Source organism: Anabrus simplex, chromosome 1 (assembly GCF_040414725.1).
Source record: "Anabrus simplex isolate iqAnaSimp1 chromosome 1, ASM4041472v1, whole genome shotgun sequence".
In the NCBI taxonomy this organism is placed as follows: domain Eukaryota; kingdom Metazoa; phylum Arthropoda; class Insecta; order Orthoptera; family Tettigoniidae; genus Anabrus; species Anabrus simplex.
In genome coordinates, this window is record NC_090265.1 from 1,694,203,532 (window position 1) to 1,694,347,710 (window position 144,179).

At 38.3% G+C, this 144,179-nt stretch overlaps 1 protein-coding gene across 1 annotated transcript; it reads right to left on the bottom strand.

Annotated features, from left to right (window-relative positions):
• Positions 1-52,372: 52,372 nt before the first annotated feature.
• On the bottom strand, positions 52,373-115,814 carry lov (jim lovell). Its single transcript, XM_068229523.1, has 10 exons — positions 115,657-115,814; positions 75,283-75,454; positions 73,905-74,237; positions 69,345-69,545; positions 67,492-67,569; positions 67,336-67,407; positions 67,167-67,239; positions 63,401-63,530; positions 59,100-59,110; positions 52,373-53,073 (listed from the first exon to the last, which is right to left on the bottom strand). The coding sequence occupies exons 1-10, from the start codon at positions 115,812-115,814 to the stop codon at positions 52,373-52,375; spliced, it is 1,929 nt and encodes a 642-aa protein (XP_068085624.1).
• Positions 115,815-144,179: the final 28,365 nt, after the last annotated feature.

The window sequence follows — 144,179 nt, forward strand, 5'->3', positions numbered from 1 at the left end:
TGCCGGAAAATTCACTTACGGCGGGGGGAGGGGGGGGGGGGGTAGTGTGAAAGGAAGTGAAAAAAGTGAATTATTTTTATGGGGATACTTATAGGGTCTATCTCAAAACTGAAGGTAACAGACGTCAACATTGGTGTTTGGAATCTCTTTTAAACATAAAGAAACACGCCTTCTTTTAATTTTTTTTGGGGGGGGCGTAAATAAACTTATCGGCGGTGGGCTGTAAAAGGGGGTGAGACCGATTGATTTTACTGTTCATAATGTACTTATAAGGAGCCTCCGTTGCTCAGGCGGCAGCGCCCCGGCCTCTCACAGCTGGGTTCCGTGGTTCAAATCCCGGTCACTCCATGTGACATTCATGCTGGACAAAACGGAGGCGGGACAGGTTTTTCTCCGGATACTCCGGTTTTCCCTGTCATCATTCATTCCAGCAACACTGTCCAATATTTCATTTCATTTGTCATTCATCGATCATTGCCCCAGAGGAGTGCTTCGGCAGCCGGCAAAATTCCTACTGTCGCCGCTAGATGGGGCTTTATTCATTCCATTCCTGACCCTGTCGAATGACTGGAAACAGGCTGTAGATTTTCGATGTACTTATTCTGATCATAAACCGATCATTTTTAATCTTTCCTGGGTTCGTTTTCAACAGACATCTTTTCCTTCTGGGAACGTTCTTAGATTACAGCAGATTCTCCTGGTATATAAATAAAAATGTAAACACATTTGAAATAAACGATAGGAATGAGATGGACCGTCAAATTGTTCACCTCTATAATAAGGTCAATAATGCACGGAAGTATGTCATTGGTATCGCCAGAAATCCCGCACACTTGCCTACGGGCGACAATGGTGCTGGTCACACTGTAACAATGACACTGGCAGCAGATGTAATTTACCGCCAAGTAGCGGTCTTGCATCTTGCTGTGGGGTCCAGAACATCTATAATAATAATAATAATAATAATAATAATAATAATAATAATAATAATAATAATAATAATAATAATACGTCAGGTGAAGATTCAATAGTTGCAGAGTTATTGAAATATGCCGGAGAACACTTAGTGACTAAGCTAGAAGCACTGTTTGAGGAGATTTGGCAAACGGAGAGCATCCCAAAGGAATGGAAGACATCATTAATACACCCGCTGCACAAAAAAGGAGACAGAACAAACGTTAACAATTACAGAGGAATATCATTGCCACCAGTTGCCTCTAAAATTCTATCCAAGGCACTACAAAACAGGACTGAAGGGATAATAGAAAAAGAACTTGGTGAATACCAGGCAGGATTCCGGAAAGGGAGATCATGCAGCGAGCAAATTTTCAACCTAATCTCCATAATACAACTACGTGCACTCACAGCCAAAAATCTAGTGATTATATTTGTGGATTTTAAGAAAACCTATGATTCAGTCGACAGAGCAACCTTGATAAGCACGTTAGAAGAGTTTGGGATAGATAAAAAAACTAGAAATTTAATCAAAGAAACCATCACTGACACTACATCACAGGTTAAGTTTATGGGTATGTTGTCAAAACCATTCAAGATCGAAACAGGTGTCCGACAAGGGGACGGGATGTCACCACTTCTGTTTAATGTTATACTTGAAAAAGTGGTCAGAGAGTGGAGGAAGAGACTGATGGAATTAGGGGTGAAAAATGGAATATCACTGGGAAGATCTGGAGTCAAAATTGACTGTCTAGCATTCGCAGATGATATGGCAATACTGGCAGAAGACACTGAAACAGCCAAGGTACAAATTGAAACACTTCAAGAGACTGCTGTAAAGACGGGACTTCAGATATCCTTCGAAAAGACGGAACTAATGATTCAGGACAAAAAGGATCCGACACAAAATATTGTCACCAAATATGGAACAATTAAAAGAGTACAGAAGTTTAAATATCTAGGGGAATGGATAACCCCAACAGGACTACCAGGAATAGCATTACAGGAAAGGGCAAGAAAGATGGAAGCAGCATACCAGTTATGTCGAAATGTCTACAATAAAAAATCAGTTTCATTCACTGCAAAAATCAGACATTACAACACTGTCATCAAACCAGAAAGTCTATATGCGATCGAATGTATTCCACTGAACAGGAAGGGCTTACTAGAAAACATTGAAAAGACAGAAAGGAAGATCTTGAGGAAGATACTAGGGCCCAGGAAAGTGGGTCAAGAATTTAGACTGCGACCAAATGAGGAACTATACAAAAGGACCGAAAAAATCACAACATCCTTCAAGAAGAGAAGACTCTGCTTCTACGGACACATTAAAAGAATGCCACCAGAGAGAACAGCCAAGCGAATTCTGGAATACATGGAGAACAGGAAGACACAAACTAGCTGGCTTAAAGGGGTCAAGGAGGATATGGAGGAAAATAATATATCACAGCAGGCAGTATACAACAGACAGGAATACAGAAAAATCATCAACAAAATTAAGGGATTCAAAGATCAAAGTAGCAAAAAACGGACCGGCAACAACTGGTCACGAAAACGTAAAGAAGCCCACTCCGAAAGGATGAAGAAGTACTGGGCCGATCGAAAGAGGAAGAACCGTAAATGAATGATGCTTAACGTGGTCCATAGTAGACCTATTCGAAAACAAGAAGAATAATAATATTTTGCGAGGGAGTGTGGAAAATCTTTCATAAGACGCTTGTGAGGGTCCGCACTCAACAAGTGTGTGGAGATTCTTACCCACTAAAAACCACACTCCCTTTTCCCACGACGTTTATCTCCGCCCCGGAAACCGCTCTCGCATTACTTCAGGACGAATGTCGTGCCTAATGCATCTTGTGCTTCATCTTCCTTCTTCTGCTTTACTGTCTGTCGTAATCGTCCAGGTCCTTCTTCTTCTGACGCAGAATATTTTCTACGTAGACTGCCACCTGGTCCCAAGATTCTTGACTTCGTAGCATTACTGACAAGATCCCTCCTGGCGTCAATTCTCCCTGCGTAACTTCTAAGCATCTTCTTCGTGGCAGCCAATGAACACACACAAAGAAAGTATGTAATACGTCATCGATATCACCGCAGTATATGCACACCGGACTGGTTGCTAGCCCTAGCCTATGAAGAAATTTTCGGAAGTATCCATGACCTGTCAAGAACTGTGTGAGATAGTAGTTCACTTCACCATGATTTCGGCCAACCCATACGCCCAGAGAAGGTATCAGTCTTTTCGTCCATTTCCCTCTAGAGTCCTCTTCCCATCTTGTTTGACATCGTTGCATTCTGCGACTAAGAGCCAAAGCCTTTGCCCTTTTCCTTCCTAGCTCTTCTTGTGTGAGCCAAATTTCTTGTCTTTCGAAGGCCAACAAGTCAATAGGAGCTACTGCTGCTACTACTAGAATCGCAGGTTCTGATACTGTGCGATATGCGCAAGCAATTCGTAAAGCTGCTCTCCGTTGTACAGCCGCAATTCTTGTCCGATATTTCGCAATTTTTAACGATTCAGCCCAAATTTCTGAACCGTATAGCAGTATCGATTGAGCAGTCGACATGAGAAGCCGCCTTTTACTAGATTTTGGCCCCCTGATATTTCCCATGAGTCTACTCAGTGCAGTCATGGTTTTCGCTGCCTTATCTGTTACCCGTTGGATGTGGTCCCAGTATGTAAGCTTAGTATCAAGCGTTACACCAAGATATTTTGTGCTCCTAGTTGTTTCGATGGCTACCTGCCCGATCTGCATCTGTACAACAGTATTAATCCTTTTCCTCGTCAGGAGGACAATTTCCGTTTTATGATCTGCGAGTTCTAACTTGTGATTTATCATCCATTCTTTGACACGTCGCATCACCTGATTCAATTTAAATTGAGCCAGCTCTAGGTTACGGGTTACTATCACAGCAGTCACATCATCAGCATAACGCACAAGTTTTACATCTTCTGGCATCTCCAGCCGTAACAAACCATCATACATGATATTTCAAAGGTGTGGTCCGAGAATTGAGCCTTGCGCTGCACCAGCTGTGAGCCGTTTTCTTCTCTGACCATATTCCGTGTCGTATAATAATGTACGGTCTTTCAAATAGTCTCGCAGTATATACATCAGATATTCTGGTAGCTTGAAAGTTTCTTGTAGAGCTTCCAAAATATCACTCCATCTTGCCGAGTTGAAAGCATTTTTAACATCTAGAGTCACAAGAAGCGTCAGCTTTCTAGAGTAATGATTACCCATTTGAGCTCGTTCTGCTGTCTTCACCACTTCCTTCACAGCATCTAGCGTTGAGTGACCTCTGCGAAATCCATGTTGTTGGTCAGATAGGTCGCCAGCTAATCGGACTGCTGCTAGTATTCTCGGTTGTAGTAGCTTCTCTAAACCTTTCCCGGCGGTGTCCAGCATACATAGAGGTCTGTAACCCCCAGTTTTCCCTTTACTGATCAGAACCGATCTAGCTATCTTCCAACGAAAGCTAAAAATTCCCGCTTCCAAACAATGATTATGCATTTTCAACAGCAGTTGAGGACATAATTCGACTGCCACCTTCAGTACTTCTGCTGGAATACCATCTGGTCCAGGGGCTTTCTTATTTCTAAGGGAATTAATTGCTGTTATCAATTCTTCAGTTGTAAAAGGTGGTACATTATCTAGTTCTTTCTCGGCCTCAACGTCAGTCCTCTCTGCATGATCAGGGAATAGTGTGTGTACTATTTCTTCCATGGTGCGTGGATCCATGATAGGGCTTGGTAACATCCCGAATTTCTTCATAACAATTTTATACCCTAATCCCCATGGATTTTCATCCACTTCCTTAGACATTTCCCACCACTTGTCGGCTTTACTCTTTTTTTTTTTCGCAGTCTTATCTTCATAGTCTTATACTCTACTGAGAGAGCTTCATCGTTATGTCGTGCTCTTTGCGTCCTTCGTCTGAGTCGCAGGCATTGTTTCCTCAGCTCAGCAATTTCTTCATTCCACGCTTGCCTCTCCGTTGTTTGATTCTTGTCATTGATGCGTCACATGCTTGCTGAAGGAATATCATGGTGTGTTCCACGCATTTATTAGCAATTATGCTTCTTTTGCCTCCGTGACATGTATCCGAAATACAGTCCATTCCATTCTGTATTACTTCATGAAATTTTTCTCTATCCATAGTGGCTATGTTCCATCTTTCTGGCTTGCGCGTGGTAGTCCTTAGATGCGAAGTCTCTTGAAGTACACGAAAAGTGATATACTGATGATCGCTTCCAGTATATTCTTCAATTACTCGCCATTCAGTTATCCTAGATGCAATGTCTTCAGAAGCAAAGGTTACATCTGGTATAGTTCCCTGACACTCTGGTCGCCGAAAGGTTGTCACATTACCAACGTTGATAACCATTAATCCCAATCTGGCGACCATCTCCATTGTACGCCGCCCTCTAGAATTTGTTTGAGGCATGTTCCATTCAACGGCTTGAGCATTAAAATGACCACCAACAACTAGGTTAGTGTTCATCCCTTGCAGAGTATCTTCAAGCCCATCTAGTTTTGTCTGGAAGTCAGAAATAACCTCATTCGGGGTAATATAACAGCTGACAAAAATTACCTTCTCAACTTGGACCCAGACGAACCCATCTCCGCATCCTTGATTTATAACTGAATATTTTCCCATATCGCAGCTGTCCCTAGATTGTCTGAAAACCAGCCCGGTTGATCTTTATCTTGATATTGTTCACTAAGAATCAAGATGTCTGCTCCTATCTCATAGGCCATCTGCGTCAATAGATCACTGGCAGTTAGACTTCAGTGTATATTGGCTTGAAGGATCTGTACCATTCACCACTGCTTTTTGGTCTTTTCTAGTGCTTCACGAAACACAATACACTTGCCTGAGCCAAGAGCATGATGTCGTTTTGACTCTTCAACGCCCATGTCTGTGCAAATTACGCATCGTGGATTCGTTTCGCATCCTACTGCCTTGTGACCAGCTTCCCCGCACTTAAAGCAGAGTTTACTTCTGTCCAATCCTTTACAGTTTCGTGCTTGATGTTCATATGACAGACATCTAAAGCACCGAGGAACTACGGCCCACCGTCTTACTCTGCAGTACAGCCAGCCTACTTTAATTTTGCCTACCGTATGTCTAACAGCTTTCGTGCCTCGCTATCTTCTATCTCCACAATGGCGAGTTTTTGTCCCCTGCTGTTTGGATTTGTGATTGAGACCTTCAATTCTTGATTAAGATTATCTAATTCTTGTCTTACACCCTCCTCTACGTCGGAAATAGTGGTGGCACTGTCCATATCCCGAATTTCCAATGTAGTTCTAATAATAATAATAATAATAATAATAATAATAATAATAATAATAATAATAATAATAATAATAATAATAATAATAATAATAATAATAATAATAATAATGTTCTGGACCGCGCTGGAAACGGGTCCTGGACAGGTAATGACTACGATTGCAGTCCGGCCGAGGGTTCAGTACCGCCAAGGCACCCAAGACGACACCACGCCGGATCTCCTGAAGGATTTGATCCATATTAAAAATACTTACATAGGAAAAGATGGCAAAGATTTAGGGACCCAAATGACCGGGTGGAATATCTGGACCTAGACCGGGAAGTACGAAATCGATTGCTGAAAAGAAAGATTGAAAAATGGGAGGAAACTTGCCGTAATCTATTAGAAAACGAGTCAGATCGCGAATTTTGGCGGATTCTCGCAGAAAACGAGTCAGATCGCGAATTTCGGCGGATTATATATCTAAAACAATAAGCATTCAATTATAAATTTCAGTATATTACCGTAGCGAAGCACGGGTATCTTGCTAGTATGCCTATATAAATATAGGTGTGTGTTCAACACTTATCCCATTTCTTTACAGTGAGATGAATCTTTCCAGGGTTGGGTATGAAGTGAGATGAAACTTTGTAGTGAGTTTTTACGACAGAATGTCCTACCTGACATCCTCATTATAGGAGTTAATAAGATGAGATGAATGACATAATACCTGATAGTAGAAGAAAGAGTGGGAAACCCAGTGTCAGACATAATTCACTAAAATGAGTATTGCAAAGGAACAAACAAATGTCAAATCAATTCTTATAAAGAGAGAAGAACATGAAACAGGATACATAGTAGGATGAATACAGTTTCTTTAGGATTCCAAGCCAGTAGGAAGATGGAGCAATAGCTAGAAAACACAAAAGTACAGGAACAATCTCCACATCTTCAAACTCTGTCATTTTCTCCTCATCAACAGAAACAGCTCTTCTACTCACCAGGGGCTGAGAGAAAATGAATGTGCCATATTGCAACTATTGCCTTGCAGGGTTGTGAATAAGATATTGTTAATGTCCAAGTTAAGAGCCAATTCTACATCAAGTAGTACTACAATGGAATACTCCCCATCTCTTAAATGACAGTGTTTAAATGGATGATCTAAATTTACTTAGGAGATACACTGAAACAAAAATGAAAAAAGTCAGAACTCCTGGAAGAACTAGTGGTGGTGGCGGTGATTATTGTTTCAAGGAGAAGGACAACTAGGGAGCCATTCCCTCTTAATATTAATCAGTAAACCACCAATTAGGTTTAAAGCATCTGAAATTAGTTTTTAATTCATGTTCAAGGATATTTTAGGATTTAAAACCATCTATTAAGGAATTTATAAGCTTTAACTGGAATAAAAGTTTAAAAACATTATACTAATAATACATTGCAAGAATATTTGACTTGCCTTAAAATACCCATTATTATAACATTATGTCTACAAAGTAGCTTGATGATCCACATGGTGACAGTGAAATATCTTATAGAACAATATTCCAATGTTAATACGTACTGTACATATATACATCACATTGTCATGATGAAATATCTTATGAAACCCTTTTCCAATACTTACTAATACACATTAATAGTCCCCTGTTTAGAGTATAATTACTGCACCTGCAGACCACTTATCTAATTAGTGCTCCTAATATGATACTGAACAATGAAATATTTTCACAGACTTTTCAGGATGAAAACTCTACTACCGGGCAAGTTGACCGTGCACTTAGGAGAGCGCAGCTGTGAGCTAGCATCCGGGATGTAGTGGGTTCAAATCCCACTGTCGGCACCCCTGTGGATGGTTTTCCATGGTTTCGCATTTTCACACAAGGCAAATACTGGGGCTGTATCTTAATTAAGGCCACGGCCGCTTTCTTCCAACTCCTAGGCCTTTCCTATCCCATCATTGCCATAAGACCTATCTGTGTCGGTGCGACGTGAAGAAATTTCATACTGTTGATTTCCTTAGGATTCCAAGACAGTGTTGCTTGCAACCTCTCTCCACAGAGAACGCAACCCACTTGAAGTCTGGACTGTGTGCCAAAACAGCCTCCAACTTCTTGGCTAGAGATACTCCTGCATAAAATAGGAATGAAAAATCAATGAATCAATCAGCACTAGGTTTACTGCAGTGGTCAAAATGACTGTTTTCAGTTTTGTTTTCTCTATCACTCTTGTTATACGGTTAGAACATACAAACCCTTTGGTGGCTTTTATTGATATTACGTGTACTTTTCGGCTTATAGTTTCAAAAACCCGTAACTCCTTTCTAGTTAGCGCTATGAGTTCATGTACCTACTTTTACCGGACGGTCATTTTGACCGGTATTGCAGTAGCTAGCCCGTCAGACTTTTGTGGCATTCCTTTAGAATGGGATATTATTCTAACAAGCTGTTACAGTGTACTTTATTACCGTAGTATCGAATAGAACTTATTGTTGTGCTGCAATGGGACAGCTGTCGGCTCTTTTCAAACAAGGAAAATATAGTCAGTATTTATTCAGTAATGAAAGGTGTGCAATTGTTACGAGCAGTAAATTGCCGTGTTCACTCGTTACAAAATTCGAACTCGATTTCCCGATTGTTTATAATTACCCCGAAGAAACATGTTCTCGCGTAGTCTGCAAATGGATGCCAAAATTCTGAAGCATAAGCATGTAATTTCCCCATCACAATCAAGCGATGAAGCTGGGACTGATTTAGACCTCGATAATTTCGAAGAGGTATATAACTTGACAAACGGAAATAGTTCGGATAGTAATTCTAGTTGCGTCGAGCCTGCAGAATTTCCATGTGAACATGAAATCACATATCAGCCTTCGACCTCAAAGGTTAAGGAACTACTCGCCAAATGGCGATGTATGCACACTAGCAAAGTAGCTGATGACAAAGGTAAGCCTATTTGAAGATAGTCATTTTGTATTTATGTACTTCTGTGTACAGTGTAAGTAAGTTTGGTATTATATTTTGCAGGTGAAGGAAACACTAAAGAAGATAAAGAAATTACTAGCAAGGAGCATGGTATCAACTACAGAAGGCTGAGCATACGCTGTGGTAAGTCAACATATGGGCGTGGTCAGCACATGACGGTCGGTGAGAAAGAAGTCACTTTGGATGGAACAGTGTGGACTATTGTTGATCTACAAGCCTGCCAGGCCATTGAGGACAGTAAGATATACTGAGGGAAGTCCGACGTCCCACAGGACATGCAAAACGCCACATTGAAGGAACTTGTGCCGCTACAGCTTGTCATCTTTTTATTGACGAATCCAAGCTGCGCCACATCGGATGATATACTGAGGTTGGAGCCCGCGAAGTTCTGAACAATCCTGAAAGGACACTTTGTTTGGAAGAATTTAATGCTATCATTGGTATTTTATACGCACACGGAACTTATGAAGCTGACACGGATGTTCTCAATCTATGGTCACAGAAGTGGGGTCCTGGAATTTTCTCCCAAACTATGGCACGAAACCGTTTCCCGGATATCATGAGGTTTCTTTGATTCGATGAAAAATCTACCAGCAGGGATCACCTGAAAATTGATAGATTGGTGCTTGTACCTGTTGTACGGGACAAGTTTATACCTACTTTTACTATTTGCTTCAGACCAAGTGAGAACATTACCGTGGATGAACAGCTCTTTTCATCGAAAGCTGCCCATTTATGCGGTATATGGCCAATAAACCAGAAAAGTTTGGTATGAAATTTTGGTTGGCTGTCGATGTCGAAGCCAAGTATGTTGTAAACGGTTTTCCCTATCTTTGAAAAGATAAAACGCGACCCACCAACCCGACCCTAAATGAACACGTAGTATTGCGTCTTGCTGAGTTTTTCATCAATCAGTGTGCAAAGGGAACAAGACTATTGAAAGGTGTACAATCTATAGAAAACTGGTCTATGGCCAAGTTCACTTCAAAGGTGACCAAGCAAAGTGTGTGTGTACAGTGCAACATATAAGTTGAAAAGCAGAAAGTGATATTCAAGCAGATATGTATGTAATATAAGCTAAAGTGTGTAAGAAGAACATTCTACCTTACTAGTGTACTTATTTGTTTATTTATTTATTTATTCATAATAGTGTTTACAAATCATGCATTATAAAAATTAAATGATGGTCAATGATGTTTTTATACTCAATTCGAACCTTTTCCTGCACCAATATCCTCAAGAAACAAATACGTGCCACTATCAGTCAAAATGACCGCTTCGGTAAAAGTAGGTAGAAAGAATGTTTGGTAATCCTAGTGTCAATCAATCAATCAATCAATCAATCAATCAATCAATCAATCAATCAATCAATCAATCAATCAATCAATCAATCAATCAATACTGATCTGCATTTAGGGCAGTCGCCCATGTGGCATATACCCGATCTGTTATCTTACTAGACTTTTCTTAAATGATTGCAAAGAAATTGGGAATTTATTGAACATCTCCCTTGATAAGTTATTCCAATCCCTAACTCCCCTTCCTATAAACTAATACCGGTATGTGCCCTAATTTGTTCTCTTGAATTCCAACTTTATCTTCATATTGTGATCTTTCATACTTTTAAAGACACCATTCAAACTTATTCGTCTACTAATGTCATTCCACACCATCTCTCCACTGAGAGCTCAGAACATACCACTTATTACAAGTTACATGATTTTTCTGTATTGAAGGTTATTATACAAGAAAACAAGGTAATTTTATTGGTCCACCTATTCAATACTATCCACCATTATGTGGTTACATTTATAAACAGCTATAGAGCTTTACAGTACATGTTTCGCTCTTCAGCCTTCAGGTCATCTTCAGCCTTTAGTCAATCTTAAAATGTTAAACTTAAATATTAAATACAAATATGGAACAAGAAACTGGATAATTAACATTGTAACGCTAAAACTAGTATACAAAGTCATTAAAATATGGACAACACTAAATTAAAACTGTGATAATATAATAGATAAACAACTATCTCAACATCAGTCTAAACCCATGCAGCTGAAACTAAAACTAGATCTTCATCTTTCTAGAATGTGTGGAACTTGTATAATCTCGAATATGTAATTCCAAGATAGTCACAAATGATCTTGCCCAAAGTTATTTGTGTGTTTAAAATGAAAAACTGGTTGCATTTGTACAAGAATACAAATTTTGAGTGAGTTGTGTACGCAGTTGGTGCATCGTAAATAATATAATGGGTGAGTATGCAAAGTTTGTCATTAGAGACAGTTATAATAAGAAAGAAAGAAATAGAGTTAGAAATGGCTGTGGAAGTAAGGAGAAATTGAAGGAACTTACAAGAAAATTGAATCTAGCAAAGAAGACAGCTAAGGATAACATGATGGCAAGCATAATTGGCAGTCATACAAATTTTAGTGAAAAATGGAAGGGTATGTATAGGTATTTTAAGGCAGAAACAGGTTCCAAGAAGGACATTCCAGGAATAATTAATGAACAAGGGGAGTGTGTATGTGAGGATCTTCAAAAGGCAGAAGTATTCAGTCAGCAGTATGTAAAGATTGTTGGTTACAAGGATAATGTCGAGATAGAGGAAGAGACTAAGGCCAAAGAAGTAATAAAATTTACATATGATAACAATGACATTTACAATAAGATACAAAAGTTGAAAACTAGAAAAGCTACTGGAATTGATCAGATTTCTGGGGATATACTAAAGACAATGGGTTGGTATGTAGTACCATATCTGAAGTACTTATTTGATTATTGTTTGGTCAAAGGAGCTATACCAGATGAATGGAGAGTTGCTATAGTAGCCCCTGTGTATAAAGGAAAGGGTGATAGACATCAAGCTGAAAATTACAGGCCAGTAAGTTTGACATGCATTGTATGTAAGCTTTGGGAAGGCATTCTTTCTGATTATATTAGACATGTTTGTGAAATTAATAACTGGTTCGATAGAAGGCAATTCGGTTTTAGGAAAGGTTATTCCACTGAAGCTCAACTTGTAGGATTTCAGCAAGATATAGCAGATATCTTGGATTCTGGAGGTCAAATGGACTGTATCGCGATTGACCTGTCTAAAGCATTTGATAGGGTGGATCATGGGAGACTACTGGCAAAAATGAGTGCAATTGGACTAGACAAAAGAGTGACTGAATGGGTTGCTATATTTCTAGAAAATATATCTCAGAGAATTAGAGTAGGCAAAGCTTTATCTGACCCTGTAATAATTAAGGGGGGAATTCCTCAAGGCAGTATTATCGCACCTTTATGTTTTCTTATATATATAAATGATATGAGTAAAGGAGTGGAATCGGAGGTAAGGCTTTTTGCGGATGATGTTATTCTCTATAGAGTGATAAATAAGTTACAAGATTGTGAGCAACTGCAATGTGACCTCGAAAATGTTGTGAGATGGACAGCAGGCAATGGTATGTTGATAAACGGGGCTAAAAGTCAGGTTGTGAGTTTCACAAATAGGAAAAGTCCTCTCAGTTTTAATTACTGCGTTGATGGGGTGAAAGTTCCTTTTGGGGATCATTGTAAGTATCTAGGTGTTAATATAAGGAAAGATCTTCACTGGGGTAATCACATAAATGGGATTGTAAATAAAGGGTACCGATCTCTACACATGGTTATGAGGGTGTTTAGGGGTTGTAGTAAGGATGTAAAGGAGAGTGCATATAAGTCTCTGGTAAGACCCCAACTAGAGTATGGTTCCAGTGTATGGGACCCTCACCAGGATTACCTGATTCAAGAACTGGAAAAAATCCAAAGAAAAGCAGCTCGATTTGTTCTGGGTGATTTCCGACAAAAGAGTAGCGTTACAAAAATGTTGCAATGTTTGGGTTGGGAAGAATTGAGAGAAAGAAGAAGAGCTGCTCGACTAAGTGGTATGTTACATGTAATAAATATCATTTTTGGTCCGTATTGATGATATTTGATTGAAATAATAACATTAAGTTATTTATTAGACCACCTAATCAATACAAAATCGTCTTGGATGATTTACATTAGCATTAGATTTACATTTACATTACTATTAGCTAACAAATTTATGTAAATCATCCAAGATGATTTTGTATTGATTAGGTGGTCTAATAAATAACTTAATGTTATTATTTCAATCAAATATCCACTATTAGCTAACAAATTTATGTAAATCATCCAAGACGATTTTGTATTGATTAGGTGGTCTAATAAATAACTTAATGTTATTATTTCAATCAAATACCCACTATTAGCTAACAAATTTATGTAAATCATCCAAGACGATTTTGTATTGATTAGGTGGTCTAATAAATAACTTAATGTTATTATTTCAATTAAGTGGTATGTTCCGAGCTGTCAGCGGAGAGATGGCGTGGAATGACATTAGTGGACGAATAGGTTTGAATGGCGTTTATAAAAGTAGGAAAGATCACGATATGAAGATAAAGTTGGAATTCAAGAGGACAAACTGGGGCAAATATTCATTTATAGGAAGGGGAGTTAGGGATTGGAATAACTTACCAAGGGAGATGTTCAATAAATTTCCAATTTCTTTGAAATCATTTCGGAAAAGGCTAGGAAAGCAACAGATAGGGAATCTGCCACCTGGGCGACTGCCCTAAATGCAGATCAGTATTGATTGATTGATTGATTGAAGACTTTAGTTGGCATTATTGCTGAGAATATCATAAAGGCAAACTGTAGATGACAATATAGCTGTTTATAAATCCAACCACATAACAGTGGATAGTACTGATAGGTGGACCAACAAAAATACCTTGTTATTCTTGTATAATAACCGTCAATACAGAAAAGTCATGAGCAGCTCGTCTACTTTCTCCCAAGTCTTCCCAGCCCAAACTTTGCAACATTTCTGTAACACTACTCTTTTGTAGGAAATCACCCAGAACAAATTGAGCTCCTTTTCTTTGGATTTTTTCTAGTTCTTGAATCAAGTATCCTGGTGAGGGTCCCATACACTGGAACCATACTCTAGTTGGGGTCTTTCCAGAGACTTATATGCCCTCTCCTTTACATCCTGACTACAACCCCTAAACACTCTCATAACCATGTGCAGAGATCTATACTCTTTATTTTCAATCCCATTTATGTGATTACCCCAACAAAGATCTCTCCTCATATTAACACCTAGGTACTTACAGTGATCCCCATAAGGAACTTTCACTCCTTCAATGCAATGATTAAAACTGAGAGGACTTTTCCTATTTTTGAAACTCACAACCTGACTTTTAACCCCGTTTATCATCATACCATTGCCTACTGTCCATCTCACAACATTATCGAAGTCATTTTGCAGTTGCTCACTATCTTGTAACTCCAGGGGCGTAGCCAGGGGGGGGTTACTGGGGGTTAGAACCCCCCCCCCCCATTGAACTTTCACAGAAATAAAATAAATAGAAACTGACAGTAAACAATAAACTTCTTTTATGTGATCAAGATAAACTCCCTGCAATCTACTGCTTGTTGAGAGTGTTTGCCAACCTACCTGTCACCACTGCAGCCAGTGAGAGATCATTTTCAACATTAAGACGCCTTAAAACCTACCTCAGAAATACCACAAGTGAAAGTCGACTCAACGGGTTGGCTCCCTTGAACATTCACAGAGACACAGTTGTAAAACCAACAGATGTGTTAAATTTATTTTCTAGGAAGCCTCGAAAATTAGATTTTAGATTGTAAACTGAACATACCGTTTGAGATAAAACTGCTGACCTCGATCATATTGTTCTTGTTCTGTATTTCAAAGTAAGAATTTTGTAGTGTATTGCAATCTGAATATCACATATAGTAATTCACTCTTGTATCAGTATCCTTATGACAGTCATGCATGCGCGTACCAGACACGCACAAGCACAAGCACTTTCATTATGTTATATCTTAATTTTGTAACTGTAACCCCCCCCATTGGCCGATCCTGGCTACGCTACTGTGTAACTCATTTGTTACTCTATACAGAATAACATCATCTGCAAAAACCCTTTATGAAACTCAACTCCTGTATGGCTTGCACAGACGCAATGCTTTCTTTGTATTTACAACTAGGTGTAGTATCCAGCTCTGCTCAGGCACTATTTTGAATGTTTAATTTTAGGATTTGTATGAAATGTTTGAAGGATTTTTTTTTTTTTTATTTTAGATATCCTTATTGTGATGTTGACTGATAGGTTACGAACTCTTTCATAAATTTAGAGTTATTGTTACGTGTTTAATTTTAAGTTTGAGATTATAATTTTGGGTTAAACTATTTCCTTGTAGCAGCCCGAATCGTCAGGGAAGTAGCTGATCCTTTCAGACAAATAATAAAAATAAGTTAAAACTGTATGTATGTACACCTTGCACAATAGATATGATGTACACAATTCCAACTGTCAATGGGACTGCCACCAATCAGGCTGGAGACTCTGAAAACTGTGGACTCAACACAAATATTGGTCATTTTGGACATACCCTATTCTTGTTTACCCCTTCTCAACCCCCATGCCGATGGAGGCTGAACTTGGACTTCAGTAGCTCCTGAGTATCACAATTCATCTCAGTGACCCCAAAAGCCATGGATACGAAACTAATATTAGTTGTTTTTCACTTATTTTTAAATATCAGTCTGTCTCCTGGGGGTGCTAGTGGTTTCTTACCCTCACAGTATTTTTTTCAAATAGTAAGTCATACGTGTACCAAGTTTGGTTGGGAGCTGTGCTGGAACATACACACATTCATGCATAATTTTGGTCATTTTGGATATTTTCTTTTTCACCCCTTCTAACCCCCATTTCGATTGGGCCTGATCTTTGACATATCCAGAGTGTTACATTTCATCTTAGTGACCCCGAAAACTATGGATTTGATGCTAATACCACTTTTTTTAAATTGTTTTTACATTTCTTTCTTTTTTCCCAGATAGTAAGTCATATTTGTACCAAGTTTGGTTTGAGTTATGCTAAAACATAACACACATGCATCCAATATCTCGGTCATTTTTGGACATTTTCTTCTCACCCACTATGCTGAAAGGGGCTTAATTTTGATTTAAATGGCATCCAGAGTCTCACTATTCATCTCAGCGACCCCCAAAAGTATGGATTCGACAGTATTTTTTATTACTTTTATATGCCATCCCCTAACCACTCCAACCCCTAGGAGTACCAGGGGGGCTTACCCTAAAAGTGTTTGTCTCCAGATAGTAAATCATAAGTGTACCAAGTGTGGCAGAAATATTGCTCCAATGGTTTAGGAGGAGATGTGGAAAGGTGATTCATAAAACATGGTGGCTTGTTCCCTTCCTCCTATATAAAGCCATGATTTTGAACCTCCCAGCAAAAAAGATACTTCGTAAAACATGGCGGCATATTCCCATCCTGCTATATACAGCATTTCTTGTCGCCTAGCGACAACCCGTTTATCAAAGTCGATCCAAATCTTGGTGCGGTTTTGTAATTAAAATTACTCACAATAAATTCTACCTTTTTTTCTTCTTTTTTTTTGTGTTTTTTCCTATCTGTGCTTTTGCTGGCGAGATGTAGTGTTTACAGTGCACTATGCCTTCTGGTATGGGCCAGAATAAATTTGATACTTTCATTGAAATGTCTCAGTCTCATCCTTGGCTTTGACAATATGAAAGTGACTGAGGTATGAGCAATGCTAGTAATATCATTCTTTATGCAGCCAGTCCCTGTTATGAATGGTGTGAAAATATCGCTCATAGGGCTGGTTGGTGCATGCATTTCAGTGAGCTTGGCAGACTGATATGTAATAGCAACTTCTGGCCCAGTGAGGAAAGCAACAGAAAACTACCTCACTCCTCATTTCCTAGTATGCCTCTTCAGTGATGCCTAGGCTATTTATGACAGCTGTTGGTGGAACTGTGGAGGATCAAACCAGCCTTCAGGTTGAATATCCAACATACAAAATATACTACCTAGCATGTTTTGTTCAAACCACATCCTAAACCCTCTCAAGAGTAATAAGAACAAATTGTGAAATTTTCAGTGAAATGGTCTTGTAATTTTTGAGTCCATTCGAGATGAACAAACAAATATTCATTTTGATATTTACAAATAGTGTGCATTCATCTATGGCATCAATGACCTCCACAATGCTTTCATAGTTTGCTACACAATATATTGCGGCTGAAAGCCAGGTTCCCTACCTCGTTGCTACAGATTGTGGAGTGATTGTACTGATGGACAATTCTCTCTCAAGGTAATGACTCAGTTCGGTGCGTTACTCTTCTTCAATCAAGAAATTATCTCATTCACTACAGAGGCCTGCTCTCAAATTTCCTCAGCTATACTATCTTTGAGATCCATGAGAAATCACTGCATAATGGTGAAAGTGTGTGGATAAACTGTGGATGGACCACACAAAGAACACGTGACAAATCTGGAAGCTCAGTACAAGACCAATTAGTATGCCTGAAACAGTCTGTGTTGGCAGAAGTCTTGGGTACAGCAGTTTTAACCGCGTATTGTGCAATTTTGGTACACAGTATTCTAGTTGTAGGGAAACAGACTGGCACAAAGAGCACATCTGGACGACATTATGCAGGGTTGGATCATTGGCAGATTAGACACCAGCCACAGTCGGTGCCAAGTAGGTGACTGCCGCTTGCAGCATCATTTCATGGTTGTGGAGAAGATTCCAGGAGGGAGGAAACATTCAATGGCAGTATGGGCAAGGTCGACCACATGTTATAACTGAGTGTCAGGATCGTTATCTTGCCTTAAGTGTCCCAGAACATCCAACCAGCACAGCACCTGCTCTGACTAGAGACCTCGCAGCAGCCTCTGGATCATATATTGTACCATTCTGTTCATTCATTGATAAGTGTTATTTAACGCAGAAATAATATTGCGCAACATGACGCCAACTGTAAGGGAGTGATGCCATATAGAAAGCTGGAACTCAGGAGGTGATTCCCTGGGCTGGGTGGGGTTATGCACAAGTGAGACAGAATATATGTGGGAGGAAGAAAGAGAGATAAGAATTTGTTTTGGGAAGCACCATACCACCCTAGCAATAATTTTAAGTGGGAGTAATCAGGTTCACCACATCACGGGAATTGAGTGATATCTCCTCTTGTCTGAGGGTTTTCTGGAATAATAGAAGGATGAGAATTATCTCCAAAATTTTGTGAAGCCAATGATATGTTTAATGCTGTTAACAAATAATGAGATTAATAACTACGTAATAATCCGATCACCCTGGGAAACTGTTTAGTGGCTGCATACCAAACTCAAGAGTGTTTCAAGGGAGTTTCCCTGGCGTCGCTTGGCTTTTTGCTCCTATAAGAGCTGAGAGATGTGGAAGGAGGTGGTTCATTCGACGATAAGATTGCTGCTAGTGCGTGTCACACGTCTGTCTGTATTTGTGCCAGAAACCTTTGTTTAGGACAAAGACTGTGATTAATGAGTGCAGTTGCGCTAACTTTGATTCGGTGGATCGGTGATCTATAAACTTTCTGGTAGTTACTCAAGTGTATGTTGGTATTTAGATGCTTTGCAGTGAGGTCACGACTAATTAATTGACGGTAAAGAATGCCATATCTATAGACTTCATCATGAAGCGGTGAATCTTGCGAAGTGCAGAAGAAGTGCTAATAATAAACTAAAGCAATCGGTGTTATTCCTGCTAGACTTATGAGATTGGATCAGTTGAGCATGAAATAATAACAATTGCCTTGAATGATTCAGTTGTGGATTTCTGATAGTCGATATATTGCTTATATTCATTAGTGCACGGATATATAGATAAAAGGGGACAAGGATTTTGACGTCGTGGATTGCCAGTGCCGACTTCTATTTCAAAAATGAATAAAATATATCAGGAAATGATATGCTGTGAATGAATTAGGCATTTCATTCTAGTGAAGACCTGTGACGTGTTCAAGAGACATGTGATACGAGATCTTTCGACCATAACTTCAAGAAGACAGCTTCCTGAACGAGCCATTCTTCAAGAAGACGACATCATGAACGAGCTACACATGGAGACTGGACCCAGAGGATCGACCCAGGACCATACCACTACCATGATGGGCTAGGCAGGCACAGCTCAACCCGGACGGAGGGATGAGGAGGTCACCAAAATGATAGATAAGTGAACCATACTTGTAAGCATGTGTTAGGATCAGGGGGTTGTTACGCAGAAATACAGTAATTAAATTTGTAAATATTAGTAGATGACGTGATTGAAGCCTATCAGGCTATTTATTAAGATGGTTTTATATGGTTTTTATGTAGCAAACAACGATATAAATTAGGTTACATGATGGGAAGAAGAGTGCCTAGAATTTCAAGAGCTTGTTTTGTGTGCATAGTGTACCATTTTTCTCTATTGGGAAGGACAGATAGATCTGTGTAACGTAGTGTTCGCATGCTGCCTGAATTGGATTGTTATGCCTGTATTTATTTAACTGACTATGGGTGAAATTAAACCACATCGTTGGCTGTGTCATTAAAATTTGCGACTCCGTTTTACTCTGCTAAACAGGGGCTTGAACCTTGGACCTAAAGGTTACCATGAACACATCATATGGATTGACGGTGGTGATTTTATGAGAAATAATTGGGCAAAGTACTTTAAATGATATAAATAAGGCCCACGATGGTCTGTTAGTTTAGTCAGATATATTGAATGAGAAGTGGTTCTTCACCTGTTATGAGGCTATTGGTTTGTCAAGAGTAGACAAGAATAAAAGCCCTTTTGTGAAGTTAGTTCTGAGTGCATGGAAACTAGGCCACGGGGTTGATTGCTGCCTTGTTTACAATTTTTCTGTAGCGAGGGTGAGACTTGTATGGCTAGACGGAGCAGTCAATGGCCCATTTTGTACCCTGGGGGAGGCACGGCCATTTTTAAAAGCCAAGTGTGGTAAGACATTCTCCTTTAGGCAGAGAATTATTTGACAGCGATCTTTTCTTTGGTTTTGTTTCCCTTTTCCATTTCCAGTTACGTGTTAATATTGTTATGGATTATACATAGGATATCTTGGACTAAGGAATTAGTAGTGTTAGTCTATCTAGTAAATACAAAGATTGCTTAGTGGACATGAGTTCGCATCCATAAATATACTTCTATGCGTGGTAGTGAGAGATATGTCTGTAGTGGTAGGTTTATTTTAGTCTTCGTTTGTAATAGACAGAGTTGCTATCTGTGTATATATACTTCCCCAATATGTAAGGGAACCCATTGTAATAGCTTTATTTTTGCGAGACACTTCTGATCCTGGCATCATGTTTTATTTTATAGGTCCGATGGTTATTCCCGAAAGAGGAATACAGGTTTGGTTCACGGATTCATTCGCCGGCACCGAGTCATCACATGATTTAACTTTGTAAATTATGAATATGCGCCTTTTATGGCAGCTGTTTTTGCCACTACGACTGCGATCCATTGTAAATATGATATTGTGATAACAAACGTCTTGTTTATTTGATTAATCGAATATGCTTTGTCTAGTAAAATATGAATTATAACTGAGTTCCTCATTTCGTAATTTAAAGTAATAGAGTAATTTCCTAATCCTCATACTCTTGTCGTAAGAACACAAAAATCGACCGTCTGCCGATTGCAGCTAAGCTGGTGCAGTTATTTAGTAACAGGTAAGCAGGTAAGTTCGATTATGCATTGTTGTTTATGCCCTGTAGGGTACAGTATCTCCCATCAGACTACAAATTGTCAGCTTCGAGAGGTTGTTCTGTATGTTCTGTAACTCGCTGGATGCATTCCCTTTACACAAAGGTATTGCAGGCTCGTCGAATGTGGTGTCTTGCTCATTGTGACTGGACCCAAAAACAGTGGGGAAGTGTCCTGTTAACGGATGAATTGCGGTTTAACCTGGAGAATGACTCTCGCCGTCTGTTCATCTTGCATGCCCCTGGAACACGTTACAATCCTGCCAATATTGTGGAAAGGAACAGATATGGCGGCACGAGTGTTCTCATCTGGGACGGCATCATGTTTAGAAGCATGTGCTCCTGCATGTATTTCTTGGGGGTACTTTGATGGGTGATGTCTATAGGGATAACTTCCTGCAAAAGTATGTGAGGAATTTTCATGACACACGGTACATAAGGGCCTGGGTTCCATCTGATGGATGATGATGCCTGCCAACACAGGGCTGAACAAGTACCTGCAGCTTGAAAACATCACACATCTAGAGTGCCCAGCTCATTCAACAGACTACCCCCTGTGGGTGGGGGACGCAGACAAAGAATACACCCACGGTAACCCCTGCTTGTCGTAAGAGGCAACTAAAAGGAGCAACCAAGGGATGATTGTCTTGGAACCATGAAACTACTTGTGATTAGTGCCACCACATGGAGAACATCATGGGTCGCTTTTACTTGCGTGAAGTACCACTACATTAGGTACCAAATAGGTCTGTGATTAGTAGCACACAGGAGCACCGTGTGGTCGGCTTTTGCAGTAGTGATTAGTACCACCATATGAGCAGGACAATGTAATGAAAGCTACCATGGTTCTGCCTTGCCTATGATTAGTACCCACTATATGAGGAACACCACGGGATAGTGCAGGTCCCTGTGGTTAGTACTCTTTTATGTGATGAACACCATATGCCTGTAAATGGCACCGCAAAGTGAGAAAAACCATAGGTCTGTGTTATATGTCGAATTTCATAACCTGTGAGTAATACCATTATTTGTGGAATACCGCGAGTCTCTGCTACTTTTGAATAATACCGCAACATGATCAATACCATGGTTCCACTTTCCTAGCGATAAGTACCGTTATGAGGGGCCGATAACTTGGATTTTGGACCCCCTTTGGACCACAAGCATCATCAATTCAGTGTTGTGCTATAGCAGCAGTCCCTTGGTCAGTAATCCTATTGTTTTACGTCAGTTTCTGTGAATGTAAGGCATTGCGGGTTGCATCCACTGATTGTTTTAAATTCATGTCCATCCATTCATTCTTCATCCTCACATTTTGAGCTCTGGTCAGTGGAGACTTTTGGACTTTTAATTTTTCAATCCATTTCGTCTCATTTCGTACCATTAGGGGCCGATGACCTCGATGTTAGGCCCCTTTAAACAACAAGCATCATCATCATCATCATCATCATCATCATCATTCCACAGACATAAAACCAATGGACCATGCATGGAATGCTCCAGGCCAAAGGACTGCAGCCTTAACACTGCCACCACGGATCATTGTTGACCTCCAAAGGGTGCTTGTCAAGCAATGGGATACATTACCACAAGCCATGCTGGATGACCCGATCCAGAGTATGGGTAGCTGTTGTGCATCCTGTATTGTCATGTGGGGTCGTCACACCCTGTATTGATGTTCTATATGCCACTGGTGAAGGGTCACCACATACAGTCAGTGTCACCCACTGTCCATATCTGGTTTTCCCGAATACTTGGTGTCAGTAACACTGTCATGAGTCAAACTGTTGCCACATTATTACCCCGCCCCAAGTTTTTCAGTGATTCTCGAAGATCCTTTGACTTATAGACGAGTGTATATCAGTGAGTTCCATAGATTAGTTCAAAGTAAAATACGTATGTATAGGTCAAATACTAGGGATCAGGTACTTTTTTTAGGATCTGACAAGCAAAATAGGTTTTTCAGGTCCTAACTTATGAATTACATTTTTAGGTCCTATAAAATTTAAGCACCATTTCTTGTTGGAACATAAAATGAAAAGGAAAAGTGATACTTTAATGAGATGGCAACAGAATAGGTCCAAACCTACGGAACCAGTGCTTGCTAATCAGAGAGGAAAAAGGATGTGGTCCGACCCTTTGAAGAATGAGAGTATGGAGAAAAAAAGGTAATGAAGGACATGAAAATGAAAGCTTTGCTAACCTAATACTGTTGGGGATCAGGAGAGTTGACTAAGGGAAGTCAGATAGGAAAGGCCTGGAGGAACCATCCTGACTCTGCTTTCTACCATAAATCAATGTTGATTTCAACCCAGAATGCAGGAGCAGAAGGCCATTACCTAACTGTCTGGCCCTGGCCTTCTTAATTTAGGGTAATTTTCTGTTAATAAAATTAGACCAGAAAGAATCAATTTCCAACTTCATACAAGGCTTTATTCTTTTTCTTCCAACTTTGAAACATCTTCAAAAACTAGACTAAGACCCTATCAAATGTCTACATTTTTTCACATTTTAAAATGTATATTTTACATATTATAGCCAAGGTCCAGTGTTGGATCTTATTTCTCCTTAACACTACAATACTATCTCTATAGAATTTAGCTTGCTTGGTGTGCACCCAATGTTCATCGTCACAGTCTGTAGGTGACCACCATATGCCATACAAACAAACATGAATAATCACTGATTGTTTTATTTTATTTTTACTGTTGAAAAATTCTACCCTGTCATTTAGAGAGAGAGAGAGAGAAGAGTGAGAGAACGAACAACAAAAATAATTATTTTGTGCATTTTGAATGCCATTTATATAAAATATGTTGTTATTCTTCTTTATGTAGTGATTACTATATCTGATAGCTAATCAAAATCATTTTATTGATTTTCTTCATCTTGCAATGAATTAAAAGGATAAGGTGTCTATCAAGCATGTACATGAATATATTTTTACTTGGTTCTGAAAAGAATTTTTTCAAAATTAAAATATGATTTCTATAATGGACCAAAATAGGTATGGTGAATTATATACTGGAAAACTTCTTTCCTTCAGAAGCTTGTGCTAAGATATATGATAACATTATGATAAAATCATAATATTATTGAAAGACTGTATAAACAACCTGACAAAATTAAACATACTAGTTTTAAATGCCATTAAATATCTGAACTGAAGAATTACTGATACTACTCTCAAATACTGTAAGTATATAACTCACCAGGCATCATAATTGGGCTGTATTTGCAAGGCACCTTAGCTAATTTTGACGTTAAATCTCAAAAATCATGAATATAGAAATATACTAATCTTCTCAAGGTTCACTTACATCAATACCACCACTTATTCCTCTTTACTGGTTTGTATTATTAGAAAATTTTGCTGTATACACTTAGTTTGATAAACAATAGGTTCATTTTTATTACAATTCATGCAACTACTTTTAATGGGTCAGAACCAAGACTGAATCTCAATCTGACATATCTTTGCTCTAATTAAGTGATTTGCAGGCAGCCTACTAAGAGTACTTCATGAACATGTCATTTTTGTATTTAAGGGATCTGTCAAAGGAAAACTGTCATGAGACTTACAATATTGTTGCATTTGCTTCAATAGAAAGAGAAACAAATTTGTAGAATGATTTCAGAGGGGGTCTGTCTGTTAAGTATTCAGCCGGATGCTGACTGAATCCTCAAATAGCACCACTAAAGGTTATGTAGTTATAGAGAAGTCACAAAATTTGTTTGGCGTGCCACAATAAGGCATACAAGAAATGATGAAGAGTCAGGTAGCCTGGTAGACTGAGATGTAATGGCTCTGAGAGGAAACTGATGGGGAACAACATTTTCATACAACTCCTCCTTATATATAATTCTGTACAGAACACAAAATTGTAGTTCAGTGCACTATATGACCTTGCGAGACAACTCATTCTTCAGAACATAATCCCAGAATCTCAGTAAAAATAAAATTGTTCCTCTAGTATCAAGTTTCATTGAAGAAATAAATAAAAACATTGAACAGGTTGATACCTTAAGTTTCAGTATCAGTTTAAACTATATTATATAAATTCCAGATGTGAACAGGCCAGGAGGGAAGCACAAAAACTCAGTGCAGCACAACCATGCCCTCCTGTAACAATTGTGGCAATCTGTTTGGACGCTTCTTCCATGCTAGTATTGGTCTGTTCAACCATCAAAAGTACATCCACAGACTGAAGTGAATTTACTGGAAGAAGTTAATACTTGGAAATGAGTTAAAGCCGCCGCCGCCGATATAAACTCCAAGTACTGGTTGTATATACAGGGTTAAAGCTTCGTCCAATTTTCAATTCAACGGCTGAGCATTGAAAAGGTCACACACCTTACCTTCAGCCTATCGATATGCTGTATTTTCACGAGTTCAAGGCAATGCTGAAGCAGATGGACGATCACATTATCTTACACAACCTTCAGTTCAGAGCATCAACAAGGGATTGTTTCATTGCTGATGAGCATTATACACAATCAGTTCAGTTCTCCCATCTTTGCAGACTTTATTAGATACAGTACTTGTAGACAATATATGGATATGATTATTTCACATCCAGGATGTTTAAAACACTGCCAGAATGGATTTTTACAATTGTAAGAAAGTTGTGGTTCATAAGATCGTGTACAATGTGTAAATAACAACTATGCAAAATCAAAGCGCCATCATCAATTACATTGTCATTTTTTAAATTATTATTTGTTTTACATTGCACCAATGAAGACAAGTCTTAAGGTGATAATAATAATAATAATTTTGTGTAGCTATTTCCATCCAGGTGCAGCTCTTGTAAGGCAGACCCTCCGATGAGGGTGGGCGGCATCTGCCATGTGTAGGTAACTGCGTGTTATTGTGGTGGAGGATAGTGTTATGTGCAGTGTGCAAGTTGCAGGGATATTGGGGACAGTACGAACACCCAGTCCCTGAGCCAAGGGAATTAACCATTTAAGGTTAAAATCTCCAACCTGGACGGGAATAGAACTCGAGACCCTCTGGACCAAAGGCCAGCACACTAACCATTTAGCCATGGAGCCAGACTTAAAGTGATGATGGGATAGGAAAGTACAAGGACTGGAAAGGAAGCAACTATGGCCTTAATTATAGTACAGCCAGGTGTAAAAATGGGAAACCATAGAAAGCCATCTTCAGGGCTGCAAACAGTGGGGTTTGAACCAACCTTCTCCCAAATTCAAGTTAACAGCTACATGACCCAAACCACACAGCTACTCATTCGGTAATTGTTAGTCACAAACATTTGATGTTCCACTCATAAGGGACGAGGTCTAACATCATATCACAATCACTGCAGTCCCTTAAGTCATTTAAACTTTTCACAAGATGTTATAAAATATAATTACTGCATGCCTTTTGTAGTCGAAACAGACATCATCCAAGGCCGGTGATAAAGCTGCCGGAGCGACACCTAGCTGTTCCTGTACCAGTATATTGTAGATGTTATGTATGAGCTTCACAACCAGTACGCTTTCCGATAGTAACAAATCAAGTGGGATAGTTACACAATCATTCTGTTTGTTCGGTGACCGATTACATTGCAAGACAATTAACTCTTACTTATTGACTCATCTGCTATGAATCCTGCAAATATCGTTGAGCATAACTGTTAGTCATTATCATTACAAACATAAAAGATATTCTACAGAAATTATAGCACAGGAGAGAAAGGCAGCTGAAATCAGAACCAACATGATTGAAGACATGGTGGCAACAGATGGATATAACATATGTAATGAACATAAAACAGACATGATATGGGCTTTTGGGATTATGCTGTGTCAAGAAAACAAGGTGAAATTCTTTGCGTTTTGCAGAGAACTTTTCCCCATGTCTTCAGAAGAAAATCTTGACTGTTCACAAGGAAGATATCTACAATAATGAGTGTTTGGATTTAAGAATGCTTTACCATTGGAGCTGTAATGGTACGCTCATTCATCACCAGGTGACTCGCTATAAGCTGGCACAGCTCTCCAAGTGGGAGTTGACAACAAAATTAAGCTCCAATTAAGATGTTCTATCACACTGTGTGTGCACGAGAAGTAACAGAGAGGACATCAGACTAATCAGGGACAAATATGGTAGAAGAAATAAACAGAAACAAATAAAATAAAGTGCAATGAAAGACACCAGGATAGAACAGAGTTGAAGAATGGAAAGAAAGTATGTGAAGAAAACCAGAGGATGATAATGATGCGAGACGGTGTGGGAGGGGGCATAACCAGTGTACACACGTTATGAAAGTATGACACATAACACATCTGGAATGAACCATCTGGTGATGACAAACAAACAAATTTGGAAAATACCAAAAATGAAATAACAATATAGAAAAGGACATAAAATAGATTACATGGAAAAATAGCAATATGCAGAAGATCTACCAGAAGGAAGTGATGACAATCCAAGTGCTGATCCAGAACCTGACGAAGAGATGTTGATAAGTGATGGAAGACAGTCGTCTGATTTTCTGCTAAGTCCACTGAAGAGGAATAAGTAGGGTGATATCCCTCTGGAAACAGCACAGATCACTGTGTTTCAGGATTCAGGGAAAACAAAACGAATAAGCTTCAATACAGTTCATAAACGCTATTGTATCATGCAAGACATAGATCAATTATATCTACAGGGGCATTATTTTATCTATTCAGGGGATTGTCGCTCACTCAGTCGCCTACGCTGCGAGCCTGTCTCCCACCAAGCACTTTATCGTAATGCGGCCAGCACTCACCTGGCACTGAGTCATAGAGTGTTTTCACACAAGATTTTCTGTACTTTATGAAGGTATTATGTATATACACATGCTCACGTAATGAAAATGGCATTGGAACCACACACTGACCATTAAACACATGAATACTTGACTAAACTGAACCTTACCCTGATAAAACTTTCAGCAGACTGCAAAGGAGGGGAACTTGTGGCGCCGAGAAGCACATTACGGCAAAGTGCATGACAAGAGACAAGCTCGCAGCGCTGGCGACTTGGTGAGCGACAATCCCTTGCGTAGATAAAATAATGTCCCTGTTAATCATCTAGTAGAGAAAGGAGATGAAGATCGTGCTCGAAACTTCACATAATTTATGATTATGTGGGTGAAAAATTCACGATTGCAAGATGTACTCTAGCCAGAAATGTTCGCAACAAAGATCTTTGAACTTAGGGTCTGGAGAAAGCTCAGGACATTGGACTCGCCAGGTTCACTGCATCTATCCGTAGAGTAGTGGCAAGGTTCAAACGATGATGTGATCTTGGCTCAAGAGCGATAACAAAATGAGTAACAATGAGGGCAAAGAAAGTGACATAACTAAAAGGTGCAATGAGTTTCGTACTGATGTGAAATCCTTAATGAACCCCATGCAATGTAACCAGGTAGATAATAATGATCAAAGTAGTATGTGAAAAGATCTTCCCTCATCGTGAACTCTGCACTGCAAAGGAGCAAAATCAGTAAGAAGTTTGGTGCGAAGTGAGCATGTGATAACTCATTTCGACACCATAAAACCCAATACTGAAGCTAATGGATAAGTGTTTACAAAGATGCAGTGATTTATCAAGAACCAAAAGGTCAGTTTATCACAACACATGCTGAAACCTCAAAATGTGGTTCAAGTGGTTTCAATGTCTGACTTAATCACAAAACATAGAACTTTAAATAATTATGTTCAGCATTCTATTAAAGACAACCTAATTTACAAAAATTTAACCATTTTATTTTCAATATGTCTTATATCAATTTCAGTATTTATCTTGAAAGAAATGGATCCGACCAGAAATTTTATATAAAATAAGGAGACCAAACACTGCTCTCCTTCACTCAGCATGCATTGTTTTCTTTCCATAGTTAATTCATATGCAGAATATGCTTATATGCATTTTCTTCATTCTGGTCAATGATGCGTCATAAAATTGTGCTTTTTTTTTTTATGTGTTTAAGAAGCACTTCAAACATGTGGCCAAGGACTCTCACACGTCCAGCACAGAGTAAAGACTACTGTTCACATGGAGCACTGAAGCACAGCCGCTGTCTCATGGGAAAGTAGGCATAAGCTACATTTGATTACTTCATATCAAACTGGAAAGAATTCCATACATGCACGCCTTATCTAAACACTAGTTTAGAATATATACAAAATATATGTTCAATTTAGATCTTATGTAGGAATTAGATTGAAGTACTTTTGTATTTGAAATGAATAAATAGACTCCTAGTTAAAAATTGCAAAAAGTTTGATCATCAGTTAATCGAGACAGCAATACATTCACTATCATTCAAATGCTGTAACTAAATACCCGTAGGTTAGGCTACCTTACAATAGGGAGGTAAACAAATACCCATACTGCTATCCAAAGCAGGAATTCAGCTCATCTGCAAATTCTTTGAATTCTTTCAACAGTTCTACATGATGACAGTAAGCAGAATATTTCAGAAAAAACATTACCTTGGACACATACAGTCTTCATCAACCATGAAATAAAAGGTGTTTGAGGAAGGTGCAACAGATTTTAAATGTAGCAGTTAATGGATAGTGATATTTATGCTACAAAAATGTGTATTGTGAACTGAGGGTACAGTACATGTTGAGTGAGCAATTTAAGTTGTCATGTAGAGTTTAAAATATCCTCATTCACAATGACACTCTGTTTAAAAATTATATTAAACAGTCTCCATAGGAAATTTCAAAGCCTGAAATGTTATTGAATATGAACAGTTTTCTGGAAACTGAATTTACTGGCCTTTCTTTATTGAGATTAAGGAGTACTGGGAATAATTATAAGGAATATATCTAAAGAAAACAAAACATCTGCTTATTATATTAGTTTTTAATTATATTGCATCTAGTTTGCCACTTTAAAAAAAGGAAACAAAATGTTCTGCATCATATAAGTTGTCAAAATAAGTATTTCTCTTGACTCTGTATCATCAATGCCCTTATTTTTTTTAAGTACAAGTCTGCTTGTGATAAAAATACATTATATTAATCATTCAGGACTTTAAATTACACATGGAAATCTACTGCTTTGTTTTACACAGAAAAGTACTGGCCATTATTTATGTAATGCTTTAACATCCAAGCTAAAACAAAGACTTCCTTTCTTTCAAACGTAAGTGTCCAAAAATGAAATTATGGTTAATAAGATAAGATGCAATTTCAATCTAAAAATAATTTAACTTACAACCACTCCTTTTTGTTTATTAAATTTCTTTTATACTAAACATATTATACAATATAACTTAATGGTGGTATTTATGTAAGGACTTTGATTTTATAATTTATTACCATACTTTAGGCAAAATATGATTTCATATTTACACTCCAGAAGAATGATACACTACAACTGCATTTAAAAAACAAATCCAGATCCAAACAAAGCATCTGGAAAGGAAATTCTATTATAACAAATTTGAAATAAAGTGACCAATATTATACAACATACTTTCCAATTACCTGTCGGATTACATTTTAGTTTATACACTGTAATATTTAAATTTACAAGTAAAGGATGGTTTCTTTCACCTTTGTTGGCATTTGATATTAAGAAGTTCAGAAGACAGGGCAGATCATATCCATGTTTACTTCTTTTATATTATGATACAAACTGTATTCAAACCCTAATAGCCATGCCATTTGCTCACATAATTCCCAATGTAAAGGTTACCAAAATGCATGGTGCTCCTTAGCATGCTCCAACTACTCATACAGGAACAACACACCACTCAACTCTGTACAAAACTCATACTCTTATGTTACATATTTTTATACAAGACTTCAATTATATACAATATAATATTTCTGTTCTCTCAACAAGATCATGCAAATTACAGGCACCTCACACCAAACTGTGAAATGTGAAAGAGTTCTGGTTGGGGAATATGATTTGTAGATGAATGGGTATCCTGAGGAATTCTCCATTGTAGGATATGAATACTCATTAACATCTCAGAACTTCGTTTGTTCAGGAACTTCTACGGAAATAGTGAGTTTCCACGATTTGTTTATGTATAGAGGATTTAGCTATTAGGAACTATGGCAGAGAAGGAGTTATTTATATCAAATGTTACGAAAACTGCTCAGAGTTAACATAATTATCTATGATAACATACTAACCCTACCAATTATTACTATTTTCTTATATTATCTCCATATGGCAGTATTTTGTCTTTTTGCCCATTCTACTAAGGACAAAAACTTGTGAGTTTATTTTGCAGGCTTCAAAGGTGCAAGTAAAAAAAGAAACTTTTTGGGGAAAAAAACTAGAGAAATGAAACAATCTATCACTCATTGAAAAAATTAGAGGAATCAAAACAGAAAACTGTATATAAGGTCATAAGGAGAAACAATATACAACAAAATATATATAGTAAAAGCTATGGAAAATGAATTATTCTTGCCAATCATAGAAATATGAATGTCTTTTCAACTCAAAATGTTGAACTTTCTCATTTGCTGAAGATGAACTGTATCTTTAAGATTGTCCACAATCAAAAATGGTAAGAATATATTATGTTTTGTAAGTTTATGAAATCTATTTACATGAAAATCATACCATTGAGTCATGCAGACAAAATTTTACAGGATAAGGAAAAAACATGATGTGATGATATATTTTTTTTTATTTCAGTGCCATTTGTTAGCCTGACCCAAAAACTATATGACAGTAGTGTGAACAGTGCTGTTAGTGCACTGGAAAGTTCCCAAAGAACGTTTCGATACAGATTATACACACTTGACAAATAATTCTGTAAATGCTCTCTAAACATTAAACTTACAGCAAATGCTCAAATTTAAAGCTAGAGACTTCTGGTTTTCATGAAAATGATAATATATTATGTACTATCAAATAAAAAATTAACAGAAAATAACATTTTCCAACCTAAAGACCATTTTCATTCACCTGAGAATGCCAAGTTCTTTAGGGGTAAGATGCTTGGGACTAGCAATGAATTAGAACCGCAGTGAAGAGATGTATGAATATACACTGTTTACACCGTACACTTCAAGCCTCAAGTACAATTTATTTTCCAACCAGAGATGAAGGAGCTAACAGCAAGATCATCAGCCTTGTAAAATGGGAAGAAATTATTATTCTCCTGTTTTATTATTATTGGTACTGAAATATTATTGAAATATATTATTAACAGCTGTGGCAAGAAGGGATATTCCTGATCATTATACCTACAATACATATCCTATAAATAGTACATTCTAGTCTGCATGTATATTTATATACTTATTAATAATACTTTCCTAGGAACTACACAACATTAACACCTGCATGTATCTAAATGAGGTAGTATTTGGCATTCTGTAGGATGATTTGCCAATAGGTTCTACAGATAAAGTAGCTATTAAGTAAAATGGAAAATAAAGTAAACTGAAAAAATACAACAGTATACAAAAGAAAAAAAGGAGGACGTTGCTGACTTCGACATAAATTTGCTTGAATATTATTTACAAAAATAGTAACTCAAGAAATTTACTTTTATAACATTCAATTTGAACTATTTTTTTTTTACCGTATGGAAAGCTTGTTTAATATTTCAGTAACATCAAGTAAGATTTTAAAAATTATTTTTCTAATGCTATTTATTTGGGGTGTTGACCTAAGAAGATCTTTTGCCCCTGTAACATTACTGCAACAAAACATTTTAGGAGGATTTTTTCCTAATGATACACAAATGATTTCTGTATTATTGTTACCAAGATGGGATTTCATAGTTCTGATTGAAAACCTACAACCTGTTTTCCAGTCCTTGACTGGGTCAGGGATGTAATGAATGAACCATATACAGGCTATTAGTACAATGGGGTCGCCACTCCCAAAGTGATTTATGAATGACTGATAAATGCTATGAAATGATAATGAAGAGTGTTGCTGGAATGAAAGATGACAGGGAAAACCGGAGTACCTGGAGAAAAACCTGTCCTGCCTCCGCTTTGTCCAGCACAAATCTCACATGGAGTGACCGGGATTTGAACCACGGTACCCAGCGGTGAGAGGCCGACGCACTGCCGTCTGAACCACAGAGGCTCTTCATAGTTATGATTATGAATACCAATTTGATTACCTGGGAAATCAATATCAAATAAAAAATGCAGAAATCATATACCATCTTAAATATTTTGATATCTGATACAAACAAAATCAGAAATGAAAGATGAGATTTGACACTAAAATTAAACAGAAGAGAAAAAGAATATACTTTCTGACTGCTAATGGCATTCTTCTTTAAAGGTTAATAAAGTTATATAATTAGTGGCCTTATGTTTTATCTTATTGGCAGTTTTATCTCGATATAGTTATTCCCTCAGGAACATAAATTTCAAGTATAATGTCCTCCAACTAGGATAATTTCTAGAGACAAAGCACCTGTGTATAATTAACCTAATGCAATAGAACTCGCTCCATGTAGACACTCGACAAGTTTAGGAACTTACACAACTGAGATGGTACACTGTACTGCTGTAGGAATGCAAATACATAATGGACAGACCATTTAAGATATAATAAGGAGTAGGATTGCCAGATTTTCCAACTTTTAATGAAAATTATTTATACATTCTACACAATCTATGTTTTCCTCCTTGTTTCCCTATCAAATAAAAGACAGTTTTAAACTTTCTTTGTGAAAGATCTGCAAAATGTTGGATCTGTGGTAAGGACTACATTTACTTGTGTATAATCCCCTATAGAACTGCTAATGACTGATTGTTAACCTAATATTTTTCAAATCTAAAGTAAATATTTGTTACCATAATTCTGAATTGCATTTGTGTCCGTTACATAAAGAGATGATACATAACTGAGGATGTACTCAAGGTACTGTACATGATGCTGACTAGGCCAACTGACTGACCTGCCTTTGTGTTCATCCTATTATGTGTTCCTTTTCAGGTTCTTTTATTTATATATGTGACTTGTATATAATATTAATATATCTTGAGTAGATACACTGATACATTCAGTCACTTTACAGGCTGGCATTCACCATTCACCAAGTAACCAACAGACCTTAGGTTTGAGAACTAAACAAAGGTAGAAACTTCAACACAAAGTGTTAGGGAATTTTAAAACGTTCTCAGAAGAAACGTTTCATTACTGCTAAGATTCAGAATAAACTTTTCAGTAGTTCAAATAGATGATTATTATCATCAAAAGTATCTACATGAAATGGATATTTTCAAAAAAATAACCAAGGCTGGCAATGTGGTACACTTGGTTGGCATTTAAGATTGTTTAAATGTAAAAGATCTGAATGAGTACATTTAACAAAAAATAAATCCTTTCAAGGCAAAATTGCAAAGTGTCTTTTAAGACTATGAGTAGTTATAGAGATGGAAACAGCTTTATTATTAGTATTAAATTATTATGTAATGACATCCACAAAACAAATTTGTTCTTTCCTTTGCCTGAAAAAAAATGTTTTTTATATTACCTGACAACCCCAGTAACAGAGAATAAAAAGAGATTTTCTGAGTTTGTATTAAATGATAGGGAAATATAACTTATTATTTGGACTCAGATTTCAATGACCTAGAAACTCTGAAGATATGCATGTAATGATACCTTGAAAGATACCAAAATATGACACAAAAACATGGAAATATGATACAAGAATAAATATTATACAACATTGCTCAGAAGATACTTTTTACTCCATCTACAAACAACGAGGTGAATAATAATAGTAATAATAAGAAGTTCTATCTAGAGCCCACTGTTCACCCTATAAAAAAGAGAATAAATTGATTTCACACTCCACTGTACAGAAGAAACAAATAAAAACAGGAAACACATTTCGCACAACAGTCCCAGTCCTCTGTACTATTAATGCTTAAGAGAGTCACTGATTCCTCAGAATTACTATCTGGCAGCAGTGCTGTTGGAGCTACCTTGTGGGGAATGTTTGGAAGGGGGTGAAGGGTGTATAGGTTAGGCTGACCAGCAGCAAACTGGCTATATTCCTAACATTCCTTGGCCATTCTACTGCTCACAAAATCTGTCACCTTCAACCTTCACTTAACCAGAAAATATTCCTAAGGAATGGAAATCCAAAACACCAAACACAAAGAAAATTACTTCAGATTATCTGCACAAAACATGTGAATAAAAATTAGAGAACAGCTAAAACAATTACTAAATGATCAAAAATAAGTTTTTTCCCATTCTTTTTTAAAAATTTGATTCAATTATACAGTAAGCATTTATATGACCAAGAAACCTGTCTGCCCAGGATTACCTGCTACAGGATCAAGTAGACCATGTAGCCAGCGACTCAACACAGAGTGTTGGGTGGCAGTAAATAACCCGACTCCCTACAGGGCGCAACAGCTTTGGACGAAGCAGCTTCTTTAGTTAGGTGCTGGTCCCCCAGAAGAAGAAATGCCACTTAAACCCAGCAATCGGTGTCTGTTCTTCAGGTTAGGGGTGGCCTGATTGTTACCTGGCAGGTAGGTACAAAATGTATTTGTATGTGGTGAGCCCACCATAATAATAGCCTCTACAAAGTGTCAGAGTGGATCAGAATAAAGATCTAAAGAGTACTTTAGAACAACGCGCAACTCTTGTTTCTTTAGGGAGGTGCGAGAAGAGGATGGAGGTCATTAATCCACAGCCCAACCTGGGAGCTCCCTGGATACAGGTGACAGAAGAAGAAGACCAATACGTGGTTTCCCATTTTCACACCAGGCAAATGCTGGGGCTGTACCTTAATTAAGGCCACGGCCGCTTCCTTCCAACTCCTAGGCCTTTCCCATCCCATCGTCGCCATAAGATCTATCTGTGTCGGTGCGACGTAAAGCAACTAGCAAAAAAAAAGAAGACCAATAAAAAGCATATTATCACGTTCATAACAGCTAGAAATGTTTGTAATAAGAGATCAAGATAAAAATATGACATCACAGAAATCTGAGTCCTTATTTCAATATAAAAACAACAGAGTAAAAAATAGTAATGTACTCACTTTTAATATATAGACACAATATAGCTATATTAACTTTCACTATAACAGCAGAAAGAAGGGAAAATTATCAGCTTTCTGCTAAATTGAATGAAAAAATGTAATACTGTAATAACTTTCTAAATGGAGTAGCAGCCACTGAATAATCTTGTAACCCATTCCATCACAGTTTATCCTTCAAGCCTGAACACAGGCCTGCTCTTATCCCACCCTATGACAAAGCAACCAATACAGGGATTGAATGCTATGAATGCTATCTTATGTCTACATGCAATAATTGTGCAAATAAAAAATCTAAATATTTTTTCACATAAAAATTTATTTATTCACAGGATAAAGAGAAATAGGAACTACATAAAATAAAAATATAATTACAAATGATTCATTAGAGGATTGGTAGCATTATGCTAAGGTCATGCAAAATATATATATATACTACACAAATTCAACATACCGTACTGTTAAGTGGCAAATATTCTAAGCAAAATAAAGCAAACAACTATTCAAGAAATTAAAGAGAGAGAAAAAAAAAAAAGAACTTGAAGATGCACTGTAACATTAGAGCAGGAATCATAACAAATCACAACCAAAGGAACTTTACTTCATGGTGCATGCAGTAAAAACTCTTCACAACAGAGTTCTTCATGAAAGATGGAGTGCTACCTCACTTTGGTCACAAGACATATCTGGCAATTGAAGGTACTTTACCCTGGAAAAAGATGGCAGTGCAAACATTTATGATTCTTGGTAAAAGAAATTCATAGACATCTAAGCATAAATTACACAGTATTCACCTCATTTACTGCATGGGCATATTAAGACACCATTTTAACTGAATAGGAACATTTCTTAATTTAATAATGTCTATTATACAGATCTGTAACCTGACAATCCCTTTCTACTGTATAAGGTGTGCATACTTCTTACTTCTCCAATTTAAGTACTGAATACTGCCACACCCTAGCACAGAAACGGGGAAATACAGTATCACAATCAACTGAAATGCTGTACTATGAAGGAAAAGAGAAGCATTTCACTGTCAAAAATTGATCTTATTAATTTTATATTATTACGAGGTTTTAATTTCTATTGTAACTCACAAAGTACTGTATACTGCATTCCTAATATTCATATGCACTGCTCACTTATTGCAAGGATTCCTGTCAATTTTTATCGGCCATTAATGGAGGCATGGCATGACCACTAGAGTACCAATACAAAGCTATTATGGGGAGGGAGATATTGTTGAGGGATCCTGTATTAAGAGGAATAATACCCTGATTCCGACAATCACACAAATAGTGATTGGTTTAACAGTAATTTTAATATTTTTAATACTGTAGGTTCAAAACAACAGGAGCAAAACTGTAAAGTAACTTAAAAGTTTTGCTCTATATGTATAAGCAGAACTGGTAGATATAGATAAAACCAAAATTATACTGTATTTCTACCTTAATTTTTGTAACATAATAATGAAAATATAACTAGGTCATATTACATACAAGGTGTGAAGACTTACAAACGATGGTCTCCTATGAAGATGAAAGATTTTTTGAACTGCTTGTTGCAATATGAGAAGCCATATGTCAGAACTGAAGTAAATTACATTTGAAACAAAATAATGTTGCACTGATAAGTAAGAAATCATGAAATAATAAGTTGTTTTTATTTTACTCTCATTCTTTACACCTAGTTAGTTATGATAAGATTTAATGCCAAACATTAAACAATTGTTTAAAACATTTAATTGTTCTGGTACAGAGTGATTAATTTAAGACTTCTCTCTCACAGTGAGGTGCAGTGGGATTTCCTGTGTGCCAACTACAGCCAATTGACGTATGTCACAACTTCATCCAATCAAAAACTGTTGACAGAAGGATTCTAGCTTTGGCATTCCTAACCTTTGAGAAGGAGACATTCAGTTTGCTTGGAACTGTTGGAAAGAAAAGGTGTGCTGTAGGTTTATAATTGCAATGGTTAAGTTCGCTCTTGCACAGAGAGTATTTCTGATCTAGAGCTATTTCTGAAAAAAGAAAAACCCACTTAAAAAGTGTCACTGCAAATTTTATTGTCAGTTCCACGGTTTGTCTGTAACATTGAATCAACTCATAGTACTGGTTCCATGCTAATAAGAAGAGACAATCCTCACACAGAAGAGGTTAGACTATCAGGCAAGATTACAACTCGGTCCCACCAAATCGCTCTGGACATTAGTTCAGGAAGGTAGTGTTTCATATCTGCCAACTTACAGTGCAACAACAGTGTTACTTTTTGATCTTATTGGCCTCCATCAGTGCATAACATACAACTTGTAGAGTTCAATGCAAGAAGAAGATTTTGCAATTGGCTTTTGAATATTGTTCACGAAGGTATCATGTATCAGAATGTCTTTTTGTATGAATGCCAAAGAATGGTTCCTTTTGAGTGTATATGTCAATTCACAAAACACTAGTAATGGAGGCACAGAGGACTTGCAAATTTTACACCAGAGACCTCTGCTTGATGTGATTCCCAACGAGTTGTTGGTCAGATTTTTTTTTTTTTTTTTTTACTTCCGATAAATATGTTCACAATATTCTCAAACCATTTTTTGGTGAACTGATAGAAGAAGAAAAATTATATTATTATTTGGAACAGGACCCATATGGTGCATAATTCTATATGATAGTTACAGGACTTGTTCGATGACCAAATTTTCAGTCAAGGCTTATAGCCAAATCACTCATCTAACTTAAATACTTGTGACTTTTATCTATGGGGAACTTTTAAGGTAAAAGTTTACAAGCATAATCATGGAAATATAGAAGAGTTAAAGACCAAAATACGAAACACCAGGCCCTTGATCGGTGTACATGCATTGCAACACTAATCTGTAACCTCATTACAAGGTGTGAGCTTGCATCAGAGATCAAGGAGATCACTTTCAATATCTTTTGTAAATGTCTGGAAAATTCAATTTTTATTTGTTTATGAATTAATGTATTTATTTACTTGTTCTGAGTACATACATAGACATAATCATGTTGTTTATTAACATCTTTCACTTAGCAATGTGCTGGATGCTGCTAATTCTTTCCCCTTTTGAATGCTCCTCTCGTCCTCCATAGTCTGCACTAGGAGGACTTAAAATAAACACCCTCTACTATGATGAGAAATCAATCAGCTCTTAACCTCTTGCTACAATTTATACAGATTATCTCCTAAAAAACAAATGAAGTATGCTGTGTACTTATAAAAACATAATCTGAAACAATTAATATTCCATCACAGAAAATTCCACAAAGGATTACAGATTATAATCTGAGTTCTTCCTTAACACTGCAACACTATTACAACTTTTAAAAGGTAAATGGAAAATTTAATACAATTTCTTCTTCCCCATAATATTGTAAGTTGAATAAATAAATAAATAACTATATTATCAATAAATAAACGTACTAATAATCATTGAAAATCATAACAACCATTATGTAATTATGATGAAACCTTTCAAGTAGTAAGTTTATGTACAATAATTTAACAGCAATCAACCAGTTCATGTAAAAATATTCTGCAAAATAATATTTTAATATACAGTGAAAACTACATCACAAAATCTAAAACCTAGTAGGAAACAAAACAAAATAAAATACATCACACTTAACATAAACATACAAATTTCATTACAAACACAGCTGAACCAAGTGAGCTATGCTCTCAACATTGAACATATCATGTAAATACTCTCTTAAAATAACTAAAAGGAATGTAGCCATAATACTGCACTTAATAACTGATGTTACACCAACCACCAATTTAAAAACATATTTTACAATTTAATATTACAAAATTATACAAATTGTTGCCTAAACAATAATACTGCACTTAATAATAAAAGGAACTTGACAACATTGCTTTGTGTGATGCCATAGGATCAAACAGAAAACAAAGTTAAAAATTAGCTTTGAAATGTATTTTATTAAGTTAAAATATGAAATAATAGAACTTATCATAAAAATTAATGTGCACAACCTTCATTCTCTTTTCTCTTGCAGAAAAACATTAACTTTCAAGAGGAACCAAAATTTTTTAAAAATACTCATAAATATAACTAAAGAGCACAACAATAGCCACCAAAGCTGAAGTTTCTAGCACAGTCCTCTTAGCAAGACCTGAGTGGGCAAGAACCGCAAACACACACAACTTACATTCAAACGAAACTACATTCACTCGAACAAAAGATACAGAATCTGGTTTACAGTAGGCATTATGTTAATCTTCATGAAAACTTTGTACTTGAAAAAATGCATTAAAATTGAAGATATAAATTTGACATTTACTACAAACATCCAAAATTTGTTTTTGTTTGCTGATGGTATAATTAAAAAATTATTATCTGTACCCATTCCCATCAAGAAAGTAGTTTCCTACCCTCATTTTAAGCTCATGAAAAGATCTCACATATATGATCATATTACATAGCAAATTACATTTTTTGCAATATCCACTTCACAAAATGTCTTTAAATAGGCATATATTTTAAATGTCCATTACAATTTTTCAAGTCTAATAATAATAATTTTTATGGACACCTCACAAAAATGAACGAGAGTCAACTAACAAAGAAAATCTACATCATCAAATTAAAAGCAACTACAGTACTACATGGGTAGAAGAAACAAGAAAACACATGGAGGAAGTTGGCATCAATCCAAAAGAAATCTTTAATATAGATATGTTTCAAGCTAAAATAGGTAAATTCAAGGGGTTCCAGGAAAAACAGAATGAAAAGTCCAAGAACATGTGGTCAGTGGAGAGCAAGAGGAACCACAGTGAAATGATGAAGAAGTTCTGGGAGAAGAAAAAAGGATTAACCAGCAAGTCAATTGTTGACCGTGGTCCAAAGTAGGCCATAATCAAAGAAATAATAATAATAAGGGGTATCCCATTAAAGATTAAAAAGAACATTTTGAGGTGAAGGGTAATCTAATGCCTGTCTGCAAACCAGATGTTAATAAAACACATGAAGTCGTTTTGTGAGTCACTAGCCAAAATGAACAGTTAAACAAAGAAAATTGAGAAATTTATAGAATATTCTCTCAACAAAACAAGGAAAATAACAAGAAAATTACTCATACCAAATATACGGTAGGTAAATTGTCATTAATTAATACTGATATTGTAATGATGTAACAAACTGAAATGCATACTACAAAACATTCTTTATATAATATTTTTACAACCATTTTATCACAAAGTTATTAAAAGGGAAAACCTAATTGCAGGACACAGAACAAAATGGTTGGAATACAGATTTCAATCACACATACAACTAACATATATATGTATATAGACAATAATTACTGATGTGTCTAAAAATTGCATGCCCTTAAACTGGAAGCCAGAAGTTAAATATAGATTTAACTATCATATTCGACTACCTTATTGATGTGTCATGTTATGTACGTACGTACGCTGTAATTAAAACTGTCCCTGAATATGGAACTTTTACCCTGCAATTATCATGGAGAGGAATTAATTAAAAATATCTTGTGTTCATATCTGTGCAAAATGTTATTGTTTCCTTCTCTACACCGACGAGTGCTTTCGTATATCAATGAATCTATGATGCAAAGTACAAAAAATGTCAAAGCATTCTGTTTCTTTACAGTATGTGTAATTATATGAAACAGAACTTAAAAACCTCTTTTTGGTGTACCGCTGAGAGAAAAAAATCTTTTTATTGTAACCAAAAGTGATTTGTACATACTGTTTTGAGTTCAATATTAGTAAATGTTTGCTTTATTAAAAGAAATAAAATGACCTACTTTTTATAATTTATATGCAGATTTGTATCATTACTCACAAAAGGGGATGTATGTGTGCATTCCATGTAGCTGTGATACCAAAAATCTGCTAATGGGCTACTCAGGCAATTTTCATGGTAATGGCATATATTTTTGTAAGATTTTCATTTTTCAACACATGTAGCTACAGTTAATACATCAAAATATGATATTCACCAATTAATTCTAATATACGCAAGCTCAAAACAAAACAGAAAATAACGATGAAACCTCAAAATAAAACTGCGTTCTTTTCGAAACATTAATTCAGCTACATACAACAATTTGTACATCTTTCTTCATTTTAAAAGGCCTATGTACAATTGGGCCAACAGAGGCTTTGTCACATAAGAAAATACAAGCATTCAGAATTTATTGTTCACCTGATATTCTAAAACTGGAAAGTCCATGACAGATTATCAAATTAAAATCAAATATATTATAGAACTACTTGGAATATAATTTACTCTGCAGAGATATGGCCAAGAAGTGTCACATGAAACATATATATACTGTACCATTCAACATGACTTTAATATGGAGATGAGACTTGTCAGTTCCTTGTAACTATTCAGTACCACCTTCACAAAATAAACAAGTTATGAAAAAGATTTCCTTATTTTCCTGTATTCATTTTTTAATAATTAAAATGTTTTCATTTCTTTCCCTGTGTTCCAAAAGTCCCACCTAATTCTGCTTACAAATAACCTCAGCAAATATGAGTGCAACATTTTGAACTACGAGGGAAACATTTTTTACTTTTACTTTGGATCATGAACAAGTTCTTTTTAACTTCATTCTCATTATTTTTACACTGAATCACAATGAATTTTAGACTGAATTTACAAACTCCCCTCTGAGAGAGACACAAGGTATAATAATACACACAGTATAACCATACAATGTGAGCTTTGGTGTATCATGTTTAATTATTATTATTATTACAAGTGCCACATTGTGATTTGTCACTTGTTGGTCCTTTCCATTGCTCACAGGTTCAATCATTTTATTCATTAATTAGTAAGAACTGTGAAAAATCTACTAAAGAAAGCCTACATAAGCAACAAAATAACAGCTGGACATTCAATGTTTATGCTTTTCTCAAGAAATTGATCATGAGTATATTTATTAAGAGTATTCATATAGATCCCATCATCTTGAATTGCTGCTAGGAAAAATCTAGTCTAATCTTTGAAAAAATTAAGTCTGCAACACAAAGTGGGCCTACATCATTTCCTTTAGAGCTCACACCTTCAAAGAGGAAAGAAAAGAATAAGTAATTTTAAATATTAAGCTACAATCTCCAGCATTCTTATGTTTATGTTTTTAAAATTTGCATGTGGCTATTACAGCCAGGAACAACCCTTGTAAAGCAGAGCCTCCACGAGTGTGGGCAGTGTATGTTTGCTTAAAGGGAGAGAGAGAGTTTGTATTCAAACTGTTTTTCCTCCTAAAAGTATACTATAAATCATTATTTCTGCTGCACTTAAGACTTTATACGATTCAATAGCCTTATCACAGAAATACTACACCATATGTTTGGTGGGTTAGAGCCAAAATACAGCATCAGCAGGAAGTTCAAAGATAACCATGAAAATGTTGCCTTGAGCTTCCTCATCAACTATTCTGTAGTAGAGCTACAGAAAGAGATACAAGCTGAACTGAAACTTAAAGACTGTTAGAGAATATGTTAAATTATTAAAACTGTGCAAGGAAATGACTAAATATAATACTTATGGATAACAGATTTTTAACAACAATTTTATCAGAAAATCCAATAATTATCCATACAGTCTGGATACTGTCTTTGATTTCCCATTTTTAAGTTTTAAAAAATTACTTTTCTGCTATCATGACTATATAAAGACTATCAAGCAGAGTAACTAGAGTGTGAAGTTCACAGATCTCAATGAAGCATCTAAGAATTTAATTTTTAATCATAAGGAGTATTTTATCATTTTAACTAGAATTTTTAGAAAAAAAAATTATCTTCAATGAATGAGCAAGTCTAGTTCAAGAGCTAAAAATCGGTTTCATTTCAAGGAACGTTCAATACATTTTGTCATTAACAAAATATATTACAAAACCATATTATTTAATCTAGTCACAAACATTTGGCTAAGACAGTAAAACCAACTGTTGAGGTAACAATAAAATTTAAACCATATCATAGGTAAATTTTAATACTTCTTTAATACCTCCTCTATCTGGACATTATCCTTGTAACCAACAACCTTTACATACTGTTCACTGAATACTTCTGCCTTTCGAAGATCCTCGCATACACACTCTCCTTGTTCATTAATGATTCCTGGAATGTCCTTCTTGGAACCTGTTTCTGCCTTAAAGTACCTATACATACCATTCCATTTTTCACTAAAATTTGCATGACTGTTGTACCACTGTGTGTCCAGCTATAAAAGAGAAAGTATGTATCTTTTTGGTGCTCAGTACCGAGTGGGACGAATATGAAAAAAGAGTAGCCACAATTGCTTCCCGTAAGATTTGAAAGCTGACTGCAAAGATTTACTAAATCCTTAAACTCAGAACGTGAGCAAAAGAATTGTGTACTAGATAATCCAGTGATTCATAATAAAGGAAAATATTTTGTGAAATAACAAAATTGTATATATATCTTCTTCAATAACTGTATAAACATACATTTTTTAGAACCTAGTATTACAGAATGTGAAGTTCTTTGCAATCCTAGGGAATTCACAGTTCCCCCCTGAGGATCAGTGGTAGAGTTTCGCTCTGGATTCCAACAGAGGTGGTCAGATTTTTGAAGGGGAGAAACATGTCCATTCGGCACTCTATATAATGTGCAATATCAGCATGTAAAAGATCTTACCCAAGAAAATAAATTAAAACTTGGAGATCTGTTTGTCTGCTTTCTGGCAGAGTAAAATGGAGTGTAAAAATTGATGCGTAGGAAAATTAAAATGCAACCACGGTAGCTGAGGCTGTATTATTATTATCATTATTATTATGGAATTCACATGTTAGTACCTCATGAAAGAACTATGCTTATAAATTCAGGATTACAACTAAATTACTTCTTATAAGCTTGCTAATGGTGCGGAAAGCTTCTCAAAAGAATAGGCCTAGTCATCGCAAACTGATCATTTACTTGGTAAAGTATATGGTTAAACACACTTTTATATATTTCATGGTAGATCTAAGATAATAATGAGGGCTAAATCCCATACTGAATTTGTACATTTCTTTGTATTTTTAATCTAGATTATACAGTCCTTTAAGGAATAACCCTGAAATACAGTTACCTCTAACCAGCAAGTCTCATCACCAAATTAACTGCTCTTATCAGTCTTGTATTTGTGACCCTCTGTTAATGCCCATGGTGGTCTATCACAAAAAAGCGTGAATATGAAATGTACTGATTATGATAAATACTGCAAATGGCTAAGATCTCGTCTCACTCGCTGCACGTAGCAAGTCATAACTAATACCCCTTAATCTTGAAAACAAAACAAAAAAATATCTTTCAACAATTACTTTATAAGTTATATGTACTGTATATATATATCACCTTTAGAACTTGTATGATTCGGTGACAACTGCATTCTTAGAACTCTTGTTAGCAAGGTTATAAAAATAATATCACAAGGTTTTCATACTGAAAAAATATGTTATATAGAGGAATGAGATGCAGAGTATACTGGAGGTAGTTGGAGGTAGTTATAACGGTTTTTATGGCATATTAGAAACATTTAATCCCTTATATGTATGTAATAAAATATTAACACTCAGAGAAAATTGCAATAAAACCTAGTCATGTAATAAAATCTTTCAACTACTTACATTTGTAAAGCCATTCCAGAGCATATCAAAATATAACAGAGAGTGATCACTGAATGATAATACTTAAGTAAATATATTTGAATTAATTTTCCAAGGACATTGTTCATAAACGTCATTCTCAGAGGTGACCGATTCCCACAAAAGCAAATATATATATTGAGGAAAACCGTTCAATTAATTCTCTGTAGAAGCTGCACAGGTTTAGTCACTTCTATTGGAATACAAATAATGGAAAGGAACAAACAATTTATTAAATCAAGTCATATGCAGAGAGATAGGATCATAAAAAAGTAAAATAATAGGATTAACTGGTATATGAGAAGAAAGAGCCCTCACATGTCACTGTGCTGGTTGACAGCCCCCAGTGCAGATCAATGGTGATTGATTGATTGATTGATTGATTGACTGATTGATTGATTGATTGATTGATTGTGCTCATTCTGTTGTGTGTTCTTTTGCATGTTCCTATCTCTGTATACATGTGGCTTGTGACTTGTTTGCTCCTTTTCAGTAATTATATTATCCCACTGGAGTTCTTTTCTCCTGTTGTCTGTCCTGTGTTCCTGTTACTACCTGTATTCATCTCTAATTGCATATTTCTTCCCTTTTCCTGTATTTATCTGGCTTTCTTCTTTTCTTACACTTCCCACATCAAGCCTGGAGATCTATCAAGATGGCTCCTCAATGAGTGTTGATGTCAATTCTCCTCATGAAAGTAGGAAGCAGAAATGAGTCATCAGGGACTGAGAAAAAGTGGGATTGATGAGGAGATGTTGAGATTGTCCTTGTCTGTGTTTCATGTTTGCCCTTGTCTCCTCTTTCTATTACGCTCTCTTCCCACACACCTGTCACAATTTTTATCCTATTATGCCTTCCGTATTTTGTTCCAAGATGAGTTACATAATTAAACAATCTTAATACGAAGCTTCAAGTTCTCTGCTGAAGCTAAGGATTATAATCCTGGTCAGAACGTTGCCGAATGCAGCCCTTGTAAGGCAGACCCTCCGACGAGGGTGGTCGGATGATGTCAACTGATGAGGTACTTTATATGACGTAGTAAAACTGATCAAAAAATTCTCCAATTTCTGAAGGTCATCTGGCAGTACAATAAAATATCCAAATCTAGTCTGATATAAGGAGTGGGAATCATGAATTCTCTAGCACAGTTGTGCTTAAAAGAATTCTTTAACAAATGTTCTGATTTCCAAACATATTCCAGAATGACAATAAAATGTAAACAGTATATCAGTAAATTTCTAGCCTAGTCTACATTTGGACACTGCATCTCATTCCTTTTCTTGCATATTTGTCCATTCCCTGATGTATTAATACTGCAATGACTGGAAAATAGAAAATAAACCAATCACTGATGACATATGGAGTCAATGTGTATAATTTCTGCTGAAATCACTACTTCATATTCATGGCATTATTATAAGAAATGTAAAAAACTGCTTGAGATAAAGAAATGTCTTTTCAAAATTACATCCAAAGAAGACAGGAGAAAAATAGTCATCCAATTACTGAACAATAAAATAAACTGCAGACAACTAACATGTTTCATTTCATTAGTACATTCATTATTATTATTATTATTATTATTATTATTATTATTATTATTGCAAGATCTTAGGTACAAAATAGTAATAGATTACAGCTAAATTCAGATCTGTATACGACTTTTCAACTTACACATCTAAAGCGGCTATATTTCACAATAGATTAATAACATAACAGCTTCGGCTTTCACGGCAAGTGTCCTAACGAATATAGAAGAAATTATTTTCCCGATTTATAGATCATGGTGGAATTGGATTAGCAGCTCCCAATGCTTCACCATAAACTGTACCCAGCATTTTCAATGGGCCTCTCTTTCTGTAGGTCAAAAATGGGGAACTATAAACCCAATTTCACGACGGAAAATAATTTCTTCTATATTCAAATAGATTAATAAATTTACATCAGCATCTTGGATATAATAATAATAATAATAATAATAATAATAATAATAATAATAATAATAATAATAATAATAATAATTTGCTTGTCCCTGCATCAATCCAGGCTGAACACTAGACGCTGGAAGCCGCTGGAAAGAGGCACAAGGAATGGCCTAAGCAAGGACCTCCCAATGACATGAAAGTACATCTACACCCTGTGTGGTACAAGAATAAATTCGAGACTGCAGAGCCATATACAGGAAACTCTAGGTAGCAGCCTTGACTGGAAATATTCATCCACTAATTTCTCAGTTGTTCCACACCAATTCTCCGATGTTGCCTGGCATACTATCCCCACATCTATAATAAAAATTTAGGTTACCTCCTATCATACCATAATTTCAAAATTTTCTGACATTTCTAGGCAAAAGAGTCCTTTCCCCAGATATTAAATAAAATTTATTTCTCTTTGTCCTTAACCAAAATGTAGTACATCCATAGCACATGTTTTTCCAAACAGGGTATCTTCCTAAATCCACGATAATAGAATCAAATCCCAGCACAACCTGTCAGGACTTATGGGTGCTTTAACAAAATATGAAAATCTTTCTCAGAGTCTCTAAGAAGGAAAAGTTAAGAAACTGTTCAGTGAATTTTGAAGATTCATCTGAAGATGCAAGTTAAGAATCAAATGCAATGCCAAGGGGTTGGTTGCGTGGTACAGGACATGTAGCTGCAAGTTTTCAGTGGAGAATTAGTGGGTTTGAACCCCGCCACCAACAGCTTTTCTGTGGTTTCCCTTATCACACCAGGCAAATGCTGGGCCACAGCCGCTTCTTTCCTTGTCCTAGCGTTTTTCTAACCCACTGTCACTGAAAACCTGTCTGAGTTAGTGCAACGTTAAACCTCTAGCTAAAAAAAAAAAAAAAAAAATTAAAGTGTAACAAAATTATTACAAATACAGAACGATATCGGTGGATTATTTCTAAACTGGGAGAGGAGCTTCTTCACAATAAGGCAAAATAAAACCAACTGATAATTTATTCATCCAGAACAGTGATCTCCTAAACTAGCCACGCAATAACTGCACACATTTCATTTTTATTCTTTATAATACCCTATATATTTAGCTTAGATCATTTTAAATTCTTTTATATATCCATGAAAATAAAATGTCCATTGTATTACTTTTATCAAATCTGTAATGATGTCTGATGTTTTTTTATAACAAAAGGCCACCAACGGTTGCAGTATCATAGATGAAGGCAGTTGTACATATTGAAGACATGTGGATAAGGCTTCGTGTATCTTGAGTTTGGCGTACATTTCAGGAACAAACTTGCAAAGATAAAAGGTACATATTATAATGTTTCTTAGAATGTCGGAATGTTTCGCTTAAAGGAGTACAAGCCAAGGTAAAGCATACTGGAGTCGCACATTGTCTCCCGCTGGTTGCGTAGAAGAGCGTACCCCACTTTCAAACCAGATTCCTCTGCCTTCTATCTGATAAACATATAACTTCTTGGAACCAGTGAATTCCCTACGCTTCCTAGATACAACTGACATACACGGAATGCTAAAATAAAGTGGTTTTATATATGTTTTCTTAGACAGAACAGACAGCTGACTGAATGTAAACACATTGCAGCAACATGGCTACACATAACCAGTTGAGTGAAGAGGATATTTGTTACAAATTAGATTAGTATGTTGACGAATGCAATGATAGTGAGTTTGAAGTTGTAGGTATGATAATAAAAATGGTATGGGAAGCAGTTGGGACAGAAGTTGAACCTGAGGAAAATTGAAATACGGTATATTGCACAGGACGGGAAATGCTCATTCAGGTAGTCTCTTTAATATATTAGGCCTACTTGGACAAAAAATAATTATCAGTTTTAATCCTCCAGTTAATTATGTTTCGGACTATGGGCCTCTACATAAGTAAATAATATTCCAACTAATGTCAGTTTATCTTCCAATCCCATTCAGTGAAAAATAGTGTATAATTTGTATGTCCCAGAGGCAATATCTTCATGCGACAGATCCCGAAAATGAAATAAATTGGGAGATTCAGGGTGAAATCCTGTGTTCTCTGCATTCCCAAGAAAATAAGAGCCCCATCAGGTCGAGCAATTCAGACTGACTTTGAGAACAAGCAATTTAACATTAATTCGCATCATGTTGGATGCTTTTTGACGTATAATTCTGAACTGGAAGGGGGGGGGGGGGGTCCTACGTGTAATTAGTTAATCTCATCATATCATTTTAGAATAGGTATGGTGTATTTTCCTTTGTAACAAAATGTGAAACTGAAATCTTCAGTGGTTTTTACAGAATAAATTATTTAGTGAAGGTACTGCACAATTATACCTGAAAAGCAAATTATTACTCTAGGTTTCGCCACAAATGATCTTTGCTTCAATACGGCTGATGATGACCCCTAGATGGGTCGAAACTAGTACCGTATAATTTTGTAAATTTGTGAATATATTGTATTGAAAAGGTGGAAACATTTAAGTTATTATTATTATTACTTAGTGAAAGATAGTCCGTGGGAAAGGGTTAAAGTATATAAATTAGTACTGACACAAACTCATACAATACCTGGGTCTTACTTTTAGGACATGATTGTAGCAAATTGATCAATACAGAAATGAAGCCTAAATGACTTTATTTATCTATGCAAGTAGCAAACGAGATCAAGAAAAGAAAGTGGGAATAAATGGAAAAGAGAGTCATAAAAGGAGAAGAAGAAGATAACAGTTATTGGATAAAAAATTCCATTTGTGTCAAGATTACACAATCTTCCCTAGTTCATCTGATATATTCAAGACATTTCCTTCTCTCTAGAGGGCAATAATAATTTGTGCCTAATCCCCAAAGATTTGCACTGTGTCTTTAGAAAATTATTAGTCAAAAACATTTAGCAGCAAACTTTTTCCCTCTTTGTATTTTTTTTTTAATACATCCTATGAAGTTATGACTTCTTTGCCTGCCTCCACAAATATAAGAACTTGAATCAACCCAAACTTTGGAACTAAAGACATGAACTGGACCACTTATTTTTATGTACCATCTCTACTAAATGGAAAATTACAGATATGGATTCATGATTTCAGATAAAGAAAAGTATGAAAATGAGTTTGACTTCCCTTGGTTCAGATTTGGAATTTCATCCAAGACATTTCATTATCTTCAAAGGGCAATTAGTTACTTTCAAAATATAAAATATCTTAGAATAATGCCTGTAGTATTTGTATGTCACAAGAACTTGCCATTCACAGTACAAATGTTATTATAAATATCTTTTGATTTGTTAAGAACTAACCAGTGGACAGAAGACAGGCACTAGAAAGCATGCTTCTAGCACAGTCAATGGAATAGCAATTATTAGTTTTCTTCCAGTCATAGAAAACACGTCTAAGACTAAAGCACTATCGCGATTTATACAGTATGTTTTAATCTTGCGTTATGGGACACCGAAAACACTTGTTATTCTATGGACCACGGTACCTAAAAATAATTTATGTCTGTGTTCATGTGCATTATTAATAATATTTGTTTCTTTAAAAAAACTGTGTTTTAACCCCTATCTTCTAGATTATCTAGGATTTGTTGCATCAATAGGTGGGTGGGAAAAGGGGGCATAACGTGTAACTTCTTCCAAAATATTTTCACATAAATATTTCACACGGTCACCAGTTACCGCATGTCTTGACACTATCTTTTTATATTTAGTGATTCTTCTTTTTTCTTAAACAAATTTATGTGTTTTCTTATATAAGTTAAAATTAAGAACCGTACAGTATATAGTTCAACACTGAATTTTTTCCCCTAGATCTCCCGCCAATAACAACCAACAAGTTTACACTAACACTCTCTTCATGTGCTCTCCACCTTGTCTGTATCACAACTATAGCAATGCTCATATAGCAGCATATTTTGCAAATAATTACACCATTTACAAGTAGCAAAACATTACTTTTGCTATTAACATCACAATTAGGCACACACATTCACACACCATTCTTATGTGCCACATAATGTCTTTTTCCATCGAATTATCATTTTAACAAACCTCATTTCAATAATCCACCTCAAAAAGCAATACAAAACAACTTTTCTACTATTTATTACTGAAATGTGAATATAATATCTGTAGACTATAAAAATGTTTATCTCCTATTATTCATCTTCAAACTTAAAATTATGCAATATTTGGTATAAATCTCTGCAGGAACTGTTGTTTTCTGTTGTTATGAAGTAACTTAATTAGGATGTGTTAATATAATTAAATATAAATAACTTGGAACATTGGCATTTGAAGTCAGTCTTGTAAAAGTAAACTATCGACCACGCCTTCTTGTAGCAAGATACGTTTTACAGTACCTTTTAGCCTTCTTGTGCACAGTTTTTCCCCCAAGAGAATCTGATATTTTTTTCTCCTAAAGGAAGCACATTGGCAACATCTGTGGCCCACAAATCAACTCTGCTACATCACAAATCTCTTCTATGAGCACCCATCACATAGCCTATTACAGTATATTTGTAAACACTAGAGAACAGCCATTTTGCTACAACATCAAACTCTGCATAGATTATTCTCTGGAAATAACATAAAAATAATTTCATTATAAAAGTTATCTACTGCTATCTTTATACTGTAAAGTCACTGTAAATATATCTATACATAAAAGGAATAATTATTTAATGTATAAAAATTGTATATTATCCCTGTTATTTTATATATGAAATATACTATCCACTGACTGGCTCTGATATAATCTTGATAGTGTAACAAAACAGTTGTGCTCCAGCAATAAGAAGAAAGGAATGACTGCCTTTTAAGTAATATCATTTATAAATAGCCTGTCCTTCTTAAAGCTATCATAATAGCAGTTGAATCCCTGCTAGTTCTGACCATTCTGTTCCACCAGCTGCTGTTGCACCGCCGTATCAGATTCCCTAGGTGGTAGAACGACATCGTGCTCGTCTTCCATCACATTGTTATCCCGCGATTTACGACCGCTACTACCGCTCTTGCAGTCGTCTGCTTCCCTGCCACCACCGACGGATGCTATATCAAGCGGGAGGGGCATACCCGGAGGGAATAGTTCACGATTCTTCTCCGACTGCGGCAAAAGATGAATCATGCTCACTGGCACAGGGAACGATGCTGCAAAGTCTGGATAAAAATTAGCAGCCGAATAGGGGTTGAAAACACCCGGACCTACGGACACCAAGTCGGACTCCGGAGGACCTAGCATGTCGTCTGGATTGTTTGACTTACCCGTGGCATTGTTGTTGTTATTATTGTTGTTGTTGTTATTACCAGATGCTGGTCCCATTGGTCCCAGACCCAACAAGTCCAGTGGTCCACCAGGTCCTCCCAGGCAGTCCTTCTTCAGCTGCTCAAGCTTCAAGGACTTGCCATACTTCCCTCGTACGTACATTAACAGGCTGTTATAAGGGATCCCAAATATTCTGGATGCCTGTGACGTAGTCATCTTCTTGTTCCATACATGCTGCAAGGCCTCCGTTAACTCAGCATTGGTCCATGAGCGGGGAGGTCCACCCCGTGGTGCACTGTGCTGCCCTTTAGGTCGCCCCACTGCAAAAAAAGTTCAAATAAATGTCCGTTTTACAGGCTCAGAGAAAAGACGATTGCCAAATAAGGGCAATATTCAAAATATGCTGGTCATTAAAGAAATCTTTCATTCCCTTCAATTAATTTTTACCACTAATTATGCAAACATGGAAAAATGTTCAAGTTTTATTCAGACTGTGTGCTACTCTAATGATATCTTTTGTTAAAAGTATGAAGGAAAAAAAACCGCTGGTCACTTTACTATATGCCATGTAACTCAGATCTACTGTTATACTGCATCCCATTCTAGTGATGTGGGAGCCTGTGGCAGAGCCTACAGTTCTTGAATGAGTCCATCCACCAACCTAAAAAATCCTTAATCAGCAACACAAATGCACTCAGAAGACAACTTTTATACTTGGCACAGGTCAACTGCCTATGATGATGACCCCCATAAGGGACTCCATGATATAATATACAATATGAACCTACGGACCAAATGAGGAACTGAAAATGGTCAAATTTATCGAGATTCCATGATAGCGCACAGTGGTTCATACTCCACTAAAGGGCTGACCTAGGCATGAATATTAAATAGTCATACCTTAGCCAACTCTTTCAAAAGCAAGTTTGGAAATATTTGCAAGGGATGGATTTAAAAAAAACATAAGAAATGAGCTTAAACTTCTTTAAAAATGTTGATGCTATATACAGAAAGGAATAACAAAGGTGACTACATCCGCTATTCAGACTCATATTCAAACTCATAAGAATAAAAGTTTCGTCAGAAAATTGTTCTCTGAACCACCTTATGTTACCAGGTAGCAGAATTATCTTGAGATTATGTTAATGCTGAAGATGATGGATAAAACTCTTGAGACTGTTCAGTTATTTTAAAAATACAGTTTCAGTAACAACATTACTGAATGCTACCTGATTTTAAGAATTTTTCCCAATCCATTCAAGATCCTAAAAGCACGAGAGAGTATCGAGAGGACAGCAGCTCTACAACTTCCTTGTACCAAAGATTAGTTGAATATACTCAAGCTGTATATTTTACAATGAACACATTGAATTTTCTTACTATACATCAGAAAGTAGGAAGATTCCAGATAGAGTATTTATCATCTGAAGCATAGGGTATAGTTGGGACAGATGACGAGGAAGGAGAGATGACACACTCCAGGCTGTGAGAGCTGTGGAGGGGGTAGGTCATTTGGAGGTTGTTGAATGGGAAGCGGTTGTGAACGAGAGCTGGGCTTGTTGTTTCTTAGTGTGTTTCAGTGGATATAGTTGTTCTCAGAAGGAAGTTTCATATTAGCTGATAATGGTGAGTGTCGGAACATTTTTTACGTCCGTAGATTACCTCTTTAATGACCACAACATTCAGTATTATTTTACAAAAATATAAGCATTTGAGTATGTAGTAGGTTAAGTTGTCTATGCATCAGCACATTTTTGAATGTCGTAAGGCATGTTGCCAGTTACTGGGTTCAGGTGAGTTAACGCAGGGAGGCTGAGGGAGAGACGGCGCAGTTTCATACGTGAGGGCAACATGGCGCAACCAATGCTTTGCTAAATTGTCTTCTACAACGCTTCTTATCTTTCCTGTTGCAGCCAAAAATGCCTAGAAAATACATACAGAAAATAGATAGAGTAAAATGGATCCAGGATGACCTCCGTAAAGCAGTCCATGTCATTGCTACCGAGAAAATGCCAGTTAGAGAAGCGGGGTGGCAGTTTAACATTCCGGAAGACCGCCTGTCACCCGGAGGCCCCGGGTTCGATTCCTGGCTGAGTATTAAAATTATAAAATCCTTTTAATAACAACCACCTACTCAATACAATAATGAACTATCCCTCCTTGATAAAGGCCTGAAATTTAATTGGCCTAACCCGAAAAAAACCGACGATCTGATTACTACAGTCGCGGAAATTGAATCTAACATTCAAAAACTCCCCGTAGAAGTGCATAAAGACATTAAATATGAAATAAAGAAAAAGCTTCCTTTTCTGGCGAAAGAACTGAAAACTACCTCGAATCCGACCTTTAGCAAACAAATACATAATGTAAAAAAAAAAAATTGTACTGAGTAGGTGGTTGTTATTAAAAGGATTTTATAATTTTAATATATTGTCCTCAATACGGTTCTATTATGAGATTAATTACATGTATCCTGGCTGAGCCACGGGTTTTTAATTGTAAATTATTAATATCCGTGGCCAGGGGACTGGGTGTTTGTGTCATCCTTAATGTTCCTTTCCTCACATTCAACACTCTACACTTCCGCAATTCCACTTACATGCAGGTTCCTACCATATGGTGAAAGTAGTGGCAAAAGATCTATAGAAGTCAACGCCACAAACAAATATCATTTTTTTTTTAAATTCCGGAACCTACTCTTCATCGTAGGCTAGCTACAAAGAACTACGAAAAGACGAGCTTGGGATCACAGTCATCGTTAGGAACTAAACCTGAACGGAAGCTAGTCCTGCACATTCAGAAATTGCAAGCATCTGGCTTTGCACCAACAAGGCAAACTGTTCAAAACATAGCTTTCAGTTTAGCTAAGCGTTTGGGTCTGCAATCAAAGCTCAACGACGCAAAAGGAAAAGCATGTAGGGATTGGTACACATCTTTCACGGAAAGGAACAATGATTTATGTTTGAGGAAAGCAGAGGGAATATTTGTTAATAAGAGTGCTATTGCTAAATAGGGAAGAAATTGATGGTTATTTCGATTAATTAATAAAATTAATTGAGGAAAGTGAACTGCGGGGGAAACTGGGACATGTTTTCAACGTGGATGAAACTGGCCAACAGTTAAACAACAAGTCGGGCAAAGTTGTTGCCATTAAGGGGAGCAAAGATGTTAAAGTTTTCATTTCTGGAGAGAAAGAAGAAACTATGTTTGTAATTGCTTGTTGCAGTGCTGAAGGCAAATTTCTTCCGCCATATTGCATATTCAAAGGTAAGAATAAGAAGTGTGAATTTGAAGATGGCATGCCACCTGGTTCAGTAGTTACTATGAGCCCAAAACGGAGTACGTGAATTCTGAAATCTTTATGGACTGGCTACAGAATCATTTTGCTCCCCGAAAACCCCTTGGCAAAGAACTTCTTATATTAGATGGATATGTATCCTATATGAACTCTGATGAAATGATTGACTTTGCATTGTTGAATGACATTATATTACTTTGTCTATCAAGCCACACACCACACTTCTTGCAGCCATTAGATCGTGGAATTTTTAAGCCTCTGATGTCTTATTTCTACCAGGCTTGTGAAACTTTTATTTGAAATCATCCAGATCGCCAAGATATTTTTCAAATATGTTTACTAGTAAATAAGTTTTTTAACATCATTGTAGACACGAATTTTAATTTAAGTATCCTTCTCACAAATGCTTGAAGACTGTTACACACATTGACTTTTTTATTCCTGCCACCTAGTGTTATTACAAAATGTATATCACCATAGGCACTTTTAAATATTTTAAATATACATACTTGCAAATAAGTTTCTAAACACAACTGTAGATGCAAATCGTAATTTAAGTATCATTCATACATATTACCTCATCCCCCAACCTCCCCCCCCCCCCCCCCTTCATTTAGAGCACCTAGAGCAATAGTTTTTAGGAACCCATGGGATTTAAGGTTTAATGTGCTTACTATCCAAATGTTTTCATCTAAGCCATTTATATACAGCTGAAGATGACCACTAAGTGGTCAAAACATGTTCTGCGTGTGCTAATGTATTTTTAATTTTGCCAAAGGCAAAAAATAAAGTATCAATTAGGTGGTTTTTAAATTAATGTGTTGATTGTACTCATCGATACGGTCATGAAGTAGACAGCTTGCAATTGGTAAGGCCTAAGCGTAGGAAACAATCGGCTGCCCATCTAACCGATGTGAAGTTTGTAACTGACAGAAGAAATAAAAGGCTCTCAAAGTAGCAAAAGGGCCTAGAAGAATGGAAATGAAAAAAAGGAGGACTGCATGAGTCAAGCGACTGGTGTACGACGGAACATTTTCAGAAGAGAGCGGCAGTGCAAATTTACCTTCCTCAAAGGAAGAATCAGGAGATGACAATCAGTGCGAGTGTTTCGAGGTATATGAAGAAATGAAATCCACATCTAATTGGATTATGTACATAGCTTATGCAAGGTGGCTTCATGAAACATGTACATTCATGCAGAACTGTGTTCATCATGCTGCCAAATCCAATAGAAGCAAGAAAGACAATCCTTGAAGTGAACAAAGTAGTTTTCGCCGAGTGTTAAAGCACTAACCATCTCTCCCTTACCACTGCGTCAACTGACACCACCGGGTGGGAGAGATGAAAACCACGCTTGGCAGTGAATTCAAAACTGTGCTGGAAGTTTTTTGTATCTTCTTTCAGTTAATGTTTTGTTTGTTATGATAGTTCTTAAAATGGTGCGCCATCTCTCCTGACTTTACCCTAATGTTACAACATTTGTGTTAACAAATTCACCCTACTTTTGTACACGAGTGTCTCTCACATTCATGCCTGCAAGTCTCTAACCTCCAGTTTCCTTTCCCAGTTTGGTATTATAAACTACTAGCTGCTGTGTACCTGTTGTTGACAGGTCAGCAGGAGCGCCATCTAATGGAGATGAGAGGTAACAGGAGAATCTTCGTGAGTTTTTACAACTGGATGCCCTTCCTGATCTCAACCTCATCAGAGGAACTAATCAGAGCTAGTGGTGGTGATTATTGTTTTAAGAGGAAGTACAACTGCACAACCATCCTTTATTAACTAATTGGAGAGAAAGAATGGATTGGGTCCAACACTTCAAAAAATGAAGGTATTGGCCAAAGAAAGACAAGGGCCACCAACGGCACGAAAATGAAAGATTCCCAAGCACTCCACATGTAATGCGGTCAGGGTCAGAAAAGAACAAGAGTTAACCAAGGGAAGTCAGATAGGATAGATGAAAGTGAGGAGTTTGACACAAGCAAGTGAAAGCTAAGGGCTCTGTGTTCGCCAACCCACACCTTTTAGTCACCTTTTACGATGGCAGGGTTACTGTGGATGTTATTCTATTGCCCCCACCCACAGGAGGGGGAGTTAATGAGATGTGATTAATGATGTGATATATCGCACCAAGATAGTGGCACAACTCAAAAAATGTAATTTTTTAGTTATGACATGCACCATATACAAAATTAATCACTCGTTTGATCTAGAAAACTGTCATAAGTTTAACTCCTTTCTCTCTTGCAAAAAATCACAAATGCCATTATACCACTTCAGCATACTGAAGACTGTCAGTCAAGAATACAAAGGGCACTAGGAAAATTTTGCAATGTGAGTGAACGCTTTAGACTCTTTCAAAATAATATCCACCACGCAAAAAATCACAAATGCCATTATGTGAACACTGTCAGTCAAGAATACAAAGGGCACTAGGAAAATTTTGCAATGTGAGTGAACGCTTTAGACTCTTTCAAAATAATTTCCACCACACTCAATACACTTCTCCATACGTTGAAACCAGTCACTGAACCAACTCTGCCACTTTTCTTCGGTTACATCTTCCACTCTTGATCCCATGCTGCCAGAAGCTCCTCGGCGGATGCAAAACGCCCCCTTTCAGCTTCATCTTCACTTCTGGGAAGAGTGCGAAGTCACACGGGGCAAGGTCAAGACTCTAAGGAGGGTGATCAAGCACAGTCAACCCTGATCTGGCAAGAAAATCCATTGTTACTTTAGCACGATGTGCTGGAGCATTGTCATGATGCAAGAGCCAAGTGTTGAGCCGTGACCTTGGACGGAACTTCTTGAGAGCCTGGATGACCTGAGGCAGACAAGTCTCACTGTACCACTTTGCAGTAACTGTCCTTTGTGTTTCTAGTACAACCCGAGTCAGGATGCCCCATTTAGCGAAGAATACTGCAATCATCCTTTTCTTCACTGACCATGACTTTCGCACAGTCACAGGAGTACCCTCATCTTCAAACAGCCACACCTTGTTCTGGAATTTTGTTGGGACATCGTAATAATAAAGCCAAGTTTCATCACCTGTAACAATGCTATTGGCGTTACACGAAGTCCCATTTTCAAACTGTTTTAGCATTTTTCGGCAACATTTCACTCGATGTGCCCTTTGTTCCTCTGAAAGTGAATGGGGCACCCAAAGGTGGTGGTGGTGATTATTGTTTTAAGAGGAAGTACAACTTGGCAACCATCCTCTATATAACACTAATCAGAAGGAAAAATGGAAGGGATCCGACACTTCGAAAAATGAAGATGTTGGCCAAAGGAAGACAAGGGCCACGAAGGGCGTGAAAATGAAAGACTCCCTAGCCCTCGCAAACCTAATAGCGTCGGGGTCGGAAAAGAACAAGAGCTGACCAAGGGAGGTCGGATAGGATAGATAAAAGTGAGGAGCCTGGCACAAGTAAGTGGAAGCAATGCCAGGACTCAGCTGAGGACCCCGTGGTCGCCAACCCACGCTCCAAAGTTTAGAGCCCCTGAGGCCCCTTTTACTCGCCTCCTACGACAGGCAGGGGATACCCTGGGTGTTATTCTACCGCCCCCACCCACAGGGGGAGGGCACCCAAAGGGAACAAACACTTCTAACATGGAGATGGTCATGTAGAACTGAATGAATAGCTGGTGCAGGGATGTGGAGGGTCTCTTCTACCTGCCGATATGTCAACCGCCTCTCTTGCTGCAACATTTTTCTCACCGTTTCAATGTTTTCCTCAGTCACTGATTCAGACGGTCGCCCAGAACGAGGATCGTCTTCAACCCCAAAATTTCCCATCTGGAACTCTTTGTACCAGCGGAAAATTGTTGTCTGATGTGGACAGTCTTTCCCCAGCACAGGAGTCATTTCCTCCAGGCAGGGGTCAACAGTTAATCCAAGAGCAAAATTGTAGCTGATAATTGCGAGATATTCACCCTTAGACAACACTGACATCTTAACTTGCGTTCAACCCCACTGCCTGGTAACAACTGGTGTGAAGGTCACACCTTGCTGTCTTCTAGACCGGTTTTCACCTCTCTTTTCATCCCTCAGCATAACAGGGGTGTCTAGCCAACCGTTTTTGCTTATTGTAAAATTTTCCTAGTGCCCTCTGTACTGACACTTCTTAGTTGTGATTTATTTCATTGGAACTCCATGCAAATGTAATGTAATATGTGTTAAATTTATCATGTAGAAATAGTCTGATAAAATATTATCATTGACTTGATATGGTGTCTCAAACCTCTAATTTTGTTTTCTTAGAAACACTCATTTTTGAGTTTTGTCACAAATTTTGCAGAGGTGCGATATGATAGTAGGAAGGGAGAGGACGAAACCTGATGCTGGCACATGGCCTTCTCCTGTCAAATAGCCCCATGGGGTCTGCTCAAGGCTTAATCCCCCATTTAATGGATGAATCACCATCAACAACATCATATACTCTTGCTCCATATGAACACTGCGAAGAGCTTTGGAATTAAATCCAGGCTAATGGCATGCAATCTAGTGATTCGAAACTGTGTATTGTGTATTTCATTAATAAAAATCAATTTTTAACATTTTCATTTTTAATTTGTTTTGAAATATTTCAACTTGCTCACGGGAACCAAACCCATGTCTTCCCTAGTGAACTGAACATGTCTTTAATGCCTAGCTAGGCAGCCCCCACCTCATCACTAGACATTGGATTTGTATGCTGTATAAATCATGCCACCATGCTACAAAACGTAGTAAAATATGCCTTTAATATGCACTAATTTTCATGCTATTAAACATTTGTATGAAATGCAAATGTAACATTCCTTACTAGACTCATGCGATTCACCCACACCAATACATAAAATCATAATTATGAACAAACAACTGAATGAAAAACAAAGAAATCACACTACTTGCAGCTGGGGCTGTTCAGCTAGTACAAAGTCTGTGCATACTTTGTGAGACGTATCTATCTGTCAGTGTTCACTGTTAAAAAAATATGTACACTTCTCCTAGATAAAACACAGTGTGTTAATTAATACACATGATAAATCAATTAGTAAGGTTTTAAGAAAAGCATGTAAAAAAATACACAAACGTGAAGATCCATACTTAAAAACACATTTCTCTTTCACTTTACACTGCACATCCTATTTTTCTTGTCCATAATTTGCTTTCCATGTACACTACAACAATCTTCTCCAAGTTTTCTGGTGTAAATCTGTGGCGTTTGTTAAACCTAGCTTCAATGCGGAGAATGATCTCTCTACATTTACGGATATGACAGGAAAGTACTTGAATTCGGGAGTGAGTGCAAGTGTTAAACGTTCTGGTAGATCCACATTATCATTACCAGCCAAATATTTATCTATAACTACCACCGTGTCGTAGCCTGGATTTCGTTTAAGGGCATCACGATATTTTGTTTGCAGATGGAGTCTGAGGTTTCCTGTGATACCTTCCAGTTCACGCTTCATGGTCTCCACAATGTCCAGCGAATCATCATGACACAACCTACATGTTTCTAGCTTCTTGACTGAGTCTAATACGATTTGGAAGTGTGTCTTGATAAGCACCAGTTCCCTTTGAACCGTTTAATTACCGATAGAGTTCAGGAAGTTAATTACTTTACATTTTCTTGAAGACTGCCTGTAAAATATGTTAAAATATGCATAATAGAAGTTGAAAACATGCACAATAAATCCAGAATTTGAAATGTATGCACTATTAAACTTAATAATTTGTACAATACAAGTCCTTGTCGGTTTTGGAGGTCCACATATTGGCAAACAAAATATACATTTGCATACAAATCTGATGTCTACTCATTACAAACTAAGTCTTGTATAATTTTAGAATCTAGAGCATATTATGTATTATCTGCGTCTGACGAGAAGTCACGGAAGCTTGTAGGTTCGGCACGAGTAACAAATACTAGAATAAGCTACAATTAGTCATGATAGACAGTGTGAGCTCTCTGAAACAGATGCGTGTTCAATATTAAACTGTTCACTGTGTAATAATTCTAGTAATGTCACACTAAAGCTCAATTGCCCTACCACTCTGAAACATCACAAAAGCACCACAATTCGAAAGAGTCACCGCAGACAGAACAGATTACATAAAATCAGCTTCATGGTCCGTATCGCACTTCAATAGATTCACAATTAAGTATTTAATTTATTTTCCACCTAGTCGATACAATGATTGCTTAAGGCAATTTTTAATGGTCAAAAGTGGTACATGTTTCGTATATTATCAACATCTTCAGCCACATAACACTGTTTAGATGAAAAATATATGAAATTGACAAAGTAATGCTTTAGAGGAAGTGTCCTTAAAATTAACATAAGATTGACAAGATTAAAACAAACAAATAACTCAAGAGAAAATATATAAATTATTTCTACAATAGAAAGCAGTCGTCAAGGAAACACTTGTACAATATTCCATAGAGAAATTGTCCTAATAAATATTCTTTTCTTAATAATTCATGAAAAAAGATCAATTTATAAATTAAAAATTATACAATTTATAAGTAATTATCGAAACGAAGAAATCCTGATATCACAGTGCGGCTCTTATTATTAATGTAGATGAAAATATAACTAATTCCTAGTTGTCAAATCTTATTAAGCCTGCTTTCCTTTGGAACAGTAACTCCTGTCATTCTTTCACAGTTTTGTACACCCGGCGCAAAACTGTGAAAGAATGACAGGAGTTACTGTTCCAAAGGAAAGCAGGCTTAATAAGATTTGACAACTAGGAATTAGTTATATTTTCATCTACATTAATAATAAGAGCCGCACTGTGATATCAGGATTTCTTCGTTTCGATAATTACTTATAAATTGTATAATTTTTAATTTATAAATTGATCTTTTTTCATGAATTATTAAGAAAAGAATATTTATTAGGACAATTTCTCTATGGAATATTGTACAAGTGTTTCCTTGACGACTGCTTTCTATTGTAGAAATAATTTATATATTTTCTCTTGAGTTATTTGTTTGTTTTAATCTTGTCAATCTTATGTTAATTTTAAGGACACTTCCTCTAAAGCATTACTTTGTCAATTTTATATATTTTTCATCTAAACAGTGTTATGTGGCTGAAGATGTTGATAATATACGAAACATGTACCACTTTTGACCATTAAAAATTGCCTTAAGCAATCATTGTATCGACTAGGTGGAAAATAAATTAAATTCTTAATTGTGAATCGACAGAACAGATGTTTATTGTCAAGCCTTGAGACTTGAGATTAGCACATGGGCAGCAGCCATGCTTACTCCTCGCACCCCTTATCCCACATCCATGCGGCTTCTCATCTGACGAACATAGTATTACATCACTCTAACAACTACAGTAACTTATACTTACTTTTCCGCTTGCTCATGATATGATGGTTCTCACTCCTGGGTTCTGGGATGTCATTAAGGAGAGGATTCCGGCAGCTATCCATACTTGGGAAGAATCCAAGTTGGGAGTCGAGAGAAAAAACTGAAATATGAACGTCAGAGTCAAATTAAATCCTGAGTGTATTAGAAAAACTGATATAATAAAGACTTCACAGCAATCATGTAAGAAACAAAAGATAGTTTCCTTGTAGAAGAATTATTTCAGTTCACTACTTTCAGGAATTATATTCTTATTAAAACAGCACCTACAGTAAATCACTGCTGATCAGAATGTGTAATACATATAATCTATTGATACACAGGGAAGAGATATAGATTTTAGTGGTATATTAAAGCAACCAGACATCCTGTTTCGAATGAAACAGTACTGTGTCTCTGTCTGCTATCCCAGTGCCCCAATAGGTATTGCTAGGGCACCTGTTGTCCTGTTTTCTTGGAAAAGGCAATTTTATCTTATGTTTATAGTAAACAGAGAAAGAGTCCAAAAAGACAAGAGAGTCATTTGTGGAGTGCTGCAATAAATCTGTCTCATGTTCATTTTTTACCTCAAAAATTTCCACTTTAGAACACTTTCCTATTTATTTGTGTTTCCAAAAATAACATCCTGTTTTCACCAGTAGCATACATTAAACTCGTTCACGTAAAATTCTCAGTCCGCTGCAGAATTACTATATTTCTCCATAAACTGAATCACTCAAATTTTAAAACATCATAAAATTTGATTGTTTCTCCATACTTCACTTATAAGTGGTTACACTGGAAAGCAAATTACGCTATTATAATACATTGGACCCGATATACGTATTTATACTGTCACATGAGGAAAAACTAACGTGAGATAAAAGTGGGGATAATATTTTCTCTTCAACTCCATATAAAAAATGAGGGTGCGTGATATACATGATGGTGAGATATAAGCGAGTAAATACGTTGTCTTGCATGCACCATACAAGAAAGATGAAGCATACATAATGCTGACAAATGATCTCCATCATCACTACCACAATTATATCTCTGAGTTCAATTAAATCGTTTTCTGTGCAGGTACTTTTGTATTGTGCCAAGGTGTACAAAGAGCCAAACCTAGATGTATAAAATCTACCATTTCATATGTTGCAATATTTTTGGATACCTCATCTGATTTGGTCAGCAACCAGTTCTGTAATGATTAGTCAAAACTCTCTACCCGAAAGAATTTGAATTATTCTAAATTCAGATCATGCTAAGGGAAGCTGAAAACCACTCTGGATGGAGGCATCCCATAAAGCTTAACCTACAAGGAATACAAAGCCTGCTCACTCGCAGTGCTCTCTTCAGAAACAGTGTCCACCTGGCAGTGCGCGTCTTGACCACTGCAGCGCTAGTATACCACCTCACATCAGCACTCACTAGCTTTGCTAATGGGAGTTAAAACCAGCACAAATTTACCTCTACACTATACTTCCTGCATATTACATACATTACTGAGCAGAATGAAGTAGAAAATAATAAATGTTCGCCTTTTACTCCTAGGAATTCAATTCAGCTGCGGATTTTCCCTTCAGATAACACACAACTGTCGAAATTTATGTCTTGCATTTAAAAGGATATAAGGTCTGCACCAGATTTTTTTACTATCGCACCGTAGATTTTCAGTGAAAAGGAACGACTTTAACCATTTTCCTTGATATTTTCTTTTCATAAATTGTTTTTCTTCTCAAGAAGTATTCTCGGCGATACTCGTCTGTCATGCCATTAGCGTAGTTAGTGACAGAGGGGCGCAGAAACTCCTGCAGTATTATTCTGCTTAGTTCCTCAGGATGATCACTTTTCCCACTGTAGAACAGGATTTTTAGCAACATATGGCAACAGTACTTCGGTTAATGTTTGTGCTATATTTGGACTGCCCAGTGTTACCGATATCATTTCGTCCATTACTTGCCCCAGTTTCATCAGCAGTGAAACAAAACTTGGCTTTGGATATCTGAGAACACCTCTGTCTTTGGTTTTTATTAATGACGTTAGTGGAGATGGACTCTGGATACTACTAATTTTATCAACACACTCTTGACATGGCAAGTGGTCTTTGACAACTCTTACCAAATACCCTCCAATATATGCCATTGAAGCACTCGACACAGAAACACATGGCGCTCCATCGGCTTCCTTTTCAATGCTTTCCGTTTGTGTTCAAAAATTTCTTGCTAACTCCGGATTCGTTGCTGCCAGTTCATCTGCGTGAATTGTTGACCTAGTACATTTCCCTGTTGAGTTAGATGTTGCCATCCAGTCACTGCAGGCGGATTCATGTGCTACATTTCCCGTGAGAGATGCACTAACAAGTCCAGTTGTTAAAATTTTATGTAGGGCCTGTGTAACACTTGCAGCATTTGTTTGGTTGTTGCTACCTCCAAGTTGTCTGATGCAACTAAATAAGCTTTTTACTTCATCAGAAGAAAATTTTCTGGTTAGCACAAAATGGAAGTCATTCTCAAGTAGGTACTTGACACACAGGATGGCAGATTTTGTTGTCAGACAAGCTGCTTGATAAGTTTCTTTACTTATGAATTCCACCGGACTTACTGATGCTTTCTTCCAGAGTTCTAGATAGGAAATGAAGTCGTTCTCCAGCCATTCCAGTCTTTCATCATCAACTGAGAAGAAATGTATTGCGTCTTCATTCCGAGAGCGAATGTGCTGCAAAGTGTTTTTCACGTGGACGACGGTGAACCATTGAATAACTATCTTGAAGAACTCAATAGTACATTCAGCATCCTGAAATTCTTTTATTCCAAACTAAGACCCGTATTGCCTCAGGAAATCAAGCACCAAAATGACATCTGAAGAGAAAATATCCACGGCTCTGCCCACGTGCATCTTCTCAAATGTTGTCGGGTAGACATATTTGTATGTCAGTCTTCTTACTAATTTTTCATACCCTTCTGTAAGTCATACGTCACCAGTAAGCATACAACGTGTAGAAATACCGCTAACCGAGGTATTCATGTGAGGTTGAATTGCAGCGCCTCTAGCGGCAAATATAGCATCCACAGGGCAGACAGCTATGAGTGGCTATTGGGCAGGCCTTGTATTACTTGTAGGCTAAAGATCAAGGCTGCAACGCAGAAATGAGAGAGTTATGAGGTCTTGATGCTCAACAATGAGCAAAATGACTAATGATGAATGATAGGAATATTAAGAATCAAGAAGAAAAATGGTTCATCAGAATTAATTGCAGATAGTACACAGAAAATGTTGCAATATGAATAGTATTAATATTTTAGTTATAACTTCAATGTAATTTCCACTTTCTTTTTTAAATATGATTTTTTAATTGTACACAGGTTTCCAGAATAACAAGTAAATATGGAGACTAATTTGTTGATGTTTTGCCAATCTTTTTTTTGCTATGGGCTTTACGTCGCACCGACACAGATAGGTCTTATGGCAATGATGGGATAGGAAAGGCCTACGAGTTGGCGTGGCCTTAATTAAGGTACAGCCCCAGCATTTGCCTGGTGTGAAAATGGGAAACCACGGAAAACCATTTTCAGGGCTGCCGATAGTGGGATTTGAACCTACTATCTCCCGGATGCAAGCTCACAGCCGCGCGCCTCTACGCGCACGGCCAACTCGCCCGGTGTTTTGCCAATCATCAACATATCTGACACAACCACTTCTAGAAACAATTCACCTAACGGTGAGAAAAATAAACCAAATCTCCTTCAAGAATACTCACCGTGAGGAGGTGTTAAGGACAATGCTGATACTGAAGGTAATGGTGGGAAGTTGGAATTATCCATTGAAGAATCCTGTAAAAAATAGAACTGTCAATGTATTTTAAGCAGGTGCTAAATTATAAATATATACATTTCAAAAAAGCACAAACACAATTCAGTTGTTCTTACCGGTGGTGGAGGCGGTAAACTCAATGACTCGGTACTGTTACAGAAGTCAAGCCTATCTCGCTCTCGCTCTCGCTCTCTTTCTCGTTCTCGCTCCCGTTCCCGTTCTCTCTCCCTCTCCTTTTCCCTCTCTCTGTCCTTGTCCCGGTCCCGTTCTCGATCAGGAGTATGCATATTAACTCTAGCATTTTCCAATGGTTGGGGTTCTTCACTTTCTGACTTGAGGGTTGGTGGAAGCTTGAAACACAAAACAAAGTTCTATTAGCAACACAAAACATAGTAACTCTCTTGAGGCAATAGAATTACAAAAAATCATGTAACACCAGTAGGAAATATTCATCATAAAATGAGGAAATATATGGTAATAAAATCTCAATTAACTGAATCTCTGCCGACTAAAAAAAAAACACTCAACTAAATCGAACAGCTGCATTTATATGCGGAAATTTTTAGATAGGAAGATAGACAGATAATGCCTTTGGGATTCAAGGTCCTATTTTACACAAGTTTTACCATGTATCTACTTAACTAAAAGATCATAATGAATATATACATACATCTCCATTATAGTCTGTTATGCCTTTAAGTATTCAGTCTGCAAAACCCTACAAATTTAATAAATACTATACTCCAAAATCCTCTATTTGTAGCTAGCTCTGTGGCCTTGTTTAGCTCTATATCTGTTACCTTTCATCATCGTCGGCAGCTTCTCATTTCTAAGAATACAAATTTTCCTGCTTACAATCCACTAGCACTCTATGTTGTTTGTGCTTGTAACCCTGATGATTGAAGAAGCCAATTCTAGCGTGAAACATGCATTTACACAGATTGTACCCACCAAAGTAAGATCGGTGGAAAATGCTAAATAAAAATGTAAACAGACTCTGGGATGGGTTTAAAGTAATTGTTGAGGAATGTGAAAACAGATTTGTACCTTTAAAGGTTGTAAGGAATGGTAAAGACCCACTATATTATAACAGAGAAGCAAAGAGACTAAGAAGGCGGAAGAAGATTGGAAAGAAATATAAGTTAGGAATGGCTGTGGAAGAAAGGAGAAATTAAAAGAACTTACGAGGAAATTGAATCTAGCAAAGAAATCAGCTAAGGATAACATGATGGCAAGCATAATTGGCAATCATACACATTTTTGTGAAAAATGGAATAGTATGTATAGGTACTTTAAGGCAGAAACAGGTTCCAAGAAGGACATTCCAGGAATCATTAATGAACAAGGGGAGTGTGTATGCGAGGATCTTCAAAAGGCAGAAGTATTCAGTCAGCAGTATTAAAGACTGTTGGTGCAATAGTGCTATATTTCTAGAAAATAGATTTCAGAGAATTAGAGTAGGGGAAGCTTTATCTGACCCTGTAATAATTAAGATGGGAATTCCTCAAGGCAGTATTATTGGACCTTCATGCTTTTTATATATATATAAATGATATGAGTAAAGAAGTGGTATCAGAGATAATGTTTTTTGCGGATAATGATATTCTGTATAGAGTAATAAATAAGTTACAAGACTGAGAGCAACTGCAAATTGACCTTAATAATGTTGTGAGATGGACAGTAGGCAACAGTATGATGATAAACGGGGTTAAAAGTCAGGTTGTGAGTTTCACAAATAGGAACAGTTTTCTCAGTTTTAATTACTGTGTTGATGGGGTGAAAGTTCCTTATGGGAATCATTGTAAGTACCTAGGTGTTAATATAAGGAAAGATCTTCATTAGGGTAATCACATAAATGGGATTGTAAATAAAGGGTACAGATCTCTGCACATGGTTGTAAGGGTGTTTACGGGTTGTAGTAAGAATGTAAAGGAGAGGGCATATAAGTCTCTGGTAAGACCCCAACTAGAGTATGGTTCCAGTGTATGAGACCCTCACCAGGAGAAACCTACTTGTATTATTTTGTTGCCATGAATATGTGTATGGATTATTGTCGCTTCATCTATACATACTTCCAAGGTTTTATTCTTACCCCATCCATACATATTAAGAAGAACTTACTTACCGTTGAGTGGGGTGATGTAACAGGTGTGCCAGGAGGAGGTGGCGCAGGAGCGTTAGCGCTGACGTTGTTGTGATGGTGACTGCTGTTGCTACTGCTGGATTTCTTCATGGAGAGATTCTCAGCCATCTCTGCTGGTGGTGATGTTGGAGCTTTGGTCAGGTCTTGTGGCCCAAAATCTCCTGACCGCCTCCGCGGACGAGCCTCAACATGAAAACGAAACTTCTTTTGCTCTCGAAAACATATAAAATCATTCCTCTTTATACTCTAAGGAGTAAAAAAACTTACACCTTAAGAAGTTCTTAAAGTTTTGTTTAAATTAACAGTTATATACTTCTATAGATGTGGTTATAGTAGACTTAAAAGTAAAGTATTTGTACAAAAATGCACTGCACCAAAAGCAGTGAGCTCAACAAGAACACCACAAAGCTGTATTGGCATGCAATTGATAGTATAATTTCATATGGCTATAACTGCTAGATGCAGCCCTTGTAAGGTAGATGCTCAGACAAAGGTAGGCAGTGCCTGATGTGTATGGGAAACAGTAGTGCGAGGTGGTGTGTGAGTTGAAGGAATGTTGGAGACAGCACAAACATTTAGTCATAGAGCCATAGGAATTAACCATTTATGGTTATCGAACCCAGGGCCCAGAGAGTTGAAGGCCAAATCACGGAACATTCAGGCCGGAGTTCTACATAACTGTTGATGTTGAGATCTGTCAGGGACCTAGAATCTGAACCACAGATGGATGAAAAAAGAATGGAGATATTTATTCACAATGAACATTTTCTTCAAGGACCTAATTCAATGTTGGCTAGGGATCTGCTTATACCACAAAAATAGAGCTCATCCCTGTAGATTATAAAGAATTATTAAGAATACCAATGTTATTAATGATCTGTTAGTAGACATCAAATATATCACCCATACCTCTATAGTAGTCTAACAAATGGCTGTCTGCATCATAACATGCCAGTGTCTGTACGTTTCATTACAATGAATAGTATTTTATTTAATTATTGAATGTAGTGTGAATCATAGGAACTACTGGAGGCAATTAATTGCTGCAACTTGCAGCGTAATATTGTCTTCAAATGAGTTTTATATGTAACAACTGTAGTTTCTTGGGGCCATGAAATAGTTGCCGACAGTTGTTTCCTCATGCAACTACTGTATATATGATTTTTGAGATTACTAAGCTAAGCTATTAACATTCAAAGACTGATCATTACTGCCTCCTGGCCATGGATACATATTGCAAGGCACAAGTAATGTGTATAAGGTTGAGCCAGAGGTACTCCTGAAGCCTGTGGTAACTGGATGGGGAGGACATGGATGTTGCAACAGTAGGAGTGCCTTTGGTTGTAGGGCCGTTTTGCTGTCTGTTGTATAAGAAAACAACGCATCACTGATATATACTGTTCCCTTCTCTGCCTATGTATGTTAGATTGACTGTGAAGTTGAATAGGTGATAGGGAAAATGTACTACAGAGATTAAAAATAATAAATAATGCATAAACATGCATGAGAACTCCAACAGCCTCACATAAGGCCCTCAGCATGAGAGGGATACAGGTTGTGCTGGTGGTGGAGTTGGTGGTAGTGGTGGTGATTTTTGTTTTAAGAGGAAGTACAACTAGGCACTGTTAATTTTATGAAATGCTGGTATCTGTGAACATAATGGACCAAGAATCAAGCACTCTGCATCGGCACAGTGAGATGTTCAGTACCGCGATTACAGAACTCTTAAACATGAAGTTACCCTAGAACTGACAATGTTAAATCTTGTGGTGGCAGGCATATTTGGCAGATTTTACTTGTCTAAATAAAATGCAAAATATTTGCAAGTTATGAAATAAATCTAAGAAGTATTATATACCTACATAAAGCTAATAGGGGCTGCCTGGCCGAGGCGGTAAAGACGTGCTCGGTTTGCCCGGAAAGACGTGGGTTCTAATCCCTGTCAGGAAGTTGTAAAATATAAGAAACAAAATTTTCACTTCCGGAGGTGCACATGGTCCTGAGGTTCACTCAGCCTACACCAAAAATGAGTACCAGGTTAATTCCTGGGGGCAAAGGCGGTTGGGTGTAGAGCTAACCACTCTACCCCATCAAGTGCCGAGGTTACAGATAGTGGAAGCCTTTACCTTCCACCCCTCCAAGGTCCTTCATGGCCTGTACAGAGAAGACTTTGCTTTTTGCTTTGCTTTTACATACAGCTAATACAATGAGGATTGCCTTGGCACACAAAAATTGCATAAATGCTTTGACTAGAAAAATGTACAGTCTGTTCAAAAAATGTAATTCCTAAATTCAAAATAATAGAAAATCTTTCGATCATATGTATACAGAACTGGAACATGTGACAAACAAACTGAGATATACAGATTGTCAATAATGTATCTGTAAAGCACTAGTCAAAGCTTCATCACTCTGAGATATATATTCTTGAAAATATTACGGAAAATGTATTGGCATGCAATCATTTGAAGGCATGACCTTAGACCACGTTATCATAGGTTACTGTATGGGAAGTTCGTAATCCCTTTCACTTTCAGATATCTGATGCGAAGAAATAGCAGATAAACATTCCATATCTGATTCTGAATCTGTCGGTTCATTCTCAATAACCTGAAAGTCAGATCCATCACTTTTATCTTCCAACAAATTTTGCACTATTTCATAAGTAATTTTTTTGTGAAGATGCCATATTTAGACACAAAATGTACTAAAAATGTATATAATCAATCAAATAACAAGATATATACATAAGTAAATAATTCACACTGAACAGAAAACTGCAAAATAAAATGAAACAGACTAGCACAAAAAGTCCGTTAAAGTCTGTTTACAAACACTATAGAAATGGCACTCGAACAGATCGTCGGAGATCTGCACTCATTTATTTAGGTGAAATTGCGCCCAAAGAGGTTGTAAATATGAATTAAACTGAACTCACGGCTGTTGTGGGTATCAAGAACGACAAGAAGTAGACTGTCATGACATCTCTTACAGAAATGAGGAAATTACAAGAAGAAATACGAACATGTCGAATATTCGACAGTGCCACTACAGCAGGGACCAAAGTGATGATTATTTGACCATTGCCAGTTCTAGGGTTAAAGAAATATTTTACAGCAAAATTTTATTTGTCTTAAAATTTGTGTACTGCTTAATATAGTAATCTAGTGAGTAAGCAACTGGTAACCACATCAATTTCACATCACAGGTTACCTCTTAGATTAACTGATTTAGTTTCCTCCTACAAGTTCAAAAACTGGACTTTGTACGGGTTATGAGAGATGCTTTGGTCAAATTTTCAAAATTTGTTGTATAGGGTGGGTTTGCTGTACTTCTTTTCTACTTGTGGTAATATGAGCTGCCCTTTTTGCCAATAAACAAAGTTCAACTCCTTCCAGAAATCCAGCCTCACTTCCGATGTGTAATATAATGACACATTTTCCAGCTGCAGATGAAATTTTGAAACCACTTCGCCAAACAAAAACTTCCAGTAGTTGTCCACCATAGGCCTATTGGTCATAACTCACAACATTACACTGCTGCACATCAGTATGTTCCAGCCAGGTATAATAATTTATGGTTTTGTTCTGGCCACCCCAGTTTTTGTTAATATAATGTATTTTGTAGCCCTGAGAATGTATATTACAGATCATTCTTAGATATGCATGTTGAGCATATCGTAACTATTTGTCGAAACTTTGTATTTGATATAGTGAGAAAGTCCGGGATGTTTACTTTGAGCACCTTCTTCAGTTTTTCAATAGTCAGAATAAACTTGCAAGAGTAGAATTAGAGTGAAGGTTATTGTCTCGATATGCACATTACTCAGTATTTTTTCAATACTAGTTTTGCCTAAACTAAAGAGAAATTTCACTATGTAGACATCACCTTACATTAAACAGAAATAGTGAAGAGAAAATGGAATTCCCAGTAGAGAATACAGAATTGGAAACCAGAGTCCTTTTCAAGTACCGGGAATGTGTATTCTATAACAGTGATAATAATTACAGTGAGAGAAATCAGAAAAAAGGAATAGCAAAGCTGATGTAGTGAGTTTGCAGTCGCAATCAACCACATTTTGGAAGAAGGAAGTAAGCAAAGACAGAACTGACCTTATATTGCTTAGTTTTCAGGCCAACTTACCTGTAACATAGGGAATGATCGCTAATACGATGAGAAGGATGCAATAGCAAAAGTGTATCTGAACGCAAAGAAGAAGACTAAATTACGAATTAATATATTGTGTGCAGAAACATATTTCAGATATGGGTTCATGAAATGTGCATGCATTATTACCTATGAGAATAATGGATTAAGCCATGAAGAGTAAAAGGAATTCAAAACCTAGGACTAAATGGTTAGACTCCCTGTGTAATAGTTTTGAGATCAAAGGCAAAGAGGCAGAAAATGTCTTACAGCTTGTTACAGAAGAAACTTGTAGAGTTTATAGTGAAAGATATACAGTAATAACCAACAATGAAAGTTTCTTTATGTTACACTTCGATACTGATAACTTGTACACTTGTCTGTGCAGGAACATACCTGTTTCCGTCGTGGCTGAGGTGAACCTCGGTGGTCGACAGGTGGGGGGTTTTCACTGAAGGAAATGTGTGGCATGTGAGGGATCTGAGGAAGTTTGAGAGGGGGCTCATAGTTTGGAATAGGGGAAGGCGAGAATGGAGAGAGCATGGGCAGTCCTGCTGCTGCAGACTCTTTCTCTAGATGAGGAGTGGACGAGGAGAAACTCCGCCCTGTTGCACCTGCATACAGTCCCAGCTTCTCCAGAGATGACAGGGGTGGTGGAGGTGAAAACGAGGGTTGCTCAGGCTGCTCCTTTTCTGACAGAACATGTTCTGTATGTGCTAGACCTCGCACCTAAAACAAGCACATAAAGTACGTTAAGATCCAAATTTACTTCAAATGAAATTCTAAAAACTTTTAATCCCTCTAATTTACACTAGCAAACTATGCAGGGCTAAAGCAACAATTCTTACGCTCACAAGCCTTGTCAGCTACAGAAAAGTTCAGAAGACTGAAATCAGTGTCTTATCACACACAACATATTGAATGAACAATCTTCATCTGCCTTACACTTTTCTCTGAAGCTCTGAATGAAAAATCACAAGGTGATTTCAAAGCTGTCAAAGTATATCTGGATGAGGTCTATATTGACAGAATCCTAAAAATGTTGGAAAGGTTTATGGAAAACCCTGGAGGGTGTAATTAACATGGAGAGCTGAGGTTCAAAGTCCAGTTGATTCTGGGTTGGAATTTTCTCCTGAAAAAAATCACGGAGCATCAGGAAGGGTATCCAACCACAAGCCCCAGCCAAAAGCAAAATGGATATGGGAGGCTCTACGATCCCACAAATATCTGGGATAAGCTGAAGAAAGTTTATTTATGGACAATCCTATAGCACTGAAACACTGAGATAATAATATTTACCTTTCTCCTTCTTCGGACAGTTTAGTTGTAAGATGTAGATCCTAATCTCACCAAAATAGATGGGTAGATAGTCTCAACAGTGAAAGAACAGAAAAACACATGTAACTCCTATGAGATGTGGTAAATGCGAAAACGAGAGAAATGAAGAACTTATACTACCAGGAGATAATTATGATCCCACTAACATTGTGCCAAATAGGGCTTACCTTGCATTGTAACCAACTCTTCAACAAAAAGGGTACAAGTAGATATGGAGTAAAATTGAAGAAATCATATAGAAAAGGCTGACACTACACTGTTATTTAAATTCTAAATCTGCTGATTTTGTAATACTAGGAGGAACAAGCTATACTGCAATTTCCTGTGGATTCTGCAAATATTCTGAATTCAATTTTCCAAAATTTCATGGACCACCCTTGTCTATCTGTAATTCATCTGGTCAGGTAACATCAGCAAAGTACTGAAAAATTCTTACCTGCAGGGACTCTGCTGCCTTGATAAGGGAAGTCAACTGCTCCTGTACAACACTGATTTCTCCCTTGTACATGAAATCAACAATTGCTTGCACTTCCCAGCCTCGCAAATCCTTCAGCACAATGACTGGGTGCTTGCAAGGATTCTCCGAGAATATCCTCTGGAAGTAGGGACTGCAACAAGTGATGCTTTAACTTAGAAAACATAGCCACTTTAAAGGGTAAATATAACAACAAAAAGAGAAAATTGAAACTGACACTCAGGCACACTAACAAGCACCAAATCAAATCAGAATGATGATGATGATTATTATTATTATTATTATTATTATTATTATTATTATTATTATTATTATTATTATTATTCACTCTATGCGTTCTGATCAGATTATATCTTTATACTGAAATAACTATACATTTTTATTTATATACAGTAGAACAATAAAGTTGAACATTAATTATCTGTCCCTCAATTAACTGATTTAGAAACGATCAGGTGTACAGGAATAAATTCCACAGTCTTTTGAGCAGTTTCTGTATTTTTCTGTTATCAACATACAGCCTTCAGAACTTGTGTAAAGGAACTTCTGGTGCATGGTACTGTTTATCTAGAATTTTCACTAAATTGTGTGCTGGGCCCCATTCATCATAAAGGATATTTGAGTAGTGTAATTACATTTCCTTGCTTGCTGTTAATTATTATTACTAACTTTATTGGCCACAATGGACCATTTGAGTCTTCCATGTACACTTTTTCTTCGAAGGTTGTACTGTTTGATTCTTCTTATCTGCCCAGTACTTCTTTATTTGTTCTGATCGCAGTGTTCTTAATTCGTCTGAAATCTCTACAGGCCTTCTGTGCATCATTTCAGTTGAAAATTTGTGTTCCTTAAGAAGGGTGGTAATTTTATTCTTGTTCTCTGCATCTGTAATTTCGAGTCCAACTGTTTTGAGATCCTCCTAAATTTCTTTGATCCAATGCCCTCCTGGCTTCTTTCCCAGATTTCTCATCACTAGTTGTCATAAGTTCTTGTTTTCTGGTAATCGTAAGATGTGAAGGAAATAAGAGATTCTTTTCTTCTTCATCGTGCTGGTAACTGGGTTCAATCTTTCGATAGACAGTTTCATTGGGAAGGATTCTCCAGACTCCTACAACCTGATACTTTCTATTTATGTAAGTTCTAATAATTCTCCTTTCAGTTTTGAGGAGCTGATCAGTTCTTCTATCATTTTTAATTTGGAACAAGGTTTTGCAAGCCTAAGTGGCTTCGGACAAAGTTACAGTTTTGGTATCTATTGCCAAGCATTTTTTGTTATAAGTTGACCAGGTTAGAAATTATGCTTTTTTCATTTTGTTGGTTCTGTTTATTCATGTTGCTTTCTTGCTTAAGTTGTGCATAATGATTTCTCCAAGGTATTTAAATTGTAGGACATGTTAAATTTTTTTTTCATTTATGATGACTTTGTTTATGTCAAGGGGTTTCATTGGCATGATATCAGTTTTCTTAAAGGATATTTGTAATTCTATTTTTAATGCAATTTTATGGAGACTGGTGATCTGAGCATGGACTTCTTCCATGCCAAGGGCTAAAAGAGCTAAATCATCTGCAAACCATAGGCAGTTTGTCCATTTGAGGGTTTAGCTCCAATTTTGATTTTAGGTGAGTTTTCTTTTTGCCAAATTTTCATGATGTAATCTAGAGCCACACTGAAGAGCAGTGGGGATAATCAATTAATCAATCAATCAATCAATCAATCAATCAATCAATCAATCAATCAATCAATCAATCAATCAATCAGTCAATCAATGCTGATCTGCATTTAGGGCAGTTGCCCAGGTGGCAGATTCCCTATCTGTTGTTTTCCTAGCCTTTTCTTAAATGATTTCAAAGAAGTGGGAAATGTATTCCAATCCATAACTCCCCTTCCTGTAAATGAATATTTGTCCCAATTTGTCCTCTTGAATTCCAACTTTATCTTCATATTGTGATCTTTCCTACTTTTAAAGACGCCACTCAAACTTATTCGTCTACTAATGTCATTCCACGCTATCTCTCCGCTGACAGCTCAGAACATACCACTTATAATACCAACATTATAAATTTTCCAGCTCATTCCTGGTTGCCAGCGTTTTGCCCCAGTGTGCTAAGTTGGGCTCATCAGTTGATAGATAGCACACCCACCAAGACGCATGGCTAGTGCATACCATGGAGGCCACAGCGTAGGCTACTTGGAGCCACCGGCAGTATCAATGCACTATGAGAGACTTTGTCTCATTACCAAAAATTGATGCCTGCCTGGCCATCAGATGATATAATGTTGATTCCCATAGGGAACCTGAAACATTTGTCCCGAATGAGTAAATTTATAATACCAATATAAATGGTCCGTTATTGGACATTATAAATTTTCCAGCTAACTCATTCCTGGTTGCCAGTGTTTTGCCCCAGTGTGCTAAGTTGGGCTCATCAGTTGGTAGATAGCACACCAACCAAGATACATGGCTAGTGCATACCTTGGAGGCTACAGCGTAGGCTACTTGGAGCCACTGGCAGTGCCAATGCACTATGAGAGACTTTGTCTTATTACCAAAAATTGATGCCTATCTTTCATGACAGCTGCAGAAGCTACCTCCTCCTCCCTCTCATAACCCTGTTCCACCTGTCTTTTTCTATCCTCTACTCTACATTTCCGTTTCCTACCTTTTCCCATCCTCTTACTTCCACACCTTCCTTCACCTTGTCTGAGACCCGTATTTAATGTATGTGACATTTCTCTCCTGAACTTTTCCTTTGAAATTGTGTTGGTTAAAGTTAGTTCAATAATTTTTGTTTATTTCTGTATTTGTAATATTCCATTATTAGTTTCATGCTGGTAATTTGGTTTGGGCAACTTCTGTATGGGCAAAATCCTCCTTGGTATTCTCCAAGTTGTGGTTCCAAAATGTTTTTTATCCTATTGTAAAGTATGCAGGAGAAAATTTTGTAAATGCAGCCCAAAAGGGTTATTCCTCTGTAATTGTCCGGATTAGTGTACCAAACAGGTTACCAGTTACGGCCAGTTAAGGTTGTTATAGCCCTGTATTCGAGAGACAGGTGAGTTTGAATCCCCGTCGGTCATCCTCAAAATAGTTTTCCGTAATTTCCTACCATTCTAAAGGCCACGGTCGCTTCTTTACCATTTCGAACCCCTACAATTACATCTGTACCTACAGATAACACCTTTACACAATGGTGCATGTAGCTCACTCCCATGGGGTGTAACAGGAAAAGCACCTACCGAACTGCCAAGCTGAACATGACCTTGGACACTTCCCACTTCTTCCTCTTCTTCCGCTTTGTGGAGTCGCGGGTATGAACTGCGACGCACATGTGGATTTGGTCGTTTTACGACCGGGTGCCCTTCCTGACGCCAACCCTATTTTGGAGGGATGTTATCACTATTGCGTGTTTCTATGGTGGTTAGTAGTGTGGTGTGTTGTCTGCATATGAAGAAGAGACTGTTGGGACATATGCAAACATCCCAGGCTCTGAGCCAGAAGAATTAATCAAGAGGTATTAAACTCCCCAACCCAGGGTTGGCGTCAGGAATGGCATCCGGCTGTAAAACAGGGCCCAATCCACATGTACTACACACTTTGCACCCGCGACTCTACAGATGTGAGAAAAGCGGTAGAAGATTATTATTATTATTATTATTATTATTATTATTATTATTATTATTATTGTCATCATCTTTAAGTGTCCGACTCGTTGGCTGAACGGTCAGCATACTGGCCTTCAGAGGGTCCCGGGTTCGATTCCAGGCCGGGTCGGGGATTTTAACCTTCATTGGTTAATTCCAATGGCCCGGGGGCTGGTGTATGTGGTGTCTTCATCATAATTTCATCCTCATCACGACGTGCAGGTCGCCTACGGGAGTCAAATAGAAAGACCTGCACCTGGCGAGCCGAACCCGTTGTGGGATATCCCGGCACTAAAAGCCATACGACATTTCATTTTTTTCATCTTTAAAAGTTAGGTTCTGGATAACATGCAAAGTAAAGCAAAGCAAAGTCACCTCCGTACAGGCCATAAATGCCCTTGGAGGAGTGAAAGGTAAAGACTTCCACTATTGTTAACCTCGGCACGTGATGGGGTAGAGTTGTTAGCTCTACGCCCGGCCGCCTTTGCCCCCAGGAATTAACCTGGTACTCATTTTTGGTGTAGGCTGAGTGAACCTCAGGGCCGTATGCACCTCCGGAAGTGGAAATCTCGTTTCTTAAATTTTACGACTTCCTGGCAGGGATTCGAACCCACGTCCTTCCGGGCGAACCGAGCACGCCTTTACCGCCTCGGCCAGGCAGCCTCCCTCTGGATAATATGGTTTTGTCAAATTTTAAATAAAATTACTTGTATGATATACCATATTTTGTTGTTATTTCAAGTACCATACTTGACTAATGTTCTTTAGGAAAGAGAGGAGGGGGCGGCTGGGGTTTGTGTGTGTGTGTGTGTGTGAGAGAGAGAGAGAGAGGGAGAGAAAGATTATATATTGTGCCCAGGTATTAATTGGCTGTTAGAAATATAAGACCACATAAGTGCTGTGTTATTCCATGTTATTTATTTATTATGTACATAGTTTACGCCCACATTGGAGCACTTAAATGAAACCAAAATACATTTATGTTAACAAAGAATTAGGCCTAACTGAAGATTTAGCTTGCATCATCTTCTTCCTTTCCCAAAACCTCTTCATTCTGGCTGACCTGGCTGCCCTTTCTTCATAAGATATGACATATTGTTTGTGTTGTACAGTTTTTAATGACAATCTTATTTGTTTGTTCTTGAGAATCCTTTTTTCTTCTCTATTTTCAATTTGCTTCATTGTAATATTCAGCTCTTCTAAATCATGTAATTATTCAAAATATACACAAATATTACTCAAGTATTAACAAAATATATTATTAGCCAAAATCCCCCCCCCCCCCCCCCCTCTAGGCACATGCCTATATTATAAAATCGCCTATGTGTGCGAGATAGTTCGCACTCGCGATTCTCACCCTCTTGTGTGTAAACGGCGGAGGAAGAATAAGAAGAGTGCTTTCGTGATCAGGACCTATATCTCTCAGCTGGTCTCATTAGACTGAGCAAAACCTCAGTCCAGAATTACAATCCTTGAACTGACTGGGAATCGAGGCAAACTACATCTACAGAAGACCAGAAGGAAAATGATTATAACCGGGGAGTTAACATGTGGGAAATTATAAAGATGAAGATGATAACAAATCACGATACACGAGCAGATGATATAACCGACCTCCAGCAATACGATGGGTGTTCAGAAAGTCGGTTCCGTTCACAAGACCCGTCGCAGTAGGGCTGTAAACGCAGTTTTGCAGAGCCGTGCCGAATGTCTTAACTCATAAGAAAGCCATAGTAGTAGTTCAGGTACAACGTCCAACGTGTTCGAGCAACACGCTGCCCGTGGTAGGGAATGTAAGGAATGTGAATCCTCTCCTACCCTTGTTCGATTCTCCTGTAACCACCAGTCTAAATCAAAGCACACCCCCTCCTAACTTGGTAACGTATTCGCGTATTTATTGTTATCGTTGTTCTATTGTGACTATATGCACTTGTCCTTTGTGTTGTTAGTTCACAAGACGGTCAACACCAAACAATTTTGTTAAATTTGCCAATGATCTCGCATTTACTGCTGTATAATTGGTTTCTATAAGCAAATGTAAGCAAGACAATCGCAGGTTACACTATTCATCGTTCTATTCAAAATGCTCACTGACAGCCCTGTCCGCAAAGATCTCCACCAATGAACATGAATTAAACCGAGCGAGTTGGTGGTTGCGTGGTTCCAGCCGTGAAGATGTTCGTTTGTATTCGGTAGACGATGGCTTCAAGCCCTGAAGATGGTTTTCCGCAGTTTCCCATTTTCACGCCAGGCAAATACAAAGGCTGTTATTAGCCTTACTTAGAGGCACCAGGTTCCATTCTCAGCCAGATTAGGGATTGTTTTACCTGGATCTGAAGCCTGCTTCGAGGTTTACTCACCCTACATGAAAACAATTGAGGAGCTATCAGACGGCGAGATAGCGGTCCTGGTCCATAAAGACAAGAATAACGGCCGAGAAGATTCATCGCGCTGACCACGAGTCGCCTCGTAATCTGGAAGCTTTCAGCCCCAAAAGCGCTTGCTTGGTGGGCCAAGGCCAATCAGAGCTGTAGGGCAGTGCTTTTTTATTGAACTTCTTTAATCATTTCAAGAGATTTACTCAATAATATATCATTATTTCACCTTAAATCAAACCAAAACTCCCATGGGAACAGCACCTGAGTGAATTAAAATTTAAAAGGACGGCCATTAGTTCGAGTGTGCAAAACTCAACCTAAATATTTAAAACAGTTCATGGGCAGAGTTCAGTGATATCTATTTCTTTTTTAAATATACTACGCCGAGATATTATATTCCTACTCTGGAGAAGGTTATAAGATTCTGAGGATAAAAATTGCCTACTTCTAACATGAAAAACGAGAACTAAGAGATTAGATGAGTTATTGATCTGTATGCAGTTCGTCCGACTCATTGGCTGAATGGTCAGCGTTGAGGCCTTCGGTTCAGAGGGTCCCGGGTTTGATTGCTGGTCGGGTCGGGGATGTTAATCGTCTCTGATTAATTCTTCTGAGCCGGGGACTGGGTGTTTGTGTTTGTTCCAACACTTTCATCTTCACATTCAGACAACACACTACACTACCAACCACTACCAGAAACACGCACGATTACATCCCTCCATATAGGGTTGGCGTCAGGAAAGGCATCCGACCGTAATACAGGGCCAAATCCACATGTTCGACACTGTTCGCACCCGCGAACCCGCAGGTGTGGGAAAAGCGGTAGAAAAAGAACAAGAGAAGATTGATCTATATGTAGTTTAGAGATGCCTTTATAATAGAACCTCATGATCACCATCGCCATTTCGGTGGACAATATCCGATCTGTCAGCAAACTGACAAGGATGCTAACATCACACTGAGTGAGTTATGAAGTTCGATATCCACCATTTTTATTCATCTTCCTGACCACAAGAATAAAGAATAATATAACAAATGTATAAATTGGTAGGCTACAACAGTTATGAACGAATGGAATGAAAATAATATAAATGCCAAAAGAGAAACGTGTGATTTACGATGCACAGAGTGCATTAATATGAAGATGTGTGCCGGTGCGACGTAAAGCAACTTGTAGAAGAGAAAAAAAAATGAAGCTGAATGAATGTAAATGCTGTCTCAACATGCTGAGGAATCCCTTCTCTGCTGTTATCCGTAACAAAAAGATGGTTGAAATAGTAATAAACGACTTTTTCTCCTCGGTGAAATAGTGTCAATATCATATTCAGAATTCCGTTTTCCTGACAATGAGATTAGCTGAGAGCAATTATCTCAAGCGTGGCTTTACTTGGTTATCTTCCATCATATCCAGGTAGGATCGAGTCGCAGGATACTTAAAACATGATTCCAATAATATCAACTTCAGAATATAGATCCTGTATAAACACAGGGAGTCAAGACAGTCTTTTACACACCCTTGCACATGGAGCTATTGACCAACTAACTATCAATAACAAATCATTTCATATCTTAGCAGCTTGTTCAATCAAATGATTAACGCGTGTGGATATAGTGCGTTGATCCGAGTTATTGAGGTGTTGTAACATAAAACGCTACTCACTGTTTGTGACTACGATTTGAAAAGTAGCCCCAGGATCAGAGATAAGGTACGAACCCAGTATCTCGCTTGAATGTGCATATAATAGACTAGGGAATAATTACAGTACATTCAATACTGCTGCAGCTAACGCCGATATTCTCAGCCCAAATCTCTTCGGCCTGAGCAACGAGAATGAATATCAAGGGAACATTAACTCTAATGCAGACTTCTAAAATTATGGTGGAACTGTTGTTCTTAAGAAACATTGTAAATCTCTCATAACACTGATCGGAGAATAATAAGGGAATTGGGTCATAAAAGACAAGGGCCACGAAAAGCAGTAAAATGAGACTCTCACTACCTCGTCGTAGACTACGGAAGTGTACGAGAATTGGCCAAGGACGTCGGGCACGAAAGATGAAAGAGGGCAATCAGGGTACCGGTACGTGGTCGCAATACACGTCTAATAAATTCCGCGTTCAATTTGGCTATAACCCTTCCAGAGGTGGTCAAACTAGAGCACAAAAATTCGTAAAATTAAAGGTCTCCAAAATAAGAATATATACAAATATGTTTCAAATTACCTTTAAAATCGGGGTGAACTAAAAACTTTGACAGCTTAAGGACTCATACTATGGTAAAGTAAAATAAGGTTTCGACATATCCTGCAACAAAATTAGAGGTCCGCCTCTGTGTGTAGTGGTTAGTGTAATAAGCTGCCCCCCCCCCCCCCGAAGAACCAGGTTCGATTAAACGCCTAGCAATGCTCGAAGTGGTTTTCCGTGGTTTCCCCCCTTCTTCTCCAGACAAATGCCGGTATGGTACCTAACTTCAAGCCACGGCCGCGTCCTTGCCTATCCTTTCCAATCTTCCCATTCCCCACAGCGTAGCAGGTGAGGCCATCTGGGAGATGTACTAGTCCTCCTCCCCAGTTGTATCTCCGACCAGATGTCTCACACTCCAGGACTCTGCCCTTGAGGCTCTGAGTCTGGGGGAGAAACCAAACCTTGACGGTAAACTGACTATAAATAATATTCTTCCCTTTCTATAGCTTTTCCCACACCTGTGGCGTCGCGGGTGCGAACTGTGTCGCACATGTGGATTTGGCCCTGTTCTACAACCGGCTGCCCTTCCTGACACCAACCCTATATGGTGGGATGTAATCACTATTGCGTGTTTCTGTGGTGGTTGGTAGTGGGGTGTGCTGTCTGCATGTGAAGAGGAAAGTGTTGGGACAAACACGAATACCTAGTCCCCGGGCCAGAAGAATTAATCAGAGGCGACTAAAATCCTCGAACCGACCGGGAATCTAACCCGGGACCCTCTGAACCAGAGGCCTCAACGCCGACCAGTCAGCCAATGAGTCGGACAAACTGACTAAATAATTAAAAAATACAATAGAGTGAAAAAAGTCAGGAAAGAATCCCTGAATCCATGCTTCGAGCTTAAATTAACGATAATGTAAGATGACTTATTTAAAAGCCGTTCCACTGGTATATGATTCTCAAGAAGGATGAATTACGATTCCTTCAAGAACCAGCGTCGTATTAGCGAGAATGGGCTGGCTCAATATTTCCCTGTATGGGGTTTGATTGTGTAACTGCAAATATACATGATTAATTCTGGGCAACCAATGTGGTCGTATGTTTCATGTCAAGAATGGTCTCCTTAGCCAACAAAGGCATCTGCATCCCTGAATTCAAGTACTGGAAGAATCGCAGGAGAAATATGAATAGGCCTACTCTGTTACCAGTATCAACCGACAACGAATTTTTGGTTACAAATGCAAATTAATAAATTCACTAAGAACAAAAATAATGGAACTTTATATAAGGCTACTGAGCCTCCGTGGTTCAAGCGGCAGCGCATCGGTCCCTCACCGCTGGGTTCCGTGGTTCAAATCCCGGTCACTCCATGTGAGATTTGTGCTGGACAAAGCGGAGGCGGAATAGGGTTTTCTCCGGGTACTCCGGTTTTCCCTGTCATCTTTCATTCCAGCAACACTCTCTACTATAATGTTATTTAATCTATCAGTCATTAATTATTGCCCCAGAGAAGTGCGACATGCATCGGCAGGTGGCACAATTACCATCCTCGCCGCAATATGGGAGCTTCATTCATTCCATCCTGACCGAGTCACTGACTGGAAAATAGGTTGTAGGTTTTCATATATAAGACTACTATAAAGAAAACATTGTTTCTAGTGCCCCCAATCCCACCCAGCAAAACATATAACTAACGGCGCCGATTGAACGACAAACATCAGGTCAAACAGAGAAGGAGCATGAATGTCAGCAAATGCAAAACACATTGAGAATCTTGCTGATTTAGTATCGTCGGAATCAAAGGAAATCATCTAATCACCACGAATATATTTTTAATTCACTGAAATTAGTGAAATTCGAAATGTTTCGAAAATCTTCATTAGCTATAGATACAAAACTATTTTTAAAATTAATTCAATATATGAAGAAAAAACTGGTAGACACAACTGGAGGGGAACTAATTAGAATTTTTGCAGTCCGACTGAATGCATTTTACACAATTGTACGTATTAATGAGCAAGGCAGTTACTTTGCTAGTACGATGTACAATGCTAAATCAGTACTAAAATTGCTTAGATTTGTAATAACATCATAAGATTAATAAGAATTTCTGAGTTAATCAACTAGCTGTTACCGTCTTCAGAATGTCCGCCTACCTTTTAACGTTTATTCCCAGCATGATCTTCCCAATATCAAAACAATTATGGCGACGACTGGACAGGAAAGTGGAAGGGAAGTGGCCATGGCCTTAATTAAGGGACAGCCCCGGCATTTGCCTGGTGTGAAAATGGGAAAACATGGAAAACAATCTTCAGGGCTGCCGACAGTGGGGTTCGAACCCACTATCTCTCGAATCCTGCATACTGGCCGCACTTAAGCTGCTGCAGCAATCGAGCTCGGTCAACCTGTTACAAATCTGTTACACAAGTTGAGAATTTCATACAGTCACCTATTAGAAAAATTTGAGTAAAAGCTCACCGGGATATTTCTGAATACATTTGTAGCATTACAGAAGGGTGATTTGCTAACCAGAACACATTTCAATCAAAGTAAATCAAACCTGCGAAACCGAACGCGCTTTAATCCCTTACCGAAAATATTAATTCACACGAATACCCCATTAGTAATATGCTTTTAATATGCTATTTAAGAACCATGAAATAGATTTCACAATGTTCCTGTCAGACTTCAAAATTTCAAAATTACTCTACTAAATAACTTCAGCAAAGGCTTATGTATAAAAGATACTTTTCACAAAAAACAATGCTCTACAGAGGAAGAGATAAACTGTACAATATCTTTGTGATTATTCAAAATTAACTTCAATTGTCTGTAAACGTCGGTACTTTATTTTACTCAATTATCCATCAGTTGACATCCGTGCCCGCGCATAAATATTTACGTATCTCTTACTTAAAATATGACTGGCCATTGTAAACATAAGCAGGCCGACAATCCAATCCTGACTTGTGTTTTGCAGTAGACTAATTGCTTACTGGCATAATAACTTAATCCAGAAAGTGCATTCCATTCCTATTAACTTTACTGTACCATACTGTAGGAATGTATGTTTGCATGCCATATTTACCAACCCTTATAGAGTGTGATGCCGCGGTCTAGAAAGCCAAGTATAACGGCCAAGAGGATTCGTCGGGCTGACCACACGATGCATCGTAACCTGCAGGCGTCGCTTCGTAGGCCATGGCCCTTCGGGGCTGTTGCGCCATGGGGTTTGGTTATTTCAGAGTATGATGCATTTAAGGTTTATTTTCCTGTACACATATGCATAAGAAAATGAACACAACGAAAATTGTTCTGATGGACTGCATAAAAATATGTGGCTGGGAAGCGTGACCAATTTTAAGGAAAATAATGGATAGTAAGAGCATTGTCACGTTCGCAATTTTGGCACCACAGCGACGATTTACATGACAGTTGCCTCTCACCCCTAGCCAGATGTACAGCTGATGCTGGTCAATTTAGTTGAAGAGCGGAGTATAAACTAATTTGATGTTATTTGTACTGTATTTTGATTTTACTGAAATTAGCAAAGAGAATACTTTCCCACAATGCTGTAAAACTATAGCATGTTTATCATTAAATTTCCGGGGAATTCATAACATCCATTTTCTCTCTACAAAGGAAAACCGGGAATGAATAACAAGTTTCTTGCTTTAATCTGACATCAAAAAGTGCTTGCCATGAGGCACAGAATAATACACAAGTGATTTACATGCATTTGTAATACATTTCGAGCTATATGTCTTAGTTAAGTTTCAAGTACTGAACTAGGCATAAAAATAATCATTTGTAAGAAAAATTACCGCAAACACACAAAAATACATGCATCATAAATGTCGCAACTGGGATTCAAAATTCTGCTTCAGAGTTATTTTTTATTAAAATGACTGCAGTGTCTTAACATTTGTCTTTAACAAAATAATTTATAGTTTCACTTCCATTTCGCAAATATCTCTACTTTGTCGTAGACAAAACAAAACTCGTCAGCATGAAGGGATGCGATCAATCAATCAATCAATCAATCAATCAATACTGATCTGCATTTAGGGCAGTCGCTCAGGTGGCAGATTCCCTATCTTTTGTTTTCCTAGCCTTTTCTTAAATGATTTCAAAGAAATTGGAAATTTATTGAACATCTCCCTTGGTAAGTTACAACTGGAAGAATTGTTATACTGGATAGCACACGACCGTCAGTGTGAATCAAGGTATCACATATTTACCACCAACATTGTCACAAAGAGAGAAATAATCTATTGTTAATAACAGAACCTTTAACCACTTTCATTCCACGTTCTAGCTCAGCTATAAAAATAGGTGATATTATCCATGAGGCAATGAAAGATTGCACAAAATTCGGTGTCTTCCAACTACCGGTCAATTTATAGACAGGCCAAGTAGCTTCCTAAGCAGGGTCAGACTAGTGGGATAGTACACCACCGGTCAATTGGGGAAGGTCAAACTGATGTGATAGCTGAATTTCAAGAACTGTGCATAAAGGTTCATAGTTAGCGCCAGCGAGGACTGCATGCTTTATTTACAATTAGGCACCTCAATTATTATGAGCTAATTCCATCGTGAAGTTTCACACCACTCTCCGCGATAGAGAGTTAAAAACCCACAAACGCTACGGACACGCACGGATAATCACACTCGGCCTTAATTTTCGGCTTAGTCCCCTCAGTAGTTTTTTTAACTGCCTTATTATGTTTATGCATAGTCCAGTATTTGAAACTTAACTAAGACCTATAGCTCGAAATGTATTACAAATGCATGCAAATCACTTGTGTATTATTCTGTGCCTCATGGCAAGCACTTTTTGATGTCAGATTAGATTATTATTATTATTATTATTATTATTATTATTATTATTATTATTATTATTATTCCGGGGTCTCTGTGGAACGCAGAGGTGATGAAAGAAGGTGCGGGCTTGAATGGGTCTAACTACAATATCAAAATTAATTTAAAACTTAAACTGAAGGTTATATTTTCAGAACTTCAAACTTAACAATCTTTTATGACAATATTACAGGTACAAGTAGCAATCATTAAACAAGACTGGGAAAAATCCAAGATTCAGAACATTAACACTTTGGAGTTACGCCCCTAGTTTTACAATATTACAAATGGAAGAAGAATTACTTGGTTAAGGGCAGAAATCCCCTAACTCACTGAGCACTTGGTCCCCAAAGTACAATTTCTAGCCTTCTAGAGGCACTCTTTACAATTACAAAACTTGAGAAAGAGCTAACCGGCTCTCCGTTTTCTTTCAGCCTCCTCGAGGCAACATCAAAAATCGGACACTCTCTGGCCTTCCATAGCCCAACTTACAATTTGTAACAGGGGTATCTCGTACCCAACCTATAGGGCCTATGTGGAAACGAACAGGTTAATTAAATGGCCCGACACACACAACCTGAATGGAGGCTTACACTGCGCTCCAATATATTGAGAACTTAAAATCCTAAGGGGCTCTAGGCCGACGAAACAGGGGCTATTCCCAAACTACTGAGGTGACTCATATATAATTTACTTTAATACATTACAGGCAGAAAACCGTTACAAAACGTAGTCACCTTAAACCAAGATGAAGGGGAGCTCGAGAGGGTACATCACTCTCTATCCCCGATTTACAGTTAAAGATTTATTAAATTTTTACATCAGCCGGAAGAAAGTTACACGTTTAAAAAAGGTTGTTACATACTAAAGAGTCTGACCTTTTCCTCGGGTTAAACTGCGGAGGTAGCAAGACAGAATAAGGTTATGTGGCAATTACCTTGTAGATGTTCTGTTGACCGATGAAAGAGGCCGCCCGCCTCCTGCTTTGACACACACACTCAGCGAGATGACGATCAAATGGCCAAGAAACGTGAAAAGCCGCAGTTTATAAACCCTCAGGGAAGGTTCGAGGTCATTCAAGACTAAACCAGCCACACCCTCTCAATTTCATTGGTAGATTTCAAAAGTAACACTCAGGATCGAACAAGAAGCCTGTGATAGGTGGAAAATTAATTACAGAAATTAGGGATTGGCTAGTGTAGCAGGCGGTACACCTCCGCGCCGCTAATTCAAACTGCGCCAGTTGAAACTCCTCTACTGGAGGAAGCCTGAACTCTAACAACCACGTTAATTCTAAAGGTTATCAGAAGATGTCGCTATCTGTAAATTTTGAAGAGTTCTGAACTGTGTCTTTTTCGATTTATTTTTGTTTTCTCTGTAGTGAGAAGTGTCAACATTCTCTTCTAGATGGCACTACTGAAGAAATACAACGGTGCACCCTAGTGCGAAGTGAAAGAACTTTTTTTGAAGAATTTTAGTATGCATAAGTTCGTTCCTTGTTAAATTTCTTTCAGTCATTGTTTAGGTTGGCTGTATAACCCTTCTCTTTCCGCCAGTTTTGAATTCGACCAATGAGTAATTTTTGTAATTAATTTTCCACCAATCCTAGATGTCTTCTTCAGTTTTGACTTGTAATGTTTTGGCCGTCCAATAAAATGCTTGTGGGCGGGTGTTATCATTCATGAAAGGTCTCGAACGTTCCGCGAGGGTATATAAACTGCTGATTTTCGGGTCTCTGCGCCACTTCAGTAACATCTATCATTGTGTAAATTATGTAGCAGGGGGCGGGAAGCGCCTCTTTCTTCGGGCAGCGGTTCATCAATAAGGTAATGGCCTTTTAATAATTTCTTTTCTTGCTAGCTCAGCAGTTTAACTCTCGGGGCAGGTTCGATACCTTTTATCATGTAACTTTCCTCTAAAATGTAATAGACTCTTGGTATAAATTCTATCTCTTTAAACTACAAATTGGGATAGAGAGTGCCTAACCCTCTCGAGCTCCCTTTCATATTGTTTTTGAGGTGACTACGTTTTCTCAACCATTTTTCTTCGTTTCGTAATGTAATAAGTTTCCCTATCGTGTCACCTCTTTAGTATGGGATTAGCCCTTGCATATGCGGCCTAGTGCCAAATAGGTTTTAAATAAAGTGTATTAGGAGTGCAAGGACGCCTCCTCTCAAGTTGGAATTTTGGAGGCCATGTAATTGTCCTGTTTCTTTATTGAGTAGGCCTCAGTAGGTTGGGTATTTTTACCCCTGTTTTCATGTGCTTGGAGGTCAGCTTGAAGGTGGAGTTTGGTGTGGCCTTTGATAGGCTTGAACTTTAAGAGCGGGTTGCTCTTTCTTAAAATTTTGATTTCTGTGTGCCTCGAGCAGGCTTTACTGAGTAATAGGGAGCAAGAGCTCCTGGGCATGATTGGGGTTTTCTGCCCCTTTGTCAAACCTGGTATCTGGCGAAAGTTGGGCTAATTGCTCAAGAATTATGTGTCTGGCTCTCGGAGCCCAAATCCTGTAACACTGTAATTGTACATTCTCGATTTGTTGCTAGGCTACTGAGTACCTGTTATATTTGTTATTTCTTGATCTTAAAAAGAAAATATAACCTTGTTAAATTTTAAATTCACTTTAATTTCGTATATTGAGACCTATTCATCCCAGCACCTTCTTGCACCTCTGCTAATCCACCAAACCACGGTAACAGCTAGATTCAAAACTAGCGGAAAGAAAAAGGAAATACTGCCAACCCAAAAATAAATGAACATCATTCAGTTACAAAAACCTAGAAATACAAAACTGTAAATTATAACTGCTTACACCTCGCACCAGGGTGCATGGTCATAATTTTTAGTAGTGTCATCTGGGGAAGAATGTCCAAACTTCTTGATGAATGGCAAACAAAACAAGGATAAATTCACTCAGTTTAGGCAAATGCACAATAACAAAATTACATCATATTTCTGTGGTGACACCTTCTGAGTAAAGTTCTAAGTTGGTGTTGTTTCAGTTTCACTGTTTTACCAATAGAGGGGTTCGTTTAGGCGCTGAATTTGACTGTGCGGCTTTGGGATGTACCTTCCGGTACATTTTTTTTTCATCGTTATGCCCTACTCAGGAGCACAGTTGAACTTGCTTAGACCGAGCTCGATAGCTGCAGTCGCTTAAGTGCGGCCAGTATCCAGCATTCGGGAGATAGGTTCGAATCCCACTGTCGGCAGCCCTGAAAATGGTTTTCCGTGGTTTCCCATTTTCACACCAGGCAAATGCTGGGGCTGTACCTTAATTAAGGCCACGGCCGCTTCCTTCCCACTCCTAGCCCTTCCCTGTCCCATCGTCGCCATAAGACCTATCTGTGTCGGTGCGACGTAAAACAACTAGAAAAAAAAAACTTGCTTAGCTGATATGTTGGCCTTCTTTTCCTCCCCAAATCTCTTAATCTTCTCGCTGAGCTTCTTTCTTCGTTCTTCTGTCCAAGTTATAGTAGCTCTGGTGTTGGGTTTGTCTTCAAAGTGGTGATTGTCGATTTTGGTTCTGAATTTACATCTGTCCTGTGCAATGTCTTCTGAGATGTTGATTTCCTGGAGATCTGTTTCAATTTCTGTTCTTGGTTTTAGTTAGCCTGTTAGTGTTCATTCTGATAATGTGTCCATAAAATTTCAATCGTCTTTTCCGAAAAGTGTGAGCATTTTTTTCAGAATGACAATATATCTCCTGGGATGATTTTTTTTCTCCATATTCCATCTATACAAACTGGGCAAAAATTTTTCGTAAAATTTTCCTTCTTTGTTTCTCAATGTCTTTGGTTAAAGATCCACCACCAATGATTAAGGTTTCAGAGGCATATAACGCTTCAGGTTTGATCACTGTACTATAGCGTCTAAGTTTTGCATTCCGAGATATTGATTTTTTATTATACCTGTTTCAAGTGATCCTGTACGCTTTCTGTAATTTGGAAATTCTTTCTTTATTTGCTTTGCGGTTTAAACCAGAGGGCTGAATAATTTCTCCCAAATATTTAAATTGGTTCACTTGAACAATTTTGCCAAATTTAGTTATCATAGGTTGTCCATCTAAGTATCGTGAGGCTCCTTCCATGTACTGAGTTTTCTCATATGAAATTTGAAGTCCCGTTTTGATGGCAATTTCATGCAGTTTTTCAATGGAATGAATTGCTTCATGCCTATTATTGGAAAGGATTGCTATGTCATCAGCAAAGGCCAGACATTGCACGTGAATTCTGTCTTTACGTACTCTTTCAAGGGTTATTCCTTTCGTTTCCTTTTCCCAGGTCCTGATTACTTTCTCAAGTACCAAGTTAAACAGTAACGGCGATAAGCCATCCCCTTGACGGACCCCGGTGTTAACAGGAAAAGGCTTTCGCCTAGAAATTTAACTTTTGAAGTTGTGCCAGTTAATGTTTGTTTGATTAATTCTCTTGTTTTTTTTATCCACTTGACATTCTTCTAGAGTATTGAAAAGTGTTTGACGGTCTATAGAGTCATATGCTTTTCTGAAATATACAAAAGTAATGACTGTTTGTCTGGTTTTGCGCATTTGGAGGATAGTTTTGAGATTAAGGATTTGTTCTGTACAAGATCTTCCTTTTCGGAAACCTGCCTGGTATTCACCAATTAGATGGTCTGTTTGTTTCTCAAGTCTAGTGAGCAAGGCTTTGGAAAAAAATTTTGTAAGCAACTGGTATCAAGCTAATTCCTCTATAATTATTGATGTTCGTTGTATCCCCTTTCTTGTGTAGTGGATGGATTAGCGCACATTTCCAATCTTCCGGAATTTCTTCAGTGATCCAGATGTTCTCAAGAATCTAGTGGATTTTCCGGGCTATGCTGTCACCTCCTATCTTCAGCATTTCGGCATCTTCCCCCGGGGCTTTATTATTTTTGAGTCCATGGATTATTTCTTTGACTTCTTCCAGTGTTGGGGGTTCTGAATCTTGATTAGATAAGGGTTTTTCAAAGGTGAGTTATTCTTTAGGGGATTCACAGTTTAAAAGATCCTGGAAATAAGCTGCTAGAAGTTTGCAGTTCTCTTGATTATTCGTTTCCAATGTCCCATCTGGGCGTTTGAAGCAAAGACCAGGTGCCTGATAATTTGATAATTCTTCTCTGAAAGTTTTGTAGAAGTTTTGTGTATTGTTTTTTGTAAAATCTTGTTCAATTTCTGCCAATCTGTAGTGTTCGTATTTGCGTTTTTCAGACCTGATAATTTTTTATGTTTGTTTCTGTATTTTGGTATTATTATTATTATTATTATTATTATTATTATTATTATTATTATAAAAATAATTGCGTTTTAAATCTTAACAGCTTTGTCATAGTTTTTATGTGAATGTAATTTATTTACACTGATTCACATTCAATACATACAGTACAATTTATGTTCACAATTCTAGTCTTTACTTATCATTGCCTTCAAAAAAGTAATGAATGAGTTCTGATTCTTTTTAACAATTATTTAACAATTTCGTTTTTCAGAATCTGTCTCTCAGTGAGTTAAGATGACCATTGTAGTATCTCCACAATCCTTCAGGGAAACCGAGGGACAAGTCATCAGTTCACTTAAAACTGCACCCTATTTCATCCCAAACTACAAGAACGTTGATAAGATGGTTGAAACCATTTATTAAACACTCAGCCGTTACAACGCTGAACAGTCGAGTAATTTGGAATGTGTGCTTTAACACTTTGACAGTCATGTTGTTTCAGAACGCGGAGAGACGGATGCATTTCTTAGATACACACTGCATACAGTAGATTTAACCCTCGGAATGGTCTTTTAAAAAAGTTCAGACCAAGAAACTGTCTGGTCATTGATCGGAAAGACGTGATACCTAAACATAAGTACAAAATACATTGCCTTTCAGGGGGTTTAAATAAGTTCTTGGAAAAGTCGGTCGCTAATAGGGGTGGTCTTCAGGGTGGTTTTCAATGTATCTGTAGAATGTCACTAAGAATGTACTTTTCATGCGAAATCTTATGAAAAACATTTAACTGGTCATCGCTTGAAATAATGGCACCCTTCAGTACCTGAAATGCGCTTCGTAACTTGTTCGATCAATCGACATTTCATATTAACTGATTTGCACGACGTTAATCTGAGGCCTACAGAGTTGTTAGAAAGCGGAGATAAATAACATTATAAGAATTAGTTACCGAGCATTATCCTCATCATGATTTTTAAACCTAGAAGTAACACATTTGCTCTACAGAATATGACACCCGTTCTCGCTACATGTTAGCTTAGGAAGAAAAGTACTTCCGGAACACTGATAAGATGAGTTTCCTTGTCCGTCGTTCGGGGAAGCGGAGTTATACGAAATAGTATGTCGCAGTAAGTGAGGTTTCCCCGTATAAGCTAATGGACATTGGTATTCGATTAGCATTCATACCATGTGTCTATCACTGTATCAGGTGACAGTGATCCAGTGGTACGGTATCTGAAGTTGGGTGTTGCACCAACATTTTCAGTGTCACATTTTTATAGCTTACAGAAATAACAAGAAACGCTATGATTGTTAAGTAATGAACTACATTCCTACTAAAACTGAAATATATCTGGCAATTACAACACAGGAAATAAGGGGCTAATTATACACTATAAGTACAGTTAATCTTGATAATAATAATGTTATTGGCTTTACGTCCCGCTATCTACTTTTTACGGTTTTCGGAGACGTCGAGGTGCCGGAATTTAATCCCGCGGGAGTTATTTTACATGCCAGTAAATCTACTGACACGAAGCGGACGTATTTGAGCACCTTCAAACACTACCTGTAGATCAGCACCTCAACCATCTGAGCCACTCAGCCTGGCACACTTACTCTTGCCTCACTTGAATTGAAAATTCGCTCTCCTGTTTTTCATTGAAGCAAGATGTTGATAAAGTTGTGGGTGGTCTTGGTATGACATGAAAAAGAAATTACCGAGTGAGTTGGTCGTGCGGTTAAGAGTCACGTAGCTGTGAGCTTGCATTCGGGAGATAGTGGGTTCGAACACCACTGTCGGGAGCCCTGAAAATGGTTTTCCGCGGCTTCCCATTTTCACACAGACAAATGCTTAATTAAAGCCACGGTTGCTTCCTTCCCACTCCTAGCCCTTTCCTATCCCATCACCGGGCGAGTTGGCCGTGCGGTTAGGGTCGTGCAGCTGTGAGCTCGCATACGGGAGATAGTGGGTTCGAACCCCACTGTCGGCAGGACTGAAGATGGTTTTCGGTGGTTTCCCATTTTGACACCAGGAAAATGCTGGGGCTGTACCTTAATTAAGGCCACGGCCGCTTCCTTCCCATTCCTAGGCCTTTCCTGTCTGATCGTCGCCGTAAGACCTATCTGTGTCGGTGCGACGTAAAGCAAATAGCCTAGCCCATCGTCGCCGTCGGTGCAACGTACAGCAAAAACTGTAAATTTAAAAACAAAAATGGAAATGAAATTGCCGTTGTGAGAGGAGGGAAAGTAGGAATGAAGTAACTTAATCTCCGCAGTGTGGCGCAATCTAAAGGGGACATTTGGAACTGTTTGTCGGTAGGGGACTTGCTAGTCTCGTGCAACACCCTGAGACCGATTCTGGCGGGAGCATGCTACCTGATACTATACAGGCTTAGGCTCGTCCTTTTTTTTTTTTTTTTTGCTTAACGTTGCACCGACACAGATAGGTCTTATGGTGACGATGGGACAGGGAAGGGCTAGGAGTGGGAGGGAAGCGGCCGTGGCCTTAATTATGGTACAGCCCCAGCCTGGTGTGAAAATGGGAAACCACGGAAAACCAAGGCTCGTCCTTACTGAGGTATATTGCGCCGCGCTGTCCGCTAGGAAGTTGCCGTAGGAAAGCACACCCCCTGAGTTTGATTCGAAGCCAGCATCGTTTGTAGGTACGTTACGAAGCATTAGTACAGCGAACGACCAAATATGGTTAATTTTAATATGTTATTATTCTGAGAGATATAGCAACAAAAGATTGAGAACCTTCAAAGCTCCTTTTCTATTTTTGACTAAATGTGTTTTGCTTGTAAATTCATAATATTGCCAATGCTGGATTGAAAATGTACAATAACCGTGACATTTCCAGTGTTAATGTTAGATATACAGTACGCTATAGGCAGGGCTGTAGTCGAGGGCATACGCGGCTATACGCCATAAGCCTTCCGCTTAACTTCATTCAGCAGAGTACATCTTCTGATTTTATTTTTATTTTTTTTATTTTTGCTTCGTTTCATGGATTTAATCTAATTTCGCTATTCTTCCACTGAGTATTAATATTCCTACTTAAGCATTACGCTCATAATACACATGAACGTTTTAACATGTGTACCATCGAAATATCTAGCAAGTTGCTAGTAGCAACCTACCCCCGTCCGTTCATTACGTGTATAGACGACAATCACTGGAGATGACACAAACACAGATCAACCCACCATGACTTTAGATTACGATGTATCGAGCACGTCCGATTGATCGATCTGTACCTAGTGCTACCAATATTGTTAATTTACTAAATTTTACTGGCGTATTTTAAAATGTAGTGTCTAAAAATGAGCAACCTATTGTAACTTATAGAACGGTATTGTTATTGCATAGTTTTGAATATCTTATAAATATATATATATATAAATATATAATATCATAAAACATTGGTATATTGATCAGTCTTACGGCTGTGGGTCGATCTATCATCTTTCCATCAGAATGTAAATTATTTCATGAATTACGCCTTTGATAACAGTTTCTTTGCAACTGAAACCAAACATGCTGTTTAACAACACGAAAAAACAGTAGGGGCGATTAGGTGGCGGGAGGGTCTGCCCCCTCCCCCCGTTTTTGGGGAGAAAAATTACATCTTTATTCCATTTTAGCCAGCTAAAACTAGGAATTATAAAAAAATATACAAATACTGCTATTATCTAATTCTTTCCTTTAATTTCTTTAAATATTAAAAAATATCTTGGCGGAAATACGCACAAAGTGTTATTCGACGCAACTAACCGATTTTTCAGCACCACAGCGAGCAGTGGAGACTCGCGCAGCAGCGCAGAGTGTGGAAACGCGATTAGTATCTGATGTAAAAAAAAAAAAAAAACTTAGCTGCGTACATGTGTTACCGTCCCTTTGGTGAAATTTTGAATCGAATCGAAATCTCAAAAACTCTACTATTATTACTGCAGTTAAGTTGGTAACCTGTCAACCTTTAGCCTACTTCTCTGTCGAAATTCATTCAGAAAGCATCAAAAACATACCATTTTCTAGAGTGTTTCAGTTTTGTTTACCCCCCCCCCACCTCATTATATTCTCCAGGCCCCTGGTTCTATTTTGTTTTCTATAATTTTTTGCCCTCCCTCCCACCCACCCACTTCTGATTCCAATCGCCGCTACTGAGAAAGAAGGATCGTTGGTTGAAAATAGGTAGTTTGAGTCAAGAAAGAAAATCTGAAAACGAAAATAATGATACTAAAAAGGGTAAGCCTGCGGGAAGTTAGATATTATATATGAAGCGCCAACCACTAATTCTGGAGACAGTGCCGATCTGAAAATCGGGCTTTAGAGTATACCCTCTAAAATGTTTGAGACTACAGCCCTCACTATAGGTAATGATATACTTGTTCCATGCTTGCTCTCTAAGTTTACTGTCTAAAACATTATATAAAAAGACATGTTTCGACCTTACTTGAGATCATCTTCAGTTTGAGAGTACAAAGAAAAAAGACATACTATATATAAAACAGTAATACATAAAGAAACTAATGAGATAAAAGACATTCAACAGTTGTAATAAAAACTCAATATTTTAAAATGTTCATCGTTCGAAGGTCAATTACAACCCGTCCTGAACTACATACGCACTGGTCTGGAGGAAATAATTCCTGGTTAATATTTTTACTCTTCATGAATAAATACGGAGCCCAAATTTTCATTCTGTTCCGGAATTGAAACGACAGAAAACATTTGACAATAAGTCATTAAAAACAGTCCACATACGGTATGTTTTTAAGGTTTTACGTCCCTCTAACTATTTTTTCGTATTTCGGAGACGCCTAGATGTCGGAATTTTGTCCCGCGGGAGTTTTCTTTCACGTGCCAGTAAATCTACCGACATGGGGCTGACGTATTTGAGCACCTTCAATACCACCAGACTGAGCCAGGATCGAACCTACCAACTTGGGCTCAGAAAGCCAGTGCCTTAACCGTCTAAGCCACACAATCCGGTTACAGGAATTAACCTGAAGGAGTTAAAATCCCTAGTCTGACTGGGAGATCGAACCCGTGGACCTCTAAACCGAAGGCCACTACACTGACCTACAATCAAGGAGCCGGGGAAACTACGAGAAGGCGTTGACGACTCCAGGCGTTCAAGATGTGTACTGAGAGTTCATTAAAGTTGTGGACTGAGAGTTCATTCTACGATGTTGTTTGAACGAAGAACACAACAGGCGAAGGCTATCGATAACAAAACAAAGTCATAATATTAACCTACCACGCTATTCTTTCTGGAAAATGCTAATATTACCGGCTTTATTTACGCACATGGACCAAATCCAAAGTCGTTTGAATAGTATCGAAAAGCATATAGTCTTGTCGCAGACATAATCAAGAGTTGTACTTCGCTACCGAGAATAGGGAAAGGCGCTGAGCCCTCGAAATAATGGAGCCAAATAAATGGATATCAAATACAACAGCGTGAAAAATGAATGGGATCGTATCTTCTGTCAGAGCAATACTCGACGGGTCACAGGAAGTTAAACTGAGCAGGTATGACCGCACAGTGACGGAAATTCTTAGATACGTTCTCGGACAGCGTGACCGTGGGGCAAAGCTCAGAAAACAGCACTATCATAAAGGCCCGGAAGTGCAAAGAGAGGTTGTGAGAACCGTTCTACACGTCGTATGGACATAACTGATGACTCCAGGCGTTCAAGATGTATACTGAGAGTTCATTCGAGAGATAGTGGGTTCGAACCCCACTGCCGGCAGCCCTGAAGATGGTTTTCCGTGGTTTCTCGTTTTCACATCAAGCAAATGCTGGGGCTGTGCCTTAATTAAGGCCACGGACGCTTCCTTTCCACTCCTAGCTCTTTCCTGTCTCATCGTCGCCGTAAGACATATCTGGGTCAGTGCGACGTAAAGCAACTAGCAAATCCAATTAATGGGAGGGTGAAAAGGGGGCGAATTTTTAAAATGAGTGAATTTATATCTCCAAACTTTTAAAGTTTGCAGATGTAAAAATTGATATTTAGAATCTTCATTAAGAATAAAGAAACACGTATTTTTTGGTTTTTTGAAAATCGCAATAGGAATCGTAAAAATGGGTGAAAAAGGGGTTGAATGCCTTTAATGAGGCTACTTATATCTCAGAACCTGAAGATATTACAGACCTGAAAATTGATGTTTGGGATCTCTTTAAAAAATAAAGAATCACGTATTTTTTTGTTTTTCGAAAATCCAATTAATGGGGGGGGGGTGAAAAGGGGGTGATTTTTTAAAATGAGTGTATCTATATCTCAAAACTTTTAAAGTGTATGGATGTAAAAATTGGTATTTAGAATCTCCTTTAAAAATAAAGAAACGCGTAATCTTTTGTTCTCGGAAAATCCCAATAGGAACGGTGTAAAAGGGTGAATAATGGGTTGAATGCCTTTAATGAGGCTTCTTATATTTCAGAACCTGAAGATATTACAGACCTGAAAATTGGTATGTGGTATCTACTTTAAAAGTAAAGAAACACGTATTTTTTCGTTTTTTGAAGATATAAATATTGGGGGTTGAAAGTGGGGGGTGAATTTTTAGAAATGAGTGTGTTTACATCTTAAAACTTAAAAATTTACAGATGTAAAAATTGGTAGTTAGAATCTCCTCTAAAAATAAAGGAACACGTATTTTTTTGTTTCCTGTAAATCCCAATAGGAGGGGTGTAAAAGGGTGAAAAATGGGTTGAATGCCTTTAATGAGGATACTTATATTTCAGAACCTGAAGATATTACAGAACCGAAAATTTGTATATGGGACCTCCTTTAAAAATAAAGAAACACGTATTTTTTAGTTTTTGGAAATCCAATTAATGGCGGTTAAACAGGAGTGACAAATTGGGTGAATTTTTTGAAAGACTATATCTACAGAATATCTTGGAAACGTAAAATGTTACAGACGTAAAAAGTGGGTGTTTGGAATCTCCTGTAAATGTAAAGAAACATAGGTGATTTGTTTTTGGAAATCCACCTAAGGGGAACTCAAAAGTGGTGAAATTTTAAAATGAGAATTTTTACAGTATATCTAAAAAAACTTAACATGTTACAGAAGTGAAAAATGGTATTTTTTATCTCTATTAAACATAACGAATCGTGTATTTTTATTTTTCGGAAATACCACTTGGGTGGTGGGGGGTGGGTAAGAGTGACTGAAAATGGTGTTGAATTCTTTTAATTAGGCTACTGATATCTCAAAAATGAAGATGTTACAGACGTGAAATTCGATATTTGCAATCTGCTTTAAAAGTAAAGAAACACGTATTCTCGGAAAATCCAATGAGGGGGGGGGGTGAAAGTATTGAAAATTTAATTGACTTAATTGTATGAGAATGCAAACATCTAATAAAAACTAAAGTTGTTACAGACGTGAAAATTCGTATTTAGATCTCCTTTAAAAACAAAGAAAAACGCGTTTCGGTGGGGAAACCATCTTGGAGGGTGGGAGTGTAAAGGAGTTGAATTCCTTTCATGACGACACATAAATCAAAAGCTGAAGAAGTTAGAGTCGTGATAATTGGTATTTAGAAGATCTTTTACTATTAAAGAAGCAAGTATTTTTTGCGGGAAAATTCACTTACGGGTGGGGGGGGGGGGGGTGGGTAGTGTGAGATGAAGTGAAAAAAATAAATTATTTTTATGGGGATACTTATATCTCAAAACTGACGGCAATAGACGTGAACATTGGTGTTTGGAATCTCCTTTAAACATAAAGAAACAAGCCTTCTTTTAATTTTTTTTTTGGGGGGGGGGGGTTTGCCGGTAAATAAACTTAACGGCGGTGGGGTGTAGAAGGAGGTGAACCCATTGATTTTACTGTTCTTAATGTACTTATAAGTATCCTCCTTTGCTAAGGCGGCAGCGCGCGGGCCTCTCTCACAGCTGGGTTCCGTGGTTCAAATCCCGGTCACTCCATGTGACATTCGTGCTGGAAAAACGGAGGTGGGACAGGTTTTTCTCCGGATACTCCGGTTTTCCCTGTCATCAGCCTTTCCAGCAACACATAATAGTAATAATAATAATAATAATAATAATAATAATAATAATAATAATAATAATAATAATAATAATAATAATGTTCCGGACCGTCGTCAAATGTGCGGATCGCGCTGGAAACGGTTCCTGGACGGGTAATGACTAAGAATGCAGTCCGGCCGCGGGTTCAGTGCCGCCAAAGCACCCAATATGACACCACGCCGGATCTCCTGAAGGATTTTATACATATTAAAATGATTATAGGAAAAGATGGCAAAGATTTACGGAGCCAACTGACCGGGAGGAATACCTGAGCCTAGCCCGGGAAGTACGAAATCGATTGCTGGAAAGGAAGATTGAAAAATGGGAGGGAAACGTGCCGTAATCTAATAGAAAACGAGTCAGATCGGGAATTTTGGTGGATTCTCACAGAAAACGAGTCAGATCGCGAATTTCGGCGGATTATATATCTAAAACAATAAGCATTCAATTATAAATTTCAGTACAATACCGTAGCGAAGCACGGGTATCTTGCTAGTCTATATATATAAAATAACTTGTCCTGACTGACTGACTGACTGACTGACTGACTCATCATCGCCGAGCCAAAACTACTGGACATAAACAAATGAAATTTTGCGGATATATTCATATTAAGATGTAGGTGCTCGCTAAGAGAGGATTTTTTGATATTCCGTCGCTAAGGGGGTGAAAAGGGGGGTGAAATTTAAAAAAAGTGTATCTATATCTCAAAACTTTAAAAGTTTACAGATGTAAAAATTGGTATTTACAATCTTCTTTTAAAATAAGGATACACGTATTTTTTTGTTTTCTGAAAACCCCAATAGGAGGGGTGAAAAAGGGTGAAAATGGGGAAAATGGGTTGAATGCCTTCAATCAGGATACCGGTAGGCCTACTTATATCTCAGAAACTGAAGATATTACAAACCTGAAAATTGGTACTTTTGATCTCTTTTAAAAATAAAGGAACACGTATTTTTTTGTTTTTGAAAAAGAAAATTAATGGGAGGGTGAAAAGGGGGTGAATTTTTAAAATGAGTGAATCTATATCTCCAAACTTTTAAAGTTTGCAGATGTAAAAACTGGTATTTAGAATCTTTATTAAAAATAAAGAAACACGTATTTCTTTGTTTTCGGAAAATCGCAATAGGAGGAGTGAAAAGGGGTGGAAAAAGGGTTGAATGCCTTTAATGAGGCTACTTATATCTCAGAAACTGAAGATATTACAGACCTGAAAATCGGTGTTTGGGATCTCCTTTAAAAATAAAGAAACACGTATTTTTTTGTTTCTGGAAAATCCAATTAAGGGAGGGGGGAAAAGGTTGTAATATTTTAAAATGAGTGTATCTATATCTCAAAACTTTTAAAGGTTATAGATGTGAAAATTGGTATTTAGAATCTCCTTTAAAAATAAAGAAACACGTATATTTTGTTTTCGGAAAATCCTAATAGGAAGGGTGGAAAAGGTTGAAGAAGGGGTCGAATGCCTTTCATGAGTCTACTTATATTTCAGAACCTGAAGATATTACAGACCTGAAAATTGGTATTTGGGATCTCCTTTAAAAAAGAAACACTTTTTTTGTTTTTGGAAATTCCAATTAATGGGGGGGGGGGTGAAAATGGGGTGATTTTTAAAAATTTGTGTATCTATATCTCAAAACATTTAAAGTTTATAGATGTAAAAATTGTTATTTAGAATCTCCTTTAAAAATAAAGAAACACGCATTCTTTTGTTTTCGGAAAATCCCAATAAGAAGGGTGTAAAAGGGTGAATAATGGGTTGAATGCCTTTAACGAGGCTACTTATATTTCAGAACCTGAAGATATTACAGACCTTAAAATTGGTATTTGGAATCTACTTTAAAAGTAAAGAAACACGTATTTTTTCGTTTTTGGAAAATCCACGTATTGGGGGGGGTGAAAAGGGGGGGGGGGCGAATTTTTTAAAATGAGTGTGTCTACATCTTAGAACTTTAAAATTTACAGATGTAAAAATTGGTAGTTGGAATCTCCTCTAAAAATAAAGGAACACGTATTTTTTGTTTCCTGTAAATCCCAATAGGAGGGGTGTAAAAGCGTGAAAAATGGGTTGAATGCCTTTAATGAGGATACATATATGTCAGAAACGAAAGATATTACAGAACTGAAAATTTGTATATGGGATCTCCTTTAAAAATAAAGAAACACGTATTTTTTAGTTTTAGGAAAATCCAATTAATGGCGGTTAAACAGGAGTGACAAATTGGGGTGAATTTTTTGAAAGACTATATCTACAGAATATCTTGGAAACGTAAAATGTTACAGACGTAAAAAGTGGGTGTTTGGAATCTCCTGTAAATGTAAAGAAACATAGGTGATTTGTTTTTGGAAACTCCACTTAAGGGGAACTCAAAAGGGGTGAAATTTTAAAATGAGAATTTTTACAGTATATCTAAAAAAACTTAACATGTTACAGAAGTGAAAAATGGTATTTTTTACCTCTATTAAACATAAAGAAACGTGTATTTTTAGTTTTCGGAAATATCACTTTGGCGGAGGGTGAGGGGGGGGTGGCGGTAAAAGTGACTGAAAATGGTGTTGAATTCTTTTAATTAGGCTACTGATATATCAAACATGAAGATGTTACAGACGTGAAATTTGATAATTTCAATCTGCTTTAAAAGTAAAGAAACACGTATTCTCTTAAAATCCAATGAAGCGGGGGGGAGGGGGTGAAAGAATTGAAAAATTAATTGGCTTAATTGTATGAGAATACATACATCTAATAAAAACTAAAGTTGTTACAGACGTGAAAATTCGTATTTGGATCTCCTTTAAAAACAAAGAAAAACGCGTTTTGGGCGGGAAACCATCTTGGAGGGCGAGAGTGTAAAGGAGTCGAATTCCTTTCATGAGGATACATAAATCAAAAACTGAGGAAGTTAGAGTCGTGATAATTGGTATTTAGAAGATCCTTTACTATTAAAGAAACAAGTATTTTTTGCGGGAAATTTCACTTCGGTGGAGGGGGGGGGGGGGAGTAGTGTGAAATGAAATGAAAAAAGTAAATTACTTTTATGGGGATACTTATATCTCAAAACTGAAGGTAATAGACGTGATCAGTGGTGTTTGGAATCTTACTTAAACATAAAGAAACAAGCCTTGTTTTAATTTTTTGGGGGGGGGGGGGTGGCGGTAAATAAACTTAACGGCGGTGGGGTGTAGAAGGAGGTGAGACCAATTGATTTTACTGTTATTAATGTACTTATAAGGATCCTCCGTTGCTCAGGCGGCAGCGCGCCGGCCTCTCACAGCTGGGTTCCGTGGTTCAAATCCCGGTCACTCCATGTGACATTCGTGCTGGACAAAACGGAGGCGGGACAGGTTTTTCTCCGGATACTCCGGTTTTCCCTGTCATCAGCCATTCCAGCAACACATAATACTAATAATAATAATAATAATGTTCCGGACCGTCGTCAAATGTGCGGACCGCGCTGGTAACGGCTCCTGGACGGGTAATGACTAAGAATGCAGTCCGGCCGCGGGTTCAGTGCCGCCAAGGCACCCAATATGACACCACGCCGGATCACCTGAAGGATTTTATCCATATTAAAAATGATTAAAGGAAAAGATGGCAAAGATTTACGGACCCAACTGACCAGGAGGAATACCTGAGCCTAGCCCGGGAAGTACGAAATCGATTGTTGGAAAGGAAGATTGAAAAATGGGAGGAAACGTGCGGTAAAATAATTGAAAACGAGTCAGATCGGGAATTTTGGTGGTTTCTCGCAGAAAACGAGTCAGATCGCGAATTCCGGCGGATTATATATCTAAAACAATAAGCATTCAATTATAAATTTCAGTATAATACCGTAGCGAAGCACGGGTATCTTGCTAGTCTATATATATAAAATAACTTGTCCTGACTGACTGACTGACTGACTGACTGACTGATTCATCATCGCCGAGCCAAAACTACTGGACATAAAGAAATGAAATTTTGGGGATTTATTCATATTAAGATGTAGGTGCTCGCTAAGAGAGGATTTTTTGATATTCCGTCGCTAAGGGGGTGAAAAGGGGGGTGAAATTTAAAAAAAAGTGTATCTATATCTCAAAACTTTAAAAGTTTGCAGATGTAAAAACTGGTATTTAGAATCTTCTTTTAAAATAAGGATACACGTATTTTTTTGTTTTCTGAAAACCCTAATAGGAGGGGTGAAAAAGGGTGAAAATGGGGAAAAATGGGTTGAATGCCTTCAATCAGGATACCGGTACTTATATCTCAGAAACTGAAGATATTACAGACCTGAAAATTGGTACTTTTGATCTCTCTTAAAAATAAAGGAGCACGTATTTTTTTGTTTTTGCAAAAGCCAATTAATGGGAGGGTGAAAGGGGGGTGAATTTTTAAAATGAGTGAATCTATATCTCCAAACTTTTAAAGTTTGCAGATGTAAAAACTGGTATTTAGAATCTTCATTAAAAATAAAGAAACACATATTTTTTTGTTTTCGGAAAATCGCAATAGGAGGAGTGAAAAGGGGTGGAAAAAGGGTTGAATGCCTTTAATGAGGCTACTTATATCTCAGAAACTGAAGATATTACAGACCTGAAAATCGGTGTTTGGGATCTCCTTTAAAAATAAAGAAACACGTATTTTTTGTTTCTGGAAAATCCAATTAAGGGAGGGGAAAAAAGGGGGTAATATTTTAAAATGAGTGTATCTATATCTCAAAACTTTTAAAGGTTATAGATGTGAAAATTGGTATTTAGAATCTCCTTTAAAAATAAAGAAACACGTATATTTTGTTTTCGGAAAATCCTAATAGGAAGGGTGGAAAAGGTTGAAGAAGGGGTCGAATGCCTTTCATGAGTCTACTTATATTTCAGAACCTGAAGATATTACAGACCTGAAAGTTGGTGTTTGGGATCTCCTTTAAAAAAGAAACACGTATTTTTTTTGGAAAATCCAATTAATGGGGGGGGGGGTGAAAAGGGGGTGATTTTTAAAAAATTTGTGTATCTATATCTCAAAACATTTAAAGTTTATAGATGTAAAAATTGATATTTAGAATCTCCTTTAAAAATAAAGAAACACGTATTCTTTTGTTTTCGGAAAATCTCAATAAGAAGGGTGTAAAAGGGTGAATAATGGGTTGAATGCCTTTAACGAGGCTACTTATATTTCAGAACCTGAAGATATTACAGACCTTAAAATTGGTATTTGGAATCTACTTTAAAAGTAAAGAAACACGTATTTTTTCGTTTTTGGAAAATCCAAGTATTGGGGGGTGAAAAGCGGGGGGGGGGTGAATTTTTTAAAATGAGTGTGTCTACATCTTAAAACTTAAAAATTTACAGATGTAAAAATTGGTAGTTAGAATCTCCTCTAAAAATAAAGGAACACGTAATTTTTGTTTCCTGTAAATCCCAATGGGAGGGGTGTAAAAATGTGAAAAATGGGTTGAATGCCTTTAATGAGGATACATATATGTCAGAAACGAATGATATTACAGAACTGAAAATTTGTATATGGGATCTCCTTTAAAAATAAAGAAACACGCATTTTTTAGTTTTTGGAAAATCCAATTAATGGCGGTTAAACGGGAGTGACAAATTGGGGTGAATTTTTTGAAAGACTATATCTACAGAATACCTTGGAAACGTAAAATGTTACAGACGTAAAAAGTGGGTGTTTGGAATCTCCTGTAAATGTAAAGAAACATAGGTGATTTGTTTTTGGAAACTCCACTTAAGGGGAACTCAAAAGGGGTGAAATTTTAAAATGAGAATTTTTACAGTATATCTAAAAAAAACTTAACATGTTACAGAAGTGAAAAATGGTATTTTTTATCTTTATTAAACATAAAGAAACGTGTATTTTTAGTTTTCGGAAATATCACTTTGGTGGAGGGGGGGGGCGGTAAAATTGACTGAAAATGGTGTTGAATTCTTTTAATTAGGCTACTGATATATCAAAAATGAAGATGTTACAGACGTGAAATTTGATATTTTCAAGCTGCTTTAAAAGTAAAGAAACACGTATTCTCTTAAAATCCAATGAAGCGGGGAGGGGGGGTTGAAAGAATTGAAAAATTAATTGGCTTAATTGTATGAGAATACATACATCTAATAAAAACTAAAGTTGTTACAGACGTGAAAATTCGTATTTGGATCTCCTTTAAAAACAAAGAAAAACGCGTTTTGGGCGGGAAACCATCTTGGAGGGCGGGAGTGTAAAGGAGACGAATTCCTTTCATGAGGACACATAAATAAAAAACTGAGGAAGTTAGAGTCGTGATAATTGGTATTTAGAAGATCCTTTACTATTAAAGAAACAAGTATTTTTTGCGGGAAAGTTCACTTAGGTGGCGGGGGTGGGGGGGAGTAGTGTGAAATGAAATGAAAAAAGTAAATGACTTTTATGGGGATACTTATATCTCAAAACTGAAGGTAATAGACGTGAACATTGGTGTTTGGAATCTTATTTAAACATAAAGAAACAAGCCTTCTTTTAATTTTTTTTGTGGGGGGGGGGGGGCGGTAAATAAACTTAACGGCGGTGGGGTGTAGAAGGAGGTGAGACCAATTGATTTTACTGTTATTAATGTACTTATAAGGATCCTCCGTTGCTCAGGCGGCAGCGCGCCGGCCTCTCACAGCTGGGTTCCGTGGTACAAATCCCGGTCACTCCATGTGACATTCGTGCTGAACAAAACGGAGGCGGGACAGGTTTTTCTCCGGATACTCCGGTTTTCCCTGTCATCAGCCATTCCAGCAACACATAATAGTAATAATAATAATAATAATAATAATAATAATGTTCCGGACCGTCGTCAAATGTGCGGACCGCGCTGGTAACGGCTCCTGGACGGGTAATGACTAAGAATGCAGTCCGGCCGCGGGTTCAGTGCCGCCAAGGCGCCCAATATGACACCACGCCGGACCTCCTGAAGGATTTTATCCATATTAAAAATGATTATCGGAGAAGATGGCAAAGATTTACGGACCTAACTGACCGGGAGGAATACCGGAGCCTAGCCCGGGAAGCACGAAATCGATTGCTGGAAAAGAAGATTGATAAATGGGAGGGAACGTGCCGTAATCTAATAGAAAACGAGTCAGATCTGGAATTTTGGTGGATTCTCGCAGAAAACGAGTCAGATCGCGAATTTCGGCGGATTATATATCTAAAACAATAAGCATTCAATTATAAATTTCAGTATAACACCGTAGCGAAGCACGGGTTTCTTGCTAGTATCTATATATACAAAATAACTTGTCCTGACTGACTGACTGACTGACTGATTCATCATCGCCGAGCCAAAACTACTGGACATAAAGAAATGAAATTTTGTAGATACATTCATATTAAGATGTAGGTGCTCGCTAAGAGAGGATTTTTGGATATTCCGTCGCTAAGGGGATGAAAAGGGGGTTGAAATTTTAAAATGAGTGGATCTATATCTCTAAACTTTAAAAGTGTAGAGATGTAAAAATTGGTATTTAGGATCTTCTTTAAAAATAAGGAAACACGTATTTTTTTTGTTTCGGAAAATCCCAATAGGAGGGGTGAAAAACGGTGAAAAAGGGGTAGAATGCCTTTAATTAGGATACCGGTACTTATATCTCAGAAACTGAAGATATTATAGACCTGAAAATTGGTACACTTGATCTTTTTAAAAAATAAAGAAACATGTATTTTTTTGTTTTTGGAAAATCTAATTAATGGGAGGGGGGAAAAGGGGGTAAATTATTAAAATGAGTGTATCAATATCTCAAAACTTTGAAAGTTTACAGATGTAAACATTGGTATTTATGTTTTTCATTATAAATAAAGAAACACGTATTTTTTTGTTTTCTGAAAATCCCAATAGGAGGGGTGAAAAGGGGTGAAAAATCGGTTGAATGCCTTTAATGACGATACTTATATCCCAGAAACTAAAAATATTACAGACCTAAAATAGGTGTTTGGGATCTCCTTTAAAAATAAAGAAACGCGTATTCTTTGGTTTTTGGAAAATCCAATTAATGGGGGGTGTGAAAAGGGGGTGAATTTTGAAAATGAGTGTATCTATATCTCAAAACTTTTAAAGTTTATAGATGTAAAAATTAGTATTTAGAATCTCCTTTAAAAATAAAATTAAAAACTTTTTTTTTGTTTTCGGAAAATCCCAATAGGAAGGGTGGAAAAGGGTGAAAGTGGGTTGAATGCCTTTAATGAGGCTACTTATATTTCAGAACCTGAAGATATTACAGACCTAAAAATTGGTATTTGGGATCTACTTTAAAAATAAAGAATCAGGTATTTTTTCGTTTTTGGAAAATCCAAATAATGGGGGGTGAAAAGGGGGGTTAATTTTGAAAATGAGTGTGTCTACATCTTAAAACTTTAAAAGTTTACAGATGTAAAAATTATTATTTAGAATTTTCTTTAAAAATAAATAAACATGTATTTTTTTGTTTTCGGAAAATCCTAATACGAGGGGTGAAAAGGGGTTGAATGCCTTCAATGAGGATACTTATATCTCAGAAACTGAAGATATTACAGACCTGAAAAAAGGTATTTGGGATCTCCTTTAAAAATAAAGAAACATGTACTTTTTGTTTTTAGAAAATCCAAATAGTGGAGGGTTGAAAGGGGGGGGGGTGAATTTTTAAAATGAGTGTATCTATATCTCAAAACTTTCAAAGTTTACAGATGTAAAAATTGGTACTTAGAATCAACTTTCAAAATAAAGAAAAACGTATTTTTTTGTTTTCGGAAAATCCCAATAGGAGGGGTGAAAAGGGGTGAAAAATAGTTTAATGCCTTTAATAAGGATCCTTATGTCTCAGAAACTGAAAATGTTACAGACCTGAAAATCGGTATTTGGGATCTTCTTTATGAATAAAGAAACATGTATTTTTTTAGAAAATCCAAATAGTGGGGGCGGGTTGAAGGGGGGTGTATTTTAAAAATGAGCGTATCCATATCTCAAAACTTCAAAAGTTTGCAGATGTAAAAATTGATATTTAGAATCTCCTTTAAAAATAAAAGAACACATATTTTTTTTGTTTTCGGTAAATCCCAGTAGGAGGGGTAAAAAGTGTGAATAAGGGGTTGAATGTCTTTAATTAGCATACTTATATCTCAGAAACTGAAGATATTACAGACCAGAGAGTTAGTATATGGAATCTCCTTTAAAAATACAGAAACATTTCTTTTTTTGTTTTTGGAAAATCTAATTAATGGGGGTGAAACAGGAGTGACAAATTGGGGTGAATTTTTAGAAAAACTATATCTACAGTATATCTCAGAAACGTAAAACGTTGCAGACGTAAAAATTGATATTTGGAATCTCCTGTTAAAGTAAAGAAACAGGTATTCTCGGAAAAACCAATGAAGGTTGGGGGGGGGGGTGAAAATTTGAAATATTTATTGAATTAATTGTATGAGGATACTTACATCTAATAAAAACTAAAGTTGTTACAGACGTGAAAAGTGGTATTTAGATCTTCTTTAAAAATAAAACGACGCGTTTGGGGGTGGAGGCGGAGAATCATTTTTGGGGGCGAGTGTGAAAAGGAGTTGAATTCGTTTCATGAGGACACATATCTTAAAAAACTGAAGATAATCTGTATTTAGAAGATCCTTTACTATTAAAGAAACAAGTATTTTTGCCCGAAAATTCACTTAAGGGGGACGGGGAGTGTGAAAGTAAGTGAAAAAAGTGAATTATTTTTATGGGAATACTTATATCTCAAAACTGAAGGTAACACACGTGAACATTGGTATTTGGAATCTCCTTTAAACATAAAGGAACACGTTTTCTTTTTTGTGGGGAGGTAAATCAACTTAACCGCGGTGGGGTGAAAACGGAGGTGAGACCAATTGATTTTACTGTTTCTAATGTACTTATAAGGAGCTTCTGTGGCTCAGGCGGCAGCGCGCTGGCTTCTCACCGCTGGGTTTCGTGGTTCAAATCCCGGTCACTCCATGTGAGATTTGTGCTGGACAAAGGGGAGGCGGGACAGGTTTTTCTCCGGGTACTCCGGTTTTCCCCGTCAACATTCATTCCAGCAACACTCTCCAATATCATTTCATTTCATTTGTCATTCATTTAATCATTGCCCCAGTGGAGTGCGACAGGCTTCGGGAGGGCTTATTCATTCCATTCCTGACCCGGTTGAATGACTGGAAACAGGCTGTGGATTTTCCATGTACTTATTCTGATCATAAACCGATCATTTTTAATCTCTCCTTGGTTCGTTTTCAAGAGCCATCTTTACCTTTGGAGAACCTTCTTAGATTACAGTAGATTCTTCTGGTATATAAACAAAAATGTAAACATATTTGAAATAAACGATAGATATATGATTGACCGTGCAATTGTTCACCTCTGTAATAAGGTCAATAATGCACGGACGTATGTCATTCGTATCGCCAGAAGTCCTGCGCACTTGCCTACGGGCGACAATGGTGCTGGTCATACTGACATCAATGACAACGGCAGCAGATGTAATTTACCGCAAAGTAGAGGTTCAGTACCGCCAAGGCACCCAAGACGACACCACGCCGGATCTCCTCAAGGATTTGATCCACATTAAAAATGCTTATAGGAAAAGATGGCAAAGATTTAGGGACCCAACTGACCAGGTGGAATACCTGGACCTATCCCGGTAAGTACGAAATCGATTGCTGGAGAAAAGATTGAAAAATGGGAGGAACGTTGCCGTAATCTCTCAGAAAACGAGTCCGATCGCGATTTTTGGCGGAATCTCTCAGAAAACGAGTCAGATCGCGAATATCGGTGGGTTATATATAAAACGATAAGCATTCAATTCTAAATTTCAGTATAATACCGTAGCGAAGCACGGGTATCTTGCTAGTATATATATATGAGAGTTCATTCTACGATGCTGTTTGAATGGAGAACAAAACGAAGTTATAATATTAACCTTCCACGCCATTCTTTCGGGAAAATGCTAATAATCCCGGCTTTATTTATGCACATGGACCAAATCCAAAGTCGTTTGAATAGTATCGAAAAGCATATAGTCTGTTTATGAGTCTTGTGGAGGATGAAGTAACAAATAGTCTGAAGATGTAATGTCAAATCTTACTTCATCACCTTCATTTTCCCTCCAGTGCTAATCTCACTTCATAAGAAATCGTTTGAGCAACAGCCCGTAATCCCCCCTACAAGAAGCAACAAAGCTATCACTGACCTGACACAGTAGCTGCGATTGGGAATTAGAAATGGACGGGCAAACAATGTACAGACAACAGAAAGTACCCGAGTTTGTGTGAGTTGTAGGGCTATGTATGTTCTAAAACACCCCAGGTCATTGACCCCTAGTAGTGTACCTACGTAGGTTCTGACCTGGAGGTCATTGACCCCCAGTATAGTAGTAGTGCAATGCGGATTCATGTAAGAGAGCAAGCCTAACCTCACAGTCGACATCTTGGAGGGGCCTAACCTCACTTTTACGGCCAGATGCCCTTCCCGACGTAATATTTTGCATATAAGAGAGCAAAGCCTAACATCACAGTCGCCTTTTTGGAGGGGCCTAACCTCACTTTTACGGCCAGATGCCCTTGCTGGCGCCATCCTGGAGGGGCCTAACCTAACAGGGCTTAGTTTTACGGGCAGATGCCCTTCCCGACGCCACCTAGGAGTGGCCTAGCCTCACTTTTACGGCCAGATGCCCTTCCCGACGCCATCGTGAGTAATAGAGCAATGGGGATTCGCATATGAGAGCACGCCTAACCTCATGGATGGGCCTAACTACACAGGGACTAGTTTTACTGATAGATGACCTTCCCGATGCCATCTGGAGGGGCCTAACTACATAGGGCCCCAGTTTTACGGTCAGATGTCATTCCCGTCGCCATTTTGATCCTCCCACCAGAAGGAGCACGTAGGCCTAACCTAGTTTTATGACCAGATGCCCTTCCCGACGCCATTTTGGAGGAGCCTAACTACACAGGGCCCCAATTTTTACGGTCAGATGCCCTTCCCTACGCCATTTTGGAGGGGCTAAACTACACAAGGCCCAAGTTTTACGGTCAGATGACCTTCCCGTCGCTCTTTTAATCCTCCCACCAGAGGGGCCACATACGGCCTAACCTAGTTTTATGACCAGATGCCCTTCCCGACGCCATTTTGGAGGGGTATAATTATACCGTCGTCATCTTGACCTAGTTTTACGGTCAGATGCCCTTCCCGTCACCTTTTTTTTTGGGGGCCTAACTACGCCGTCAACATCTTGGCCCAGTTTAACGGTCAGATGTTTTTCCCGTCATCATTGGAACACGGTGGTGCACGTTTCTTTAATAAAAATTTTGTTTTTCGTTTACAAATAAGGAAATAGAAAATGTTCCTTTGTCCTTTGGATGTCCGGAGAAACACCACAGGGTTGTGCCCGTGATTTCCTTCGCTTTCACCTTATACTTCCCGTAATAAACTGACAATACATCATCTTCTTCAACAGGGCTGAGTGGCTCAGACGGCTGAAGCACTGGCCTTTAGATCCCAACTTGGCAGGCTCGATCCTAGCTCAGTCCAGTGGTATTTGAAGGTGCTCAAGTACGTCAGCCTCGTATCGGCAGATTTACTAGCACTAAAAAAACTCCTGCGGGACAAAATTCCGGCGCTTCGGAGTCTCCGCAAACCGTAAAAGTAGTTCGTGTGACGTAAAACAAAATAACATTATTAATATTATTATTATTATTCAACTACTGGTCGCTCTTCTCCAGTATATCCTATCTTGGACCCTATCAAAGTAAGCATTGGAATGTTTCAAGTTGTTCTAGTTCTCTATCCTATTTTTGGTCCCCCAGTGGTGTAATGCCATCCTCTCAACTCGCCGAGCCATATACTCTATTGTTCTTCATCCTTCAATACCACTAAATCGATTTGGCTGTCTTTTAATTTCTCCTACTGATGTCTCTGTTAATATCTGCATTGTCTTAAATATCACTGATCCTACTGCAGATACCAGAAGGTACTTGTTATTATCACCTCTTCATGTTCAATTTGTAGTACTTTGCAACTCTGTCCATTCATGGAGAAATTGCAGTGCAGATACTCTGTTTTAAGCCCATTTCCATCCAACACATCTTGCCACATAAAAAATTTCTTATATTTTTAGCTACTAGGGCATTCATTAATGCCATCCTGTTGTCAACAGAGAGATTCAATGAACAAGACATCACTTTCACCGAGCTCGATAGCTGCAGTCGCTTAAGGGCGACCAGTATCCACTAATCGGGAGATAGTGGTTCGAGTCCCACTGTCGGCAGCCCTGAAGATGGTTTTCCGTGGTTTCCCATTTTCACACCAGGCAAATGCCGGGGCTGTACCTTAATTAAGGGCACGGTCAATTCCTTCCACTTCCTAGGCCTTTTCTATCCCATCGCCGCCATAAGACCTATCTGTGTCGGTGCGACGTAAAGAAAAAAAATCACTTTCCATCATCAAGGAAAGGAAGTATTCACTTTATGCTATAACACGTGCTTCAATTACTTTGGTGATTGTCTTAAAATAAAGCAGTGTTCTTTATCACTATTACGTGTTCACCAAAAACACATTAGGTAAACTTACTTTTTTTCAATTTTCAATTTTGAGAATTTGGAAGATTTGAAATTGGCGTCCGACTGTCTCCTTTCTTTTATACAAAAGCAATTCAACCCGTATCAACTAAAGTTTATTTCCTGCTACATTGCAGTGCTCAAGCAATCTTAAGTACCCAATCGTATTTTGGCCTTCCTCGTTTCATCACAAACATCTCGGATTTTAAATTAGTTAGACTTGGGTCAGAGTTCCTGAAAATCTACCTTAGTCTGAGAATTTTAAACATGAGAGATTATCTCAATATTTCTTCACAATTATTATTATTGCAATTGTTTGAACAACTGGTTCTACAGTAATTATGAATATTAATATTTAAATTACAAATATGATGTAATTGGGTCAGAACTACTGTATTAATTACAAAGCATGCAAAAATGAGAATAAAAGGTAAACAAGTGTTATTACAAAGTAAGGGAATTATTTTGATTACAAACCTGCAGGCTGAGAGAACCACTTTGTGGGCCCGAACGCTGGTCTCTTCGCAGACAAGCGTTACGTCCACAAGAGTCTCGTTTTGCAGCAGCGTGTCGAATGCATTGAGGATATGGTTTTGATGATTGTTCCACCGCAGGCTGTAATGTGGAGAGGCCATGGTACCACTATACTAGCACCCACCAGCCTGAAACAAGATAAAAATATCAATATAGAGTAATAAGTGGCATAAGACAAAATAAAACAGGAACACAATGACAAGCGAAGGGAAGGATTTTTAAAAATTAGCTTAAGTCGCTTATGTAACGACAAAAGAGGAATAGAACTACATACCCAAACAATGGATTACTATGGTAAAGAAAACAAACCTGTATATGATTTAGTAATGTGCAAATTTATTTCCATCTCAGTTTCAATGGAAAGATTATGCCAACTTATACATTTGTACAGCTGTCTAAATGGATGATGGCACAATTTTCTAGTCCCTGATATGATTTTTAAAAATATTGAGTGGAACCAATCCAGAATATTCTTGTTTATACTGAGAAATAAGGCCACAAGCTTTCTAAGAAGACTATAGGTCATCACACTGGTATATTAATACTAACCAGCAATATGTAGTAATTCTAAACCTTTTCACTGAACACGTGCTTTCATACAAGATCTCAGTTTTCATCTTTATTCACTGACAGAAAAGCACTTCCCATGAAAGAAAATTATGTGCAAGTTAAGTATAATTATATTACCTTTATCAATATCTTTAAAAAGAAAATCCACAGAAGCACTCTAAAAAATTTTTAGTGGTGGAGGTGATTATCGTTTTAAGAGTAAGTACAACTAGGAATTTTTAAAGCTCTTTTTTGATGTTATTGTTCAGGAAGAAGTCACCGACTTCAAATTTGACAGTTTAAATTAAATTACATTACTAAATTGACAAGCATGCCTGGTGGCCATGACCGTTAAGGCGTTGAAGTCAAAATGGTTTGACACGTTGGTTAGCCGGTTCGAGTCCCGCTGGTCGAAAACTTTTTCACCATCAGAATGTTGGCCAGCAGGGTAGGGGAGGTGGTGGTGGTGATGCCAAAAGCCTGGATTAAATTCCAAACCTCACCGCAGTGCTCATATGGAGTGAGGGCATATGATGCTGTTGATGGTGATTCGTCCGTCGGATGGTGACATTAAGCCTTCAGCAGACCCCATGGTACTATTCGAAAGGAAAAGGCTATGTGCCGGCACCGAGTTTCACCCTCCCCCTCCCTACTGTCATATATCACTTAATTCATTTCATGTCATTAACTCCTCTGATGAGGTTGACGTCAGGTCATAAAAACCCGCCACGACAGATTCATCTCACTTCATACCCGACCCTGTAGAGAAACGGGACAAGTGTTGGACGAACTAAATTGACACTAGTGCTTTATAGGCAAGAGAGTGGAATTGCAAATTGTTTCTTCCTTACTTCACCAGGCGAGTTGACCGTGCGGTTAGGGGCACGCAGCTGTGAGTTTGCATCCGGGAGATAGTGGGTTCGATTCCCACTCTCGGCAGCCCTGCTTTTCCGTGGTTTCCCATTTTCACACCAGGCAAATGCTGGGGATGTACAATTAAGGCCACGGCCGCTTCCTTCCCATTCCTAGGCCTTTCCTATCCTATCGTCGCCATAAGACCTCTGTGTCGGTGCGACGTAAAACAAATAGCATTATAACTTCATTACAAGTTCTCCTAATTTTCACACAGTCTATATTCTCAATGTATAAGTGAGGTATATACTGAGTCCTCAGTCCCAAGGCTGGTGGGATTATCAAAAGCTTCACCACTGGCTGTCGCTGAAGAGGTGTACTAGGAAAATTAAGATTGAGGTAGTTTCCTGTTGATTTCCTCGCTGAGCCAAACTACCAGACTATCAGTCTACGAGGCTCCCCTAAATGCACGCAACAATCACAGCGCTGTATAAATTGCCGTCTCACCAAAACTGAATCTGGCCCTAAAAATGAGGTACCTCCATTTCTGAAAAGACTGCTTCTGCTTGTTGCAGGTATTTTTTTTTTTATCTATTGTCAAGAAGTCAAAAACGTACTTTCGTCAGAAACTTACGAATGAGTGACATTTCCCTGAACGACGCGATTTGTTTGATGACTTTACATGTTTAAAGGAGAAATAGAAGATTGTCATCCCCTCTTTAGTCATAGGAGACATAAGGCATCTTTCGCATGTAGCTTTGAATAACAATGAGGTTTTTTTTTTAAGTTGAGACAGTCTTAAGCAGAGAACTGGCAGATAGACCAAGTACGTCGTATTTTAAGGAGGCCGACATAAGTGATTGTTACAAGGTTAAAACATAATGGTTAAAACATCGATATTACCGATGGGTTCCAGCAATTCAAAGGATAGTAGCAGTTTAAAATTATTTTTTTTTACAATTTGATTTACGTCGCACCGACACGGATAGGTCTTACGGCGACGATGGGATAGGAAAGGCCTAGGTGGTGATGGTGGTGATTATTGTTTTAAGAGGAAGTACAACGGGGCCTAGGAGGGGGAAGGAAGTGGTCGTGGCCTTAATTAAGGTACAGTCCCAGCATTGCCTCGTGTGGAAATGGGAAACCACGGAAAACCATCTTCACGGCTGCCGACAGTGGGGATCTAACCCACTCTCCCAGATGCAAGCTCACAGCTGCGCGCCCATAACCACTCGACCTACTCGCCCGGTTTTAATATTAAAACACTACATAACATATATTTGTGCGAACCTGACGACATATTTTTCATGTTCTAAAAATTTAACAGAATGGCTCGGCTAGCATTAACGAGGCAGAAATTTTCACTAAAAGAACGCCTAGTGCATGGAAGACAGAAAAGAGAAAGAGTGATTTCGGTATGAATAAAATGAATACTCTTTAAAGAATTCCGTCACGGCATTTAGTTTCCATCAAGGTTTGAAAAATTCAAACAGGAAAGTTGAGACAGTAATTGTACATACCTAAGCTGGGCAGAACTTTGAAATGATTCTAAATGATAGGACTGTACTTCGGTATTAAATGTATTCTCAGAGTGAAAGTAATATTGTGCTGGCTACAAGATCGCAATGGTTCCCGTAAGTCCAACCCCTCGTCCACGCCGTGGGAGATGGGCAACGCCATAAAGTAAGGGATTGCCTGGTAGGGTGATGTACAATGAGGAATGCGTGTGCCCCGTGACCGCTTCGGTAACCGTAAGGCCCAGCAGGAACCCCGAAAAGTGGCCGCTAACGGGGCTCTGGTGAAAATGCTGCTGCCTTGTAAGGGAAGAAAATCCCGACTCAAAATTACCCGACCTCCGGAAGAAGTTGGACGTAGGGCAGACACCCCACTCTGCCAAAAAAAAAAAAAAAATTGCGAAACTTCAACAAACGAAAGCCGGACTGATTAATGGGGACAAACATGGCATGGAAAAAGACAATGATAATGGAGAAACAATGAAAGAAAGAAAAGAAATATAAAGCGTAAGTCAGATTTATATACTGGAACCTGAAGGGTGAGATTTCTGTACCGCCCAGGAGCCCTGAACCAAACAATGAAATTGAAGCCGAGTATCACAGATCTACAAGAAGTAAGGTGCCCGGAAATGGAATTCTAGAAAAGCAAGAAGCTGTAGTGAGGAGAAGCACGAGTTCGGCACAAGATTTATGGTACTGCACCAGCTAAAACACACTGTAATTGCGTGTACACCTAATAGTCCAAGACTATCAACGCTCAGGAAAGAGGGGAAATTCTTTAATTACCCTATAATAAATGCACCGACAGAAAAATCTGAGGAAGAAGAGGAAGAATCGTTCTATGAACTTATGGAAAGAATATATGATGGCTGCCCAGGCCAAAACATTAATATAGTTGCCGGTGACCTAAATGCTCAGGTGCGAAGGGAGCATATATATATATATATATAAACCAACAATTGGACCCCACAATCAAACATACCGTAAGCAATTATAATGGGACGAGACTCATATTATTTGATTTGCAGCATCCAGAAATAAGGTTCCCACACAAAGACATATATAAAAGAACATGGGCTTCGCCAGATAGAAACACAGTTAACCAGATTGATTGTGTGTTCATAGATGCAAGGCACAAATCAGATCTCTTGGATGTGAGGAGCCTCAGCTGCCCAAATATAGACTCAGACCACTTCTTGGTACGGGCGCGAGTTAGGGCTAATATCTCCAATGCATTCAAAGAAACCCGACCCAACATAACTAAACACATCTCTAGAAACATCTGAAGTGAGAAATCAGTACTAGGAGAGGATAACACATATTCCTGCAATTGCTGAAGTGTGCAACGACATCGAATTTCAGTGGGAAATTATAAATTTTAAAAAAATGCAGTGGAGACGTTAGCAAATGAAATGCTCTGAATTGAAGAAAGATATACAAGATATCTATGGTTTCACGAGTGTGAAATGGCAACAGAAGAGAAGAACAAGGAATACAGAAGGACGTTACAGGTATATGCTGCTCGGAAATTCTTCTGTGGCAAAACTAGCCTCATAAAGGTTAAAACGGAAAATCGTTAGTGAGGGGAAAAAGATATGTGAAAGATGGCGGCGACATTTTTATAAGGAACTCCTAAACTTCAAAATGATACCAAGCGGCGCAATAGATGTGCAAGGAGAAAATGAGCCTGATGAAAATATCAGGCCCACCAACTTTGGAAGAAGTGAGAACTGCCATGAAGAAATTGATGAAAAACAAGGCAACAGGAACAGATTATATTCCAACGAAACTGCTCAAACAAGGAGGCAGTGAAGTGGAACGAACTTTCCTAAAAAAATGTTCGTTCCGTATGGGATGAAAAGAAAATGCCCCAGCAATGGAAAGAAGGAATTATTTGGCCAAATAAAGACAAGGGCTACAAAGAACGTGAAAATAAGATTCCCTAACTTTCGTAACCGAACAGAGTCGGAGTCGGGAATGAGCAAGCGTTGACCAAGGGAGGTCGGATAGGATAGAAGAAAGTGAGGCGCCTGGCACAAGTAAATTTAAACAATGCCAGGGCTCAGCTAAGTGACCCGTGGTCACCAACCCATACTCCCAAGTTAAGAGCCCCTGGGGCTTTTACTCGCCTCTTACGACAGACAGGCGATACCGTGGGTGTTATTCTACACCCACACCCACAGGGAGAGTGAGACCATATGAGTATTAATTATTATTCGTAGAATAGTGTTTCAGAATAACGGAAGTCAACAAAATCTATGAGAGGAGGGGCGGGGAAGGGAAAACAGAGGGGAAAATTTTGCCAAGTACAACTTCAGATCTTATCGCAGAACTCCATGTAAATGAAACCATGCACTGTAGATGTGGACGCACGGTACGAACAATCTAAAATCACACTCGCAATGTAGTTAGAAAGAAAGATGTATTTTGAGAGTTGAACTAAATATTTACAGGAAACCCTGCAATTTCAACCAAACTTAGAACACATATGACTTAATACTATCTGGAGAGAAAGAATGTGGGAGCAAGACGCACCTAGCACCCTTAGGAGTGTAGTGACATACAAAAATAATCGAAAACGACCTATATTAGTGTTGAATTAATAGACGAATAGTGAGTGACAAACTCTGGATGACATTTAAGTCCGAATTCAGGCACAATCGGTGGGCATCATGCGTATTTTTGTAGTGGGGGATAGTGTTGTGTCTGAGTTGCAGGAATGTAGGGGACAATACAGACATCCAGTCCCCGAGCCAGGCAAAATAACCATTTAAGTTTAAAATCTCCGACCCGGCTGGGAATCGAACCTGTGGTCCCCTGAACCGAACGAGACTACGCTGACCATTCAGCCAAGTAGCCGGTAACTGCCATAGTGAGAAGCCAGGAACAATGTCAATTGGAAATCGCACCCTCCATCTCTACTTATAGTGCTGCTGAAATACTCCACTTAGAAAAGTAGCTTCGTGTTATTGTATATCAACTATAGGACACATCCTCATGCTGAAGCAAAGGAGACAACCATGCTGTTCACATTACATTGCTGAAACAGTGTTGCTTTCTAAAAACTGAAAAATGAAAGACAGCCTGTTTCCAGTCATTCGACTAGGTCAATGAATGAAGGCCCCATCTAGCGGTGAGGATAAGAATTGTGCCGGCTGCTGAAGCCTATCGCATTCCTCTGGGGTAATGATTAATAACTGGCAGATGAAATGAAATGATACTGGAGAGTGTTGCTGGAATGAAATACAGGGAAAACCGGAATACCCAGATAAAAATCTGTCCCACCTCTGCTTTGCCCAGCACAAATCTCACATGGAGTGACCAGGATTTGAACCACGTAACCCAGCGGTGAGAGGCCGGCGTGCTGCCACCCGAGCCACAGACGCTCTTTTTTAAAACATACATTTGAGTGAAATATATGATACAGCAAGAACAGAAAAATTCGCATGAACTCAATTAATGGTTACTGTAAATGGAATTAGCCATGTGCCAACAGTAATATAGAAACAAATGAATCCGAAAAGGTCCGAAATTTGACGCGATGCAGCTGGACGTACCTGCGATGTGGTCTGCAATGACGAAGGAATTGTAATATCTCCACTACTGGAGACTGCGGGGACCGAGGGCAAGTTGTGAACTCCGGCAATACGGCGGAGTTTTATCCACATTTGTGATGGAGTATGTGCCGTCATGGAAGACACATACTTTTCCCACGTAGCTCTCTTACATTCTCGAATCAAAAAAACGGGCCTCCGCGCGCAGACGCTTAAATGTGATATGATTGGCCATCGTAGGATTCCGATGATGCTTAAAAGCCCGTCGGCGATTACGTATGGCTGCTGCAATTTCGTCGGTCCACAATGGGACCTGTTTCCGGCGAGGAATACCGGACGAGGAAGGAATTGTTTTCTCTGCAGCAGCCAGAATTGCAGTAGTGATGGAAGAAACGTGGTCGTCAACTGACTCCAGAATATCATCGGTCTTCACTGCGCGTTTGGAAAATTCTGGCCAAGTTTCCCGCCGAAGTTACCAGCGCTTGGGAATTTCAGACTGTCTTTGATTCATGAGAGATAAAATTATCGGGAAGTGGTCACTATCACAGAGGTCATCGCGTACTTGCCACCGTAGCAGGGGAACTAGCGCACGGCTGCACAATGTGACATCCAGGTGGGAGAATGTACCATGTGCGCTGCTGAAATGTGTCGGTTCCCCTGTGTTTAGCACGCAAAGATCAAACTGGCTGATCAACTGCTCAAGCATCCTCTCTCTAGCAAAGGAAAACGGAGAATCCCAGAGTGTGTTACGGGCGTTCACGTCTCCCAGTATCGTGCCGTGTCCATGTCTCGACGAGATTCATGTAGACGACTATGGAGGCCACAGAGACGGATATCAATTGACGTGACTCAGCTAGGCGACAGTGATAATTATTACAGTTCCAATGCAATAGTGCCATTGTGTGGAGTGGTAGCGTTACGAAATTAGGACAATTGCTTGCCATTCTTTCGATCAACTACCTGCCAGTTTCCGCCTTCCTTGTCGTCGTCCTTTTCGTCATTATCATCAACCACGGCAATCTCCATTGTCTCCTCAGCAGAGGGACACGGCGACCGAGCACTCCGCGGATGGTAATCTAGCTGATTGGGAACGGAGAGTCTTCTTCTTGGGAGAACTGGGTTCTGCTGAAAGTGATCGAGCTAGAGACCGTCGGGGCCTCCTGCTCTTGACCACCGTTTCTGTCTTCTTTGGAGGAGAACCGGAAGATGGCTTGCCGGTCTTCTTCGGGAATCCTGTGACTCCCGACTGAGTTAGAGAGGGCTTCTTCTCCAATTTCTTAGGGAAGCTCTGAGGCTTCCCCTGCTCCTCCTGTTTGATCTGGGCTTTGGTAGGAGGGCTAGACTTTCCATCCCTATTTGGGGAATTCTTTCCCTGGTGAGGGAGGACTTCCCAGCCGAACGTTCCTGGGAATAACGCACATTTTGATGTTCCAGCTTTTTCTGATACATTCGTTCAATCTCCAGTTTCCTTAGATATGAGTTGTTGTTGGAGACCTTGACTTTTCAATACATTGTCTGTACTGATGTTCTGCACAAAAGACTCTGCGCGATCCGCACTTTCGCGACCTTCTCAGCAAAGGAGATGGAGAACTCCGTCGCAGCAATGGATTTGAACTTGCTCCACGCGTCTGGATAAGACAACTTATCCAGCGTTTTAATCTCCTGGAACTTTTTCACCTGCTTGAATGTGGGGCACTCCTTTGAGATTGGAGCATGCACACCCGGGCAGTTGACGCACACAGGTGGTGATGTGCAATCAACCCCAGCTTGCTCGCACTTCTCACACATTTTGCAGGTCGTCGTACCTGTACATCGCAATTAATTAATCAATAGAGAAATGTACACTCAAGTTTGAGCATTAAATAAATTTCACATTTCAGTCTTTGCTATAGTCTGTAATTGTCCTGGTTCTTTTCGTGCATGTTATAATGTGATATCTACTACACTTCTGTCCACACAAAATGCACTTACAATCTTCGTCTGGCTCATGGAACTTCTGGTTTACGCATATCTTGTGGTGAAACCCATGTATGGAGAGTCGTGTTATCACGTGGCGTTGTGTGTTGCACTCTCTAGTCCATCTATCGTCCGTCATCGCTGGTGAGGCGTAGAAGTCGAGGTCGATTTCACTTTTCTTCCTTTCTCTGATGTTTACTAGTGCCCTGCTTGCTTCCGTTGATTGTAGGTAGAATTGTGATCGTATGTCTTCTATGAAATACGTCTCCCGCATCATTTCGTATACCATCCGGGATGGCGCTGTCTTTCCAACTCGGGTAATCCTCTTCATGAACATTGCTTTTATGAGACTTTTCAAGACGACAGTAGCGCCAGTGATAACATATGGAATTGAGATCGTGTGGGAAAAGCTGAAGATCGGAGACCTGATGTACATCGCAATGAGGTGTGACAAAATTTTTGACAGTTATAGCACCTCACTGGTGCTGGAATATACGGACGAACAGTCAGACGATACATTGCCACTTTTATTCGTTCAGGTACGGTCTCGGCGTCGAAGGTAAGGATAAAAGCGCCCATATCGAGCAGCTTATCACCCACACGCCTCTTCAACCTCTTCACGTCGGTTACACCCCAACGTGCTAGGTACCGGTTCATAGTATCATCAGAAGACTTAACCAAATCCCTATGGAATATAACTCCCTTGCAGGAGTTCAGGGACTGGTGCTTGTCGATTTTGACTTCAACCTTTCCGAATAACTTGGCTTTTGAACTGTTCAGCCATAGAGTCTTTATTGGTACGGATCCCTCACGGAGCTTGCGCATCACGTCGACTTCACCAGCAACAATTTCTCCGATAGAATTACTGATCATAAAAGGACATTTGTCAAGAAAAGTTTTACCATCGGCTCTGGAAGCAACCAGAAATCGAAGAAGACGTTCGTTACTTATATAATCCACTGGAACTGGAGTGTACCGCTTACGATTCTTGCCAATCTTAGACGCCGTTTTTGAAGGGTGTCACTCTTTGAAACAGAAGAGAGAGGTTTCGTTTTTGGTCCCACGAGTACTCAGGAAATATGAAGTCGACCTTCGGCAAAGCCCAGGAGTAATATAAAAGGCAAGGGAGGATACTTCACAGGGCGCCCGGTATCTGGAGGGGGTAGCTAAGAACTACTCTCCCAGTAGCCATTAATCACCTCGTCACGACCCGAAACTTGTGACTGGGGGAGGATAAAACCTCCGTACTAGCCCATTCTACTCAAGGCAGACAGGTTGGCTAGACAAGAACAGGAATGAAATTTAAGTTGGGAATAGAATAGTAGATATAGTAATGAAGAATAACACCTCTCAGGCACCTTTTTAGTCTGGCGCTACACCAAGGCCTATCCAGCGAGGGTAACCTTGAGCTAGCACAGCCCTCGGGGTCAACAAGCACACAAGCCCCCACACCGACGTCAAGGCCATGGTGTCCCTAGACGGGGAGGGGGAGGGGGTGTTATCGGCCAAAGACAGACAAGGGCTACGAAGGGCGTGAAAATGAAAGGCTCCGTAGGCCTCGAGTGCTTTAATACCGTCGGAGTCGGAAAAGAACAAGAGTTGACTAAGGAAGGTCGGGTAGGATAGATGAAAGTGAGGAGCCTGGCACAAGTAGGCCCTAAGTGGAAGCAATGTCAGGACTCAGCTAAGGGCCCCGTGGTCCCGAACCCACGCTCCAGAGTTCAGAACCCCTGGGGCCCGTCTGGCTTGATATAGCGTCTTTCAGTACCTCGTTCGAAGTGTATATTTATATATAGGTACGTTCGTTAGCAAATAGGTTTGTTAACTAATTATCCATAGAAAATCTAAAATACTCTTAGAACTCTTAGAAACCCTCCATGCTGTACATACAAGGTCCATGATTGCATCCATCACCAATTTAAGGTCCGCCTCCGTAGCGTAACGGTTAGTGTTATTAGCTGCCGGGTTCGATTCCCCGTACTGCCAGAAATTTAAGAACGGCAGGAGGACTGGTATGTGGTTGAAATGGTACAATGAAAAGAGCTGCTCACCTCGGGATGAGGACGAATTTATTTTTACTAATCTAAGAAGAAATGTTTCAATTCATTTACCATGGCGCAGTACGAAGACATCTGCCACAACATCCTGTTCATATAGTAGCAGTAATGTCTGCCATCCCTTGAAATCGCCTTGTATATTTTTATTATAGCACTCAGCTGCTCGACCCCACTGCACACTCCGGAGATGTCCATCAACACAAAACTAACCTTATAGGCCTACAAATAATTTCACCTTGCTGAAATTATTCGCAGCCACCTCGAAGTTGAAGTCACATTTAAATTCCACCTATCAGTTTAGATTGTTAAGCTCCTGTCTGACAAACGCTGGAATGCGGTCTTACCCGTTAGGTTACGACAATAATATATCAGAAACCATACAATGACTTTTGCAAGTGGGCATGTATCATTTGTGTCGATAAGAATGCCCCAAAGAGTCGGAAACTTGCGGAAAGATCTTAAAGTCCATGAGTACGAGGGATATATAACATATATTTTCCCATGTGCTTTACAGGACTCAACACAATTCTAACACAGTAGAACCCTGTTTATTCGGATCCTGGTAATTCGGATACTCGGACTGGTTATGTAGATAATAGGCCCATTTCTACATTACCCTACTCTTAAAAACAACACAGCTTTATTTATTTAAGAAGATTTCATTGAAAAACGAAAATTCTTTAATTCTAATACAGATTATTCTGAAACATACTGAATATTCCGAAAATGATTTTCAGATATAATTAAAATGAATTAGACAGAAATTAAATATTTCCGTTTCGTCCATGAAATTCTCTTGGTAAAGCAGTAGTTTTAAAAGTGCCACTTTTGTTATGTTTGTCTGTGAAAAATAGACATGAATCCCAATTTACTTTTAAGCAAAAGATATTTTGGGAAAAATTCTCTTGGCTCGATAGGATTTTGTCAGAGCGAATATTCCATTAGTGTAGACAAGACCCCCCCCCCCCAATCTCCCTCCCTAAGCTTTATTAACAGAAGTTGCATTATAGTTTTCTAACTTAAGTTGAATTTATACCGCACGCAAGTTACTGTAATTGAATGTATTGTTCAATTTAGACCACAGTACGTCTCTTGCTTTGTACTGTTTTGAGTGTTGTAAAAGAATATAAAAAGTGTTATTTACGTCGTTAAAGAATGTTTCGTATTTTCAGTCATTAGGACTGAACCCGACCCCGTTTAAGCCGGATAAACGGCATCAGCATCGAACCCAAGCCTAAATATTCAACCACTGAAGAAATTATCACGCATGATTTTAAATAAATCAGAGGACACCTAATGATATAGAAATGGAATTTTTCGACAGTATTTTAAGAATTTGTGGAATGTGGTCTCCGGTGGGGCACAGCGCAAGTTTTGTGAGTTGACGCCCATGACGATAGGGCCATACCTAGGATGATATATAATGTTGAAAACGCCATAAATACCTAAACCCTGAGCTAGAGGCAATAACCAATGAAGGCTAAAATCCCCCAACCCGGCCTGGAATCGAACCCGGGGACCCGTTGGAACAAAGGTCCGCATGCTTAACAGTTAGCCACGGAGCTGGACATAATTATTAACTGATATGTTCTTCTTCACAAATAACTGAACAATGATCTTTTAAAAAATATTATTTTACTGTGCTGATAAAATAGTAGACCTAACGTCTAAAATCCTGTTACCGAGCTCGATAGCTGCAGTCGCTTAAGTGCGGCCAGTATCCAGTATTCGGGAGATAGTAGGTTCGAACCCCACTGTCGGCAGCCCTGAAAATGGTTTCCCATTTTTACACCAGGCAAATTCTGGGGCTGTACCTTAAGGCCACGGCCGCTTCCTTCCCACTCCTAGCTCTTCCCTATCCCATCGTCGCCATAAGACCTATCTGTATCGGTGCGACGTAAAACAACTAGCAAAAAACAAAAAAAAATCTTGTTGCTATTTACAGAAAGTGTGTTGTTTTATTTTAGGGCTAAGAACATAGCGGTCATCAACACACGAAATAAATCATTCATTCAAAACCAAAGCACACTTTCCATCCCTATTTGGGGAATTCTTTCCCTGGTGAGGGAGGACTTCCCAGCCGAACGTTCCTGGGAATAACCCACATTTTGATGATCCAGCTTACATTCGTTGAATCTCCAGTTTCCTTAGATAGACAAGAAGCTCTTGATATCGTGATCATAGCCACAGAATCTCCAGATTTACGTGGAATCCAAACCACATGGATGCGACTTCTTACCGCATCAACTGGCAGGGGTTTGAAACGCGGCAACCTTAATGAGAAGCCAGTGACTATGTTACTCGGATACCACGTCCCCGAAGAAATCATTCCTACGAAGAGTGGAATAATTACAGAATTAGCTAACTGATCTGAAAACCGGAACTTGCGTCACCCCTGCGTGTGGGAACCAGAATACATCCACGGCAAATGTCGTAAGGGTAACCCTCCCAACTTAGGGCATGGCGTGACAGCCACACGGGGTCTCGCTTGCGAATGACGTTGCTTCCAAATTGCGCCAGCCTCCTCATTTCATCTTCGCTATGAGACTGCACTTGGCCAACTTTAGTTCTTTCCGACCTGGACGGCATTAGGTTTGCAAAACCTAGCGAGTCTGTCATTTTCAGGACTTTCATGGTTCTCGCCTTTCTTTTGACGATACCTTCATTTCTCGGAAGTAGGGTTTCTTCTGATCAGTGTCAAAAGAGGGGAGGAAGAGGTTATACTACTCTTACAAACGAGAATCACTTCCAACTAGGAATTTCATATTTAACGTTATATAGAACATTCTCCTTTACACAACACCTTCGTGACATCCAATCCAAGGTAAGAAATCGCAACAATGTAATCCGTCCGCCTCTGTGGTGTAGTGGTTAGTGTGATTAGCTGCCATTCCCCGAGGCCCGGGTTCGATTCCCGGCTCTGCCACGAAATTGAAAGGTGATACGAGGGCTGGAACCGGGTCCACTCAGCCTCGGGAGGTCAACTGAGTAGAGGTGGGTTCGATTCCCATCTCAGCCATCCTGGAGGTGGTTTTGCGTGGTTTTCCACTTCTCCAGGCAAATGCCGGGATGGTACCTAACTTCCGCTTCCTTCCCATTTCCTTGCCTATCCCTTCGAATCTTCCCATCCCCCGCAAGGCCCCTGTTCAGCATTGCAGGTGAGGCCATCTGGGCGAGGTACTGGTCTCTCTCCCCAGTTGTATCCCCGACCCACAGTCTGAAGCTCCAGGACACTGCCGTTGACGTGGTAGAGGTGGGATGCCTCGCTGAGTCCGAGGGAAAAACCGACCCTGGAGTGTAAACAGACAAAGAAGAAGAATAAGCAACGTAATCCAAAAATTATGTGGTGCAACTTGGGCTTCAACGGCAACTTTACTTCGATGCACAGCTTTGGGACTCTGCCGAGTACTGTGCTCCTGTTAGGTTGAATAGTTCTCACACCAACCTCATAGATACGCAGCTCAACACGATGATGCGTCTCATCACCGGCACAATAAAGTCTACACCCACGGTATTGTCTACCTATCCTCAGCCATACCTCCCCACCAGATCCCCGACGTAAAAATGCTCTCTTCAGCGAGTTCAAGAAAGTAATGAATAATTACCAAAACATGGCGACCTCACTGATGTACATCTGAATCGCCAAAATCTCGAAATCCACCAATAAGAACTGCAACAGAATTGAAGAATACCAAGTTCAGTATAACTGAAGAATGAAAGGCCTGAGTCAACTCTGCCACAAATTAGTTCGTCACTGCCACCTGGATTTGTAAAACCCGGTCTACTCTTAACAGGATACGATCGGGGCCATGGTAACTGCGTAGATTTCCACCGCAAATGGAAAAGAATTTCTAAACTTAACTGTGATTGTGGTGCCTCTAAACAGACCATCCAACATATTATCACCGAGTGTCCAAAAGGAAAGTACAGTGGCTATATCAGTGATTTTGCTCTTGCATTTCCAGTGGCAATTAGTTACATAAACAACCTGGACAAAAAGAAACAGTTTTCTTTCCAAAATAACGTACGTATGTATTGTATCTGTAAAGCCATCCGCTAAATAAATATATAAATTTAACATTGCTTATTATATCAAAATTGTAAATGATTGTTTGCTCCAAATTCTAACCAACTTTTGGCAATACTAGACTATTATTTTATAAATTTACACTAATCAGAGGGAAAAATGGAAGGGATCCGACACTTCGAAAAATGAATGTATCGGCCAAAGGAAGACAAGGGCCACGAAGGGCGTGAAAATGAAAGACTCCCTAGGCCTCCATACGTAATACCGTCGGGGTCTGAAAAGAACAAGAGTTGACCAAGAGAGGTCGGATAGGATAGATGAAAGTGAGGAGCCTGGCACAAGTGGAAGCAATGCCAGGACTCAGCTAAGGGCCCCGTGGTCGCTAATCCACGCTCCAAAATTCAGAGCCACTGGGGCCTCATTTTTATTCACTTCCGTTGGTTAACCCACATATCTGAATAATCATCCGACCTTTCTATTAACGGGAATACTCAAACATCACGAGGTTCAGTACTCAGTTCGAAAACTGTGAAATTAAGTACTTTCTACAACTCTCACGCGGACGCCCCGGGTTCAATTTCCTGGCCAGGTAAGGGATTTTTACCTGGTCCTGAGGGTTCGAGGTCCACTCAGTCTACATAATTACAATTGAGGAGCTATCTGACGATGAGATGGCGATCCCGGTCTAGAAAACCAAGAATAGCGTCCGAGAGGAATCGTCGCACTGACCATGCATCACCTCGTAATCTGCTGGCCTTTGGGCTGGCTGAGCAGCATTCACTTGGTAGGTCAAGGCCTGTAGTGCCTTGGTTTTTTTTTTTTCCTACAACTCTTAGTCGTACTCGTTGGAAACCCACATCCCTAGAGTGCGACGAGACATTACTTCTAATCTGGATGGGCTTGCTATGAGGAGAGGTATTATCACTGTAGTAGGTACAAATTCACATCAAGGGTTGAAGTGCCTGACTACACACACACATATACGTGCTTGTTATCTTCATTTTACGAAGGGTGAGTTGTATTTGTTCGTGTGCGAATCACTTCAAATATTAGAATGCCAAAGGTAAAGCCATCTGAGAGTGTCCATGGAAGGAAAATGATTTCACAATTCGGCGAATACATATATATTTTTCTGCAGATGATCAGATACACTTCTGAGAAATATGCGAATTGAACGGGGCAGCAGATAAGAGATATCAGAGGATTGTGTAATGTCATATATGTGTGTGTGTATTTACATTTATTTTGTCGTAAGAACTGTATTTTAATAAAGGACCGAAATATTATACTCTCAGATGTTTCTGTCTATCATTATTATTATTTGATGGCATTTGTTAATTGTGTTCATTCCATAATGACTTAAATGTAATGTGGACAATCCATATATTTATTGAAAAGTCCACAGCCTGTTTCCAGTAATTCGACTGGGTTAGGAATGGAATGAAGTCCCTATCTGGCGGCGAGGATAGGAATTGTGCCGGCTGCCGAAGCCTGTCGCACTCATCTGGGGCAATGATTAATGACTGAGGGATGAAATGAAATGATATTGAAAAGTGCTGGTGGAATGAAAGATGACAGGAAAAACTGGAGTACCCGGAGAAAAATATGTCCCACCTCCGCTTTGTCCAGCACAAACCACACATGGAGTGACTGGGATTTGAATCACGGAACCCAGCGGTGAGAAGCCAGCACGCTGCCACCTGAGCCGCGGAGGCCCACAGATTTGTTATTTAGGGTAAATATATATTATCCTTCATATTATTAGATCATTTTCATTCTCATTTTGAGTCTTTTTTGGGGATTTTTAGGTCATTGTGTAGGTCAGCAACATTCGCGCCCTGCATCAAGTTCTGGCACCTAATTATTCTATGTATATGGTCATTCTGATATCTTGAAAGAGCATTCCCCATTTAGCCTACTAATAACTGTTTTGGAAATTTATGCAGCATATTTCTGAATAGTCTTTGCAAGATTTTCTCTCTCCTTTTTAATGACACTGCACTTCATAAAGCTCATTCTCAAGTGTGGGACCAGAAGTTGTTTCTATATAGGCAGGGGATGAAATAGATTCCATAGTTTTCTGCAGAATGTAACGTTGCATCTACTCAAGACATTCACACATCAATGAGTAGAAGCTTTACCGATACCTTCTTTTTTAAATCTAGGCTTTCATTTTTTAAATTTACACATACAGTCAAACTAACTCCATCAGGAGATAAAATACAAATGAAGGAGATATGAAAGACCTTCATGTTATTCCCTGTTCCCCCAACCTTCTTATACTCAATGAACACCTTTATTGGACGGAAAACATATGTATGTTTTATGATCTTAAAAGCCAATCCTTTTTACTTCAGATACCTCATCTCAAAAGCAAAAGACGTAAACTTGTATGTGACTGCTGATGTGATTACAGCCACTGGAACTCTAGTTTGACACAGAATCTGAACCAAAGACACAACGTGTCATTTCACAAATCCCAATTGCATATGCTAGGACTTGGTCCATGACTGTCCTGGTGAAAAGCCGAGAACAATGTCACTTAGCTATCACACCCTCCACCTCTACTTAGAAAGCTGCTGAAATAACTCTTCCATTAGTCAACTGGTGCGCTTCATGTTATATTCACACTAAGCAAAAGAGGTAGCTGCCATGCTGTTCATGTACGTGGCTGAAACACAGTGTTGCTTTTTTTTTAAATAATCTGAGTGAAATAGATTATATAACTAGAATAGAAAAATCTGTGTGCACTCAACTAATGATTACTGTTAATGGAACTGGCAATATCACAACAATAGTATAGTATAGTAAGAATCAACGATATTAACTTGATATAAATATGCAATGAGTGTACGATGGGGCCAAGAGCCTTAACTTTACTGCTTTATGAAGATGTAAATAAATACGAAGCTGTAAAAACGACAAGAACATTATTTTTCTAGCCAAAAAAATTCATAGGGTGCTGTTCACTCCGAGAAAACAAAACAAAATTTGCCCCCTAGTGTTGATTTTGATGATATATGCATATGTGGAGGTATAAAGACTGATTCACAATCTATCCTAAAGAAGGAAAGTACTAGAGCACTTAGTCTGAGGTCAAGAATGTAGCCATTTGAACATATCAGACTTCAAAGAAGAGAAAAAGAAAACATTTTGGGAACTTTTACAGTGAGCCATCTTGATTTCACAATATCTGAATGCAACACACCTCCAGCAGCAAATCTCCCATCCTTACACATCTACCAAAATGAATAAAAGTCTGGTCAGTCAAAAAAACCTAGCATGACACATGCATAAACTGGATACTTTTCTTTCTGGTTCTGAGCAAGTTGGAGTTGAAGAGAGAAAATTCCAGAGGATAACAAAACAAGCAAGTTAATGCACAAGTTCAATGCGTCTCACAATTAATTCTCAAATAACAGGCAGTAGTTGAGTGTATGATGGGGCCAAGAGTCTTAACTTCGCTGCTTTATGAACACGTAAATAAATATGAAGCTGTAAAAATGACAAAAACATTATTTTTCCAGCCAAAAAAGTCGGGATACGTAACATATGAGGTTGTCTATTTTCAGTCTTACTTTAATCTCAATTTAGAGAGATCAATCATCTCTCCGAGGATTGGTAATGCTACTTATGTAGATAGTTTTCTCATAAATCTCCTCAGGTAGATTTCACTAGTTCAATCCCAACCCTAGACAGAAAACTTAGGAAAAACAAATCTAAACAGAAAAGACAGGCTTGCATTTTAAGTGGAACCAGATTCCTTCTGCAAGCCATTCAGATTATTATGCCCTTATTAGCCTTCTGTCTGAGAAAGCTGTTTGTAACAATTATTTACAAGACTATAGAACATCATCATCAACATCCACTTTACTCTTTTCTTCTTTCCTACAAGTACTTCAGACCACAGGGACTTAATAGTAAAATGTTTTCTGCAATTTACAGGGCATGCAACATGAATAAATTATTAGAAACTGCTTCACTGTATTAGACTATTATAAAACTAGAAAAAGGATAATTTTTCATAACACAGAGACCATATGACTATTAATATTATGCCATCCCTTTGTTATCAAGTTTAGACACTAGAAGATAATGTTAGAAACTTCTCCACTGTGATTACAGACAGTATTCTATAAGTGTTTCCTTGGAAGATGATTTATATTTCGATTTAAGATGACTAAATTTTGTGACCCTGTCATGGTATTAAAAGGGATGTCTTCTGAGAAAGATTTTTTGAATTTACTCCATTTGTCCACTTAAATTCCTTGGATTAAAATACGATTAGCAACAGGATCATAAAAAGACTCATTTTTAAAAAGCCGATAAACCTAATCAGATTGTGGATAGGCACCGTATAGCAATTTCATTGAAGAATTTTACGGTAGGCCTGCAGTATACAAAACTGCCAGTTTCAAACAGGAGATGATTATACTGAAATGAGATCATCAATAACAACAATAACAATGTAACAATTTTACTTTACCATGACAGAGCTGTTGTGTTTTGCTAATCAAAATCCTGCACCCTGTCAAGATAATACTTCTACTTCACCAAGCAAGTAAAGCAAAAACCAATCAAAATATACTCTGTTACCCTTTGCAATAAAAATTTGTGGAAGCCTGATTTAGAAATAGGCAGCTTATGATCCATCACTTTAAAGAATATTTGGAAAAAAATACATCAATTTCACTTCTACTCAATACGTTCTTGCAAACAATTTGCACCTTCCCATATAAAAATTCTCTCATTTACTTGTAAAATCCAACTTAAAAATTCACTGATATTTAAAAGCATACAGTTGTTTGAGTTCACAGGATAGAAATGTTTTACCACCGATAACAAATAGGGCTTTAGTTATTACTGCATTTTTTCAAAATTGAGAACTGGTACTACAGATTTATCCTGTCATGCACTGCAACTACCAGCTATCACCATACAACAGGCAATGTTATTTTTTTTAATTTTGTGGGAAAATGTCAGTGAAAATACTAGGCTAGTTTGAATCCCATTCTTGGCTTAATTGAGTTCTCAGCATAGAAATGTTTTATCACCTATAACAAATAGGGCATTAGTTATTACAGCAATTTTTCAAAATTGAGAACTGGTACTACAGATTTACCCTGTCATGCACTGCAACTACCAGCTATCAACGTACAACATGCAATGTTATATATTTTTTTTAATTTCGTGGAAAAATGTCAGTGAAAATACTAGTTTGAATCCCATTCTTGGCTTAATTGAGTTCTCAGCATAGAAATGTTTTACCACCTATAAGAAATTGGGCTTTAGTCATAAGAGCACACTTTTTTTTAAAACTTAGAATTGGTATATATTATAGATTTATCCCATCATTCATGTATTTTTTTTACATTTTTTTGTGGCTATGTCAATGAAAATACTAATTTGAATACCCTTCATGACTTGTTCAAAAACAATCACCAATAATTCCATTCTGGACGATTTTAAAATTTGTCCATTAATTCATGATTTATTGCAGTCAATCGCCATTATTAATGATGTTCTATTAAGTTAAAATAAGTTTGCAAGAGTTGATAAAATATATACTTTAAGTTATTTTTAAAAATCTCAGTTACCGTGCATTTGAAAACAAATACAAAATACGCTGAGGACATATCCATGCAAAATTAAATATTTCAATAACAGCACCCGAGTTTTCTTTACTGTCAAGAGTATATTAAAAACAAAGAATAATGGCTGAAAGTAAACATGCCACTGCTCATTGCTGTCATGTTTACTTTATTAAACATGACAGCAATGAACATATTTTAGCCCTTAAAACAAATAATTCAATTTCATTATTTAAATCGGAAAAAAATATGCATAATGCTCGAAACATATCTCAACTCACGGACGTCATACTTTCACTACATATGCTGTATATTCTAGTATTAGCCAAGGCATAATTCAGAGTAAATGATTACTTTTAACTAAGCGTTAAAAAGGCCCGAATACACTCTAAAGAATCCTCAGTAAGGATCAGAAAATTCCTAACTCTGAGCGTAAAAATAATTACCTTTCGATGCCCCATAAATTATGCTGTCTTGTCCCCACTGCCCTTCTTCATATTCTGTTGTGATGTATAATGTGGCCTGAAAATAAAGAGAAATACGTAATGTACCGGTATATATCATCCCCCATTGAATAAGTACTAAATGTTCACATTTTGGAAAAAAAAAAATCACACGAACTGACTACGGCACACCAGATTTATTATAACGATACTGTCAGCTTAAAAACGGGAAAACGTAGTTAGTATATCGAATGTCATAAATGTCAATGAGATTCACTTCCAGTGTATTTATTTTGTTAGGAATAATTATATATTTTTACTCGCTACGAAGATTCATCTACTCCGTAGGTAGAGAAACAGGACAAGGGTTGAACACGCACACATATATTTTTATCCGCGTCACCTGTAAAATAGTCAATTCTTCCTTCCAGGTAATTCAAAATCTATATTATTATACACAAAAATTTTCATTACATGTGTACGAACGGAACAAATCGAAGATTCAGGAATGACATATTTTGCCGCGCGCTAAGGATTGTTACCCTGCTTTCAGTTGTTTTCTTCCTTTTACGTATCTTAACATGACTTCCGAAACACGTTGTCGCACACTGTCAGCGGTTCTGATATTTAAAGACATAGCTTCAGTATTTGACTTCAACGGCGATATAAAATGATTTACAAATATATTGCATAATAAACTGTAAGTCTTTTATAAGCTGTCAATAAATACCGGTATCGTCATAACAATTAACCAATCTCAACCCCTTCGCTAATGAAACACATCTTGCTTCCAGTAATCTTAGCCATGTTTGAAACCTTCACGACACTCGCTGCAATCTTTGGCAACATCTTAATTTGAATCACTTCACACACAGTTTTTTAAGACGTTTCATTATAAGTGTTTATTTACTGCACTTCCGTTCTGACAGTCAACAATGCGCACTTCAGATTCACTGAACACACATCAAAGGCACACATGATAACGTCGTGAAATTTACCTCGCACGAAAGACGCCTTCTCTTCAAAAATATGGCAGCCAGCAATGAACGCATAATTCCCGGATCCTTCGTTAATGAATCCGATTAGACAAAGCTTGGTAGCTCTCAAGAACGCTTGCGCTGGGTCGGAGGAAAAACCAAGTGTATTTAAGTAAACAATAGACATAAATGGGTTTTCCAAACCCCTGTGTCGAAAAAAAATAACAAAGAATATGTCACATTCATAACACATTTCTCATCACCAAACACGACGGCGAATCTTACCTGATTCAAATTAATTGTATGAAATATATCACAGGTAGGTTGTAGAAAATCACTGAGGTCACGATACATTTGAATTTCGAACACATCACAATATAACCCGTACCGCACACCAACGACTTGCCTCCACCGCACGCCACGGTGAACTCGCTCTCCCCCGGCGAGCCGAGAAAGCGCGGACGAAGTACACAGGGGTTTGGAAAATGTGTTATATTCTAGTGGAGGGTGGTACAGGAGCGGAGAGGGGGAAGTTTGTCGGCATGGAAAGGGAAAGGGAGGGGAGCGAGCTGTGCTTCAAGGACTTGAGCGCATATGTGTAAAGTGAAAGACTGGCATGTTCCTCAACTGAAATGTAAAGCAAAATGCTTGCCCCGCTAATGAATAAGGTGTAGAAGTAGTGTGAGTGCTGTAGAAGGACAAGGAATTGATCAATAAACAGAGTCTTGCAATGGAACGTGGGTCGTGCTAGCCCGCCCGGTTTGGAAGTGCCGCCCAACCGATTGTGGGGCGGTAGTGGGAGGAGAGCCTCCCTCTCCTCTTCTCTCTTCCGCACTCGCCCCTCTCGCAACCAATGGAGGGAGATGTACCTGTTCTTCCTTTCCATCTCATTCCCTCTCTCTCATTTTCCCCTCTCTCTCTACACGTCTTTTCTCATCGCACATCAAGGTCTAGGTATGTAAGTGAGGTTACAGAAATGAGGTTTTTCTCTCTCTTTTTTCCTCCTTTTTGCTCTCCTACTGTTAACTAATTTTGCACATGCGTCCTTCTAATCTCTTCCACAGTATTCCCATGTAACCAAAAACTTTATTCATATATATTATCCCTCTCTTCTTCTTGATGGCTGCAGGTGTTTTCAAATTCGTCGTTCTTCATTCTGTCAACCTTATTAAATATGTCTGATAAAAAAGAGTATAACTAAAACTGTAACACTCTTAGCAAAAAAAAAAGAAATATATATACATATTTCCAGCGGGACTCCTGTATTGAAATACTGTCATTTCTTTCATCCCCTGCTTTTGGTGCACCCAAACACTTCGCATCAGCATCACATAATTATTTTTATAACGTCTTTCATAATTATATTTCAGCCATATTTCGGTTTCATAATCCTTCAAGGCACTGCAACGAACAACAGTAGCAGAGAAACGCTTGGTTGTAATTATGGTAATTTAAATTCCGAGAAAATTATTTTCATGAACGGATTATACTACTGAATCTTTCTTTATTAGCCTTTCTTCAACTGTCTAATTCTGCGATAACTTTACAGCATCAGAATACAATACAAAGACAAAAACCAAAATATCGTTTCACCTCTGGAATAATTGAATCAAAGATCATTCATTTCCATCTGTATCTGAGATCTGAGAAAATGATTACGACTCCTAACCCCAACCACCCCATCAAAAAATGAGAAAACAATAACAGCATTAACAATCATAAATTTCCACTTTCTGATATTTGTAAATTCTATTGAAATTGTTATCTGATAGTATCCCGGATTCGAATGGTCAACCCTCGTTGGAAGATGGACGAATTATTATTTCTTTAATAAATCTCTCTCTCTCTCTCTCTCTCTCTCTCTCTCTCTCTCTCTCTCTCTAATTGATTGATCCAGGTCCTTTCTGTAATCAATGGGAATATAGAATAAAATATAGTAATGAATCACCTCAAATCATAGTCCGGCTCCATAGATAAATGGTTAGCGTGCTGGCCTTTGGTCACAGGGGTCCCAGGTTCGATTCCCGGATTTTAACCATCGCTGGCACGGGGGCTGGGTGGATGTGTCATCTTCAACATCATTTCATCCTCATCACGACGCGCAGGTCGCCTACGGGAGTCAAATCAAAAGACCTGCACCTGGCAGGCCGAACATGTCCCTGGACACTTCCAGCACTAAAAGCCATACGCCATTTCATTTTGTTTTTCACCTCCAAGCATAATGACTATTATATTACAGTAGGCAAATAAGTTACAAGTAAAGTACAAACCAATGTTATTAGTCCAAAATTAAGATACTATTATTCTGAATACATGAGCATTTGAAGTGCCTGCTAACATTCTTCACGTTTTATGACATTTAAACAAAAGTCTGTAATTGTAGTATCTGATAACAGTTCGTACATTGTCCTATCTTCCATTCCATAGTTGAGCATCGGAAGATATCATTCCAGAAATTTTCACTTTTCGTCATTTTCTGACTCATAGGAAGCTGATTTCTTAATGCCAGACATTTTCATTTCATTGATGGAATTTGCCTTGTCTAGATGTGCAATACATGCGTGGTGCACGAAACAACTGATAACCAACGCTTGAGAGCAGAACAGACCGCAGTCGTAGATCTTTCTGCAATTCAATTCCATTTTTTCAACCTTATATCCCTCTGGACTGGGCAGTTGCATATCTATGGGAGGAACGAAGGGTATTTAGGCTCCTCACCCCCCCCCCCTCCTCCTCACACAACCCTGGTAGATGCTTCCCTTTCTTTTTTCTTTTTTTAATTAATCGTTTTCGCAGACGACAAATGCAAGAACGTTCTTTCATTTTTAAAGAAACTCTTTATAGATGTCACACAACCGTTACTGTACTTATATGGGAACTTAGTTGCCCGTTCAGGAAACATTTTCTTGTCCTTCACACAAATATCGCTATAGGTGGGGGATAAACCCTGTAGTTCTTTTGCATGCTGGTGCTAATGTATCCAATAACATGTTGCATCATTTTAAGAAATTGACAATAATTCCGTTTGGTGGCAATGTGTGATTGTGATACGATCGCCTCTCAGCGACTGCAACAATGCCCGCCTGGTGGCCATGATTGTTTGCCGGTTCGAGTCCCGTTTGTGGAAAATGTTTTCACCATCAGTATGTTGGCCGGCAGGGTAGAAGAGGTGGCGGTATACAATTTGTAATCACTAGATTGCGTGTCAAAAGTCTGGATTCAATTCCAAACATCTCCGCAGTGGCCATATGAAGTAAATGAAATGGCGTATGGCTTTTAGCGCCGGGAGCGTCCGAGGACAAACTCGGCTCGCCAGATTCAGGTTTTTTGAGTTGACGTACGTAGGCGACCTGCGCGCCGTGAAGAGGATGAAATGACGATGAAGACGATACATACACCCAACTCCCATGCCAGCGGAATTAACCAATTATAATTAAAATTTCCGACTTTGCCGTGAATTGAACCCGGTACCCCTGTGACCGAAGACCAGCACGATAACTATTTAGCCATGGAGCCGGACATCATTATGAAGTGAGGGGACATGACACTGTTGATGGTGATACGTCTGTCGGATGGAGACATAAAGCTTAGTATTATTTAACAGGAGTAGGTTACGTGCCGACACTGGGTTTCAACCTCTCCCTACCTCATTATCATCATCTCACATCCAGATACGCATGTCGCCCATGGAAGTCACCAGGTGAACATGTCCTCGGACACTCCCGGCAGTAAAAGCCATGCCAAAGTAAGTAAGCGATTACAATTTAATTACGTTTAATTGTTGATTTCAAATATGAAAAAAGTGCATTGTCTGTGATGGAAATGAGATTTTGTATAAGGACATAAATAATACAAAGCTTGAAACACACTGACTTTAAAATATCAGACGTTACAAATACTTTATTCCATCTGCTTCAAGGAGTGAGCTTGTTAAATCGCATATTATCTGTAACAGTTCAGTTCAGACATCTTGACATTATAGCCCTCTCCAGATAAAAATCCTGGCTGCACCAGTGGACTGCGACCTTTGCTATGCGCAAAGATTAATATACCTCCAGAGATTCTCCTGAATATCATAAACAACGTGACTAAAGTCCTTTCTGCAGTCATCGATTCAAATAAATGCATTTTCTCATATATGCTGAAGATTATGTTAATAATTCTGTGGCGGTGTTCTAAAAGGTCCAATGTAAAAAAAAACTGTTTTTGAGCTATGAGCATTTGAAGTTTTCCTTATAGTTTTCCAATTATTGTTTTCAACAGCTAACTTTAAATAACTTTATACTTTCTTTGTGGAAGTCACCTTATTAAATGCTAATTTTTTCTATCGTATTCTTTAAAAATTGCCAGGTCTCTAATCTTTATTGGTTATCTAACAGTATTGGCAAGGGCTTATTTAATTAAACTTTAACTGTTCGTTTAGTACTTAACAGAGACATTGGCTCTTTTAACACGTTGCAATCCAGGATAAAACGCGTTTGTATCAGTTAATATCTCAATTTCGATAAAAAATGGCATTGGCCCTTTTAGAACCAAGCCACAGAATTATCATAAGATGCTTCCGTTTCTACGGCTCATTACTTGTGCATTCTTACTTAGAATCCTCTCAAGACAGAACACTATCGTAAAGAAATTACTTTTCCTTGGGAGAGCAAAATTAAATCACCGATGCAGGAATAATATTAATAATGAATAAAAATCCACAGCCGGTTTCCAGTCATTCGGCCGAGTCAGGAATGGAATGAATGAAGCCCCCATCTAGCGGCGAGGATAGGAAATATGCCGACTGTCGAACCTGTGCACTCCTCTGGGGCAATGATTAATGAATGATTAATTAAATGAAATGATATTGGAGAGTGTTGCTGGAATGAAAGATGACGGGGAAAACCGGAGTACCCGGTGAAAAACCTGTCCTACCTCCGCTTTGTACAGCACAAATCTCACATGGAGTGACCGAGATTTGAACCACGGTATTCAGCTGTGAGAGGCCGGCGCGCTGCCGCCTGAGCCACGCAGGCTTAATATAATAATAATAATAATAATAATAATAATAATAATAATAATAATAATAATAATAATACAGTAATAATAATAATAATAGTTTCATGTTTAGCTGACATACAGAGAATTACAAAATGCAGCAATCCTGGCCATTTGCCATAATAGTAAGGAAGTGTATTGGCATCAACGATCCACCATATACAGAGGACTAACGAAAATCGTCAACTAATAATTTTGACTATGTATAGTAAATATCCTCTAAATATCTGCCAAATTTATTTGTCAACATTTTAAGTATAGTCTATACCAGCATATATGGAGCATAGTATGTGTTTATGTACTAAATAGTACTTCTTCCATGTACATTGTACCGAAGAAGCACATACACCCAATTGTAAAATAGTGTATTATATACCGGTATAGTAAAATATAATAATGATAATGATAATAATAATAATAATAATAATAATAATAATAATAATAATAATAATAATAATCACATTAGGCCTACATATATTCATGGTTAACTGACCACATTGGTTACTGTGAGGTACTAGGCATCGATTCTCAATACCAATAATATTTACAGGAGGTAGCTGGCCTATCGCTGTCCAGTTCCTTGGGTGAATGGACAGCATACTGGCCTTCAGTTCAGAGGGCCCCGGTTTAATTCCCAGCCGGGCCGAGGATTCTATCTGTGATGGGTAATTACTCTGGTACGGGCATTGGGTTTTTATGTTCGTCTAAAATGCAATTTTCTTTACATACACATAACACATGACACTACCAACTACCACATAAACACACAGTAGTGAGTAAATCCCCTTACATAGGATTGGCGTCTGGAAGAACATCCGGTCGTAAAACTCGGTCTCAAATTGCCGCGGAAGTTTGTCACATTCTAGGGGAAACAGCTATTCTTCTTTTGAATCTGGATTGTGACTGAATGACATTGCTCTCTAGAAATGGTGAAGTCGTATGTGGCAGTGAACTGTGCTAGGCGGTGGTATAAAGAAAGTAATCTGTCATTACTTAGGCAAATTATGGTCTTGCCTTCAAGATGGCCTATCACCAAACATGACTGCGTAAGTCTGTCTTATTTTAATGCCTTTGGTCCCTCCTGAATGAAAATGTGCAAGAATGAAAAGCTTACCGTTGTGATTCGTAGCGAGGAAAGGGATATTATCACCAAAGTTGTGACATTGCGACGAAGAAAAGGCCAGGAAATGACTTCTGGAACCTTCAAATAAACCGTACAACACAATGGTGAGGTACTCGGGCAAGAGACGAACTTCAATTATAATAATTCATCTTGTAATCTTCATTAGAATTTTGAACGAAACGTTAGGCACCTATTTAATGTTAACCTACAACAACTCAGATACAAGAAGTGTCTACATTACTTTCTTAGCCATTCGATAATGCATACTTTTATTTCTTTGGAGCAGAGAGCAAGAAGCAGGACCTAGTGTTTACAGTGCACTATGTCTTCTGGTATGGGCTAGAGCAATTTTGTTACTTTCATAGATCTGTCTCTGTCTTATCCTTGGCTTTGACAATATGAGACTGAGGTATGAGCGATACTAGAAATGCCAATCCTTATGCAGCCAGTCCCTGCTATGAATGGTGTGAAAATGTTGCTCATAGGGTCGGTTGGTGTATGCATTTCAGTGGGCTTGGCAGGCTGATATGTAATAGCAACTCTGGCTCGGTGAGGAAAGCAACGGGAAACTACCTCACTCCTCATTTCCCTAGAACGCCTCTTCAGTGATGCCTAGGCCATCTATGACAGCTGATGTCAGAGCTGTTGAGGATCCCACCAGCGGAATCACTGACGGACTGAACATACATAGAGAGCAAGAACATGAGGTACTGTCTCAGGCTCGTTGCAATGGCGTTCAGCCTCATTGTAATAGCGTTAGATTAGTAGTTAGTATAATTAACT

Coding starts and splice junctions, on each gene's coding strand:
- lov (XM_068229523.1), bottom strand. CDS start 115,814: ATGGCCTCTCCACATTACAGCCTGCGGTGGAACAATCATCAAAACCAT. Junction 75,455..115,656: donor GTGGTTCTCTCAGCCTGCAG/GTTTGTAATCAA, acceptor CACTTGTTGCAG/TCCCTACTTCCAGAGGATAT. Junction 63,531..67,166: donor GTCCTTAACACCTCCTCACG/GTGAGTATTCTT, acceptor TTCATATTTCAG/TTTTTTCTCTCGACTCCCAA.